This window comes from Miniopterus natalensis, chromosome 1, assembly GCF_054644295.1.
Source record: "Miniopterus natalensis isolate mMinNat1 chromosome 1, mMinNat1.hap1, whole genome shotgun sequence".
In the NCBI taxonomy this organism is placed as follows: Eukaryota; Metazoa; Chordata; class Mammalia; order Chiroptera; family Miniopteridae; genus Miniopterus; species Miniopterus natalensis.
In genome coordinates, this window is record NC_142081.1 from 24660974 (window position 1) to 24792210 (window position 131237).

The window sequence follows — 131237 nt, forward strand, 5'->3', positions numbered from 1 at the left end:
AGGGCCTCCCTCCTGTAGTGGGGAGGGGTGAGCACGAGGCTTAGCCTGGGTGACTTACTCCCTAATGACTCAGGGAATGTCGATGCTCTAGAAAGGAGGTCCTGTTCTTATGGACTGCCCCGATTGCATAATGCTGTAACAGAGGCAAAGGCTTCTGAGAAGGCAGGGGTCAAAAAATGCGAATGAGGATGGGGCAGCTCAGTGGTGGGTGGTGGCTGCCTGTCCTTATGGGGTCCTCACAGTGGGCCCAGGCAGGGGGCATAGGGCACCAGCAGGTCAGTAAGGCCTGAGGGACAGGTCTCATCCTGACACATGGCCAAACAGAAGTGGGGTCTGTTTAATAAACTGTGTTCCAAGGGTGCCCCTGAAGATGGCGCTGCAGCCTCTTGCTAAGAATGTGGGGACCAGAGCACAGGGCTGGAGGCACAGTGCCCTGGGCCTGGTGCAGCATGGAGGATGGGGTCCCTGGAAGAGACCCACTCTTTGGGTGCGGTGCTGCTTTTCCGTCCATATCCTTCTGCAGATTACGCATCCTTTGCCCCCAATCCCATCCCATCCCTCCCACACCCAACCCAGCACCTGCCTGGGACAGGCCACTGAGCTTCTAACCTCCTCCTGGTTCTCCACCCACCTCACAGGCTCCCCCCTCCTCCTGGCCTCAGTCTCCCCAACCACGCTGCCTACATTCTCTTCTCATGTTCAATCCCATAAGCAGGCCCTGTGACACAGTGGGGACCCTATGTGAGCTTCTGTCCTTGCTCACCCCAGACAACAAGGGGAGGGTACCCAAGCCACTGTCTGGGCTCCCAGGAACGAGAGGGGAGGGGACAAAGGGTGAGGGCACCTGCCCAGTCTCTGCCCAGCAGCGGTCCAGCATCCTGACTTTCTCTCCTGGGGCGAGGGCGGGGCGGGGCGGCAGCCTGGGCATCGGGCATGGCCCCCGCGCCCTCCCTGTGCAAGCTTTGGAGAATGGTCTCGTGGCAGGGGTGTTTGCTGACGGCTCCGGCAGAATGTGAGGGGATGGAAACGGCCCGCTTTACACTCCCCCACCCTAACCCCCTTCCAGTCCCAAAGTCTCATGCAAAAGGTACAGGAGGCCCGGGGCTGCCATCATGAGTGCGGCAACAGCTGCCACTGCTGGGCCGGGGCGTCAGCCTGGCACTTGCTGGTCACCAGCTGGGCGGGCTGGGCCTCCAGGCAGAGGCCGCTGACCGAATGCTGGATGAAAGAGGCTTTTCTCCTCCATCTCTGGGGGAGAAGCAGGGAAGGAGAGGAGGGAAAAAAACAGTGATTAAAAATAAGAATAATGCTCACACCACCTTCATTACACTTGTATATACATGGCCCTGCATATAGCTGGGACCCCCACCCCCATTTAAACTGTGTGTCCCCTACCCCCCTACATAGGGGCCCCCACCGCACACAAGCTTTAGCCCCTCCGGGTGCACGCCTGCTCTGTAGTTTGGCACGAAGTTACTGTGGAGATCAGAGGTGCACGGGCTGAATCTATCCCAGAAATGTGTTTTGTTTGGCCTGCTCAGTATTAATTTAAAATTTGGCTTAGTCGCCACATAAAATCTGCGTTTCCAGCTTCCCTTCAGACATGGTTCTGTTTCTCTTGTTGCATCAGCTGGTTGGGGCTGAGGAGCTGCTGTAAACGACCCGAGTCCGCCTGGGCTCCCCCACCCACTCCCCCTGGGCACTTGGGTTTGAGTTCCTGGACCAGGTGAGCCTCTGACTCCTTCAGACAAGATTTCTTCTTGCTTCTGCTCCATGCTCCCGCCCCGGCCTGTAACTGGCAGCTGGCACCTGCTCCCTTTAGTGGGAGCTGGCCGCCATCTCCGCAGAGAGAGAGGCCAGCAGGATGGTGGGGGCACTCGAGGCTCCCAGGTCAGTGCCTTCACCTCCTGGTGCCTCCCCTTGCCCAGGCTCGACAAGGGGAAGGAGAGTTGTTTCTGAGAACATTTTGGAGGTGCCCGGATGGAGGATGAGGTGTAGTTTGGACGCTCGGTTTCTTTCCTCTTTCCCTCCCATGCATTCCTCTCCCCTCTTCCTATATCCACCTTGTCCTAAGAAGTGGGGAGTGCTCGTGACCAGGTGGTGGGGCCCAGCAGGCTCTGAGGGGGAGGGGCCAGGTTCTTTCCAGAGCAGCTTGGAGAAGGCAAGTGAGCTGTACACAGCTTCGGGCCCAGGGCTGCAAGGGGGCACGGGGTGGGCAGAGAAGGGAACCAACTTGGGATGTGCACACGGGGTAGAAGGTGGGGGCTTCAGAGCCTGGATTCCCCTTAGGAATGCAGGACTATGAGGCTTAGGGCTGAGAACTAGCCTTTCTGGCCCATGTGGCCCCAGCAAAGAGGGGTCCCTGGCCTAAAGGTCAGGGGTAGTGGGTGGGACAGCATCCTGTTGCCTGGGTTCTTCTAGTGTTTAATCTCCTGGAAAGGGGTGGCCACACTCTCCCCAGCTGGGTGTTGCTGGACCATGTCCCTCTTTCATCTCTGCGGCCAATATGATCAGCACATTTCCTGGCACGAGCAGGCACCCAGTGCAGTTTTGTTTTATGAAGAAAGAATGCATGGATAAATGAACGAATGACCCAATCATTAGGAGGCGCTCCCCAAATCATAGGAGTCTCATTTCCTACCAGTGCCATGAGGCATAGTCTCGGGGCCTCCCTGACTCCCCTTGGCCACTTAGTTCTGGGCCTGACCAGAGAAACAGAGTCCCCTCACAGTACTCCCCCATCTCCACAGTGTCAGTTCTTGCAAGGCAGGCAGGGGAGGGAGCCCCTTATTTTATAGTGAGATACTGTGGCGGTTGTCAGAGGCTAGGGACAGTGTTGACAAGACAAGGAGTGCCTGCCCTCATTCAGCTCACTGGCTGGCAGGACATACATTTAACACATATTTACTCATGAAGAACTTCCTCATGAGTAAAATCATAGACTTGACCTAGATAATGCCTTAGGCCTGCACGGGTCCTCATTCTGGAGGGTTTATTTGAGTCTATATGTCTCAGCCTGGGGCTCTACTGCCACCCCCACGGTGTGTCCCTCTGGAGATGCTGGCCATCCTGAGCCCAGAGGCAAGGAGGCTTACCTGTCTGCCTTCTCTGGGGTTGCACGCCTGTAGTACGACCGGGGACCCAGGGGAGGTGGAGGTGGAGGTGGAGGTGGAGGTGGCGGTCAGGCACTTCCCCTGCTGCTGGATGAGATGGTCACTGAACAGCCACGCCTGCAAGACAGGGCCAGGAAGGCTGAGTCCGAAAGTACAGCGATGAATGGACAGATGGGAAGTGAGGTGATACAACAAATATACTGTTTTGGTAGAATTTTCTACTAATAGGGGTGAATATGCAGGTATTCACTGTAAAGTTCTTTCAACTTTTCTATATGTTTGAAATTTTTCATAATAAAATATTGGGGGAGCTTGGCTGGAGCAATGGAGAAAGCCAAGGGATGCTGGGGATGGGGGAGAAGGACAGGGCATGGGACCAGGGCAGCCAGGAAGCTTGTCCATGACAGGGGTTCCATGACCTGCTCTGATTTTGACGTGGGTGCACTGACACTCATATTTTGCACACATATATGGGACACACATAGAGGGATCCTAGATGCCCTGCTGCCCGTCATATAAGCTGACCACAGTTGCATCCCAGGAGGGAACTGGGCCCTGTTTGGGCAGCATTTCTCCTTCTGTAAGGGTAGAGTGGATGGTGCATAGAAGGCAATGGTGTCACAGGCTGGAAAGGAGATGGGAATGTGGCAGGAGCAGACCCAAGGAGCAGAGTGGGAGGGGACAGCTAGCAGGGTCCCTGGGAAAGTGGGTCTGTGGAGGGTGCAGACAGAGAGAGGGTGAGATTGAGCAGAGGAGCGCCCCTCACCCCACTTGGTCCTAAGCAGCTTACCTGTGGTGCTGGGGGGTTCTTGGCAGAGCCTCTGCAGATTCCCACTCCCAGCAGGAAGTTACCAGCAGTGTCCTGGCCCTGGGATTCTAAGCAGTTAACCCCCTGCTTAATGATGCCAGGGAGCGCTTCCTTCACTGGGACCCTGGGAGAAAAGGCAGGGGTCAGGCTTGTATTTTGCCCTCCTCCAGTTTACCCACGCTTACCCAGTGGGCAGCCCCAGTCAGCTCCTGGCGCACCACAGTCCCAGGGGGAAGGACACTAGGGGACAGACCTAACTAGCAAGGAGGGAAGAAGGCGGAAAAGGGAGCAGGGGTTCCTCGGGGAAGACAGGCCTGGGCCCCACTAGGTTCTGAGCAGCTAGGAGCCCCAGGGACTGCCCTGGAGGCTCGGTCTGAGAGGATCCTGGGGGCATCGAGCTGAGGCCAGAAACCTAGGATTTCCTAGTCCAGGAAGAGGAAAGCTTGGGGAAAGGCTGGGGCCTGAATATGGGCTCGATAAGCAACTTCAAAATGACAGGGAAGGGCTCACTTTAAAGAGGCAAATTTAAAATACACAAATATGAAAATGTGTTCAATCTCACTAACGATGAAAGAAATACATATTAGAGTTAGCGCAGTTTGTTTACCGTATACAGTATGTATATATTGTGTATATATTTATTTACATATAAAATATATTTTATATATAATAATATGTATTTACATGGATACATGTAAATATATATATTTAATATCAATACCCAGTGTTGACACTAGCTGTGGGATTGGATCTTCTCATACCCTACTGGAGAAAGCATAAATTAGCTTAACTTTTCTGGAAGGCAATGTGACACTATTATTATGTGTCAAAGGCCTTAAAAATGTGCAAACCTTTGACCTTACCATCCCACTTCAGGTAACTTAATATCCTACAGCAATAATCATAGATATGTGCAAAGATTTAGTTTAAAAGATATTCATCTAAGAGTGGTTGATTATACAAAAACATTGGAAACCCCTAGATATCCAACAATAAGGGTCAAAGTAAACTGTGAATCATCTGCAAGATGGAAAATCCTTTAGCCACTAAAAATGACTGTGAAAGAATATCTGGTAACGTGGGAAAGTGTTTAGAACATATTGCTAAGTAAAACTGGCATTTCAAAATACCACGTTATTAAAACATTTTATATGAACAGTAAAAAATATGAGTACACACACACACACACACACACACATACACACACACACGTACACACTGATATAAGACACAGTATCTTACCCTGTGGGCAATAAACCTAAGAAGGCTGCCAGCCCCAGGAGATGCAGGACTGTATACTTGGGCTTAGGAGGTTATACATGATCTCAGACTGTGGGCCCACTGGGGTGATGGGCAATCAGGAGGGCTGAGAGTCTGGCCATATGCTTAACCTTATCTGCCTCCTGTCACCTCTGTTAGGAAGAAAACTTGGGCGGGGGGGGCATCAGAACACATCTGGCATTCTTCAATGTAGGCATCCTATAGGATCTCGGCCAACCCAGGTCTTCCTTCCTCAGAGCTGGCTGGAAGCCCCGAGAACCCCAGGACCAACCTCGAGGTTCTTCAGAACCTCGGGGAGTTTCTCTCCCACACTGCTGGCAGTGGTGTGGGCCAACTATTAGGATCCCCTGCTTGGAATAAAGTTGGTGTCATTTGGGCCAACTGATCTCCTTTGTAAACCCCTGACCCGTCTCCCTGAGAACTGAGGCAGCTCATGAACAAGTGGACTGGGGAGGAGTAATCTGGGTGTGAATGAGGTGTGTGGTTTCTACCTTAACAGCAATAAATCAGTTTTTAACTTTCACACAGTGACAGAACAAACAGAAGTTGAGTTACGCTTCTCATTTAACATAGCTGGTTTCATCCACTGGCCTGCCTTGGGGTCGATCCAACCAGGTTTCTGACAGTTATAAACTACTTCTTCCTCTTGGTCCTTGGGGGATGACATGGGCACTCTGCATGGGGACTGGGGTGAGGAGTGGAAGAGCACATTCGGCCCCCCTCTCCCCACTTCCCCAGGCTCCCAAGCTCCCACCTGAGGCCTGGAGTCTATGGCTCCATCTGAATGTTTCTGACAGAATGCTAAGAAATGACTTTTCCCCTCAGAAACGACACATCTGAATGAAACCATCCCCTCAAAAGTGGTCACTTGAGGAAGTGGCTTATTATACTTTTACAAATGAATGTCCTTCCCTTCACAACTGTCATCCAGGGAGCGTGGCAGAATCCAGGCCGCCACCTTTCTTCTGAGGATGCTGCCGTAGCTCAAATGGTTCTGGAGTTCCTTGGAAATTGCTCCCAGTGTCAGTTTATTTTTGTGACTTGTTTCAGTCTTGTCACACTGTATTTGGGACCCAGGATTTATATTATCTAGGTTAATCTAGTTTATTCACTGATCTTGGCTATGATGTAACTATGGCTGTTTTCCAAAAATCAAATCTGCCCTTCAAAGATGTGCAAGCTTGGAGGGGTGGTGTTCTGGAAAGCCACCCAGCATCTTCGGGAGAAAGCTGGCACAGTGGGAGAAACTCTCTCCCCCAGGTGACAGCTATAGAAGGGAGAACACTAATTTCAAAGTTATAACTGAGGCTTATTGACTATGCAATTAACTCAATCAAAAGTATTTATCGGGAGCCTGTTTTGGGACAGACACACTTCTAGAGGCTGGGGATAAAGCAGTGAACAGAACAGATGAACACCTCTGCCCTTCTGGAGCTTACAGTCACTGTGGCAGGCGACCACAGAACTAGCTGGCCAGATGGATGTTAGATGATAAGGGTGGCAGAGGAAGACAAAGCCGGAATGCTGGGGGCAGGGTTGCAAATCCAGAGTGTTCAGGGAGGTCTACTGGCTAAGGGGACATTTGAGCAAGACCTGAAGAAGGTGAGGAAATGAGCCATGTGGATGTAGCCAAAACACTCAAAAGGATTTTGAAGTAAGAAAGAAAAAATCCTCTCTACCCACCCTGGCCATTAGGCTGGTCACCCACAGTGCTGTTTGGCGCTCACACACTCACTTGCACTGTGGCTCTAGTGCTCTCGCCATCTGCAGGTTGCTTCCACATTTGCTAGAGCAAACATTTCCCCTCGCTTTTCCAGTCTCTTTTTTTCTTCTTTTTCTTTCCCAGTCTTTACCATTATAATATTAATGGGCACATAACATTTGTTTAGATGGATGCATCATGATTCATGCAACTCAGCCCCCATTGTTGGTTGTTTCTCGATTTTCCCCCAGCAGCAGAGAAGCCTACAGTGAACGTCTACTTGTCAACAGCTGTTTGTTTCAGTTGCTTCATTTTCTTAGAATAAACTCCCAGAAGGGAGAGAACAGAGTCAAAGGGCATGATGATTTCTGTGGCCTTTGCTACATAACGCAGTGCTGTTTCCTAGAGACAATGTCCATTTCCAGCTCGCAGACCCAGTGTGCTAAAAATTTGGTTCTTACCACAGGTCATTTTTAACTCTTGGTAACGTCCTCCCAGTTTCCCCTGAGCCTTCACATGAAGATAAACACAGACAGCTAGAAAGACCCAGACAGTGGGGGGATGGGAAATCCTGGGGTAGAAGGGTCCCCCAAGCTGCTGGCCCCCACCTAGGCCAGATGCACAGGCTGAAAGCTGCACTCACGTGAGCTCTGGGTAGACGTTGTCCAAGTACCAGCGGAAGGACTTGCAGTTCATCTTCTTCCTCTGCTCGATCCTCGAGGCCACGCTAAAAGAGAAGGCCAGGTTCAGGCTTTGGCCAGTGGGCATGGGAGGAAGCCCCAGGGAGGTTGGGCAGGGGCCCCTCCCTAGCGGGCCAGGACCAGGAGTCTGGGTCCCAGCCTGCCCTCCAGCCTCAGCCACTTGCCTGAAGTCATCCTCTGACTCCTGACTTCACCCCAGGTCTCCTGGCCATTCCTCACTTCTCTCCTCAAATTCCTGCTCACTTTTCAAGATCAGCCTAGCCCGCAGGGGGCTACACTTGACTCTCCTCACTCCTGGAGCCCTCAGCTAGCATAACACACACTCTCAGTTAGCACAGGCCCCTATTTCCACAGAGAGCAGAGTCTTACTGAACTCCAGTTTTCCCTGTGTGCACTGCAGAAAGGGTCTAACAACAAGAGGAACAGGCTTTGAAGACTTTTCAGGAATTCTAGCCTATCAGACTGTCTGATGTGCTGGTGGGCACGCAGCTCGGCCTCCTCACCTTCCTGAGTTAAACAACCATAATAACCACTGACAGATGCCCCTCACCACCTCCCGGAGCTTCAGTTTCTTCTCCAGTAAACTAAAGACATAACCACTGACCTCAGGAGGTTTTGGTGAGATTCAAATAAATTAAGGGACATAAGTGCCTAGCACAGGGTATGTCCTCAGTAAATGTTAGCTCCCCACTAAAAGAAATAGTCAGTGACAAAACTCTATTTTTTTAAAGGGATAGATATAAGTAAATAAGGGAGGAAGATTCATTGATGATCACTAATAATGTTTTCAAACTTTTCTGACCATGACCTTAAATAAATAAGACATAAATACATCTTACATCGCGATCGAGTTTACCTGTGTACACATTTATGTAGACACACATAACTGAAATAAGTTTCACAAAACAGTGCTACCCTTCACTGCAACCGACTGTTATTTTTCTATTCTGTTCTGTACTAATCCATAGTGTTTAATCTATAGTGTACTAATCATTTTCTTAAAATGCTATTCGCAACCCACTAAATTGACTTCATAACCAATCTGCATGTTGAAAATGCCTAACTAGACTGTAGTCATAACAGTCAGAGACAGGAAAATAGGCTAACGGCTCCCAGTCAGATTTGGAACAACAGGGGGTGGACCCTAAGTGTTTTCTGCAGATGGTTCGTCCCTAAGTACTCCCACAGATGTCCCTTTTCCTGCAGGCAGCTTGTGGACAGAAACTCTTCAAACACAGCCCTCTCTGGTTATTTCCCCGCATGGGGTTGCATCCCCTTCAAGGACCAGTGTCTTGTCCCTGCGCTGCACACAGAGCAGGGGGCTCAGTGACTAAGGAGACCGTGGGGGCTCACAAGCTGTATTCGGGTTAAAGTTGTGCTACCAGGTGGAGGGAAGCGGGGCTGGGGGGCCCACCTGCCGAAGGCCTTCCCGATGGCCGAGGGCCGGGCCTCGTAGTAATACTGCTTGTACTCGTCCATCCAGACCTCCGCAGTGCGCTTGGTATTCCTAAAGGCATGGGGAGGAGCCAAAGAAGGCCACCGAGGCGGTGACAGAGGTAGGGTTAGGACCCAGAGCAGCTCTGGGCACGGATGAGAACACGGGGTGATGAAAATCTCAGAAGCGTATGCAAAACAGGACCGATTAGGGTGGTATAAATGAGCATAATCTCTTTGAGAACGATCTGTCACTATCCATCAATTTATGTATACTTGTTGACGCTCCACTTCCAGGAATCTATTCTACTGACAGATCTGTGTGTGGGCAGCGAGGACACGGACACGAATAGCTGTTTAATAAAACATTGGCAACCACCTAAAGGCCCACGGGTGGAGGATGGTGAACTACTTCCACGTGACGGAGCACTCGGCAGCCTCGGAAAGCAACGCCACGGTCAGCGTGCGCTCACAGAAGATGTCTGCAATTTAGTGCTGAGTGGCAGAAAAACAGGCTGCGGACGAAACATAGAGCAGGATCCCATTTATATAAAAACACAAACACAAACCCAAGCTGTATGTGTGTGTCTCTCTCTACATAAACCGTATATATGAAAATGTATTAAAAGGCCTGTGGCCGGGGACATGGATGGGCAGATGCTGGCCAAGTCAGAGTCAGGACATGGCATTCATGCCATGTGAGCGGAGGGCAGGCAGCTCCTAGCTGGTTACCCAAGACCCTCAAGGACAAAGATAGTCAAGGCAAGAGAGACCAGGTAGCAACACCCCCAACGTCATCCTTCCTCCTGGAAGTACCGGGAATCTAGAATGAAAGACCTGGGAGGGGGCAAATGGGAGAACAGAGGCCCAGAGAGGGGGCTGGCTGCCAAAGTCAGTTGACAGGACTGGGCCTAGAACCCTGGTGTCCTGGCTCTAAGCTCGGTGCTCTTGGTCCTGGGACCTACCTGATATAGGTGAGGGCATTGCCCTCGGGGAAGTTGTAGGGGTGGCGTTTCCGGAAGACGTGGCCCACCCGGCTGCAGGGCACGATCTCCAAGCTCCCTCCACACATCCACACCCTGAAGGAGAGCTCTGCAGGAGACGGCAGCCGTTAGGAGGGGAAAGAGCCCCTGGCAAGTCCCGCTGAGTGGAGCTGGGAAGGGGCTGGCTTCCCTTCCCTTTGGTGTCTCATCGGAGGCACATGCTGGGGTCAGAGCTCCTGGGCCTGTTTACATGGGTGCACACCCACTCTTGACACGTGTGCATGTGTTCCTGACTGCTCACCCTGTGCCTGTGCACACCCCCCCCACACCACACACACCCCCTCCATACACACCACACACACACACCACCAACACATATACACACATACACCGTCCACACGCACACACTCCACACACACACACACACACCCTCCACACATATCACACACACATAATCTCTACACACACACACCACACACACACACCCTCCACACACACCACACACACACACCACCAACACATATACACACATACACCGTCCACACACCCTCCACACGCACACACTCCACACACACCACACACACCCTCCACACATATCACACACAATCTCTACACACACACACACACACACACCACACACACACACCCTCCACACACACCACACACACACACCACCAACACATATACACACATACACCGTCCACACACCCTCCACACGCACACACTCCACACACACACACACACACACACACACACACACACACACACACACACTGAGCTCTGGGAGAGCGCTGGGAAAGCTTTGAAGGAACGCCAAGACCATGAGTAGAAGGAAAGCTGAATCAGATGGCAGCCTAATTTCCAGCCTCTGTCTAGAACGCCCCCTCCAGACATGAGCTAAGGAAGGACACATCTGCTCGACCTCCGCCTGTGCCGGGGTTTCCATTTACAGGCTGCCGCTGACCCTCTTCCTTCTGATGTGGTGGTGACGCTGAGCAAGCTTTGGCAGATGACTGTGGTTCTCAGTAGGTTGGGAGATGAAAGAAGTGGCCATTCCATTTCTCAGAAAGGGAGGGACGTCGCAAGTTACCCACTCTGTCCTCCACTCAGCAATGGTCGCTTCTGGCAAGACCTGTGTTGGCAACTGGCTGAAACTCACATAATCTCTTCTGGTTTCCCACTTTCCTTCATATTAGCTCCACAGTTGGACACCCTGTGATGTTAAAACACCTCCTTCCTGTCCCAGAAAATCCATAAGCCTTGTTTTTTGTTTTCTGCTTTAACTTTAAAAAGCAGGACCATTTTGTCATTTGTTCTCTCGGTCCCTTGGTCTCTTTTCTTACTCACACAGTGCAGTGGGTCAGGGTCTCCCAGTGACCAGCAAAGGGGGGAGTGAAGGCAGCAGGACTAGTGCCTACCTTCTGGCCAGCCTGTGTGCACTAGGAGACTTCCAGATATGGTTCAGGGGCCAGGACTGGACAGTTGGCATATCCGGACCCCTACACAGGGTTGGCTATGTTACTGGGCTTCCCTGGGTCTGACTGCAAACAGGCAGGCCTCTGTCCCTTCTTCCAGTCAGAGCTCTGCAGCAGGCTCAGAACGGAGATTTGAAACTAGGGACAAAAGATCTGCCTTCTGGTTCCATTTCTGCCAGACTAACTTTGTTATGCTAGTTGACATCTCATCCCACTCAGCCCATATTGCTCATGCTATTATTAATCATTGTCATTATTATCAACAATAGCAATAAGAATAGCAGTAATCACCATCCATTTATTGAGCACTTACTATGTGCCACCCTCTTTATATCTGATGTCTAATTCTCACGGTAACCATGTGAAGTCAGTATTATTATCCCCATATTTTTGAATAAGAACTGTAGAGATCAAAGATGTTAAAAAACCTCTCCAAGGTCACCCAAATGCTCAGTTGCAGAATCACAACATAAAGTTCACACTTGTCCAGCAAGCCGCATGCTTGAACAAGATTCTTTAGTTAATTCAGAAATTTTTTTACTGTATGTCACACACTGTTCTGGGATCCCTCACATGCTAGTGGGGTGAGGCAGGAACTCGGTAAAATAAGAAACAAAAATACAGGTAGACAAGAAAGTGAGTAGAATACATACCCTATCAGTACAATGGAGAAAAAGGAAGCCAGTAGGGGATGGAAGGGGGCGAGTGGAATCGGGGTGGAGGGCTACCATTTTTTTTTTTTTAAATATATCTTTATTGATTTCAGAGAGAGGAAAGGAGAGGGAGAGAGAGAGATAGAAACATCAATGATGAGAGAGTCATTGATCGGCTGCAGCCCACAACCCGGGCATGTGCCCTGACCGGGAATTGAACCCCAATCGCCTGGATCCTAGGTCCACGCTCAACCGCTGAGCCACGCCCGGCCGGGCGAGAGCTACCATTTTAATTAGGCTGAGTAGGAAAGCTGTCCCTAAAAGGGGACATTTGAGCTAAAGCTGGAAGGAGGTGAGGACCCGAGTCGGGTGGCTCTCAGGGGAAGAGCATTCCAGCAGAGGGATAAGCAAAGGCAAAGATCTAGGGGTAAGAGCTTGGCTGGCAAGATCGAGGCTCAGCAAGGAGGCCAGGCGGCCAGAGCAGAGTGAGGTCGGGCAGAGCCGATGTGTGTGCTTGCCGGGGACAGGCAAACGTCAGGACTTTGGGTTTTGCTCTGAGTGATGCAGGAGCCCTGCGGGGTCTTGAGCAGTTGAATGTCGTGATTTTGAAAGGATCCCAAATGTGACCTCCAAGGTGTTCACATGTGCCACCCCCACTCAAGGCAGCCTCTGGCTGCCGAGTTTGGTTCTCCCAAGGGACACAGGAACGAGTCTCTGTTCTCGTATCTCCCTTTCTTCAACAAAGAAACAAAATGAAAGGCCCAAACCTACCAGCGGCAGGAGTCTCCCAGCTCAAAACTATGACTAGCCTAGAAACTTCTTTGAATTTCTTCTAAGAAACAAAACAGTCTCCAGACCCACTCCAGGTTCACCTTTCAAGTTCCCCAACCACTGAGCCCTTGCCTCAGGCAGAGTTTGAAGTTAGCTATTTGATCATTCCCTCGTTTCCCTGTCAGTCCCCAGCGAAGAGATGAGATGAGATGAGATGAGATGAGATGAGATGAGAAGAGAAGAGAAGAGAAGAGAAGAGAAGAGAAGAGAAGAGAAGAGAAGAGAAGAGAAGAGAAGAGAAGAGAAGAGAAGAGAAGAGAAGAGAAGAGAAGAGAAGAGAAGAGAAAAAGAGCTTCTGGAGGCAGGAGCGACAGCTTGTTTCCAGTCCTCTAAATCTTTACAGAAAACTGGCTTTGCCGAAGCTCCCTCAGGCTGAGAGCAAGGACACAAAGGAAGTCGCTCAGGCTTAAACACATGAAAGGAGGTCAGAATGCAAGGGCCACCACATCTCAGTTCCCAAATTTACTCCTCCAGATGCCTGCCTAGAAACAGTTCCAGGAATAAGTTCCAAAGGGGAGCAAACCTCATGCCTGTTTCCACTCCACTGGTTTTGGGTTGGGATCAGGACTGTTTGTTTTTTTTAAAAAATATATTTTATTGATTTCAGAGGGAGGAAGGGAGAAGGGAGAGAGAGACAGAAACACCAATGATGAGAGAGTCATTGGTTGGCTGCCTCTTGCACGCTCCCCACTAGGGATGGAGCCCGCAACCCAGGGATGTGCCCTGACTGGGAATCGAACAGCGATCTTCTGGATCATAGGTTGATGCTCAACCACTGAGCCACACCAGCCAGGCAGGGATCAGGACTACTTTAAGCCCTGACTGTTCATCTGTGTCCTGATCAGAGAGAGAGAAGAAAGACCTGCCCCCCACGTCTCAGAAACACAGAATTTGACTTTGATCACACCTTCCAACACTTAATAGGCTCTGGTCGAGGGATGCCATACACCCATTAGACATGTAGTTTTCTGAATGAAATCTGGAAGGCAGGGCCCACCTCAGTTTTCCCATCTGTCAAACAGGTGACATACCACCAGCCCTATTTACTTCGAAAGAAACCTGGGTAGGATGAAAAAGGAAGCAGGGGGAAAGAGCTTGGCAAATGACCAGGTCCACTGCAAGAGCAAGGACAAACCTCTGTCTTCACAGGCCTCAAAGTACCTGCCCCGCTTCTGGATCCCTCAGCACCCTTCTCCACCAGCTCCGAGTCTGGGAGGCTACTTGTGTAAGGCTGTACCCCTGGGCTTCCTATCTGCAGGGGACAGGTTCAGCCAGCAGAGGCACTGGCAGATCAGGGGGGGAGATGAGGGTGGATGTTTTCCCCCTGACACCCTCCACCTGGGAGTTGTGGGCTGGCTGCAGGTGCCTCAAGACCACAGCTCCTGTCAGGTGGGCTTCCTCCCCATCTTTCAGACCTGGGGGTGGTGACATCTCCTAGCAGGCAAAAGCCTTGCCCAATACTAAGCTGATCCTGTGGTTCTCTCTATCTTGCCCACACTGTGTAAAAAGGCCCTTTAATAAACCCCCTTACATTACCCACATTGGGCCCAGCTGGTGTGGCTCAGCGGTTGAACATTGACCTATGATCCAGGAGATCTCGGTTCTATTCCCCAGTTAAAGCACATGTCCAGGTTGCGGGATCGATACCCAGTACGGGGCGAGCAGAAGGCAGCCAATCAATGACTCTCTAATCATTGATTTTCTTTCTCTCTCTCTCTCTCCCTCTCCCTTCCTCTCTCTGAAATCAATTAAAAAAAATTACCCACGTTGGGTATCCCACCTGTATCTGGCCTTTGTCTAACCTGAACCTCACCAGCAACCCTGGGAATTCACTGGCTCTTCCCTTTCCTTTTGGGGTTAAAGAGTTCCTATAGCCTCAGAAGTAATGATAATGACCACTAACACTGTGCCATGTGTTTTATTTATTTTAAATGTTTTTATTGATTTTAGAGATTGGAAATGGGGGCAGAGAGAGAGAGAGAGAGAGAGAGAGAGAGACATTGGTCAGCTGCCTCCTGCATGCCCCCTACTGGGGATCGAGCCTGCAACCCCAGCATGTGCCCTGACCAGGAATCGAACCAGTGACCTCTCCATGCATGGGAGAGAGCTCAACCAACGAGCCACACTGGCCAGGGTGCCATGATTTTAACCCATCGTCTCACTTAGTACTCATAACAGCTCCTTGAGGAAACTGAGGCTTAGGGAGGCTTTAACTTGCCCAGGGCTGAACAGCTTATAGGTGATAGGATTTTCACCCAGTAACCAGTAACCCAGGGTAGTACTGGTTAAATGTAAGCAGTGGGATCAGATGGCCAGGATCTGCTTCCAGGCTTACTTAACCAGTACCCTCTACTGAACACACTCCCAGACTTTCTGGTAGGGAAGTAACCAGGTATGTGAGCTGTGGTCCATGATACAGCCTGTATGTTCTTCCATATATTTGTCTAGTCATGTGGCCACAGGCTCCCCAACCACCTAATTCTTTTTGTTTACTAGCTGTGTGGCTCTGGACAAACTACTTAACCTCTCTGTGCCACAGTGTCTATCAGTAAAATGGAGATAACAGTACTTACCTCAGAGGGTCATCATGAGGATTAAGTCCTTAGAACAGGGCCTTACCCATAGAAAGTGCTCAATCATATTGACTCATTATTAATATTGTTGTTGTTGCTATTGTTATATTTCCCAACTTACCAAAATTCTCTCCCCCCCAGATGTCCATCTGGGCATCATACTTTCCCAAGTGGTTAAACCAGGACTTGTCAATCACAAAGATTCCTCCAGCTATGACAGGCGTCCTGGGAGCAAGGAGGGGAGAGAGGTAACATGTGAGCTTAAGAAGATGGAAGCCCCTCCACATGGCCCCAGGACCCCAGGCCATTTGCCCCAGAATCCCCTGCTTGCAGAGTCCCTGGGGCAGGATGTCTGGCCAGCTCCCTGTCCTATGTCCTCTGTCCCTGGGGCCCAGAACAGAGTTAGCACTTAGACTGTACATCGTCAGAAGCCCTGGTGACTGAAACAGCTCCCTAGAAGCCTCCCAGGCCCCTGACCCAGGGAAAGAAGAGGTCTCTCTGGAGATCACAGTAGCCCTGACCTTATAGGCTTGGTGGGGTCTGTCCGGGCAATCTTCTGCTCAAGAGGGATCTGCTCCCACTTGAAATGTAGGCTCCAGTCGAATCCTGAGGACAGAGTAGGGTGAGGACAGGGCTCAGGGCATAGCCCATTGGTGGCTGTTGCCCCCTCACTCTGCCACCCCTCAGAATCTCCCTTGATCCAAGCCCAGTTCACAGAGGGCCCTGGACAATTTGTGCAGTCATCCCTTCATTCAGAATGAGACAGGTCTCTGTCCCTGTAGAATTCCAATCTACTGGGTGAAATGGAGACTACAAGATAAATCAATGAATGGACAATATGTCAGTCAGGGGTGAAAAGTGCTAAAAAAATAAAATAAAGGGGAGGCACCCATGCTATTCTAGTAAGAGCAGTCAGAAATTGCTCTCTGATGAAGTGGTATTTGAATAGAGACCTGAATGAAGGACTGATCCATGGAGATATCTGGGGAAAGGGAATTTCAGGCAGTAAGTGCAAAGGCCCTGAGGTGACTTTCCAAAGGAGAAGTGCCTGGCTCCCTCAGAATCCCACTCAATCTGAAGATCTAATTAATGCTTTTATCCATTCATTGGAAGTCCAGACCCCAAATAAATCCATCTGCCCACTAGCTCCCAGCAATAAATTCTCTAGAGCAGCCTGTTGAATAGCACTTGCTGCAATGATGAACATGTTTTATACCTGCATTGTCCAATGTGGTAGGCACCAGCCATGTGTAGATAAGAAGCACTTAAAATGTGACATGGAACTAGAAAACTGAATTTTAAATTTTAATTAATTTAAATTTAAATAGCCAAATGTGGCTTTTGTCTACTGTATTGGACAGTACAGCTCTAAAGTCTAGACCAGAGCTGTCCAAAAGAAATACAGGGTGTCCCCCCAAAAATGTATACACATTTGTATACAAATGGGTACAATATATTGTATACAAATGTATATAATCCCTTTTCATTTTCTGGAAGTAAGGGTGTCATGACACCCTCTGGCACAGCTGGAAAGATAAGCACCAAACCGGGGCTGTGGCCTGCCCTCACCTGTCTCTTCTCTGGTCTAGAGCCCCTCCCTTGGCAGTAGGACCCACCTCCACGAAGGTCAGCAGATGCAGCAAGGTAAGCAAAATTATCCAGACTGATGACATCGATGATGGGGCTCACCACCCGAGTATGGTCCTAGGAGAGAAAATGTGGGATGGTGTGAAACCAGAGACTCTGTGAATAAAGGGCCACCTGTCTGCTCTAGGAGGAAGGTCTCTCCGAGGCATCAGACCATATACTCAGCGTTTCCTGCAGGACAGTTCAGGCTCCTGGGAACTGTCCTGTATCAGCACATCCAGGTTCCTGGAAGGTCCCACTGGGTCAGATGGGCACAGTCCTCTCCCAGGCTCTTCCTCTCACATCATGTTGAGCCCTGCTAGAATCCACCTTCTCAGTGAAGCTTTCCCTGATTGCTTCAGGCTGAGGGCTTCTTCCTCTTTTAAGTTGCTCTTGCAATTATAGTCTAGCCAATTCCTGGGACAGTGAATCACCTGCTGCCTGAGGTAGTTCTTCTGATGCTGGTCTGAACTGTTGTTTCATTCATTGTCTTCCACTTTTGTACATGTTTGGGTTGGGTCTTCCCAACTAGGCCACCGGCAGCTTAGGGGCAGAGACCCTGTGTTCCCTGTGTAACCTGGATGTCACTCCTTTCATGCCACATCCACTTCAAGTTCAGACTCACTACTCCCTTCATCACCTCCAGGCCACAAATCCACCTCCAAAACATTGGTGGGTAATGTCAGTTTTACTAAAGTTCTTTTTACTGGGGTGGGGGGTAGTGGTGGTAGTGGATTATTTCATATACCACTTGTGAAACTTAATTGTCTTCTATCAGCCCTCTATGGAGGCACATGGGACAGAGCCCCTTCCTTCTCTCCTTTCCCCACCCTCTGCACTGACTCTCAAAATCCTTTTGTCTGCAACATGAAACCTAGCTCTGCCCCTCAGTTCACAGCCCGTCTCAGGCCTGGGAGGTGGAGGATCTGGGGAGACCATCCATGGTTTCTCTGGCGGGGGGGCTCGCCTTATCCTTCTTTACAGACTTTTTTTTGTACTGAGATATAATTCATATTTTTATAGTAATTTTATTAGATATAACTGATGTACCATAAAATTCACCATCTTAAAGTGTGTAATTCAGTGTTTTTAAAAACATTTATTTATTGATTTTTAGAGAGAGAAGAAGGGAGGAAGTAAGAATGAGAGAGAGAGGAACATCGATTTGTTGTTCCACCTACTGACGCATTCATTGATTGACTCTCATATGTGCCCTGCCTGAGAATCAAACCACAACCTTGGTGTATCAGGACGGTGCTCTAACCACCTGAGCTACCCGGCCAGGACTCAGTGGTTTTTAGTATAGTCGCAAGGTTGTGCAACCACTATCCAGTTCCAGAACATTATCATCACCCCAACAAGAAACCCTGTACCCATTAGCAGTCATTCCCCATTTCCCGCTCCCTCCAGCCCCTGGCAACCACTAACCCACTATCTATTTCTATGAATTGGTTTATTCTGGACATTTCATATAAATGCAACCATATAATATGTGTTCTTTAGTGACTGGCTTCTTTTACTTCGAATCAGGTTTTCAAAGTTGATCCATGTTGCAATATAAATCAGTACTTCATTACTTTTTCATGGCTAAGTAACATTCCATTGTATGGACATACCACATGTTGCTTACCATTCAGTTGATGGACATATGGGTTGTTTCCATTTTTGACTTTTCTAAACAATACTGCTCTGAACACTTATGTACAAGGTTTTGTGTGGAATATGTTTTCATTTCTCTTGGGCTAAGTCCAGCAGTGGAATATGGTAACTCTGTGTTTAAACTTTTGAGGAACGACCAGGCTGGTTTCCCCAGGGCCGCACCGTTTGACATTCCCACCAGCCCTGCGTGAAGTCTCCTCTTTGTCCCCGCCCTCACCAGCGCTCGCTACTGTCCGTCTTTTAGATGATAGCCATTCTATCAAGTATCTCATTGTGGTTTGGACTTGCACTTCCCTAATGACTTGAGGATGTTGAGCATCTTTTCATGGGCTTGTTGGCCATTGTGTATGATCCTTGAGGAAATGTGCATTCAAATCCTGGGCTCATTTTCAAATCGGGATATTTGTCTTTTTACAGTTGAGTTGCAATCACCTCATCCTTTCCTCCATCCGTCCAAATCTTCCCCATCCTAGAGAACAGCGGGCACACGGTACGGGTCTCCCCGGCCTCCTCTCTCCTTGAGGACACTGTCCTCACCTCCCTCTCTTTCGGGCTTCCCAGCCTCACCCAAACCACCCCCACCCACCCCACCCCTCTAGAAGGAAAACACCCACACCCATTCACAGTAGTAGCTTTATAGCCCCCCCAGGCTGTCATCCAATTTAATTCTCCCAACAACCTGGTGGGACAAATATTATAATTATCCCCATTTTCAGATGAGAAGCTCAACGAGGTGAAGTCGCTCAGGAGGTAGCAGCCCATTTAGGCTTCTACTCTGCCTGCCCAGTGTCAAAGACGGTTCACATGCTCTCATGCCAAGAATCTGGCGGGCACGTCCTGAGAGACAGAGCTACCCAGGGACAGACAGACTCACCTCCTTCACCCGCTGCAGCATGGGCTGCAGCCACTCGGTGTTCACTTCACAGTGGCTGTCCAGAAAGGTGAGGACAGCTGCCGAGGCCACATCTGCCCCACGAACTCGGGACCGGATCAGCCCTGCAGTGGAGGCGGACAGTGGTGCTGAGTCCATTTGCTTCCCAACCATCCCCACAAGTCTCAGGGCACTGTTTCCTCTGAGTCACTGTGATTGAACTTTACTTTGTATTTGTTTATTTCCTTCCTCTCTCTTTCTCTCATCTATCCATCAACCATCATTGCTCCAAGGCCATTTTCAGAAAGCCCTCCGTGTGCCAGACACTGTTCTGGGCTCTGGGGACACACTGCTGAATAGTGAGAGTTCAGTGAATGGAAACTGGAGGAAAGTGTGGTTTGATACCAAAGGAGAACCAGAAACCAAAAGCCTTCCCCCAGCCTCTGGGAACCTGAGGGAGGTCCCCTCCAGCCATACCGTCATGTGTGATGTGGAGAAACTCTCTGGACTAGGACAGGCTGGAGTTAGTGTGCGCCCCTTCACTCACCTTAAGCATGTTGTTTAACTTCCCTGAGTCTCAGTTTTCTCACCTTGAGATTCAGAGAGAGCACGATCCCTGCCGGTCAGGGAGAGTGCCTGGTGCCCAGGAGGACTACATGTGTTCTGCTTCTACACATGCCCCACAGGCATAAATTCACATCTATGTTAGGCAAAACCTCAGGGAACAGCATATTCCCAGACCTAAAGGCACCTACGACCCTGGATAGCAAGTCCTCACTTAAGGTCTTACATAGGTTCTGTGACTTTAAGTGAAATGAAATATAACAAAGCCAGTTTTTACCATAGGCTAATGAATGTAAGCAAGAATTAAGTTCCTACAGCGTCTCATCAATGTGATAATGAAACCACATTATGTGAGGACCTGTTATACTTAGAGATTGCTCTCTGGCCTCTTCCATTCCAGTATGAAGGTCCCCACAGCCTGACTGGTCTTTCTTAAATACGCCCGTCACATCCATCCATCCATCCATCCATCCATCCATCCATCCATCCATCCATCCCTCTCTCTCTCTCTTTCTCTCTCTCTCTCTCTCGTACACACACACACACACACACACACACACACACACACCCCTTCGGTGGCTCCCTATTATCTGCCTTATCAAGTCTAAATGCCTTTCTCTGGCTTAAGGTCCTCTGTCATCTACCGTCACTCTGTCCATTCCCCCTGCTGACCAGGCCTTGCTTCTCCTGGGAAGGGCGAGTCAGTAGAAGGAGGTGAAGAGGCTGGGCTATGGGGTGAGCCCTCTCCCCGGGTTGGAATCCTGGCTCCTCTATTCACCCCCACCCTGGGGAAATGACTGAACCTCCTTAAACCCCAGTTTCCTTACCTACAAAATGGGGATGATGGGCTGCTATGAGGACTGACTGTGAAAAAGCAGAAAAAGTGATTGCCTGGGACAGGATGAGCACCTGGGAGGAGGGCTATTAGTATTCCCTGTGTACCACGCCTGACCACGTCTCTGCTTGCAGAGTCCCTGAGCCTGGAACGCCCTCCCTTGCTCTGCTGTCTAGCAGCCCCCCTCACCCAGTGAAGGCCCATTCCCTGATCACATCCCTCTCCTCCAGCACCCTCTCCTCCAAGCTCCATTCTCCCTCATAATTATAACCAGCTATGGTGGGTTCTCACCCCCTGGCTACATTAAAGCTCTCCGAGGGCAGGGACCATGTTTTGTACTTCTTCTGTGTCCCCTAAGGTGCCTAAAGAGCACAGTCCTATGCTGTTGTTGATGCCCCAAGCACCTCTTAGTTAGAAATGAGGTTACATCTGCTTTATATGCCCTTTGATTGTCCCAAAGCATTTCCATATAGCCCATGTCATTTAATCCTTACAACAACCATGGAAGGCAGTCAGGGAACTATTATTATCCCCATCTCTCAGTAGGGTAACTTGCTTACGGTCATGCTGGGATAGGGGCTGACCTGGAACAACAGGAGTGTCTTTCTACCAGACTTCGGTTCTTGCCACAGGAATGCAGCAGGACCATGTTGGTTTGTATGACATCACACCAAAAGGGAGTGGGGTGGTGCAGAGGTTTAGGCCAAAATGGGTGTGCGGTGGCACCCAGGGTCCAAGAACTTACCTTCCCGCCGGTCGTTGCGCAGGCACTTGACCTTGGGGATCCTGGTCAGGAGCAGACAGTCTTCAGCTGAGGGTGGAGAGAAGGAAGCTCTTTCAGATATGGGCATCAGATCACAAGTGGTTTGGCCACCACTGGAACTGCCCAGGAGCTGTCCCATACTAGGCCCAGGGAAAGGGCTGGGGATGGAGAGAAATGGGGGAGCATGGTCATCTCTAGTGGCCCTGTGTCCCCCGCACCCAGGCCCGACTAAGGACTGCCTGTACTTTTGGCATTACCCCCAGGGGCGCCAGAGAGCACCAGCACGATCGTTAGGCTAACACTCCTGGAGCCAGATTGAAGGGACGATTTTCTCCCCATGACAGTTGTAATAAGAAAGGACGCTGCTGATGTTGTTTCAAATTTTTAAAAATGTCATTTCATTGATGACCCATCAAAGCACCACTATTCTTTCTCTTCCTTTGGCAACAAAAAGCAGCACCAGTGAGGGCACCTAGAAAAGACTGAAGATTCTGGTGGGGCCAAAGTCCCGCCGGTGATGGCCAGGACAACCTCAAGAGGTCGCCTCAGCATTCTGGGGCAATGGGGCTTTGGAGGGTGCAAGGAAAGAAGGTGGATACTTACGATCTGAACTGAAGTCATCCACTAAAATGATCTCCTGGATCAGGTTGGCAGGAGTTCGGTTCAGGACACTGGAGCAGTGATGGGGACAGAGGAGCCCAGATTTAGGGGCCACTTTCCATTTACTTCTCCCTGCCATAGGGTTCCCTTCCATACCCAGCCTGGGGGCCAGCACACTGGCCATGGCAGCTGCTTGCTAACCTTTGAGCCCTGAGCAATGGCTGAGGAGCACAGTGTTCCTCAGGCTCTTCTAGGACTTGGCTGACCCTGCTGTCGGACCCTCAAGCACTTGGGACCCACCTCAGATGGGGGTGGGGTCTGCCCTAGTTTAGTTGTTGAGGCAGGACCCTCAGCTGCTCTGGGTACCTGCCAGGGGCCACCCCCAGCTAGATGGAGGAAGGCTAGTGAGGCTCGTTCGGGTTTCATGGGTCAGGAGGAGGGATCTCAGGAAGTCTCCTGACTCTTTGCCTTCCACCATCCCTCATCTTCCTCTACTCCCTGGGAAAGGAAACCCAAGCTTCTTTAATCCCTGGAATACAACTGGGCCCACGTTCCCGAATCCTATTATCTTCTAAGTTCATTAAAGACACAAGATGAGTAGGAGTTGAACTTGACCACAGGGCCGAGCTCAGGAGGGCAGAAGGGGCACCTCTCTCTGAATCACTGACAGGCGCCTACTGAGATGGCATCATCTGCCTGAGGCCTCGCGTCCATCCCTGCCTCTCTCGGTTGCTGACCCCTGCATTTCTCCCCTCCTAGGGACCTGACCTTGTGTTGCACTGTGCATTCGCTAACAATTGGACTTCTAGGGTCTCCCTGACTCTGATTCACCAGCCCCAGCTTCTCAGAAGGCAGGACTCCCCCTCCCAGTGCCCACTGGTCTTCACCCTGTCTGGCTACAGCACCTGATCTCAATGTCCTCCCCTGCCAAGGGCTTGGCAGATCACTCCGAGGCCTTGGGGAGCAGCACCACTGAGACAAGGGTCCCGAGACAGGGCTCACCTCTTCACGGTGCGCAGCAGGGTAGATCGGGCTTCATTGTGGAAGGTGATGATGACGCTGGTGGCCGGCAGGTCCGCGGAGTAGGACAGGGATGGACAACTGAGGAGGGAGCAGAGAGGTCAGAGGGCAGCTGTGGGAGTGTCCTCAGGGCAGGTTTTGAGGCTTCTCTTTGTCCAGCCTGCTGCCCCCCAGGAATACCTCTGTGGGACAGAGAAATAAAGCCTGAAGCCAGGATGTGGGCCTTGACCCTCCACACCCATGTTCCACCCACTGAGGCCACCCGGCCTGGAGTCCTCGGAAGAACACCACAGGTAGAGCACCTTCCCAGGGCAAGAAGCTCTTCACCGAGGACCTAGAGCACTGGGATCCCTACAGTCTCTGAAGTGTCTAGGAGGGCTCCGGCTATGTACAGGCACCATCCCCCCCAAGCCCCAGGCCCGGGCCCACAGACAGAACTGCCTGCGATGGAGCAGCCAAGAGACAAAACGGGCGGGGGAGCCTCTGTTTTGTTTCTGATACCCTGAAGCTTCTTCCTTCTTCCCCCTCCCCCCCACCATCCATGACATTTGGTAGAATCTGGAGGGGAATTACCCCCCTCCTGCTGTTCCATGAATTCCTCCCTCTCACTGCCCACCACAGCTGACACCAGGCGGGGAGCAGCCTCTCTGGGGCTTCTGGAGGAAACTAGCCTCTGAGAAGACACCAGAGGCAGTTCCCTCCAGCCCACTCCCTCCCCAGCTGCTCCGTGCTCGCCATCTCCAGACACCACATTTTTGGCCCATTGCCTGCCCACCCCCACCCCCCAAAGGGAATGAAAACACTCAAACACTCCACTCCTGCCAGCCTTCATCGTCTTTCTGCGAAGGCGTTATTCACACTCCTGGGGCCTGGGGAAGGCAGCCACCAAGCTGGTTTTCATGGCAATCTTCTTTATTACAATTGCTCTCTGACTATTCCAGCAGTGACTGTTTTTTTGATTACAGCATTCATTCCACTGACAGCAGCTTACAGCCGAATTCCCAGGCCCATGTCTTGCTCTGCAGAGCAGAATGGAGGCCCACCAGCCTGGGGCCCCCATGGGAGAAATCCTGAGAGGCTTCAGAATAATCCTCCTTGAGAGGGAATGTGGGGGGTAGGAGAGAAAGAGAAATTCACCTCGGCCCCCTGAGAAGCCAGACTTCCCAAGTGCCCATCCTCTCAGAGCCATGCTGATTGTGGAGGCTTGGCCTGATGAGATGGGGGTGCTGGGAGAAACAACCACCTCCTAGATACCCAGCCCCCCAGCATGGTCCTTTAGGGCCCCAGGTATGTCCCTGAACCCCAACCATCTGGTGCCCAAGGACGGAATCTGGATTACGATGCCCATTCTCCACCTGAGTTGGACAACCTACCCAGACCCCACCTGGAGGACAGACCTGACCTTCTCTTACCCACCCCCTCCAACCCTCTCCACTCTGCATTTCTCTGGGATTTATATCTGTGATGATGGGGATTTATCCAGAGGCTCCCAGGAGCCAAGAGCCTCTGAAGAGGTTTGCCCCTTGCCTGTGTTTTAAGTTTGGGCTATAGAGCTGGCAGGCCTGTTTTGCATGGTTTAGGTCTTTCTGCTCCCCGAGACAGAGCTCCCTAGTTGAAGGCTGAACCAGGAACTAGCCTAGAGTCTGGCAGAAGCAGCAGCCTGGAGGGCTAAAGGGGAGAGTGTGGCTCACCCCAGCACACCTGGCTCCACCATGGGAGGTCCTGTCACCAGAGCCAGCACCTCCTTTGCTCCCGCTACACACATGCATGCGCACGCACATACACAGACATACACACATGCATGCACACATGCTGGAGTCACCTCCAGCTCTGAGAGGGCCATGCAGCAGCTCTGGGGCAGGAGGAGGGGCCTAACTCACCAACCCACCACTGCCTTGGATTTGAAGAATCTCATTTTAAAATGTGTGTATCCCCAAGTTCCTCAGTGAACGCCTGAGAAGGTTTAGAGTGGGAGTGGGTGGGAGGGAGGGCAGAGGTGATCCAGGCCAGCCTCTCAATTCACAGATTTTGGTCAGGAAAACCTCCAGGGTCTGGGGTCTAGGTTGGCCAAGGTCATAAAAGGCCTCCAAGTGGAGCTGCATGGACATAACCTTGTAGGCCCCGCAGCGCAGGCAGACATAAGGGAGACTGCCCCAGGACTGGCTGAGAAAGAATTCCCAGGGACTGTACTAGCCTTTAGACCTGAGCGGGAGCCTTCCTGAGGAGCAGGATTACTGCCCTATTTGGTAACATGAACTGTTTCTGGAGGCAGACAATGCTGGGGTTAAGTACATGGAGAACTGTCTGGGCACCCCCAGCTCCACGTCCATCTCACCTTGCACAGGCCACCAAGCTCACTGGATTTCAGGCACACCTCCAGGAGTGACAAGGAAGGTGCTAGAAGCAGGTCCCCTTCTGTACCCTTATCTCACGTATGTGTTTTTTCTGTTGAGTAGCTGCTTCAACAGGAGAACCAATTGACCTGAGTCATTCTAGCCTATCCTCAAACCAGGACCAGCTGGCGCTAGCTGGGTCCAACACAGCCCTATTAGCCACTGAAAGCTGCAAGCACATGGGTGGCTCAGCTACAGCATCCCCTTGCTGTTCTGCTAGGTTTGTGCATGGAGAGCAGAGAAGTCCCCCTAAGCAGCCTGGGTTGGGAAAGGAACCCTACCCGAAGGAAAGGACACAGAGGAGTCGTGAGGTGTATGTGCGTGGGGGTAGGGTTTCAGGAGAGGAAACAGAGTGGGTAGAGTTGGGGAAGGAGGCGGGAAAGGTATAGGATGGGGGAGCATTAAGTGGAGGTGAAAAGGAGCAGAGGCTCCGAGGGGAGAGGGGGCAGCTCCCACTTCAGGTAAAGGAGCTCAGACTGTTTCCGTAGGTGAGGGCAGGGAGAGGAAAGACTGGAGGTGGCGACTTGTGTAACCCAGAAGGGCCTGATGACTTGCCCAAGGTCTGTGGCTCACACTGGGCAGAGTTGGAACTGGGATAAGCATGGAAGGTGCCCTTGGTCCTGGTCTACAGCCTCTCCCAGCTACCACCCTGGGAGAAAAAGAACAAGACTGGGAAGCATTTCTGGGAGTTTCAAGGAAGGGAGGGCAGCGGAGAGGGAGGAAAGGGATGCCAGTGGGCCGTGCACAGCACTCCACTGTTTGCACAGTGTGGGCAGGGCTGTGGCCCCTCTTCACCTCAGGCACCACCTGCAGGGCATGAAGAACTGGCTCGCATAGCCCCTCTGACCTCCCTGTGGTCCCCCGGCAGGTCACTCTCTCTGGGACTTCAGACTGAGGTGCTGAGGGGCCTCCCTGGTCCCAGCTGGGAAGGTCTCCTTGGCCTTCTCAGGGCCTCAGGAGGTCAACTGAAATAAATAGGAGTCAGGTAGCTACTGAGGATGAGGGTGTGAATGTCTCAATAAGTAGATTGAGTCTGGGAAAATCTTCCTCATTTCTTAAATCCATGCAATGGAAAAAAGCAAACAAGCTAACTGGGGTTGGCCCTTCCCTCCACCTTTCTTTCCCCATTGGCACAATGGAGGCCACACCTGTAGTGGCGGGTGTCCCGGATGGGTCGGTCTGAGGTCAGCTTGTCGCTCTCCAGCTGGTTGAAGGCATGCTGCCTGTAGGGGTCCTCTCCGGGCTTCAGCTGCTTGGCCACCAGGTACGCCTTCTCATCAAAGCCTCTTGAGGGTGTTCCTGTCACCTGAGACAAAGGTCAGCATCAGAGGGGCCCCAGGAGAAAGTAGCCACTGTTGTGTGGTAGGAACTTACTACCAGGCAGGAACTAACCACAAGACCCCATTTGGACTTGACCTCAACTCTGTGAGCAGGAGATCATTATTCCCCCCACTGTACAGATGAGGAAACTGAGGCTCAAGAATCAGCCCAGCTGGGCATGGCTCAGCGGTTGAGCATTGACCTAGGATCCAGTAGATCATGGTTTGATTCTCGGTAAAGGCACATGCCCAGGTTGCGGGCTCGGGCCCCAGTCGGGGGCGTGCAGGAGGCAGCTGATCAATGACTCTCTCATCATTGATGTTTCTCTCTCTCTCCCTCTCCCTTCCTCTCTGAAATCAATAAAGATGTATATTTTAAAAATAACAAAAATAAGTCAAAAACAGTATTTGCATGTGTGGGGCAGGGGATATATGGGAACTCTTTGCACTTTCTGCTCAATTTTGTAAATCTAAAACTGCTCTAAAAAAAAAGTAAAGTCCACTTTTTAAAAAGACCATCCTGGCCAGTGTGGCTTAATTATGGGTTCAATTCCCAGTCAGGGCACATACCCAGGTTTCAGGTTCAATTCCCAGTCGGGGTGCATGTGGGAGGCAACCTATCGATGTTTCTCTCTCACATCAATGTTTCTCTCTCTTTCCCTCTCCTTCCTTCTCTCTCTCTCTCTCGTCAGTGAAAACATATACTCAGGTGAGGATTAAAAAAAAAAAAGACCAGGTCAGACCTAGTAAGTCATAGGTTTTGGATTCAAACTGGTCATTTTAACTCTGAAACCCACACTCTTTTTTAAAATTTTAATTTATTGATTTGAGAAAGAGAGAGAGACAAACATGAATTTGTTGTTCCACTTCTTTATGCATTCACTGGTTGATTCTTCCATGTCCAGAGTGAGGACCGAACCTGTAAGCTTGGCATATTGGGAGGATGCTCTAACCAACTGAGCTACCCAGCCAGGGCTGAAACACATACTCGTGACCACTTCTGTGTGCAGAATGTGGAGAGGGTGACTCTGGAGCGCACGAGATCCCCAAGATTCGGTGTCCTGAGGAAATCGCCAAGGAGGTTGGAGGTTGCCAAGCTACCAGTAGATTGACAGTCTCTTAGGGGTGAACTTGGGCATGACACTGCGCTAGGTATGATCAGTAAAACACTCAGGGTTTAGACAGCTACTACACAGAGAACAACCTGTGAGGACAAGCAAGCTTTCACAGGCTTATGCCAGAACTGCTGCAAGTCATGTGCACAGACAATGATGCATCTACTCAGGGACTTGTACTTGCTGCTAAAACAGCCTCATGTCAGACCTACTGGGTCCACCAGTGCTAAGTGCTGGGAATGATGGACGACAGATGTCATGGCCCAGACTCCTTCCTCTTAGCCACCCCCTACTTTGAGCTCCCAAAGTCCAGCCATGAAAGACACTGGGGAAGAACACATCTGAGATGAATGGATGAATCCTGACATCTCATTATTTGAACCAAAATGCTGATCGGGCATTCCCCAGAATGCCTTGAAATATCATTGGCTGTGAGTGTCTGCCAACTCCAACCCTTTCACCTGCCCAGCAGCTTGGGCTGGAGCTATGGGCACACAGGGGCAGCAAGAAGACAGATGAGAACTGTCCATGCATAGAACCCCAGCAGGAAGACTCTGTCACAGGCCTGGTTCCTAGAGAGATGGTCCCAGGAAGGCAGGTGGGCCTGTGGGACAGGAAACCAATATATTGGGTGAGGCTGTGGAACATCCACCAGCAGTCCAGGGCCTCCATGCTCCCCTGAGAGCCCAGCTTCTAACCTCACCAGACAGGAACGCGGAAGGCTCCAGGGAGCCCTGATCTCTTTAAAGAGTGCCACTCTGTAGGGTTCCCGCCTCCAGTTGCATCCTGCCCTAGGAGCCAGTCCCTGAGCTCCATGAGGCCAGAGTCGATGAAGATTTCCTTGTGTGGCCACTGGGCCCAGCCAGCCCCATGCTACACACAGATGCTCAGAATAGTGACAACGGCTACAGCTGTCGCACTGTGATATTCTGAGTTGTTGTGATGCCAAGGGCTGGATAGATGTAGCAGAGCCCCTGTGGTCTCACAATCCATTTCAGGAAAGACTAAAGGGGGGAAGGAAGGAGGAAGAGAGAATGTTCTGACATGAACCCTGGATCGCTGCAAGGACCTGAGACATCCAACTTTGAGAATGAGAATGAGAGAGATACTTTGTGCCCTTCCCACCCAGGAAAAGAACGGGTGCTACCTCCACCCCTCTTCCTTCCAGCCCAGGGTCAGAGAGGTGGCAAGCAGTCTCCAGTTGATGGTTTAGGAGTTAAAATAAAAGGAAAACTACAGAAGCTCCAAAGGGAGAGTATGCTACTTAATTATCCTTCAAGTTGACTGTGGGAAATAACATTTATTCATTTAGGACTTAGGGTCACTCTGTGGGCTCAGAAAACCTCTAAGCCCTCATTTGACACTCACCCATTGCCTAGTAAACACTGTCAGAGAGCCACCCATGTCCCATGCCCTGGGGCACGCTTCTGGGAGTTCCAAGGCACTGGAGCATTCATTTATTTGCTTATAAATGCTTGAATTCACTCACTCATTCGCTCACCCGCCCATTCATTCTCAGAGCCCCGCGGACACCATCCACGTGTCAGGAAGTGGAAGGAATGCTTCCGAGACGGTTCCCCGACGCCCAGCCTGCTGCCTTCCTGCGCCTCCTCGGGGCCACAGGGAATGTTATGAAAGAGCATCTGCTCAGGCCAAGGCTCGAGAGAGAAGTCCCTTGCAGGGCCTCGAAACTGAGCGAGACAACCTCAAAGATGCCGTCAGGAAACACCTGCTGCCCCCGCCCACAAACCGAGAGCCCCCGTGGGTCCAACCCTCCTCCAAGGTTAGACGCCCCCCCTGTGAGACGGCTGGTGAAGGAGGGTGCCATGGAAACCAGGCCCACCCTCCCAGAGGCCTTAGCTCTGCTTTCACGCTCACCCAGCAGGCCCCGGGGTTTGGAGCTGGAACCTTGCTTGGCCCTGCATCAGCCAAGTAGAGGGAAAGCTGAGGAAGGGAGGGATGCGACCTCAGCAGGGCTCTCACTTCCCCTCCATCCAGCGCCTTCCTGGCCTCCCGCCAGTCACCGCCCAGGGCTCTTCCTCCTCAGATATTTAGCCCCAGTTCACACACCCACACCACAGTGCATTTCCTTCCAGCTCTCCAACTCTCCTTTCCCTTTGGCCCTGTTCTTTGATCTGGAGAGATCCAGGCCTCTGAATGTCCCAAGGGTACCTCTAACTCAACACCTCAAAATAAATTCTTATTGATCTCCAAGCCAGCTGCTTCTCCTGCACTGCCTATTGCTGAGATGGGCAGTCGATCCTCTGGGTGCTCCAAGCCACAAATCCAGGGGTCCCTGACGCCCTCCCCATGCTCCACAGCCTGATTTAGACCCCTGCTCTAGGAATCCATAGGCGGTGTCCTATGGGTATCCCACTAGTATTAACAAAAAGTTACTGAAAGTCTAGTATGTGCAGACACTGTGTAAGAGGCTATGAAGACAGAAAGAAACACACAGCAGTATGGCTCCCAGAAGAGGAATCTAGGAAATCAGCCCCTCTTCCTCCCCTATCCCACGCAAGGCAGGCCATGGAGGACCATGAAGAAACCCCCATGTCCAACCTTATTATTATTTTAAAAATATGTTTTTGATTTTTTTTTTTTTTTTTTTTTTTTAGAGAGAGAGGAAAAGAGCAGAGAGAAACACCAATCATCTGCCTCCTGCATGCCCCCTACTGAGGACCAAGACAAGGCAGGGAGTCGAACGGGCAACCTCTCAGTGCGTGGGCCGATGCTCAGCCAACTGACGCTCCAACCTTAGAGCACAGGTAGCTGGGGAGCTGGTCGTGGAAGCTCACCCCCCCCCCAACCCCAGCTGGGGCAGGAGTCTGGAAACGGTGCTGACCCATGGGCTGCATACCAGTAAATGCTCTTCCCCTTGTCCCCTGTCCTAAAAGGGAAGTGTGCTGCTACTATCCACTTTTCCCATCCAGGGGGCTTACTTAGCACATCGGCATGCGAGGGGTAAATGCACCCTTTGGCTCTAGGCTGTGGGACCATGAGAACCTATATCTGGATCCTCCTGAGAGGTCTGAGATCCTGGGCTTGGAGCGACTTGGAACCACTGATGGACTCGGACTGCTGCTCTTTCTGGAGGAGGTGAGGGCACTTGAGGCTGTTTGTGGAGTTTTTATATCACTTGGCTCTGACATCTGTATTTACATCGCTTTCTTTTCCACTAGATGGTGGGCTCCTCATTTTTGAGCTCCCAGTACCTGGCATACAGTAAGTATTGAGTAGGCACTTGCTGAATAAAGGAATGAATGAATGAGTGAATACCTAAATATTGTCTCTGTTCTCAGCTTACTGATAATCAACTGAGGAGAAAACAGCAAACAAATGGGATCCTCTGCCACATCATGTGACTTTTGGTGGCTTTCACTGTCCCTGGAGCTTACAGTGGCCCAAGAGATTCTATGAGTACCCTATCACCTGACTGGTCTCAGCTTGTACCGTTGACCCCTCCCCAGCCACACTCGCCTCCTTGTGTTCCTTGAGCTGGCTGGCACCCTTCCCCTTAGCCTTTTTGTTCCTTCTGCCTTCTTTCTGGAAGGCTCTTCTCCCAGATGTCTGCATGGCTCCCTCCTTCACTCCCTGCAGGGCTCTGCTCAAATATGGCCTCTGCTCAAATATGGCTCAAATATGGAGCATTCCCCACCACCACCTGTAAAATTGTTACCCTGACCCCACCCTCTAATTCCCTATCCTCCTGCCCGCCTTTATTTTTGTGCCATTCTATGTTTATTTTGCTTATTTATTTTATCTTTTTGACTGTTCCTTCCCACAAAAGGATAAGCTTCACTGGGACATGGACTGTCCCTTTTGTTTAATGCTGGATTCCAAAGGCCAGAACGGTGACTGAGTGATCATAGGACTCAAAAACAAAGGCTAATGAATACACGAATGACGAGCCACCATGACCTCAAGCATCTCCCCTCGCCTGCTCCTCACACACATTCTTGACTAACACAACACTGGGAACTGAGATGGCAAGGTGGTTTTTGCCTGCCTTAGGGATCTTCTTGCCTACTTACATGCTCCTGGCAAGGCTGTCAGTCACTGCCCCTGTCCCACCAATACCTCAATCACTTCCATAAGGTGGGCACAAGACCCAGGTTAGGCTGATCTTATTACTGCACCCCCAGACACAGGGATTGGTTCAGGAAAGGTCATTTGACTCTCTCTGAGCCAATCAGAATCTTCCCTGAGACTTTCTATAAAGTGACTTTTTTTTTTTTTTTAAATATGTCTTCATTGATTTCAGAGAGAGGAAAGGAGAGGAGAGAGAGAGATAAAAACATCAATGAGAGAGTCACTGGTTGGCTGCCTCATGCATGCGCCACACTGGGGATTGAGCCCACAACCTGGGCATGTGCCCTGGCCAGGAATCAAACCGAGACCTCCTGGATCAGAGGTCAATGCACGACCACTGAACCATGCTGGACGGGCAAGGTGAGCTCTTTTTATCAGCACTGCTGAGTTTGACAGAGGAGGGTCTTCTTCCAATCACATGGAGAAAGCTTGTCTGTGTAATGTACAGCATGGTGACTATAGTCAACAATACTGTATTGTATATGTGAAAGTTGTTAAGAGAGTAGATCTTAAAAGTTCCCGTCACAAGAAAAAAATATGTAACTATGTGTGGCAATGGATGTTAATTAGACTTGTGGTGATCATTATGCAATATACATAAATATCAAATTGTTATGTTGCACACTTGAAACTATGACATTGTTAGATGTCAATTATATCTCAGTTAGTTAAAAAAAGAAAAATATCGTCTGGAGAATGAAACCAAGAAGAAACAATCAGAGCCAACAGATGGAAAGAAAGAGCTCTAATGATTTTGTTTGAGGTTCCTGAAGTCAGTCATACCTGTTCCAAATTTACTTTGTGTTGTTTTTTAAATCTATCTGTCTGTTTACCTATCATCTATCTTTTTTCTTAAACTAGTTTGAGTTGAGTATTCTTCTCTAATGACCAAAACTTCAGAGATGTCAGTCCTCAGTCCTTTCAATGAATAGAAAACCACTCTCGAAAAATAAGAAACAAAATGAGCCACCAATCACAATGACATGGTGTAGGTGGCAGCCAGTCATTCCAAGACAACAGGCTGGTCTCTGGCATCTGGCCCAGTGACTTGAGCCAAGCCTGGAGAAGTGTGGGGCAGCCCCCAGCCAGCAGGTCTGTGGTCAGTCTTTGGGGTTTCCATCTGGACCATAGCTTCAGAGGCCCTTGACTTGCCATGTCCAGGAACAAGGCTGGGGAGACGATCAGTGACAGCCTGATGAACCTCTCTCTGCTCTCCAGCCTCTTGCTGAGCATTCTTGGCTGACATTTAGGCAGCTGCCTCCTCTCCAGTCTTTGTTCTTTTGGGAAGTGCCAAATCCAGCACTTCCATGTCCAATAAGGTCAAACACATCTGAAGCTGTTTAAGCTGAAATAATGACTCTGCTCTATAAAATGGGAAGAATCATTTCTCATCTTGGAGAAGTTTTTTTTAGTCCATCACTTCAATTAAACTTTGAAACTTGCCTGACTTGCTCCACTTTTTTTCTAGCTAGATTTGCATATTTCTTCCTGACTTCTAAATTTAGAAAACAAACAGCAAAGGGGAAAGTTTAAAATAAGAAAAGAAAATATTTTCCATGTCATGTTCATAAAAAACCATTCAACCCAAATCCCCAAACCTTGTAAACTTTCTTTGAAAAGTACATGTACCCCTAAATTTGAGATTTAAGCAACTCAGGCTCCTTTTAAATAACTGCCGTCCAATTTCCTTTTACTGCCAGTAAAACAGGTACCTGCTGGGTTTGCCTTTCACTAAGTTTCAATGGAACTGTAAATAAAAAGGCTCTGGTCCTGTTTTATGGATGCCTCCTGATTTTTTTTCTGAGTCTGGTTTAAACCCAAAACACCTGGCGAACAAAATGTGATTCCCTACCACTCCCCTGGGAACAAAATCTCATCTGATGCTATGTCCCAAGTTGAAAGAGTGCCATTCATTGCGAGAGCTGGGAAACTTAAGCACATGATTTACCACCTCTCTGAGCACAAAGTCTCAGGTTCCACCTCTCCCAAGTAAAAAGGCAGGTCCCCCAGAGCCTCCTCATGAGTCACTGGGTTCTGGGGAAGTAGCCAACCCCACTGGGCCTGCCAGTGTTCCTCCTATCCATCCACATGCTGGGGTGGCACAGGGCCGGGAGCCTCAGTTTGGGCCTAAGTGGAAACTCACTTAGGGCCTGCCCCAGACATGTCCCGATTTCCTCTTCACATTGCCTCCAAGGTAGTTATTAGAGGGATTACCAGTCTGGGCTTTGAAATCCGACAGCCCAGGGAGAGAATGCCAGTGCTTACTGCTCTCTTACCCTTTCTGAGCATGTTTCTTCATCTGAAAAAATGGGGATTCTTAGGAGGATTAAAGGAGATATTGTAGATAATGTGCTTGGCACAGTATCTGGCACGTAAATTGTAATTATTAATTACTCTTAGCTCGTCTGTCTTTTACCAGTGGTTCTCAATCTTGGCTGCACATTAGAATCATCTGGGAAAATTGTTAAAATCCTGATGTCCAGGTCTTTCCCAAGACCGGTTAAATCAGAATCTCTGGAGATGGGAACATGTACCAGGAGTTCTTACAGCTCTCCAGGAGATTCCAGTGTGTTACCAAGGCTGAGCTGCTGCTAGTCATGGGCTGCTAAAATCACAGGACCAAGAACTAGGAAGGTCCTTAGAGGCCATCTCCCCTGATCCCTTCTCAAGGACCCTCACCATGAGTCTGGTGTTTGGCCTCTATTTGTACTGACCTGGAGCTACACCATTAGCAGAGCTGACTGCAACTCAGCTAGAGTTTCCATGGCTGCTATGGAAACCACCTTGCACCTATGCCCACGGGCCCAGGGAGGCTCTAGTTTAATTATATACTCCGGACACAGGATAGGGGCTGCCTGAGAAGCTCGCCTTGGGCTCGCAGTTACATTTCCCACAATGACCTGACTTTTCCAGGAGCTCTGATGACTGCACGGTTTTATGACACAAGTGATCTCACCAGGAAAGAGGGCGTACATTGCCCATTCCCTTAGGGATCTGAGCCAAATAGGATCCTCTACTCAAGGCTGGGACAAGGCATCAGGCCCACCATTCCAGATCGTCTCTGCTCAGAACCAGGGGTTGAATCAAGGTCCCCACGTCTCCCTTCCTACGCTCTGTCCAGCCCAGAGGCCACCTAGGAACAGAGGGACTCTAAGGGTGGTCCACACTATGGATATGTGGTATGGTAGCTCAGTTTCTACCTGCTTATCAGTTTACCCAGCTGGAGTAGATCATTCCTTGGCCTGTGAAGGGTGCCAGAACCTTTGCCTTACCCTCCCAACCACACCTCTGCAGAGCATGAGGAAAGATAAGGCCTTTTCTACAGAAATGAGCCGATGCTGACCGCTTGTGAGGATCTACTATGCGCTGGGTGCTTTGCTAGGTGCTTATTTCTAACTCGAAGCAGCCCTTTCAAATAGATGCTCTTATTCTCATTTTACAGCGGTGAAAACTGAGGCCCGGAGAGGTAAAACAACATGCTTAAGTCACACAGCTGCTGAGTGGCTGGGCTGGGATTAGAACTGAGGCTGTCTGGCTGCAGAGCCTGAGCACAAAGCTTCCTCTATGTGCCTTCAGATGACTCTTGGGCCCAGGTGTGCCTGGCACCCCCCTTCCAATTCTGAGTCCCTTGGCTCCAAAGTAGGCTGGACTCTGGTGCCCAGAACACACCGGTCCTAACAAGTGGAGGCTGCCTCCCTCCTGGGCTCAGGGTCAGAGCATCAGTTCATGGCTCAGATGGGGACTTGCCCAGTGCTGTCATCTCTTGGCCTGACATGGGCATGGAAACTCTTCTCTACTTATGGCTGGGAGAATATGGAAAAAATGAAAAGTACAAGAGTTTGTATTACTCAGACCTAAAAGCAAACAAGCAAATTTCCTTGGGTCAGCCCGGGCCCTCCTCAGTCATCCCAGCCAGGGACACCCTCAGGGTCCTGATGACCTTTGCCGCAATCGCAGCAAAGGGGGAGACAAAGTCTATTCCTGTTCAGGTTCTTGTCTGTTTGATGGTACCAACCCCTGCAAACAACACTGCCATGTTCTGCAGCTGCAAGGAAGGAAGCCAGAGGAATAAACTGCCCAGGGCTCCCCAGGCCCCAGCAACACCCCTGTGGCCAACATATGGTGCAGGTCACCACCAGCTCTGCTCTAGTCACACAAGTGTAATATGTCAATGTTTGTATGTTAGCATTGCACTTCAGGTGTTTCATTTCAGAATCTATTGAACTTGAACCTGTCAGATATTAACTGGAAAAATAAAAAGAATAATGGGCCATGTAACACATAGAACACATACAATATGATTATTTCAAGGGTGGTGACAACCTCCTGCCTCACCCACTGAGGTCAGGACCAGCTGGTCCAGGATCAAATTCAATCCATTAGAACTCAGCAAGACCCCGATCATGGGCTGGGCACTTCAGTTTATAACACTTTTCAGAACAAAGAGCCAATTTAAAGTAGTAGCTGGTGCAGTACATTATTGGCATTGTGGGTCAAGTGTAAAAGTACATTACCTATGGTTCATGACTAATAATTAAACAGGTTCTAGCCACACTAGGAGAGAGCATAACAGAGGCAGACTTTAAAAATCAAATTAAGCAAAACAGAAAAAGGAGGAGGGGTAGGGGAATTGGAAAAAAGTAGCTGCCTTATGTGTGACTTTCTTTGAGGGCCACCTCTGAGGCAGGTACAACTTGTCCCCTCAAGAGGGACCATACCCCAGGACTGGCACCTCTGCCTGCAGTCCAGCATTTTATCTAGGTACAATAAAAAACTGCCATAAAATCTGGAGGCAGGAATAATACTAATCTTTTTAATGGATAGAACTTCTGATTACTTCTGGGATATGCCAAAGATGCAGTTCTACTCAATGAGAAGTCAGAGACACAAATCGCCTAATCATAGCGTATCGCAGGTGCACGTGCTGGGGCCAATGGAAATGCGTCGATATGCACCACACTCACTGCAGTTTTTGCACAGTGAGCTGAACCATAATTGTTAATAAGCAACAACATAATTACTATGTCATGCTTGTAGTATAATCTAAATAAACTGCTTATTATATGTTTTTTATATATAAAGGATATTATATATGTTCATATATTCTTAGTGATGTAAAGCTATAAGTCCTCCCTGACTTAATCTACAAACTCAATGCAATCCTGATCAAGTAACAATTGTGTTGGGGGTGGGGGAAGGTTCCACTGAAAGAATTTGAACACAAGGGAACAATCAGAAAAAAATCTGAAGAAAAAAAAAAAATTAAAAATAGGGAACTAAATTTACCAGATAGTAAGACATACTAAAGACTTCAGACTTTATATAGCAAGATACTATTAGTATATGGCAAATAGAGCAATAAAAGAAAATAGAAAAGTCAGAAATAGACCCAAGTACAAATGGAGGGTTGACATAGATATAGTTGCACTTCAAATGGCAGGGGAATGGGAGAGATGTGAACAATGGTCAGTGAATAAAGTTAAGAAAAGTGACTAGACATGTGGAACTAATAAAGCTGAATTCATTTTTTAAACCAAAATAAATTTTAGGTGGCTCAAAATTTTAAATTAAAAAAACTAAAAAGTATTTAAAAATTGGTTAGTTTTGTTGTTTTTGTTTTTTACGATCTTGGACATAAAATCCAAATGTCATGTAAAAAACCTACATATAAAGACTTAAAAAAAACTTAAGGCTAAAAACACCCAAAGTCAAAATAAAAAGATCACACTGGGAAAAATATATTAGCCAAATATATGCCAACAAAGGACAAATTTCTTTAATATAAAAAGAGCTCTTACAAATCAATAGGAAAAGTACCAATAATTTTTTAAAATGTAGACATAAAGGATATAAAAATATGAAATACAAAAGACCAACAGTAAATGAAAAAATGTTCAACCTTGTTGTTATTAAATAAATACAAATTTAAACAAGATATAATTTCTTGCTAATTTACCTGGTAAATTCAAGAATAATTATTAGTATAATGCTCAGAAGACATACTTAGAGAGAGGAAAGGAGAGAGAGAGCGAAGCATCAATATGAGAAAGAAACATCGACTGGTTGCCTTTCCTATGCTCCCAACTAGGGATCAAACCCACAACCCAAGTATGTGACTAGGCCAGGAATTGAACCAGCAACCTTTTGGTGCACGGGATGACACTCAACCAACTGAGTATTTTTAAAGTATTTTTAAAGTTTGAAGTATATTTTTAAAGTTTGAAGTATATTTTTATTTATTTTTAAAATATATCTTAATTGATTTCAGAGAGAGGAATGGAGAGGGATAGAGAGATAGAAACATCAATGATGAGAGAGTCATTGATTGGCTGCCTCCTGCATGCCCTCAACTGGAGATCAAGCCCACTATTCGGGCATGTGCCCTGACTGGGAATCGAACCATGATCTCCTGGATCCCAGGCTGACGCTCAACTGCTGAGCCACACCCAGCTGGGCTGAAGTATATTTTAAAGTTGGATTATAAATTGGTATGACCAAGGCTGTCTGACAACATTAGCATTTTAAATACTACTTTTTGACTCAGTAAAAGTTCCATTTTTAAGTAAACATATACCTGATTTTTCTGAGACAGCCCCAATATACAACTTATATAATCACCTTACATTTCTAGGCATTAACTGTATAATTAAGCTCACATGAGTACATAAAATGTACAAGTATATTAATTATAGTATTTATTTTAAAATGCTGGAAATAACTTAAAGACCTATCATTAGGGGTCTAATTCAATAAATTATAGCCCAGCTGGTGTGGCTCAGCAGCTGAGCATCGACCTATGATTCAGGAGATCACAGTTCAATTCCCAGTCAGGGCACATGCCTGGGTTGCGGGCTGGATCCCCATAAGGGAAGTGCAGGAGGCAGCCAATCAATGACTCTCGTCATTGATGTTTCTATCTCCTTCTCTTCCTCTCCTTTCCTCTCTCTGAAATCAATAAAGATCTATTTATAAATAAATAAATAAATAAATAAATAAATAAATAAATAAATAAATGTTTATCTTTACAGTAGAATTCTAAACAGAGGTTAGAAGGAATGTTATGTGTGCACAGTATTATTCATTTTGTATAAACAGTTCATAAATATGATATATACATGCATAGATATATCTGGGCAATACATGGCAAACTGCTAAACAGTGGTCACCTCCAGAAAGTGGCAAGGGAGTGAGCAGGAAGACTGGAGAATTTGACCTTTTATCTTGTACAAGTCTAATTTTTTATAAGTAAGCATTAATCTTTTATAATAAAATTATTTTTAAAGAACAGATGAACCTCAATCCTTTATTTAAGATAAAAAGTTAAGCTATTTCTTGTCATCATCAATATCATCATCTTCAGAGTGAATCTCAGGAATAAATACTGTAAACTGATGAAAAGTAAGCCCTTCCTCAGCTGTGACATTTGGGGGCAGAAGTACCAGGGAGGAGCAGGTTACTCCTGATGGAGAGGAAAGGAAGTTGTGGGGGAGGTAAATAATTGTACCTCTACCCTTCTAAGTTCTTGGCTAAGACCTCTGTAATAAGAGACAGATTAACAAGAGAAAAACAAAAGTGTATTAACTTGTATACATGAGAGAAACTGGAGTAAAATGAGTAGCTCCCCAAGGTGGCTTAGAATTAAGGATTAAATAGCATCTTAATAGGGAAAGGGGAGAAAAATGCAGGTCTTTTAGGGCGAGTAAAATGATTTTTAGGAAAGATGAAGAATAGATGGGAGGTATGATAGTCTATGACAAGGTGTCTAGGTGTGATGCCAACTCTTAGTCTCCTCTCCTAAAAGTCAACCTTCCCTGGTTGATGAAACTCTGGGGAGGGACTTATGACAAGTGAGTTCCTTTAGGGGGATCCATCTTTAGGCAGATGAGGGGAGTTCAGAGAAAGACTCTCCCAACATTTGCTGTTTTTCAAGTATCTACAGCTCAAAATAATCAATATACCAAAGTGGCATATTTGGGAGTGGCATGTTCTGCTCCCCTTCAAAGTGTGGGATGGAGGGGAGCAGTGTACGGGGGCTGAGCCCTAGGGTACAGGTGGGGAGTGTTGCTGCAAGTGAATTCCTGTTCAGGCGATGGTTGGGGGCCCAACTTGATTTCTCCCCAAAGCACAGGCCTAACAATTAAAAACAGGGTGGGGGGTTGGGACTAAGAAGCAAACCCTGGGCAAGAGCCATTAACCTCGCCTGTACTGGAGGTGCCAACCACACAACACTGAAGAGGTTGGCACTCAGGCAAATGGGCGATTGGTGCCATTTCCCTTTCCATTTTGATCATTTTAAACCTTTTTTTTTTTTTTTTTTTTTACCTTTTCTACAGTGCCTGGTGTCAAGTGCTTAACCTAATAACTTTGTTGACAGGGGCGGGCAGGCCAAGGAATGTTGCAAAGGACTGTCGGGTTAGCCCACAGACCATTCTGCAGCACCTGAGTTAACCTCAGCGCAGCAGTTTCCACAGCTGCAAAAGGAGGTAATGATACTTACCGCCCAGGAGTGTCCAAAGTTATTAAATGAAGTCATTGCATCTGGCCCACGGGAGCCCTCACTAAATGACTGTATAAAAGGAGGGGGTTGAGCAAGATGATCTCTGAGGCCTCTCCCACCTTGAGCATTAAGTGATCTGTAACAACATCCATTCACTCCATCAGTCTGCAGTGTGCATTTACTGCAAATCGTGGAGGACCTCTGAGAGCTTCTTCCTTTGTGAACTACCACTGTGCTTGACACACAGTAGGTGCTCAGGGTTGTTTGTCACATCAAAAAGGTTTGTACATTGTGCCCCAGAGACCCCGGTTCCACAGGAACTGAAGGAGTGGTCAGCAGCTCTGATTGCCACCAAAATGGTACCTCCTCCCTCTGGGTCTTGAGGTTTGGACAGGAGATAAGAATAAAAAGGACCTCTAGAATGGGGGAGCTGCAGGAAGCTGGGTAACCTGAGAGCCTCATTGGTGGGTCCTGCCAAGTACATGAGCCAGGCAGATGGGCATGCCAGCTTTGGGCCGGGAGGGACAGAAATGGATGTTTCATTGTGATTGAAGAGTCCTTTGTGGGGAATGACATTATTGTGGGTTAACCGTGGATAGTGCTTTTCTCCCTTGACTAATATCTTTGAATATTACATTAAATTGTTTTTAAGCCACTAGAATGGTTATTAAATTAGTACCTTTTTGGAAAACAGCCTGGCAGTACATTTCTAGTGCTAAATCTTTTGGCCCATGGCCTTTTCTGTTTCATTCTGTCCATTACCTTCCCGTAACCACTGTAGGCTGCCAATTGGGCCCCAAATCTCCCATATACCCAGACGAGTTAAATTTAACCTTTGGAAGGAGGGAGTGACATGTGTAAATACGCCTTCTCATTTAGGATTCCTATTTTGACCGTATAACTAATTATAGACAATTATTAGACACAAAGATGTTCGTGACAGTCTTATTTATAAGACTAGAAATTTGAAAACAGTCCAAATGTCAACAGTAGGGAAATAAATAAGTAAATTATGTTCTATGAACTGAAAAGAATATTTGGCAACAATTTACGATAATTGATTTAGGCTGTGGGGAAATAAGTACACTCTTATGTGTTATTAGAGGGAGTATAACCTGGTATAAATCTTCTAGAGGTAAATTTACCAGTATGTATCAAGAGTCTGAAAAGAATGTGTACCTATAATTCAATTTTAGAAATCTGTCCTAAGGAAATTATTAAAAATGGGTTCCACTTATAATAGCAAGAGATTGTGGAGGAAAAAAACCCTAGATTTCCAGTAATAGGGAATCAGGTCACTGAATTATGGTACACCCCTTCAACAGAATACATCGCAACTATTTAAAAAGACGTAGAAATGTATTCTGTTAAACAAAGAAAGATGTTCACCATCCACTATTCAGTGAAAAAAGGCAGGCTACAAATTAATATGTGCATTGTGATTCCATTTTTGTTTATCTGGATGTTCAAATTTGTCTTAATGAATAATTATTACCTGTGAAATCAAGAAAAAAATAACATTAACAACAGTAGCTATGAAAGTTCTGTAGCAGCACAGAAAAATGCTTGCTCAATAATGGGAGGAAAGAGCAGGATAAAAATTGCATATGCTCTGTGATTGCAGATATGTAAAAATTATGGACTGTGACAAGAAAGGCATACTGAAAAATAAAAACAGCGATTTGTTAGGATGGAGAGATTACGGGTGATTTTCCATCCTTTCGGTTATTACTATGTTTATGTCATTTTTATTTTTTTAAATGGAAAAAAGAAATCCTTTGAGACTTTTCCTCGCTAGCCTCTCCCCTCCTTGGAATGGTCGTCTTTATGGAACACAGGCTGCTTACTAAAAAGAATGCCTGACAGTGAGCCTGGCTCTTTACAGCTTATTTCTACTTCTCCTGGGTGAGATGTCACTGTGACTTCTTCTCCTTTGACCTCCCACACATTTCTACCCTGTCTTATCAGCCCTGACCCCAAGCACCCCGATGCTGTTAGGCTAACCAGCCCCTTCTGGCCACCCTGAACCCCACAGATCAAACTTGCCAGCCTTGAAGCTTAATATCTCCAGGTCTCACCAGGGCAGCAAGCCAAGCCAACATAAACCCCTAATAATGGATTGACACCTATTTAACCTCTCCCGAAACAGGTGCTCACATACACAGTTCTTGGGAGAATGTTCCTTTGTGGAAAACAAATTGGCAAATAAATCAAAGGTCTTTAAAATGTTTACAACCATTGGTCTAGCAATGATAATTCTAGGGTGTTATAAAATAATAAGTTTATGAAGGTGTCGGTACAAAGATATACCATCCCATATTTTTTATGCCAGTAAAACATCAGAAACAATCTAAATGTCCAACAAGGGAAGCTTGGTTAGATAAACTGTGGCACATCATAAGGGGGCCATGTAAAATAGAGGATGCCCAGTTAAATTAGAATTTCAGATAAACAACGAATAATTTTTTTAGGATAAATATGTTCTAAATATTGCATGCGATATACTTATTTTAAAAAATCTGTTCATTGCTTACCTAAAATTCAAATTGGAATATAATTAACTAAAAAATTATTCATTGTTTACCTAAAATTCTAATTTACCTGGCTCTTATATTTTTATTTGGTAAACCTGATCACCCTAAACATCCAATGAGAGAATATGGCCATTAAAAGCCATGTTTTCAGAGCAGTGGCTGTCAAATTGTGTTTCTTCCCTCCCTGTGCTTAGCTAGAACTTCTCATCTTTCACCTATTTTATACTTTAGACTTCTGTGTAAGATTTGTTTGAAATCACATGAAACAGTAAAAAACAGTTTTAGAAAATGACAGCTGACAGTGCTCATAAAATAATAAGTAGAAAAATCATGTTAAAAATCAGTATGATTCTACATTTGCACACACATGCACGTATATGGAGAAAGAATGAGAGAGACAGATACCCGACACTCTGAAAAAAACTTAAAAAAAAACAGTTATTATCTATGGGTGTTGGGATTATAGGAACTTTTAGAAGATTTCCAGATTTTTTCAGATTTTCTACCATGAACTAAATGCATTTACATTTAAAAAAATTACTATTAGAAATATCTTTCCTCTCAGATGTCATTAATAACAACATCATTAAGCCTCTGTATCTGTGATTCTTACATTTGGGAGCTATGAGCTCTTTGGAGACCTAATGCAATCTCTGTGTCCTAGTCTCAGGTGTATTCACACAAAATTTTGCATAGTTTCCCCTCTCATCCCTCCTGGTTAAGAACTCCTACCTAGATTCTAGAATGCCATTCCTGTACTCTGCCTGCTTTTAAAGTAGCTACTCTGTCCCTGGGGCAGTGGTTCGTAACCATCTGCGGGGGTGGGGGAGCAGTGGTCACACACCTGCTCTGAGGCCCAGTTAAAAGCAGCTCCCTAAACCCACAGGCTGCTGCAGGCAGTTTAGGAGATTCACACACGCCCTGAGGTCCATTCTTGGGCTCCAGGTTCAGAGCCCCTGGTGCAATCCCAAGCCTTTGGCACTCACTGGAGCCCTGACTTGGCTAATTCCCTTTAGGGCCAAACTGGTTAAATATAGATTTTAAAAAAGGAGCAAAGCCAGGGATAGAATCTAGCTCAGCACTCCCAAGGCAGCACTTCTAAATCTGTGTGTGTGTGTGTGTGTGTGTGTGTGTGTGTGTGTGTGTGTGTAAGAGACTATGATGCCAAGGGAAAATTTCTTGCACACTGATGCTGCTGAAGAGCATTTGAGTTGGGAAGTTTCCACAAATAGGAAAAAGAACCAGAGAGCCAAAGTTGGTACCTCTTATTTTGTATGATGTGTGCCTTAGGATGGCTGAATGGGGCAGGGAGGGGAGGTCGGGGTGGGATAGAGTCTTGTGTCCACTCCCTTTAATAGCTCTCTCCAACAGCTGCACCATGAACCAACCTCATTTATGCCACCTGAGAACCATGCAGGGGCCTGGGAGGCTGCGCAATTTGGCAGTAGCTAGTAGAAAGTTAAACGTGCAATGCCCTCCTATCCAGCAACTTTACCTCTTGGTACCTCTTAAAAACAAACAAACAAACAAACAAACAAAGCTTACCTACATACCCAAAGAGGCATGTACAGGGCATTTTTTGCAGCATGTCACCCAACACAAACTTATCTCTGATCTATTTTACATTTTAAACCAAAACAATCACCAAACCCTATGAACATAATATGATTTAGACTTTGCTTGGGGCGCTGGGCTCATGATGCAGGGTGCAGACGATGTTTTATTGAGTTGTACACTTGAAAACTGTATGGTTTGGCAAACCAATGTCACCCCAATAAAATCAATTTAAAAATATTAATTTGCGTCTCTTTTCCAAGAGAAAACCATGACAATATTCTGCATCAGGAAAGTTCTAAGCTCGGGCTAAAGCTGCCTTTGTCTTTTTCACCTCACTGCTATGTACACACAGGATCACAAGGCCAGTAAGTGCCTAAAAGAGCCCTGAGTAGTGGCAGGAGCGGGGCTTCCAAACTCCTGGAAGACGAACACGGATGCCCTTCCGCTGGGAACAGCCCTCGTTTTCTCTCTCCTTGCTTTCATCTTAACAAAAAATATTTTAAACGTTCATTTGAAAGAACAAACATCTGAAAAAAGAGCTCTGCTTCTCTTTAGTCCCTCTGTCCCTCAACCCCCAAAAGAAAGCAAAAAACAATGGAATAGACTTGTCTTGCCAATTATTAAAACTAACTCTAAAGCCACTATACTCAAAAAACCACATGGTATTGGAAGGGGATAACACAAATGGTTCAGTGGGACAGGATATAATCTAGAAACAGTACATACAAGAACTCAGTAAAGCCCGGCCGGCGTGGCTCAGCGGTTGAGTGTCGACCTAGGATCCAGGAGATTGAGGTTTGATTCCCAGTCAGGGCACATGCCCGGGTTGTGGGCTTGATCCCCAGCAGGGGGCGTGCAGGAGGCAGCCAATCAATGACTCTCATCATTGATGTTTCTAGCTCTTTCTCTCCCTCTCCTTTCCTCTCTCTGAAATCAATAAAAACATTAAAAAAAAAACAACCCTCAATATATGACAAATTGGCATTCTAATTCAGTAAAGAAAAGATAGTTTGGTGTAAATAGTTTTGGCATAACTGGCTATTTATATGGAATAAAATGGAATCAGGCTCTCACTTCACAACAGATACTAAAGTAAAACCCAGATGAATTTAAAATATAAATATAAAAAATCAATAAAAATAAAGTAGATCAACAGGATTATCCAAAAATTAAGAATTTTCCTATGGAAGAAATACTATTAACAAATTCAAAAGACAAATAATATCCTATTATTTAATAACTCAATATTTATACCATAGATATTGGTATAAATATCTTTTATCTTTTGATAGATAAAAGATTAACCCCCCAAATATGCTAAGAATCTCTCAAATTGATATGAAAAAGACAAACAATCCAAATAATAAACGGTCAAAGGTTGTGGACAGTTCATTAAAGAGGAGATGCAAGTTGCCAATAAACATACCAAAGAACTGATAAGTAGAAAACCAAAATAAAGTAAGATGCTGTTTTCACCTAGCAGATGGGCAAAATGAAAAAATAACATCCACTACTGGTGAGGATGCAGGAAACACAGCTAGCAGAGGCATTCATGTCCACCACCTTGGGGAAAATAATTTGGCAGGTATGTTTAAATTTAAGATACACAGAATTTTATCCAAAATCTGTTTGGAAGCTTTAAGCAACAGAACTAATAGCATGAGTATGTAAAGTCCTACATGTAAGAGTGTTATAACATTGTGTAAGTTGAAGGCAGAGAGGTTTACCCCAAAGGCTGGAGACTTGCTTAGTTTGGCACTAACTTTTTTTTGGTAAATTTCTAAGCCATTTGTGGCAAGTGGCAGCAAACTATGAAATGTCCCTCCCTGAAAGTAGCCATTAGGACACAGAAAAGAGAGGTCCGGCTCTCTGAGTGTTCATCCCTTCATCTTGCTTCTGGGACTGTTTTGAATTCTTTCATCACCTGAGAATATAGCTCCATCAGACTCTGAACCACAGCCACCTTGTGTCTTAAGAGGAGCAGAGAAAGAATCCAGAGAAGGCCCCTCTGGCACCACCTTCCACCACCCCAACCCCTGCCTGGCGGGGGCACACTGAAGCTGCAGGTCCCCAGCAGGCAGCCTGGGGCGCCTGGAGATGAGGGAGGAAAGGAAGGAAAGATGAGGGTAGGGACAGTTGCTCCAGGCCTAGGTGGAGGGAAGGGACAATCTGCTCACCTGCCCTCATTCTCAGTCCCCAAGTCTATTGGATAAAGGGGTAGGTCTGTGCTTCTCAAAGTCAAGCCGTGAACCTCAAGGATATGAGCTAATCCATCGAGGGTTACGGACAGACATGAGATAATCACTGTGCATCTTGCTTTGGTTCAAAGACTGGGGACATAGGACATTATTTTTCCATTAAACAAAAGTCAGGTCAAACTTCTTATCTTTTTTTTTTAATATATCTTTTTTTAAAACATATCTTTATTGATTTCAGAGACAGGAAAGGAAGGGGAGAGAGAGAGAGATAGAAGCATCAATGATGAGAGAGTCATTGATGAGCTGCCTAGCCCACAACCCGGGCATGTGCCCTGACCGGGAATCAAACCTCGATCTCCTGGATCCTAGGTCGATGCTCAACCACTGAGCCATGCCAGGCCGGGCTTAATATATCTTTATTGATTTCAGAGAGAGGAAGGGAGAGGGTGAGAGAGACAGAAACATCAATGATGAGAGAATCACTGATTGGCTGCCACCTGCACGCCCCCGACTGGGGATGGAGCCCGCCACCACCAGAAATCGAACAGGGATCTCCTGGATCCTAGGTCGACGCTCAGCCGCTGAGCCACACCCAGCCGGGCGACTTAATGAGAATTTGAGGAGCTAATTCCTGCAAAGCACAGTGCTGGCCCCATTGGTTGAAGCCTTTGCTGCAAGAGCCTCACAGATCCGTTTCTCCCTCTGCACCCCTCAGCCCCTTAACAGGTGTTCACCCCAGGCGCGCCCACTGCGTGCAAGCCTCTGGCTCAGAGCCTGCTCCCAGGGCCCTCAGAGCCTAGGGGGGCTCCCTCAGGGAGCGAGCGAAGGGCAAACAAACCAGGCCAAGCCCTGAGCCCTGGGCTCTCCAAAGTGTCAGTGTCAGGGAGGAGGGAGCCCCAGTACAGTGAAGGCGCGGGCACGGGTGGCCACATGTGGTCTCTCAGAAACCAAGAATGACAAGAGATAGAGAGAGTGACTAACAGCGTCAAAAGCAGCTCATAGAGCCCTGGCCGGTGTGGCCCAGTTGGTAGGAGTGTCGTCCATACACCAAAAAGGTCGTGGGTTTGATTCCTGGTCAGGCACATACCTAGGCTGCAGGTTCGATCCCCGGCCCCGGTCAGGGGCATGCAGGAGGCAACAGATCGATGTTTCTCCCTCCATTCCCCTCTCCAAAAATCAATGAAAATGTCCTTGGGTGAGGGTAAGAAAAAAAGTAGCTCAAAGAAAAGAAAGTTGGGGACCAGGAGCTAACAAGGGGATCTAGTCCCATGGGGTCATCGGTGACCTTGACAAGAGCATTTAAGAGAAACGGTGGGGACAAAAGCCTGCCTGGAGTGCATCAAGAAAGAATGCATGGAGGAGAGAGGCAGTGCAGCGAGCACAAACAACTCTCCCCGGGACTTGCGATCTTAACTGCAGCGGAGAGACACGGAAACAGCACGCCGCTCCCCCAGGGCCACCGTGCTCACCATAATGGGTCCCTGGGGTGGACACCTGCCCTGCCCACCTCAGTCTCGACCTCACACAGACTTTTTAATGCTTTGTCCAGATTTTCCAGTTATTTTCAGAGGGACGGCTGCTCTGACACATCAAAGCTGGAAGGAGAAGTGCAAGGCCCTGGCCTTGGGTGATGTCTAGAGCTGAGCCTCAGCATCTCTGAGGCCTCAGGATGCAGCTCTCTCATCCCGCAGGCAAATCTCGGCAGGACAGAAGCCTCAGCCCTCGTCAGTCACACCCCTGTCTGTACCACAGCGCCACAGAACATACCCAATAAAGCCTCTACCACATCTTCCCACTGGGCCCAGAAATTTGGCTTATTAATTTGTCTTCTGCCACAAGGACCGCTTACTCACAACAGCTGTTGCCACGGCAACCAAGCAGCCAACCTGCCGTTCTAGCTAACAGCCATGAGCCTCCTGCTGGCTAGTTGGCTTGGCCAAACCGGGGGAGGTACCCCCAAAGTATCTGAGAGGCTGGAACATGGTGGGGAGATGTGGGAAGTGAGAGAGGGGAACAGGAGGGCATTCGAGAAGTGCGGAGCTCAGTGTTTTTGCAATTGTTTCATAATTCCACAACAGGTTGGAGCTGGGAGAGCTGCAAAATGAATTGTGCTACAGGGGTCCCCACATCCTCTTGTAATGTTAGCCACTTCTCCGCAAACTCATCCCTCACTCCCTCCAGTCCCTTCCTGAAAGTGGAAGGAGGGAGGGGCCTTCCAGGCCCAAGAGGGGGCCACACAAGTCAGAAAATCCTGCAAATGCAGGTTAAGGGCCTGAGACAGCCCCCCTAGCACAGAGTGGGCCATCTGGAGCTGGCATTAGTGGGTCCCAAGGTTGCTCTTGAGGGGTATAACCCCTGTGTCCTCCTGACTCTTCCTCAGAAAAGGGCTATTTCTTTGAACCAGTCCTGAATGTCTTTAATCTGAATTGTATTTTGAAGTCACACAGATAAGAGTTCAAGACTTGACTCATCCACTTGCTACCTGTTTAACATTAGGCAAACTACTTAATCTCTCTAAGCCTCAGTTTCTTTAGCTATAAAATGGGGTGAGCATAGTACCAATAACTGAGATTGAGTCAATTATGCAACATGCAATGCCTGGCACACAAGAAGCTCACAGTAAGTGAGGAGTATTATCATTATTATTGCTATTATTATCACATCAATGATGATTATGTTCATTAACAGATCTAGAGGTCGAAGACATAAGTGAGATTAAAAGAACTGAGAATGATGAAAAACCACAGCATAGTATATAAATTTAGTATCATTTTTGTTTAAAAAAATGTTAACGGTGGATATCTTTAGATGATGGCGTTACGGTTATTTTTCTTGGTGTTTTTTGTTTTTCCAAGCTGTTTGGACTGAATAGGTCTTACTTCAGTAATAAGAAAAAAAATTTTTCTAAGAGCATTTAACCAAAAAATATTTTTCATGGTTAGAAATGAGCATTAAAAATGAGCTACAGCCTAGCCAGCATGGCTCAGTGGTTGAGCAGTGACCTATGATCCAGGAGATCATGGTTCAATTCCCGGTTCAGGCACATACCAGGGTTGCAGGCTCGATCCCCAGTAGGGGTGTGAGGAGGCAGCAGATCATGGATTCGCTCATCATTGATGTTTCTACCTCTCTTTCTCCCTCTCCCTTCCTCTCTCTGAAATCAATAAAGATATATTTAAAAAAACAAAAGAAGAATATCGACAGCTCTGGCCAGTTTGGCTCAGTGGTTAGAGTGTTGGCCACAGACTGAAGGGTTCTGGGTTCAATTCTGACCAAGGGCACATACCTCAGTTGCAGGCTCAATCCCCGGTCGCAGTACACATGGGAGGCAACCAATCGATGTGTCTGTCTCTCTTACATGAATGTGTTTTTTTTTTCTCTCTCTCCCTTCTACTCTTGCTGAAAAGCAATGGGAAAAGACATCCTTGGGTGAAGATTAAAAAAAAAAAGCTACTGACTAAAAACCATTGAAGGGTATATTTTAAGCAGGTAAATTGTATGGTATACGAATTATATCTCAAAAAGGCTATTAACAAAAGAGCCTTAAAAATGACTCAAGATGTGCAGGGAATAACCCATTCAAAAATTCATTACATAAAAATGTATAAACTAAAGCAAAATAAGAAGAGAAAGAAAGAAAAGGAGGCAAGAACTGAAAAACAGAACTACGATGTAAAAGTTAAAAAGTTGAATGACTTGCTCTACTGGCGAGGCGATAGAAACCAAATACTTGCATAGACTGCTGGCGGAGTGTATATTGGTACGACTGTCAAAAAGGGAAAATCAATGAAAATTACAAATGCTACCAATGCATATACTCTCTGAACCAGCAAATCCTTTTTAGGAAATTTATCCTGTAGATATTCTGTTGTGAGAAATGATGTAGGTACAAGTTTATGGACCACAGTGCTGCCTATAATAGTAAAAAAACCCCCAAAAAACAAAAAACAAAAACACCAACTGGGAACAGCCCAAAAGTTCACCAGTAGGTGGCTGGTTGAATAGGTTATGGTACATCCATACAATGGAACAACATGAAGCTGTAAAAATAAAAATAAGAGAATAAGGAACCTATTGATCTTCTGATATGGAAAGGTTTCCAAGCTAGATGATTAAAAAATGAAGAAACAAAACAGTATATAAAATAGATATGCTTACCCTTTAAGTAAAAAGTGGGCAAAGGGCTAGATTCATATTTTCTTACATATGCATTCTGAAAGAATACATAAAAATAAGATTAGCTGAACGGCACTGAGTGAAAACTGAGCAGACGGGGGATAGAAGTTTCCAGAGTGAAACTTTTCACTGTATATCTTTTTAAGCATTTGGTCTTAAAATCTTATGAATATGCCACCTATTAAAAATTAAATAAAAATTCATATGCTTAAAAGAAGAAGTTAAAGAGTGAAATGACCTGATGTGTGAGAGGGGTCTAGATGAAACAAAAGGATGGATGTTAATGCTAAATGTTGAAACTGGTTGATCGGTCTGTTGGGTTCACTGTATGTTTGAAATTTTTCATGGCAAGTTATTAAATATTTAAAAGGTCTTTATAACAGTCTAAAGATGGAAATAATCTAAATGTCTACCAACTGGTAAATGAATAAACAAAATGAGGTCTCTCCATACAATTATTTACCAATAAACAGGAACAAACTACTGATACAAACTACAACATGGATGAGCCCCAGAAACATCATGTGAAGTGAAAGAAGGGAGACACATGACCATGCACTATATGATTCTCCTTCTAGAAATGTCCAAAAAAGGCAGACCCATAGAAACAGAAAGTAGATTAGTGGTTGCCTAGGGCTGGGGGTAGAAAGGGAAGTGGCTACATGGGCAGGGGTGGGGGTGGGGTCTTTGGGGGATAATAAAAATGTTCTAAACTTGATTTATGGTGATGGCTCCACAACTATAAATTTAGTAAAAGTCATTGAATTGTACAATTGAAATGAGTAAATTTTATGGCATGTAAATTATACTCAAGTGGTTTATTTTAAAAGTAAGGGAATTAGGGCTACTAAGAAGTGGTTGTGGTTAATTGCATGGGTCCTAGCATTAGACTCATTGGCTTAAAATGTCAGCTCTCCCAGTCTATCTAGGCAAGCTATGTTACCTGCCAATGTCCTTATCTGTAAAGCAGGTCTGTAATAACTAATGCTTCGTATATTGCCAGGCATTGTTCCAAGTACTTTATATATATTAACCCTCACAACTCTTCTATGGTGATCACTTTACATCATTTCACAAATGAGTAAACCAGGCACAGAGAAGTTAAGTGACTTGCCCATGGTCACACAGCTAGCATGCAGCAGAGCAGGCAGTCTGAGTTTAAGGGCCAAGTGCTTAACCACCGCACGGCACTGCCTCACAATGACACTGCCTAACTCAGGTTATTATGAGAATTAAATAAAAACAATTAAAACAAAGCGCCTGGCATACATTAAGTACTCAGTAAATGCCAGCCAGGGAAGAAACCACTGTCTAATTGACTCAAATGGCTTGGGCTTGTCCAATTGCATTTTGAAACGTTCAGAGAGTATAAAAAGCCAAGCCTGTTTAAGGAACAGTCTGTCTGAAAGGAAAGTGCCAAACCTGTGAAGCAGCCATAACAAAATCCCTTTATGGTTCAGACATTAAGAGATGGAAAGCCCAGCAGGGCGTGGCTCAGCGGTTGAACATTGACCTAGGATCCAGGCAATCGGGGTTCGATTCCCGGTCAGGGCACAAGCCCAGGTTGTGGGCTCAATCCCCAGTCCGGGGCCTGCAGGAGGCAGCTGATTGATGACGACCCTCTCATCATTGATGTTTCTCTCTCTCTCCCTCTCCCTTCCTCTCTCTGAAATCAATAAAAATATATTAAAAAAAAAAAAAAGAGAGGTGGAGAGAGGAGAGAGAAGCCAAAGCAATTCCTAATGTGTACTTAAGTGCCTGGGTTTCTTTGCAAGACAGTGGGACAGTAGCTGAGGAGGTTAGAGCCCAGGCTTTGAGGCAGGACAGAATGGGGTTTCATTGGGCTCCTCTATCTGAGCAGTGACAAGATACTTAACTTCTGTTGAGTCTCAGCTTCCTCACCTGTAAAATGGGTTGCAAAAAAAAGTACCAGCTTGAGGGGTGTAAGGATTACATACTGTAATATGTGTAGAGTGATCAGCGCAGGTTCACAGCATGTACTTAGGGCTTAATAAACGGATGTGATTGTCTCTATCTAATTTCTCGTCGCCGACAGATACATTTCTCATTGCAGACCATTAAGGGGGCACTGTACTTTGTTGAGGATGATTAACCAAACACCTTGTGCTCCCAGCACTATGATCCAACTCTCTACATTGGGACAAAGCTGCCTAGTGGACTGATCCTGTCCTTACCCTGGAGAACTGCAGCCACTGTCTCCAGGAGGCATCTGCCAGCCTCTCTACCGGGCACCGGCAAACCAAGTGGGCGAGGGGAAGCCAGCCTCACTAGACCAAAGAGCAAAGGCTGAGGGGCTTTAGGTAGATCTGTGAGTTTGGAAGAGGAAATGTGATTGTGGGGAGGGTGGAGTAATTCCCCACCTCCCCAGAGGGCGGAGAAAGAACAGCTGGGTCTAGGTGGCAGCGGGAGGCAGGCCAGGTTAGGCCCCAAGGACTTCCTGCGGGCCACGAGGCCAGTGAAGGGAGAGGTGAGGGTGTGGTGAAGGCTGGGGGGGGAGTTCCCACCTCCTTTGAGAGCCACAGGTGTCCAGGGAGCTCCACTCATTCTGAGAGCAGCGGGGAACCTCCCCAGGGCCATTTGCTTCCTCTGATGAGGCCTAACTGTCGTCAATAATGGAACTGGGATGGAGGGTTGGGCATTTAATTCTTCCCAGATAGGGCTGAATTAGCATTTTCATTCTCCGCCCTCACTCTCAAGGGCTGGTAATTTTCTGAGACCGGTACCATTTGGACTGAGATTTTGTTCCCAGCCCTGAGGTGAGGTGTACGGGGGAGTTTTTAAGTTTCTGATGCTACAGCATCTTGGGGTCAATGAGAGCCTTGCTGTTTTTATAACCTTTTCGTTTGCTTCTGTGAGTTTAAAATCATCAACAGTGAAACCAAAGGGCAAAGCCCACACCCAAGTCTTGTTGTTTTAGCTCCTCTGGGGAGGCACCAAAGACGGATGATGGTGGAGTCCGCCCCTGCGGAGCTGTTCCCAGGGCAGGCGGCCTGGGTTCAGCTCTGATGTCTTGGGACAGTTTTCTGTTCCCCCGCCTTCCTGTTTGCCTGCAAGGCAATCCAAGATGTTGGTTTCCCGAGGCAAAGGGTGCTTCTCCTGGGAGCACCTCATTCGGTAGGACGACTGCCTCCCAGGAACCTTGCAAAGATCAGCAAGATGGTGGGGGACAGAGTGCAAACTTGAGAGCAGCTACAAATGTGAGTTCTGATGACAAATACGCACGCCTGGGTACGCAACGGTACCTAGCACTGTGGCACTTTCGCTTTTAAGAATCTTATACATTAGATCATTGACATTGACCAGCAAAGCACATTTGTTAAATTAATAAAAATGGCCCAGAACAATTTCTACATGGGGCATCAACAATAGCATTCATTTTGGGAAGCCTAGCATCCATTTCCCCTTCCAAAGAGTACCCTGGTTTTCTTTTAGGGAATTATCTTATATCTGAGGGCAACCTCACGGCGGGGGGGAGAAGGGAGATTCAAGGGACTCCCCCCTCCCACTACCACCACCACCACCACCACCATGGAAGCCAGAGAGGTCCTTGCAGGCCCCTTCGAAGACATCCCACTTCTTCCACCAAAGGGTAACCACAGGACTTAAGCTAGGCCAACAAGGCCCTCCCAGGCCTTAGGCTTGAGACCAGCAACAGAGAAGCATAGAGTCTAAGCCTTCTAGCAAGTGAAGCTTTCAGAGGTTTTGACCACCTGAAGCAGCTGGTTTTCAGCCTCCCAGGTATCCTAGCAAACAGTCCCCTAAGACTTAAATTTGTCCTGCTAACTTACAACCAGACTCCAAAATGCAATCCCATCAAAGCAATGACTTCCACACAGGCTCAGCCATTCATACAAAGCTTCTACCACCTCAGCATCTAGCACTGGCTCCAAAGGAAAAACAGTTAAAGACCTCTATCCACTGCTGACCTGGGCTTTTCATCCAGGGAGAAGCCCATGTCAACATCAGACCCAAACCTGAGCATGGAACACACTTTCATTCTCTTGGTGTTGACTTTCCCAGACCCTGGGGTGAGTTTTTAAGTTTTTGATGCTACAGACACTGACTAATTTCCAATCCACAAACTTCTGGGTTGATGGAAACCAATTAAAACCTAGAGGATGCACTTGTGAAGGTCCCTGAATCTTGTTACCTCCTAGTGATTTCAGGTGGTAAACTAGTGAGGTCTGGGGCCACAACTCACCGACCAGGCTAGGTGCTCACTTAGTGCAGGAGGAATGAAGGCAGTGCTGGCCCCGCTGGGCCTTAGCGGCACAGAGAAGCTGGAGTTACTGGCAGGAGTGTTGTGGTCTCCTGGGATTAACATGGTGTGGGTTGGGCTTGGTAGCTTCACTTAATTCATTCACCACCGATTGCATCAGAGGCTTCTTCACAGCTGGCTGGCTGCTCCTTCTGGTTGCATAATGGTTTCCCCTAATGCAGAACAAATGTCCTGTGGCTTTCTAAAGAGGCAGCAGGGCATATTGGGAAGAGTTGTGGCTGTGAGACCTGGATCCCAGCCCTCATCTGCCCAAACAAGAAATAAGCTAAGTGACCCTCTCTCTGTCATCTCCTCCCCTGTAAATCAGGCTACTGGGTGGCCTTCTGGGTCATTCCTACCTAGTCCCTGCTGGGAAGCAGTGTGTGGGGACTTGAGAGAGGCAGTGGCAGATACCTTTGCTAGTTTGCTTTGGACTTGCAGGATCACTAATTCAGAGAAACATTTTGGTCTCTCAGCACCACAGTCTTTCAGGACTCGGGAGACTTCAGGGATAATTCATAGTTCCTGGTCCTATGGAGGGCTTTCTCTTGAGTCCTCAGAATTAAGTCACTCAATATCCAGATGAGGATCAAGGGGAGAATTTTCTAGTGGATTTGGGCCCTGCAGTTAGGATTTTTGGTTAGTGTTTCTTCAAGGCAGTTGCATCACCTCAGATCTGAACACAAGAGGCAGCGTGGCCCAGGAGGGAGAACTGTGGAGGTAGGAAAGGCAGGATCTGCGTGCGTTGTCTCTGTTGCTGACCAGATTGCCGTTCACCTTCAGGCAAGTCACTTAACCTCTCTGAGTCATTTTCCTCAACAGCAAAATGAAAGAATTGGACTTGACTTCTATTCATTTATTTATTATATATTCCCTATATCATTAAACACAAGAAGACAAGAAATTCAGAGTTTTGGAAGGGGGGGACTGGATACCTGCCTACTGCCAGTGAGGGACCCCAGGGTACCAGAACACTTGTAATTGCTCTGTTGAATTTCTAGCTGCACCAAAAAAGAACAGTTCTTACTGTTCGATAAAAGAAAGCTTACCCATCAGTCAGGAAAAAGATGCTTCTTTTCTGCACTGAATTCTACAATCCACTCAAACTTGCATTTAGACAGTGAACATTTACTGAGCATCTGGGAGAGGCCCCTGTGCCGGGCCTGCAACAGCAACCAGCCCAGAGGCCTTGGCAGGGGCTGTGATTTTATCTTGGGGACTCTCACACGATGGAAATATGACAATGATGCCAATGGCGACCATACAAAGACGCTGAAAGGGCTCTATAAAAGTGAGAGTGTGGCAGCCGAACTGTGATTCTACAAAGACTTTCCAACAGTGAGCAAAGTCACAAATCACTGCCAGGTGTGCCACTTTCTGGTGACCTGGCTTGATGTGGGGACTTGATCTGGAAAATCAGGAGTGGTGAGTGACTCAGATCCTAGAGACTCTCTCAGCTATTAACCAACTCATCTCAGCTTTTGACGGGAGTCAGATAGTGGTGAAGAGACACTGAGCATCCTGTAGCAGGCCTGGGCACTAGTGTCCTGTGTTTTGACTAGAGAAAGAGCAAATCATGTTGAGATGGCAGGCAGTGCCTACCTTTCTTGTTAAAACTTTCACATTTTATTATAAACATTTTCAAATGCGCCGAAACGTTTAAATAATTATATAGTAACCACCATGTAGCCACCATCTAGATTCTACCATTAGCGTTTTGCTATATTTGCTTTATCATATATCTATCCTTCTATCCACTGTTTTATCCATCAATCAATCAGTCCATCTCAATACTTTCTTTCTCTCTTTCTTTCTTTCTTTCTTTCTTTCTTTCTTTCTTTCTTTCTTTCTTTCTTTCTTTCTTTCTTCTCTCTTCTCTCTCTCTCTCTCTCTCTCTCTCTCTCTCTCTTTCTTTCTTTCTTTCTTTCTTTCTTTCTTTTCTTTCTCTCTTTCTCTCTTTCTCTCTTTCTCTCTCTCTCTCTCTCTCTTTCTTCATCTGAGGCTATTTTTTCCATTGCTTTTCAGAGAGTAGAAGGGAGGGAGAGAGAGAGAAACATCGATGTGAGAGACACATCAACTGGTTGCCTCCCACAACCCAGGTATGTGCCCTTGACTGGGAACCAAACCCATGACCCTTCGGTGAGAGGGCTAATGCTCTAACCACTGAGCACATTGTCCAGGGCAAAATTTTTTGGTGTATTTCAAAGGAAGCTGTAAACCTCAGTATACTTTACCCCTAAACACTTCCACATGCATATCATTAACTAGAGTTCAAAATTTGTTTAAGGGTTTTTGGGGGGAATGCAAAATGTACAAATCTTAAGAGTGCCTTTAGATGAATTTTGATAATTGCATACATCTGTGTAATGTAAATCCCTACCAAGAAACAAAACATTAATATCACTCCAGAGGGTTCCCTTGTCCACCCCTTTTTAAGGCACTCTGCCCATGCCCCCTGCCCCATCCACAAATCCCCTGCTGTCCTAATTTGGGTGTTCTGTGTCCCGTGATTCTGATCACTTTACTGCAGCTGTTTGACCAGGGGAGACACCTAATCCAAAAGCGGCCATCCAGGTGTTGGCTAGTGACTTTTAACCTCTGTGGTTCAGTAGGATCAGCTGGGCCAGCCAGAGGCTCTCTCGGGGGGTGGGAAACAGAGACTACACTAGCTGGGCAAGGACCCTGAGCTGAAGGCCACGAGGCAGATCTGAGGCTGGCTTGCCACAACCAAATGAGCCACCCAGCCAGGGCTGTACTCCCTGGTATGAATCCATGCCTCCGTCACCATCTATTCCCCCACCTGACTGTAAGCACCTTGAGGACAGGGGCCGGGATGTCTTGTTACATTTGATTCCCTGGCACCCTGCAGGGTTCTTGATGCATAGCAGGTGCTTAATGAATATATCTTAAATGAATGAGGTCACAACACAGGGAAGCTGAAAAATCAGAGATAATAATAATACAATTAAGGTAGCACTTACTAAGTGCCAGGCACCATTCTAAGAGCACCACTTTTAGTAAATAGTCAAACCCTAATAAGTACCCTGTGAGATAGGTACTGAGACACAGAAAGGTTAAGTAATTTGCCGTAATGACCACCATCCTATCTTTCCTACCCTGGAAAAGCCTCCTGGTATATTATACCAAGCTCCTCACCCACCTGAGCCCAGAAATCAGGACCTGCAGGAGGTCACGTGTGAAACTGGCAAATACATCGACATCCTGGCAACCAAGACACGGGTAATACAATGGCCATACCAGTAATGGTCAGCCTTCCTCCCATTCGGTCAACATTTATTGCTTGCCTATTAGGTGCCAGGCACTGTCTGGCACAACAAGACAGAAATGTTCTTTACCCTCCAGAAACCGAGTAAATGACATTAGCCACCCATCGTTTGTGGTGTGCCTGCTCTGTGCCACACCCATGTGTGTAGTATATCCTTTTAATATGACCCTCATGACTAGTTATGCCCATTGTACAGAAGAAGAAACAGAGGCCCAGAGAGCTTAGAGAGGTCAGGTCACTGGCCCGTGGTAACTACACATGGGTATCTATGGGGCAGCCCCTGCTCTGTGGCACAGGAGCAGCTCACACAGCCCTTCCTCACATGGCCGTGCTTCCCAGTGGAGGGTGAGCTGGAGAGCAGGAAGGGCACATACACAAGGCTGTTTCCAGGAATGCTAAGTGTGGAAGGCTGGAGAGGGGGATGGCGAGAGAAGCCAGCCACGGTCAGCTCCGAGGTGGGAGTAAGGGGTTCTAGGGAGAAGGGACAACCTGTACAAAGGGTCCGAGGCAGGACAACCTGATGTGCTGATGGAAAGACAGGAGGGCAGCGAACAGAGGGAACAATATGAGATCAGCAAAGTGGGGGATTCAAACCCAGGTCTGGCTGACTCCAGGCCTATGTGTTCCAACACACAATACTGTGTCCAAGCAGCAGTGTGCAAGGGAACTACACAAAGATTGCCTTTAGAAGACCAGGGTGGCCCCAGGTTCCAAGCCCCTCTGAAGGGTATGGAACCTCACCATGCAGCTTGAGCTGTCTGCATGTAAAGAAAAAAAATCAGCTAGTGCAGACATAATCTTTGTCAATTCTGATGTCTCTCAGAGGTCCTTTGGGGCAAACCCCATCAGGTAACTTCTGAAAATTAATAGTCCTGACACTTGGTCTTTGAAGTGCTGTGGGATGCAAGTACTCACCAGCAGGAAGTAATTTCAGAATGAATATCATTTCTCTAATAAGCATCATGATGTCTTGGGGCACAGACAGGCCCTGAGGACAGGCTCAGCTCCTCTCCAGCACCCCCGTGCTCAGGTAGAGGACTATGTCTGCAGTGACAGGGACTGTGAAATATCACGACTCAGAAATGCCAGAGGCCTGTGTCCTGGGAGAAGAGAGAGATGTTAATGTGTCTGAGCAAGCCAGGACTCCCCGGGTCACTCGAGCAGGTGGAGCGCAGAAGGATGGAGGGCTGGGCTGGTGCCATGACCACACAGCCCCCTGGAAACAAAGAAGGGGGGCTCCCACCGCTGAGATCACGGAGCATTGGGAAGCGGGAGGGTAGCCGCGCAGGGCACTGGGGTCTGCGGGCTTTGGAGCTGCCCCACTTTTCCTCTTGTCCTTTCCCTCCCTCCTGCTCCAGGGATTCAACTGGGGGCTCTGAGTCAAACCTCACAAACTTCACAAACCTCACAAGGTACGGTGCTGAAATGGATTTCCTCTCTCCATATATGAGCACCGAAAATTGCTTTACTATCCTCCAGGGAAATGAAAACGGTACCACGGCGGGGGACAGGCTCGGTGGGAGGCTGGGGGAGCAGGAATCTCGCCTTCAGTCCTCCACTCCCCTCACACTCCATCTTCATGCAACCGAGACCCAGCAATGTTGAGGTACCAGCTCTTTCTTTCCTTTTAAAATGGTCTTAGATTTAAGATTTTTTTTTTTAAATTCCCAAAAGTATAAAGACTAAGAATCACCTGCACTGCCACCAGAATTCAGTTTGTTAGCATTTCGTAATACTGGCTTCAAGCCTCTCTCCTTTAAGAAAACAACTGAAATAAAATAGATGTTACAAATAAAGTCAAACTCCCGGGTTTAGTCCCCTCCCCGATTTCTCTCCAGCAACACTCACTGTCCTAGGTGTGCTATGCATCCTCTTTGGTCCATTGTTACACTTTGAGATATGTGTGTGTGTGTATAATATATATACACATATACATATACACATACATGTCTCCAGGAGCAAGAGGCAGAATTGTTTTGTATTATTCTAATTTGCATAAATTTATTATACTAACTTGTCTGCAATCTGGTTTTTCCCCCTTCTAACATCATGTTTTTAAGCTCCATTCATGCTGATATATATTGACTCAGTTCATTTATTTTACAACTGCAAGGTATTCCAGCCCAGGTGGGTGGCCTGAATCCTTTGCATGAAACTCCTTGGAGCTCAGCTAACACCAAGGTTTCCCCTGACCTCAGAGGTTCTGCTAATTTGGAGATCCTAAACCAACTCTGTCCAGACCACATCCTACTAATCCATAAACCCTCCAAATCCCACTCCAGCCCCTGGCTCTTCCCCCCAGCTCTGGTCCCCATTCCACTGCCTTGTCTAACTTATGAATACTTCTTGGCCTTTTAAGGTTTTCCATCCTGAATTCAGAAAATAAGGAAATTAAGATCCTTCACAGAGTCTGTTTTTCCCTCGAAAGCCATGCCATCAGGTGGTGGGCATCCTGAGAAGTTGGCATCTCTGCAAACTTTGATGCCAGGCAATCCTTGTTGAACCCCTGGCTCTGTTGGCAGGTAACCTGCCCTCCCTCGGTCAGGTCCCTTATCTGTAAAGTGGGGGTAGTAATACTCAGGTCACAAGCCAGCTGTGATAGTTTTAAGGAAAAGTAGATGAAACAGAAGTGGCAGGCTCCTGGGACACACCAGGCAATCAAAAAGGGCTCTGCCTGTGCTCTTCTTCTGTCTCTTCTCAAACCTGCAGTCCTTCAACGGCCACCTTCAACCCTTTCCATGACTATAGCCTGACATCTGGCTGCAGCCTCACTGAGAAACCCTGAGCCAGGACCACCCAGCCAAGCCACTCCCAAATACCTGACCCACAGACACAATGAGAGAGAATAAATGATTATTGTTGTTTTAATCCATTAAATTTTAGGGTGATCTGTTATGCAGCATTAAATAAATAATATATATTAACAAATGATGACAAGTTGTATTGTTATCACTAACTTGTATACTAACGCTAGTATAGCACTTACTAGGTGCTAGGCACTATTCTAAATACTTTATGTAAATTGATTCATTTAAGCTTCATAGCAACCATCTGAAATGTGAACTACTAGTATCCCCATTTCACAGGTAAGAAAACTGAGGTACGGAATGCATAAATAACTTGCTAGGAAGTAGCAGAGCTGGAGCAGGAACCCTGACACTCTGACTCCAGCCTCTGTGCCCATAACCACTATCTCATGCTGCATCCTTGAACAAAGCCATAACCAGAAATGTAGCACCAAGATGCAGGAAATGTTCTCGAATTCACAGAGACTGATTTTAAGGGAGGAAGAAGAAGGAAAGACAGGAAAATAGCCAACCCTCTTCTCTTCCCCCAGATCCTCCAGGTTCCCAACCTTCTTGGGTTTCAGCTCTAACCACCTCCTCTGCTGGTCCCAGACCAGAGCCAACTCATCTCCACCAAGTAAGTAAAATATGTTACAAAAAGTTTACACGATATTTTAAAGCTCTTGTCACATCTTGTTAGTTAGGGTTCCAACCCATGGAGATGACCAATTTCCCCTCTGCTCATCTGCTGATTCAATGCAAGCCTCATTCCTGCTTCTTCAACTTGGCCAACGTCTTAAAACATATCAGGTGGGGCAAAATCACTCAAAGAAGACGACTTTATCAATGCAGGATCCGCTAATACAAAGCACGTGTTCTACAGTCCCCTTCCATGCCCTTTACAGACATGGCTAATCAATCGCCTCTTTCCCACTCCACCTGGATGCAGCTTCAGAAGCCTTCTGACCACTGTGCTCCTGACTGCCCCTCCCACAGGTTCTGAGTTGGCAGTAGAGCTGAGGCCTATTTGTCATTCTGGCTCTAACCGGACAAAGATGAAAACCAAAAGCAATAAACTGGAACTAATCTCTTTCCTTTCCAAGGGAGTGAAAAGCTCCCTGCCTCTACTGCTCTTACCCCTCCTCCAAAACCCACTGTCATCACAGCCAGGGCTTAGAAGGGATTTTAAAAATATATATATATATATATCTTTATTGATTTCAGAGAGAGGAAGGGAGGGGGAGAGAGAGAGAAACATCGATGATGAGAGAGTCATTGATCTGCTGCCTCCTGCACGCCCCCTACTGGGGATCGAGCCCACAACACCAGGCATGTGCCCTGACTGGGAATCGAACCGAGATCTCCTGGATCGTAGGTTCATGTTCAACTGCTGAGCACACCGGCCAGGCGAGCTTAGAAGGGATTTTAAAAAGAGAAGACACTATGGAAAATATTGGCCTGGGTTGTAATGATGGGAGGACAAGGGCCCATGCTGAGAGGTGTCCCATGTCCATAGATGATGGTGAACTGGGAACTCAGCAGCAGGTGGACCAGGAAGAGCTACGCTAAAGTCAAGGTAAGCCAGGAACACAGCCACATTCTCTGTATATAACCTTCCACTGACAACCTCTGAGCACTTGAGAGGGGGTTCATGAACACATGCAAGGACTAGGGCCATCCAATGGGAATACAATGCAAGCCACATATATACTTAAAATTTTCCTACTAGCCATATTAAAAAAGTAAAAAGGAACAAGTAATGTTAATTTTAATAAGACATTTTATTTAGCCCAATATGTTTAAATATTATCATTTCAACACAAATCAATATTATTTTAAAAATCAGAGATATTTTCATTCTTTTTTTTTGTACTAAGTCTTTGAAATCCAGTGTGTATTTTATACTTATAGGTAATTTCAATTTAGATACTAAATCTTCACCAAAAATATTTAATCTGTTTTGAGAGGTCATAAAACTTACAGTTGAAAACATAGATTTCACATATGGAAGTTCTTCTAAACACTCCTAAAAGTTTTCCAATAACTGAAATGAGTGCCTGCATTTAAATTAAAACAATTAAAATTAAGTAAAATTAAAAATTCAGTTTGCATCAGCCACAGTTCAAGAGCTCAATAGGCACATGTGGATGGTGGCTAATGTATGGGCCACCGCAGGTCTGGACCACACAGGGCTCTCCCTACCCATGGCCAGACACTAGCCTCCCATCAGAGTCCCTGGGAAACAATGGCCTGGCTCCTCTGAACACTCCTGTCAGGCCTGTCGCCTCACAATCAGTTTGACTCTCTGACCAGGCCCTTTGTTGCCATCTCTGCTTGGCTTACCCACAGCTTTGCACCAACACTGGCTTTCAGATCTCTCAGGCTCCAAGCTCTGCAGTTCTCAGGCTAGTCCACCCCCACCTGGCTCCAAGGCCCAGCTCCAAGGCCCTGCTTGACTTGAAGAGCTGTCTAGGTGATTCTACCTTCTCTGCTATGCAAAACAAAAACAAAAAACAGGGTTGGCAACCTTGGGGTGCATCCAAGAGGAGCCATTTCCTTTTGGTGTTTGGGAAGGAAGCCTTTGCCATTTCATGCCCCCAAGATGGCACCAAGACTACTAAAACATCAGCCTGGGCAGCCTCTGCTCTCTACCTGGCAAATCCCTTTTGGCTTTCGGCTCCAAAAGGTCCTCTATCACCGTCCCTGGTCCCTGCAGTATGTATGCTCTGTCCCTTTGTTCCCTATCTTCCTCTGGTCTCTTGGGTTGGTGAACTATGTCAGGGCTGTGGCTGTCCTGACACCTTCCTGACCACAGCAGACATCATGCATCGCTCACATGTTCTTTCTCCCTGAGCCTCTGGCTGGGCTCTACCTCAAACTCTGAGGTAATGTTCCAGCCTCCCACACTCCTGCCAAACCCAGTGAGGGATTTCACGGGGGGGGAAAGACGGCTTCCAAGCAAAGAATCTGGTCACAGACATGTAAGACACCAGAAGCTAACCTTCCTGGAACTGACCAGGCAACTTTGGAAGGCAACATGGGTCTCCTCTGGCTGTGGCACCCCAAGGCCAGATTCTCTGGAAATCAAAGACCTTGAAATGTCCCCAACAGTTCATTTAAAGAAGCTAAAAACCAGAGCTGCTGTGAGAAGATTAAGGGATGAAAATCTGAACTCTGAGAAGCACATCTAAAAGGGCATGACTGACAGAAGTCTGGAATTGAGTGTGTGTGACCTGAACCACTAAAACAGTGTCCACAGCTTGCCGGGACGCATGAAGCCATATCATACCAGTGACCAGGGGTACTGGGGAAGCCACTAGAACGTCCATGGGCACGGCTTCAGACAGACCCGGGCAGAGCCATCATCTGAAAGCAGCCCCTTCATCCACCATCTGCCTGAAAAAAGCTGTGTAGGGTCCTTGATCCTGCCAGGCCTGGGTGCCCACCCAGGTACAGGTGCCCACCTCAATGTCTGAGGGGAGGCGTGGACACTTCAGCCTTCAAGGGTCTGCTTGTGCAAAAGGGGAGCCTGAGGCAGGAAAGGGAAAGGTCCAAGTTACCGCACTGCCAGAAAGCATCCTTTCCAGAGTCCCAAATGCACCTGAAGAGGACGTGACGAAGCAGACGAGAAAGAGGGTGGCTTGATCAGGTGCCACCGTACAGAGGACTTCTCCATCCCACACGACACTCACCCTGTGGGGACAGAGCCCTCTCCATCCGTGCCGACTCCAATATCTCAACAAGAGTGCCATTAACTTTTGTCTTTTAAATCTCTTCAGGCACCAGCACCCTCCATGCCCCCTCACCAGCTTCACACACACACACACACACGCACACACACACACACACACACACACACACACACGTACCTCATTGATCTCACATTATAAAGAAATGAAGTTGTTCCAGCCATAGATCATTTTTCAAAGAACTTAGGTTTACCTGTGTAAGAACCAACACTTTTGACCACACTGCCATAAAATGTTCTGAACTGAGTGACATAGTTCCCTGATGTCCAAGCCCGAACACTGAAAGTGATTTATCACTTCCTATGACTCAGAGGCATGTTTCTGAGTCCATCTTTACCGCAGCCGGTGAGGCCTTCCATCGGGGCCCCTTGTACCCTTGCTTACGCTGTCCCAGACAAGCACACCGAGCAAACACCCCGCAGAGATGGTGCCCTGGGCTTTGGCTACCCGGGACGCGCTCTCCTTACATGCCTGTTTGGCTCGCTCTTCCCATGAAGCCACAGCTCAAACACTATCTTATCAGAGAGCCCTTTCTCGGCCATCTTTCTCCCATCTTCCCATCCCCTTTGGCTACTTCATTTTATTTTCCTCCATAAACACACAGCTCAGGTACGGGCAGGGCCCTGGAAGGTGGGACAGGCTACTTGTAAACTCCCCCAGGTTAGACGAGAGAAATAAAAGAAGTGGAATATGGGAATGTGGGACTCAAGGGACCTCGGTGGGGCAGGAAAACCTTTGTGGGCCTCTGTGCCCAGGAGCAGGAAAGATGCTCGAGACCAGTGCTTCCTTTCCTGCTTGGCAGCTCCAAAGAAACAGGGAGGGGACAGCCCAGCGGCAGCTACTGGTTTCTTTCAGTCACCCTCCTCCCCCAGCCAGCCCTGCACCCCAGGGTGCCAGGTCTCTTGTGGTGTAGTAATTGGACCCTATTTCAAACTCTGTTACAGAGCCGCTTGACATCTCAGGAGACAGGACAAGGAGCCTTTTTTCTCGAACTCCCACCGCTGTTGGAAAGGAAGCACTGACCCATGACAGGGAGTGTGAAGAGAAACCTGGTTGACCTCTGGACCGCTCAAGGATGGACGGTTCAGTGAGGAAGTTTTCCTTCTGGTGGAAAGAAATCTTTTGCCCTGCAACTTTTACCCGCTGGCCTCAGTTCTGCTCCTTGGAACCCTACAGGATAATTCAAGTAAGTCTCCTGCTTTTCTGTTGGCTAAATGCTGAGCACTGATGGGGGACTCAGAAATGTGAGGATATGTTTAAGACGTGTACACTTTAACTGAGGAATCAAGAATGATTTTATACAGTCTTCAAATCGTTTTTTTAAAATATGCTTTTATTGATTTTTAGAGAGAGAGAAAGGGAGACGGAGAGATAGAAACATCAATGGGTGAAAGAGAAACATTAACTATGATTGGCTGCCTCTTACATGCCCCCTAGCAACCTGGGCATGTGCCCTGGCCTGGAATCAAACCAGCGACCTCTTGGTGCATGGGTCGACGCTCAATCACTGAGCCACACCAGCCAGCTGGTCTTCAAATAGTTTTTAAAATAATTATCTTCATTGGCTTCATCATTATAATATTAATAGGTGCTTACAGAGAATGTTGGGAAAAGCCAAAAGATGGAAGGGGAATTACCCATAATCCTACTTTACCACTGCTAACATTTTGTTCTATATGGTTTTGCATTTTTTTCCCCTAACAAAAGTTTATGGAGTGAATACAAAGCAGGGGCTGCTCTAGGTGCTCCAGGAAAGACGTGCTGATGCATCAGACTTGGATCTTGCCCTGAAGATGTCTCAGGGGAAACAAGACGCACGCACAGCCTTCAGAGGCAGAAATGCTGGGTTTCAGAGGCACCCACTAGTTGCCAGGTCACGGCTGAGTCACTGAATCTCTCTAAGCCTCACTTTACGCATATGTTAACTGGAACGGATAAACGGCACCTTCCCTGTAAGTTGTTGAAGGGATTCAACGCTTGTAAAAGACCTAACACAGCATCTAATCAATCAGCCACCATGAATCTAATACGGAGGTAACAGCGGTTACCGAGGCTGGGTGCGTGCAGAGCAAAGACCACAAGTGCTCAGAGAGAGATTAAGCCACTTGAAACTATTTCCAGCCCGGCCGGCGTGGTTCAATGGTTTGAGGATGGACCCATGAACCAAGAGGTCACCAAGAGTCCCCATCAGTGCACATGCCCAGGTTGTGGGCTTGATCCCCAGTAGGGGGCGTGCAGGAGGCAGCCGATCAATGACTCTCATCCTTGATGTTTCTCTCTCTCTCTCCCTTTTTCTCTCTGAAATCAATAAAAAACATTTTTTTTTAAAAAAGAGAAAAACTGTTTCCAGAGCAGGCTGTACACCATGTATAACCTAACCAAGCACGGCATCCGATTTGGTGAACTGAATTACTGCCCAAGCGTAACTATCATTGACTCAAGTTTGAAAGCTCTGCCCCCTGCTCTTTTCCAGAAGTCTTGGGTCACCTGTCTGTTTAGCTTCCCTGTGTCTTTGCCCTGCTGTTCACCAGGAAGGTGTTTTGGGTCTCAGGAAGCAGATGGGGATAAATCTTCAATCTTCTCACTGTAATGAATTGCTCCGCTCCAGGCTCACCTCTAACCCCAGGGCGCTTTCCTCCATTAAGGCAAGACAGTCCCCCAGAGAATTCGGCCCAGCCTTACCTATCAGTGCCCCTCCACGTGGACTTAAATGGCACTTCCAGAGCTCGGCTCACAGAGCCAACAACAACCATCAGAAAAGAAAGCCAGGCCCCAAGCCCTGGGAACAGCCAAGGGTAACGGCTCTTAAGGCACAGAAATAAGGGACCAGAATGAGCAGCACCCTACAACTAATCCCGTGCCCTTGGGCTTCAGGCCTCTCAGCGAGGTGACACTCAGGCTGTCAGGGCCCTTACCAGTCTTGGTGCCTCTGTGGTGTCCCTAAGGCCCCTGAGTAGGTCTCAACATGACCCAGGATGGGACCCCAATGACAAGAAATTAGGCTCTTTCTATCTGAACATGTGGCAAAAAGAATTGTGGGTGTTTGTGCTTCTCCCTCCCCACTCTTTCCTGTTTGCAGCACCTAGATAAATTAAATATAAAATCATTTTCTGTCATTTAAGCAAATCATATTCCCACAGTTCCGAAATGCACACATTATAAATAAAATATAAACCCAGACAGATCTCACTGAAGTCTCTACTCTCAGAGAACAGCGCCGGAAAGCCATCACCTGTGTTCTTTTCCACTACGTAAGGGGGGGGATACCTGCGAGGCCTTCTCCCGACAGGGGCGTGTCTCTTCACCAGCCGTGAACCTCACAGTACCCTTCGGGAGAACTCCTGTAAGGCTATTTAGTCACTTCTAGAACTGAATAAGCTTATTTAAAGATCAACAAATCTCAGAAGTCATATAACCAAAATTTATTTATTTATTTAAAAGATTTTAAAATTGATTTTTAGAGAAAGAGGAAGGGAGAGGGAGAGAGAAACATTGATGTGAAAGGGAAACATCAATCCGCTGCCTCCTGCATGCACCCCCCCCCCCCGACCAGGGATCAAACCTGCAAGTTGGGAATTGAACCCGAGACCTTTCAGTGCACGGGACCAACTGAGCCACACCGGCCAGGGCTTAACCCAAATTTAACACATAAAATAACCAAGGTCCAGAGGTGTTAAGTATTTTGTCCACATTCACTCAGCAGTATCCCAATTGTAGGATAAGAACTCCAGTTTAGAAAAACTCTTGCCCAAAACTTCCCTGGTTCCAAATAGGAGATGTTGCAAATGAGTACACCTATCCTGAAAATACTCACAATAGACAGTCTTTTAAAAATATGTCTGTAAAGTGAAATTCCGTGTGACACCTGGAAAACCTGGGTCCCAAACCCATCACAAGTGCTCTTCCTGACTGTGAGACCTGAAGACTGAAGGCCAGCCGTGCCTACTTCACCTCCTGCTTTCGCTGCCGTCCGGTGCCAGTGGGCATCAATGTGGATTCAAGTGGATGTCCCCAAGCCCACTGCCTTGCCCACAAAGAACTGCATGAAAAAAATCACAAACCCTGCCACAGCTTAAGAAGCCACTGAGGGATGCAGTCAGAATCTCCCTTTAGTTTTACAGAGTCCGTGACCAATTTTTCACACCAAAATTTGTGACACATGGGCTGACAGCAGGACAGAATATTAAAAATCAGGACCTCCGTGAGAGATCTGGGCCTTATGGTTGCCATATTGACACCCCACAATGCCAAACAAGGGCCTCTGAGATCCAGAAGGAACTTGGCTGGTTTCGAGTAGGCCAGACATTGTGAAGGCAGAGCTGCCTCCTGGCCTGCGCTGCTCTGCAGACCCTCCCTTTCCCAGCTCAGCTCTCTGATTCCCCAGGGGCGTGATGATGCCGGCTGTCTGAATTCTCTCATTCTCTGTCCGCAGGGATGGCCACGTCATTCTCTAAGAATCTAAAGATCCCCGGGCAGCATCCTGGCCCAACTAAAGAGAGCCGTGTTTGGGAATGGCAAGACCAGTGAGAGGTTAACCACAATTGCAGAGAGAAAGCCAATCCTCAGCTGCACCTGCCCCTTTTAAGTTGAACAAAGGGTTCAAGTCCTAGAAAGGCTGAATATGCATTCCCCTCCCTCCCTAATTTGACAAGTAAGGTTGGAGCTGGGAATGAATGAAATATGAGAGGGGTATGAAGCTAGGAGCACTGACTGCTCCGGAGGTGGGCGGAAATCTTACTTCAATCATCTAACCAGTACTTAAGTCTTGCTGTGTGCATCACTGTGGGGATGCAAGAAGCTTCCTGCACAGTCCCTGCGTGATAGCTTGCATTCAATGAGGAGACAGAGCAGATGACTGAGAATGCCACTGAAGTGAAATACTTCAGAAGACAGAGATATGAGACAAAGGCAGTGTGTGCCTGGGGACCAAAGACTATGGAACAGACACACGGGCTAAGGGCTTAAGAACAGGCAGGGAGCTGGCTATGCCCCTACATGGCCAAAGAAGGCTCTGCCACTCACTCCCCAGGAACTTCCTCTCTCCCTCTCTTCCTGCACCTCCACTACCTGGCTCCTTCACACTTTAAACTTGGCTTCCAGTTCACAGCCCTTTTCTAATCTGCAGCAAGTAAAACACCATGGGATCCAGGACAGGGCAAGAGAGAGTTCACTGAACTCCCCCGCCCCATGACCTCCAATTCCACCCCTTGACATGAGTGCTGCATGCCTCAAGCGGTGTCCCCCACACCATCCTGGGGCTCTCCGGCTGAGCAGCCTTCTGGGCTGATCTCCAAGGGCCCCGGGAGAAGCCCAGGAGAAGTCCAAGAGCAAGGTCAGGATTCTGAGGCAGAGGCAAATGTGATGAGGCCCAGCCTGGGGTTCTCAGCAGCGGTTTCCCTGGGCTTTCTTCCCTTCCATTTTCCCTCCTCTCTCCCCTCCTCCTCCTCTTCAGCTCAGACCCCCCTCCTATCACCTCACACAGAGGACAGAACATCTGGCCAGCCTGCCCTACCCCTGCAGCTCTGAGCCCACCTACCCTGAGACCCGGGCTGGCCCTCTCAGGATGTAAGAAGGGGCAGCTTGGATGGCCTAAAGGTGTGGAAGCTCCCCGAGGACCTGGGGCCACTACTTGTTTGGCTACTTCCACTCCATTCTGTCAGGCCACCCAGATCCCAGCACTCTGGGTCTTTACACAGGAGGCTTTTCCTATCAGCCTTTCTGTCCAAACATCCACAAGTGCTCTGGAACCAGTGTCCTAGTGACAGGGACCCTCAGCCGGGAAAGGGGCATTCCACTAACCAGGCTCACCCCCAGAGAGTTCAGCCAGACAGGGGGTTTGGGAATTGGGGGAGAGGGGCTGGGGAAAACCAGCAAACCCCAAGGGCTCCTCAGGCAAAGCCAGGAAATGCGGTTCCTTCACAGGGGATTTTTACTTCTCGGGTGGGTAACAAGACAGAGCCTGGAGCCGGATGGGAACGTGAGAGCTATTCCACACCGACATCCCCCCCACGACCATATTCTGGGAGCTCAGCTGCCTCTGCACAGACACCTCGAATTCTCCACAGGAGCCTCGGCCCTCCGACCCCGCACCTCCCCAGGAGCGCCTCGCCCGTCCCTCCCAGGTCCGCAGCTCTTCAAGTCAGATGGCCGCCCTGCTGCACTCCCCACCCTCGGCCCCACACTTTGCTCTTCCTCCTGCCGGTCCCCGTCGGGCCAGGCTGCATCTGCTCAGCAGCTGGTCCCGAGGGTGGCCCCAGGCTCTCGCCCACCACCCGCCCCCTCGGAAGAACGAAGCCCGCCGTCGCGCTCCTCCGGGTCTCCGCGGCTCCCAGCGCCTCCGGCCTCAACAGGTGCCCCAGCCACGGAGCCGCCACCCCGCGCCCCGGCGGCGGCAGGCACGCCCCCTGCAGGGCGGCGGGGACTCCGCACGCCACAGCTCAGGTCCCCGGAGCGCCCAGGGCCCTCGCAGCTCCGCCGAGGCCCCAGCCGTGCTCGGCCGCCTTTGTTTCCCCGCTCGCCTTGACCTCTCGAGGCTGATCTCGTGCAAGGGAACCTCCGAGCCCGGGCGCAGACACTGCCCGCTCACCTGCCGTGATGGGGTGAGGGGAGCGTACCGGACGAGACCTTTCCCCGACCCAGGGAACCTGGGGGTGTTAGTGGAGAGTACTCCCTGCCAAAGAAGCAGGTTCAAGTTGACCCGGGCTAAGAGGGGGACGCAAAGCCCGGAGCAGCCCGTAACCACCGTGCCTCTCCCAACGCCCACACCCCCACGTCCTTGGCCCCCAGGAGGTTGGAAAGGGGGTGCGGTGCTCACCGCCTACGCGCTCAGCAGCGAGCGGTTCCCACCGCCCGCTCGCCGTGCGCGAGGTCCAGCTGCCTCCCCGGCGGGCGCGGCGCCCGCAGCCCTCGGGCCCGGCCTCGCAGCGCAGTGCCGGGGGAGCCGCCACGTTCCCAGTCGTGCGCGCACGCCGGGCCCACCAAACTTGCAGCACTTTCTCCCAACCCCCACCCGCTGTCACTCTCCCTCCATCCTCGCGCCCCGGCTTCGCCGGCCCAACGGAGGTTGCCATAACAACGTGCAGGAATGCTCCAACATATACAAAGCCGGCAGGGCGCGGCGGGCACGCAGCCCCCGGCCCGGCCCCTCGCCCTCCGCAGCCGCGCTGGGCTAGGACGCGCGCCGCGGCTCCCCGGCCGGCTCCCTGGGCGCACAGGGAGGACTCACAATGAGCGGGATGGTGCGGTCTTCACGGAGCTGCTCCGGCCTCCCGCCGGCCCTCTGCGCGCCCCGGCCGCCCGAGGATGCTGCGTGGGCTCGGTTGTCCTGCCATAAGTAGTAGAAAGTGCCCAGGATCCATGCTACAGTCAGGATGGCGATGGCATTGGCGCGGATCTTCCTCATGGTGGGCGGGAGGGCGCCCGGAGTAAGGGCCCGGGCCGGCGAGCTCTAGGGGCCGGGGCGGGGGCGCTCGCAGCCCCAGCTGTTTGTTTTCGCTCGCACCCTGCTGCTCAGTCCTGCAGAGCAGAAAAAGGAGAGAGGTGGGGGTTGGGGGGGTGATAGGGAGAGACAGGCGCGCGGAGCGATCCTCACGGTCCTAATGCCCTTCAGCCCCGCGCGCGCGCGCGTTCCCCCGGCGCCCATTCATTCGCGCGCAGAGCCGCTCGGCGCTCAGCCCCCGCCGGCTGTCGGGGCAGCTGCGCTCGGCTGGAGATGCGCGACCGGCGCGAAGCGGAGCGAAAGGAAGGCCGGGCGAGGCAAACGCCCGCGGCGGAACGGCGACAGGCCAGAGCCGGTCTCGGCTGCCCACACTCGGGGACGGAGCGCCCGGCGGCTGCCCCCGCGCGGCCTCGGTCGGTCCCGCCTACCTCCACCCACCCCCGGGCCGAGCGGCCCTGAGTCACCGGCTGGAGATGCGCGACCCCGGCCCGGGCCCGCGCCGCGGACCTGCGGATACGGGCTGCGCTCGAACTGCGCCCTGGCGCGGGGATTAAGGTGTGCTGGCGAGTCCTTGGGAACCGGCGGTAGGGCGGGGAAAGTCTCAAAGTTTGCACAGGAATACTCCTGGGCCTAGATTCCCAGCCGCCCGAGGGCCCGCCCCGGGGAGGGATTGGAAGCCGGTGCACTTGACATTCGAAGAGAGCAAAGGGGACGCGACGCTGCTTCACGGCCAGTGAAAGGAGAATAGGGGTCCAGCCACCCCACATCTGCCATTGGCCTGGGGCTCCCAGCTTTCACGATGCTTCTCTCCAGCCTGCCTCACTGTCCCCTGGACAGCCCTGAGGTATTATCATCATTGCACCAGGAAGAAGGGAGGCCAGAGAGACTGGAAGATTCGTCCAGGGCCAGGCGACTCATTCATTAGTGGTCAGAGCCCAGTCTAGAAGCCATCTCTCCATTTGACACTTTAGACAAAGTACAGAACAGTGGTGAGAGACACAGACGCGGAAATCATTGGGATTCTGCCCCAGCCCTGGCAGCACTGAGAATCCCGTGTGAACTGTTTTCACTCTGGCTGAAGACAAGGTGGGCTAAGTTGCTTCTAGAAGGCCAGCCCAGGCTGGAGGGCACACAGGCAGACAGTAAATGAATAGATGTTAAATAAACAAACCAAGTGGGGATCGCAGAGGAAGATGTATTGCAAGTTTAAGGAAGGCTTCTCACAGAAGGCGGATAAATCTTTGAATAAATTCTTAAGAGGCAGGGAAGGAGGAGGGCAGGGCAGGGTACTGGCTGCCTGAGTAGCCGGAGGAAAGGTTCTGAGGAGGGAAGTACTTGATGTGTTCAAGGCAAAAAGCTGCCTGGCGCTGCTGGGGTCCAGGATGCAGGGAAGGTCTTGGTGGAAGTAGAGGTTGGCAAGGTTGGGTGAGTCTGGACTCAGGAGGCCCTTGAATGCCAGGGAGTTTGCTTCCTGCTGGTGCAGCTGGACAGTGGCTGATCTGAAGGCCCACAAAGGGTCCTTCCAAATGAAGCAGCCTTGGGAATCAGGCAAATGGCAGGGGCACAGCTCATGCCTTACTCCAGCCACTTCCATCATCACCGCTCATTTCCCCACTTCTCCAGCATCAGGACTGAACTACACAAGTAACAGATGGAAGAATCATGGGGCAGACCCAGTGGTCATGTCCTCTGTAGGAGGCCAGGAAGACCTTGCTTCTTAGGAATCAGGCCCCACAGGCATCTCCAAACAAGAAAGTATACGGGAGCTGCCCTCCTGGTGTCCCTACTTCCACACAGGCTTTCAGGGCAGCCAGGTTGCCATAGGGTGCTCCCCTCATCTCAGCCTGGTCTACACACGTCTCGTCACCTTTTGGTCTTGAGACAACCAGGTGAGATGTGGGATCCAAACTCATCACATTAACCCCTAATGAAAGGCTCCAAACTCAGCCCTAGGCATGGGGGATAAAGCTGGACTGTGCCAAACTGAAATCAGGCTGGTTGGGTTTCTGATGGCACCGGAAGGAGGGCTCTATGGGGATAGGGAGGGAAGGAGGAGCTGGAATTTGGGAGAATTTGGAATTTCTCCAAGTCTCACCCCTTATTCTCCAGGGCTCAGTGGTGAGGATGGTACACATCTGTACCAAATTGTCACTCCTTGGTAGTTCCTTTCCAAAGCGAAGACTTCCCCATTCTCCCCCCAACCCCCACCAGAAAACCTCACAGGAGCAGTGGCCTCTCTGGATGGTGTTAGACTTCACAGCCAACCCTTCCTTAGATGGACACAATAAGCTTCCCTGGGGGTAATGGGGACAGGTAATTACCATGCTCATTTGACCACAGAAATTTGACATAGAGGTTGAGTGACGGGCCGCAAGCCACAGGCACACTGGAAGAGATGGGAACTAACAGCTGCTACCTCGGCTGCAGCCCATGGCCTTCCTTCCAGAGTCTAATCCCAAACAGGCGCAGAGCTGAGCCTCAGCATCCCTGAGGTGGATTTCCATGTTCAGAGATGATGGTGAATGTTGTTTCCTCTCTGGTCCTAGGAATGGATTCCAGCAGAACCATAGAATCAAAGTGACACCTAAGAGACAGTAATGCCTAACATTCGTTGAACTTCGAAAACAACAAGCTTGATAATAATAGCTACATTTCACTGAGTATATAGCAGGTGCCAGCTGCTGTGCTGGCATCTCACACACTATCTCTCACACCCACAACCCGCAGGCGGACTTGGAGGCTCAGTGCAGCTCTCAGTTGCCGAGAGTCCCACAGCAGGTAAGACTGGTGGGGCTGGGCTTCAGTCCATTTCCATGCCAGTGTCTGAGCATTAGTGCAGGGCTTCTGAGGCCACTGGGAAGTCCGCATGGTGGTCAGAAGTTCTATATGCGGGGACCTGGACCTCATTTTCCCTTCTAGGCCTCTATTTTCTCTTCTGTAAAAGGAGGGATGCGGAGAGATGACCTCTAAGTTCCTCCAACCGTGCTGTTTTGGACTTCAGTTTCTTGGGCATGTTCTCCCTTGAGGCATTGCTCTTGGGCATGGTCTCCTTCTCTTTTAACACTGCTTAAGCCAGCACTCGGGTAAGCTGGGCAAAGTGCCATGTGCCCCTCGTGCTCCCCGAGGCCCCAGGGAACTCTCTGCCCCTGCATTTGATGTGGAATTTGGGAGACAGGTGGCTAATAGAGAGGAGAGACGGGATACCACAATGTAAGACCCTAGCTCTGGAGTTTGACACCTAATTCAAATGCTGGTTCTGTCACATATTAAGAGAGTGACTTGGGCAAATTCTTAACCTCTCTTAGCCTCAGTTTCCTCAACTGTGAAATGGGACGCGACAGCCCTTAACTTGCAGCATTGCTGGGAAAGGGAGGATGATAAAGCATGCAAACCCCAGTGTCTGGTAACCAGCCCAGTCCCCTGGAGGGGGGCCCGTTGTCGCAGGCGCTGCTGCTGGCTGCTGGGTGAGGCCTGCCCAGAGCACACACGGATTGCTGACCGGTGCTGAGCAAGAAGAGTACAGGTCCCCGGCAGGCCTGGTCAGCCACATCCAAGGACAATTGCCTCCCTGCAGATGGGTGGCTGCCTCTTCCAGAGTTCTGCTGAGTAGACCAGAGGCAGGGCTGGAGGGCTGGGGGATCCGTGTGCAGGGCCCCAGCCTCTGCTGGTGTCTATTCCTGACGGCACACCCATTGCCCTGGAGACACTGGGCCAGCTCAGAAGCCTCATCCTGTCTGCAGCTGCAGTAGGGGCCCAGGAGGTGGGGGAAGAGAACAACTTAGCCCCCACGTCCTGCTCTAAGCAGGAAAGGAGGCAGGAATGGTCAACAGAATGTATGTCGCCATGCAGCAGGCACTGTGCCCATACACGATCTCAGAATACTCCCCACGACCCTGTGAGGAACGTGTGACCATCTCCACTCCACAGATGAGAGACTGGTGCCTGCAGAGACAGGCAGCCACCAAGGGGCGCATCTGCTACTCACCGACAGGTGACTGCATTTAGTGCACCAGTGTAGCTAAGGAGAAGTTATTTATAAGCTAAGTTTACATAAACTGTAATAGATTGAGAAGACCTGGCTCTTTGAAAGGAACCTGAAGAGTCTTCTTCTTAGTGATCGTTCCATTTGTCTGATAGCCGTGGCTTTTCATGTCCGTTTCTGCTGCTGGAATGTCAGCTCCATGAGAGCAGGGGTTGTGATATGTTTTGGTCACTGCAGTCTCCCCTGTGCTTAGAATAGTGCTTGGCATATGGTGGCACATAGTACATGCTCATTAAGTATTTGTTGATGGAAGGAAGGGAAGGAAAGAGGAAGACAGAGGTAAGGAAAGGGTAGGGTAGCTCTGTGAAACATGAGCTTCTCAAGTCAAATACTTGAGAGTTGGGAGCAGGAATAGAGCCTAAAGAAAAGGAGGGATGCATCTAGGGTCAGCGTGGGCCCATGCAGTGAGTACCCCAGGTCCCCTCACAGTGCTTCCTCAGAAGCAGCTGGCTCCCTCCCCCAACCATGGGGCAGAGGCCAAAAGCTGCTGCCCCAGGATGAGGGGGTGAGAAAGTACTCTATAGTCCCATCAAAAGCCAGGGAAGGGATGACCCTGATTTGGTGGATAACTGCAGAAACTATGAATGTTTTTACTGATCATGAAATAACCCAGCTGTTGCATTTGGGAATAATAGGATTGTAGAGTCTGAGAGCTAATTAGAAATGTGTCAAATGCTTTTTTCTTAACAGCAAGGAATTCCTACAAAGGAGAATGCATAAATAAAGCCAGCTGGTCAGCAGAATTGGTCCAGAGGCAGAGCACTGCCCGAGTCCTTCCTGACCTCCCCATCTAACGGCCTGCTTCTTGGTCCCTTCCCTTCCTCCACAACCTCTGTGGAGCTGAGTGGCAAAGGTCCTCAGAGCAGACCCGATGGCCCCAAGTGCTAGGCCAGGGCCTGTCATGTGCCTGAACTCCCTTGAGTGGGAGTTCCTCTGAGCAGGGCTTGGCAGCCTTCTTTTGTCTACCACCAGTTCGTAGCACTCCTTAGGCATCACTCACTAAATATTTGTGCAACAAGCAAGTGAATGAATAAATACCTAAGGCGGTAAGCTGCTGTTTCTCTCCATTCTGTCCCATGAAAATGCGACAGAGCCCACTCAGACTGTAAAGCCAATGCCTGTTTTTGCCCATTGGAGTGGTATTTCCAAGTCCCTTTCTTTCCTTTCCTTCTTTTTTTTAAAAAAAATATATCTTTATTGGTTTCAGAGAGAGGAAAGGAGAGGGAGAGAGAGAGATAGAAACATCAATGATGAGAGAGTCATTGATCGGCTGCAGCCCGCAACCCGGGCATGTGCCCTGACCAGGAATCGAACCCTGACCGCCTGGATCCTAGGTCGACGCTTAACCGCTGAGCCACGCCTGGCCGGGCTTTCCTTTCCTTCTTGAACACCTACCATGCCAGGCACTTCTAGGTTCCAGGGATATAAAAATGAACAAAACCTCACCCCAACTTCTGAGGAGCCCAGTAACTGATAATGGAAAATACACACAAATGGTCAAGATCATTTAGTAAGAGTTCCAATAGGAGCCAAGTGGGGGCTTTTTCACAAGGAAGAAGTCATCTGAGGGCTGAATCTTAAAGGGTAAACGGTGGGCAAGATGTGGAAGTTAGTTCTGGAAAGAGGGAGAGGCAAACACAGGAACTAAGACGTGGAAGTGTACGGGAGGCCAAAAATGGTGAGTGGTTTGCTGGGCATGGTGTAGGGGGTGGTGATGATAATGGACTTAGAGAGGCTGGTGTGGACCAGTTAACTGATGTCTGCTATGTCTTTGTAAGAAGTTTGGACTTATTCTGGTAAGCCATGGAGAACCATCCAAGATTTAGAAACAGGAAATGACATAACCAGTTATAAATGTTCGTGAGGAGGCTGGAGACTAAGTGGCAGGGGATCATGATGATATTGCAATAGTCCAAGCAAGCAATTCTGTGGGCCTGGATTAGTGCAAAAACACTGGAGCAGAAAAGAAAGAAGGTAGACTCAAAGGGTTTGGTAATCAGTTGGAGGTAGAGGTGAGAAAAAGGATTTGAGAATAACATGGAAATTTCCTGTGAAGGAGACAAGTGCTTTGGTGTAAGGTAATCATTAACTGAGATGGGGAATACAGGAGGAGGTGCAGATTTGGGAGGCATGTTCAACTGAACTTAGGTTCTCTGTGGTCCATTCAGGAAGGCAGCTGTAAACCCAGGTCTGGTGCTTGGAAAGAGGCTAGTCAGGTAGAGATAAGAAAACCAGAATACAACTGGGGCAAAGATGTTGCTGGGTGGCTGCCCATATAGGTATGGGGAAGAGGCCGTGTGCATCAGAGATTAGGACTTCTGGATCCCTCATGAGATGAAGAGGCAGAAAACTGGGATTTTTTAAATTTTTTTTTTTGTCCTGCCTCCATAAGATGCCCTGATTCAATGCTCTGAACCCAGGTTCTTAAAAATACTCATTTCTTTATCCAGGGCCTCATTATCTGGCACATAATTAGGATGAACCCCACACCTAGGGCTGGAACAAAATTTGTCTCAAAAAGAGGTCAGACAATAAGGCCAGAGAGAACTTGAATCGCCCCTTGGTCTTGGTCCTGAATTTCCTTATACTTCCATTTTTCTTGAGAAACTGAGAAGCAGAAATGAAGAGAATGTTCCCAGAATTGGTGTATATTTTGAAGCACTCAGCAAGGCTGAACATATCCATCGATATATTTTGAAGTGTAATTTCTACTCCTTACCAGCCAAAATAATTGAACAGGAAGAAAAAGCTGTTAATGCAGGAGGAGTGTAACATTAGATCCACACTGCCTGGAAACTTACCATTGCAAAGCAATTGAGGGTTTTTGCAGCCAATGTTTCCAGTCATACATGTCCCCTCTCACGGAGCCACCCTCTGAAGCCATCAAAAGGCCCATCAATCTGGCTTGGACACTGAAACTGTTCGCAGTGTCTGGAGCTGATGTCAAAGCAGAGAGATTTCTTTTTAAAACCATCCTGCTGTTTTGTCAGCATATAAATCTTGGGGTACTTCCTCCTGGTAGGTGGTATAAACAGTTGAGGCTGTCACTGCTCACAGAGCCAGTGATGGCCACACACATCCTCCCCTCTCCCCTGGCATCCCGGCCCTGTGTCCGTGCACAGGCTGTCCTCTTATTCTAGTCTAGGTTGGCATTTCTCCCTCCCGCCCAACAAAAACATGGAGTGCAAGTTCTTCAGCAGAGGAGGGGTGGTGGGCAGTCTCTAGACAGGCAATAGACTTTACTGACTTTCATCTTGTCTTTGGTCAATGCGTGCATGCGTGCATGCGCGTGTGTGTGCTGTGTGCACATGTGCTATATTCCAATTGGAATTTGACTTCAGATTTTTCCTGGAGTTACTGAATTCTTTCCCTGTATTTGTGTCCAATGATAAAAATTTCTAAATCCATGTCCAATCATTTGTCTTTCCTTCCATTTCTGAATCACATATTTTTATAAAGGCCAGTACCAAAAGATGGAGCATTCAGGAGGTGGGAAACCTGGGTGAGTCCCAGGTGTGCCATTAGCTAGCTTGGTGACACTAGAAAGTCACCTGGACCTCTTTCTTATGTTTAAAATGAAATCTTCAGTATAAAAGGACTTGGAAAGTCCTTCCTAGTGCTAGCATTTTAGGATTCTATTACTTCTTTTAATATTTTAAACCATTCCTTGCCCCAGCAAGAATTATTGGCAATAAACTGAGATGCAATTTTCTTTATTATCATTTGGTCCCCCTGCATATATTACATACATACATATGCATCCAAAAAATTTAAAATATTCCATTGGATCAGTCTGAAAACTTCTGGATGACAGCATACCTAAAACGGAGAAATTAGAGCAGTGTGCAAGAAATTGGCACGTCCAGGATGCCTCCAAGGAGGAAACTTGAGAACAGGAGTGGGAGACTTTTCACTGTATATTTTGTACCTTTGAATTTTTTGCCACATGCATTTATTACTTCTTCCATTAATTTATTTTAAGCAAGAGAATGGCTTTCCTTTTTCTTTCTTCTACCACAGGCCTGTCTGCAGCTCAGTTCCTGGGGGCAAGGAGCCCATGATGGGGCTGGCATCACAAACTCGAAGCCACCCTCATCCTGGGCCCTGCCTATGACCAACTCCAGCTGGGGTGCCCAGCAGCCCTGCTCCCCTGCTGCCCCACGCGCCAGAGGGGTTCTGTGGGCGCATCCCACTGCTGGCTGCCCTTGCCGCTGACACTCCCGCTGGGCTGTCAAGCTGGTATAGGGACCCCATTCAAGGTGTTGCAGTAAGGGGCTGGCTCTCCTGGCTCCAGCAGCCAGATGGACAAAGGAGCCTAAGGGTTCAGCAAACGGAGGGGTATATCCAGCCTTAGATTCTCCAGATGCCGTCATTCCCTTTCAGAGATGGACTGCCTTTTGTTTTGTTTTCCGCTAATATAACATGAGGACAGGAACGTGAAAGAAAGACAAGCAAAAGGGCCAGCGGTGAGTGGGGAGAAAGGGTCGTGAAGGCTCCCTTTCCTCCTGGCCCCACCCCCACACCACTTGCCTCCACTTGGCAGAGCTGGGCTGTGGCGCCTGCAGGGCCCCACTCCCCTGGTTGTCACCCCCAGTGCCGGCTCCTCCAGTTTTCCCCCAGGACATCTAGCTTCCACCTGGCCTCCCTCTTCTGGGCCCTTTTCTGATTATCACCTTGGATGGGTGCAGGCCCATCACACCTGAGTACCCTACTTCCCTCCACCCCTCCTGGGGTTCCTCCTCCTCTGGCTCACCTATTGCGCTGCATTGCGCTGCTACTCTGCCCCCAGACAGCTGCCACCTTGAAGGTCCATCTCCCAGACAGGAGCTGTCACCTGCCCCACCACTGGCGTTGGTCAGGGTAGGTTCCTCCTACCTTCTACTCCCATTCCTTGCACCCAATTTCTTTTCAGGTGGGGGCGGCTTGTCCTTCAACAGGCCATGGGAGGGTGGGGGCAAGAGGACAAGTGAGAAGCCATGACAGAGTCAGACGAGGAGCAGCAGATGGACATGTGCACGTGGTAGAGTGAACACAAACAGATGCCAAGAGATGCAAAGATCCAGCACCCGAGGAAAACAGCTGCAAGGAAAGATCAAGCAGGGAGTGAAAACCAAAAAAGTGCAGTGAGTACTAAGACCAGAAAGCCGAGGAGAAACCAGCCAGAGGGCGGTGAAGTAAGGTCAGAGGAGAGAAGCAGGAGGGCGGGGGCGGCCTGTGGTCGAGGGGCTGGAAGCGGGAGGAATGGCGTAACAGTAATCTCTCAGGAAGGGTCACTCACCTCGCAAGCTGTTGGGCTTACTGGCTACAGCAAGCAGAATCTATTTAAAACGCACCAGGCATTTTGCCTCGTTCTGTTTCCCTGCCCAGAAAGGGCTGGAGCCAAAGGTTTTGGGAACCATTCCAGCATTAGGACCCTGCACGAACCACAGGGCTGAGACCGTGGGGATCCCTGCCCCATCTGGGAATCACCTGCCTCTCCACCCCCCACGCAAGCTGCCAGGCCACTAAACTCACAGCATATTGATCACAGTCCCAAAGGTTGCCTGTGTTATCTACTTCCACTGGGAAAGCCTCAATGAGTTCCTTCATTCCGTCTTCCAGCTTGTCAGAAAGCAGATGCTGCTCAAGTGTGACATCTGCTCTAACAGGATGCTGAAAGGGAGCTCTCCGACCAGTGGGAATATTCTTAATGACGACTGGAGAGGCCTGGGCGATTAGATTCCAGCAAGACAAAGAGGAGAGCATGAAAGGACATCAAGGATAAAATGGCCCTAGGGAAACCACATGGAACTTGCATTGGAAAATACCACACACGAGCCCCACTCCTTTCCCTGGACCGTGTACCTTTGGGAAACTCTACTCTGGAGAAGGCCTGACTTCGCATCCACCTGCCATAGGAGAGTTCAAAATAAGGCTGCGAGCTGGGAGCAGTGGCCAAGAAAGCTATCCATGCAAGCTTCGTTTTCCTCTCCGACTGCGAGGGTTGGAAAGAGAGGTTCTTCCTTTCCTGGCTGTTGAATCCATAAGTTGTGTAAAAAACTGCTCTGCGTGAAATTTATGCCTGATTTATTGGTTTACGGTCAGATCACATTTTGTCTGCCAGAGAAGGTGGCTTTTCAAAATAAATTTGAGTTCAACCCAATCCTATGTTTAAAGAAAAGATGGCTGGTGGAGGTGAATAATCATCCCAGCTCATGTCGTAACTTTGGAATTTTGATTGTCTGATCTGGGTCGACGTGGGGGTGAGGGTGGGACTGTTTATAGATCCACCTATAATTTGCTTTTAGGCTGCAATCAAGCAACCTAAAACAGACAAAAACCATAACAGAGACGTGTGTGCAGGAGTTATGCTAAAGAAACAGGAATTTAAAAAACATGTCATTGTGGAAAATTTCAAATATATATTTAAAAAGTAGTAAACCTAAAAGTAAAGACCCAATTTCAACAATTATCAAATTGTGGCCAATTCTGTGAGAAACAAGGACTCTGAGCCAGATGACAGAGAGAATGAGCTTTTCAGTGCAGGAAAATAGGAGTGGTCTTACTGAGGCTGCAGGATCCTAGTTTCTATAAATGCCCAGACTAGAGCCTAGAGTATGAAGAGAAGGGCAGAGAAACATATTCCTGGTTAACAACCAAAGAAGAAACCTGTGACTTAATAAACAAAACAATCTCAATTTCTCTCTCTCTCTCTCAAGGCGATACCATGCATGAGTAATAGTAATGGTGGTTACCGTCTAGGAGGGCAAGGACTAGCAGGGAGATTCCCTTTTCATGATACATGTCTTAAACAGTTTTGTACTGGGTGCACATATTACCTATTTTTAAAAGTAACTTGTTAAAAACAAACATCATGAAGCTTTGCAGTAACCAAATCCACTAGGAGTGACACAAGGGCAAGCTGCTTGGATTCGAGCAACCAAATTTTCATAACATTTTGCCCCGGATGTGCTGTCTTACAGTAATTTGTTCAGCTAGATGAATGTGCAACCTTCTAATTCCAAGCTGTACATCATCAGGAAAGATATTTCACGTAAAACAAACAAAAAACCCCCCAAACCAGTCCTTAATGGGTTACATCGGTGTATACCCACTGTCAAAATTTCACCGAGCTGTCCTCTTAGGATTTGTACACCTTACTGTATGCTCGTTACACGACAATTCAATAAAGTATTATTAACAGCAACAAAAATCTCAGCTCCTGTGTACAAACCGGGCAGAGAATTGGGGGGGTTATTGGGTTGGTGGTTCACAGAAAGCTGTTGTTTTGAGGAAACAACACGATGAGGACTTTTTGCCAGAACTTGCTCTTTAGAAAGCGCCGCCCCAGCATGTGCTTTTGGTTAAGCATTCCAGGGCCGAGACGCAGCGCCGCGCTGACATGCCGAGGGGATGAGGCAAAAGCTTGGCCAAGGTCAAGCTCCGCTGAAGGTTTGAGGGGATGGCAGCCAACTGCTCTGCACTTGTATAACATTTAAAAAAGAAAAACTAACCCCGAGTCGTCTTCTCTTCCTTTTCTGAGCCAACTTTAGTCCTGCTCAGTGCATCCAAGAACTCAGAGGAAGCCATATGCGCCACAGCTCAGGCCTGCCCGTCCTCCAGGCCACACGCACGTATCCTGATGAAAAAGAAACTAAGCTAACTGACGGGGGCTCCGGTTGGCCTTATGGGATATAACAAAAGATGTCCCAATTTTAGGTAAAGTTAGTGTCCATTTAGGAGAGGGCAGAGAAAAACACTTCAGCTTTCCTTTTAGCTCTCTGGTCACTTTTTCTGGAATAACAACCAATTTGGTAGAAAACGGGGGAATCACGTCAATTGTAGGTGATTATCGTAACAAGAGCTTCAAGTTTAGCATCCTTATTATAAATCTATGCCACACAAAGAAAGCCAGTATACCACACCATCTCTGGGACTGAACATAAACACAAGGATGGACTGGAAATGTATTTTCTGCCAGGTCATAGGGAAAGGATGCATAGAGAAATGTCTTTCAGCAGCTTATAAAATGGAAACTTTACAATTTGCACATGACTGTCTAGCCTGGCAAAGATGAGCAGGACAAAGTCCAAGGCAAGGCAGGGTTATACAAAATGCAGGCCCCAGAGACTTCCCAGTCTCCCCGTGAGCTGGCGTCTTAGAATTCACGATGGATGACAAGGTGTTAAAGCGTGGACCCCTCGAATTTTCTTAGGCAGTCAGTCAAACAACATGAAAAAAGAGAGAATATTTTTGACGGATTGGTTTAATGTTTTACTTTTAAAGTGCCCAGTTCTACTCAATTCTCTCTATACAGCACAGCTTTAATTTTTTCTGTCCTTAAAATGAGAAGCAGTCATTCATTTTTTCTCTATATCCTTCTATCTACAATACTTGGCAAACTCGCCTCATTTCCATTCTACGCTTATCTCTTACTAAGCCTTGCAGCACTAGCAATGTGGCTGAAGATAAAGATTTCTCTTTTTTCTTTGCTGTTAAACAGTGAGCTGAGTAGAAATGTGAGTTCCCTAAGGCCACACACACAGCACATCAGTGGTGGGAAGAGTAGTTGGACCCCAGGTGGAGCACCAGATGGAGGCAGCAGGCTTCTCCCCGTCAGTGAGGCCAGGAGGACCTGGTGGGGAGCCCTGTTTCCCTCACTCCCCTCCTTTCCATGCGCAGTCTCCACTCCCAGGGCTGGGGGCGGGATGAGAGTGTGCAACGAGGCAGAAGGCACGCGGCACCCAAGGGAAAGTGCCACATAAAGAAACAGTGGGATGTACTGCAGAGTGCTACAGCTAAGAAGGTCCTAATTCCAACTCCTAATTTTACTGGTAAATAAAGGAGCCCAGAAAAGTTAAGTGATTGCCCCAAAGATACACAGTGGTTGGCCAGACCCAGAACCCAGAAGCCCACTCTTTTGATTGTCCCACTTGCGACAGAACCGAGTATAAGAAAAAGCAAAATATAAAGTCCACGGATTACACCCCCATCACTCCCACCAAACAAACGCACCTCTTTTAAAACCACCCAAGTCTCAAGCTCCCATTTCCTTTCAGCGCCATTAGCTTACTGAGCTCAGATTTCCGATTCTTATCCAGGACCTACTAGAGGCCCTGGTGGCCTGAGTAGTCAGAAGCCCAACTGTGCGCCAGCCAGTGTGCCGCAGCCTGGGAAGGGAGGTCTCTGAGAAGCGGGGGAATATAAGTAGCCTCTGCAACTCGGGAAGTTTCAGGACCATACGTCATGCTTATAATAAAGCCGACTCTAAGCTCAGCGGCTTTTGAAGTTTATGCTGGCGGGAAGGCAACGGGCTACCCATTTAGCAAGAGAGGAAAATTTAAGAATCAATAACAAATAAGGAAGGAGGGAAATGCTTTGAGTTCAGTCTGGAGGGTGTGAGATTAACTACCTCCATTCAGTCCGGGCAGAGAATGACCTTTAAGGCAGTGTTCACTGCATGAGAAGAGGGTTCGAGCCAGGCTGCATGAACTAGGTCCTTGACATTCCCTAATCCTGTGCAAATGAAGTCAGTTCTTGGTTTTCCCCAAGTATACCCATTTGGTCCCACCACCCAGTGTCCAGGGATCTCCAATGGGTTGTCCCTAGACGACTCCATTGAATTGTTTAGAAGGAAACAATGGTCTCACGTACTTCCCACCTTCCCAAATAACATGTTGGCATTTAAGCAAGGGCCTTGGTGCCCCAAGCACAGGGAGTGACTAACACATGTCCTAGTAGGCTGGTGGGACAGGTGCTTCTGAACAAGTGGGCTGCTGGCAGGCCAGCCCTGCTCCACCGCCTGATGCCAAACTGCTCCAGGACTGGGAACGGGCGGAAGGTGTTAGGCCACAGCATGAGGAGGCAACCTGTGAACACCTGAAAACTACAGCTGAATTCTAAAATAAAAATATTCAGGGGATTATGGATTATTTATATGTTATTCAGATCAAGAGTTAATCATAACAAAAATCATCCTTATACCTTTTTTGTTTGTTTTGTGAATCTTCACTGGATGATATTTTTCCACTGATTTTTTAAAGAGAGTGGAAAGGAAGGAGGGAGTAAGGGGGGGAGAGAAACATCGATGTGAGAGAGACACATCCATTGGTTGCCTCCTGCAAGCACCCCATGGGGCTTGGATCGAACCTGCGACCCAGGTACATGCCCTTGACCAGGAATAGAACCTGAGACCCTTCAGTGCGAGGGGCCAACGTCCTACTCACTGAGCCACACGGGCCAGGGCTCTTATACCTTCTTTTAGCTTATCTCACCCAAGAAGAACGGATTGTCGCTGCTTTCCTAAGGGATTCGGTACTCTAAAAATGACCACCTACCTGTACAAGACAAAAGACGAAGGATCAGGAAGAGGAATCCTTTAGACATATATAATAATTAGTAAGCTAGCAAACTGAGAAACTATCTCCTTTAAAAATAAAAAGTGATACCTCTCATGAGGATGAGACAGAACGAAGGGGAAAAAATGAAGGATAAATGAATGAATAAAAAACCCAGAGAGGCCAGATAAACTAAGAATTTAAATTATAGTCAAACGTGAGGGCCTGAACTAACAAGCAGAACAAGAAGCTGAACAAAAGCTCTTTCTGCCTGCTGGGTTCCTAAGCATCTACAGCGAGGGATTAAGATGGCTTTATTTCAACAGAGCACATTTTGTCACCTGATCTCTATCCGTGACCCGGGTGAGGATAAGTAACTTATGGCTGTGCTCTTACGAGGCAACAAATCCCTGAGTACTGTGCTTTGTTCACTTTAGGAGAACACTTATGTAGCAGGAAAAAAAAAAATCTGTCTATAACTTATTTTAAAATAAAAACTTTTATTTTTAATTATTTTTACATTTTTATTTTAAAACAAGTAGTTTTTCCAAAAAACACTGACTGCAAGGGGGGAAACAAGGCAATAGAGGGTGGGACATAGGAGGGAAGCAGAGAAAAGACTGAGATGACAGACTAACAATCAGGCACATTCAGAAAGGCCCTCGCTAGGACACTGTCCTCTCCCCGCTTCCCACGTGGAAGCGTAGCAAATGCACTGGAACGCGAGCTACAGGATCAAAGAGAAGCATTCCCTGGAATATATTCCTAGAGGTGATATCAACTTGTACTCATACCCCTCCTCACAATCCAGTTTCTAGGTTCTGTTCTAATGAAACTATTAAAGATACAGTCAGAGATTTATACACAAGAAAGTTTGCTACAGCGTTGCTGATATTAACAAAGGACCCGAAGAAACCAAAATTGCCAAGTGTGGGAATGGACAACTAAAGTAAGGCAGAACCACTAGAAGTCCACTTTCAAATATTTAAAGACACAGGAAATTCATTACTTGTGATACCATGTTAAGTGAGGCGGAAAAACAGGAGACCAAGCTGTATATATGTCTGACTCAACTTCATTTAAATACATGTATTACATGCATTTTTATATACGGAAAGGAAATTCATAAACATGCCAGCAGAGGTTAGCTATGCTCTATGTGGAGTCAAGTGCGTGATGCTTATTGTTTTTTCAGACTCGTCTATAATAAGCATACATTACTTCTGTATCAGGAAAAAACCAATAAATATTTATTTTATAGTATGCCTACTCTGAAATATCTCATCTGAAACAGCAATTGTCAGTTTTAGAGAAAGGCGGCTAACGTCCAAGGCTGGCTCAGAGAACAAAAGAGTCAAATCTACACCAGAACTCTTCTGAAAAGGGTGAGAAAGCTTGTGTGCCACAGTCCCGCTTCCTCCTGTGTTGTGGCGTGTGGCTCCATTGCTGGGCTTTGCAGGGAGCTCTACTGGAGACCCCATTCCTTCTCACAGCAACCGCTGCTCCTTACATGACCTTGTACGTGGTCCTTACCGCTCGGCATGAGGACCGCAGGAAAGAGAGCGAAAGAGGCCTACTCCCTGTGTCAGAGGAGGAAGTGTTTCTTATAGAGCCATCAAAATGACCCCAAACAGCTACACAAATTTTGAAACATAAGTCATGAGTTGTGTTCGAGAGCCCTATTATGTCTCTCTCATGTCTCAAGAATGAATATAAAACAAAATGTGTGAGTGCCACCTTGTGGCAAGTCTGACTACTACATGACCACCTGTCTGTCTCCGTGCTTCACCACTGGGCTCTATGCAGTGTGGCCGCGGAGATTCAGGCCATGATAACCTACGGCACGGAACATGATGTGGTCCTCACAGTGCCTGGTACTATTCATTTCCAAGGACTTCTCATTGAGACCCCAGAAATGCCTTTCCGAGGACAAGTGGGAATGAAGAGGCAGTGGAATGATGCGCAGGGTGTGCACGTGCGTTTGTGGGCTGCTGTTGACCGGGCTGAAGCTGCACCATACATATGTATATCCATCTGTGCACACACACTAGATGCCACGTGGCAGAAACCTATGGGACGACTATCTCCTCCTCCAAGAATATTTACCAACTTTATAAAGTTAGGAAGAAAAAAGTTTTACAGTTACAGTCAGTAAGTTTTGTGCTTAGAAGTTTTATTTATCAATGTTACAGCAACCATCGCCAACTTGGGCACAATTCCAAAACAGGGTTCTTGTTGGATTCTGGCCATAAAATTCTTTTTTAAGCTTATTAAGATCTTATAACGTAAGAAAGTTTTCCTAATACTTTAGAAAAATACTAATCACTAATAAGTTACTTTCATGCTTAAAGTGGCAACTTCACATTTTGAAAGATAAAAACACCACTTTGAACATCTAAACACATGAATTAATCTCGGTGTTCCAGGCATGGGAGGAGATGGAGAAATCCTCACACTGCACCCTGACCAAATGACTCGAGAGAGAATCAAGCGCTCAAAAGAGTATTGAGAATCTGATGGGGCACAGAACTTGGAAGGGGCTTGATACTGAGTCTGAGAAAAGATAATCGTCCTCTCAGAAAGGGATTAAGCTAAAAACCTTGCAGTTATGGGCAGGAGGATGGCAACACGCAGACAGTGAACAGCACAAAAGGAAAAGCTAAGCAAATCATCGAAGTTCTCTTGGGAGATGGTGCTTGGGCTTCTCTCTGCCCCACCCAGGTTGAAGGCCTGTTTCTACAGAAGGGTTTCCTCCAGTGTAAGGGTGGGCACATGGGGCAAGAAGTTGCTGCTTTGGTCCTGGGCATGTCAAGGGCAGCATTCTGTGAAATAAACTGAAGTGATTCAGATGGGATGGATCCCAAACAGGTGCATTGTGGGAGGGCACTAAGCTGAAGAATTTATAATTAGGAGGCTGAACTGGGAAAATGAATCTGAACCCTTGTTTGCCTCCCCAACCCCTTGGAAGCACCTTTTCTCTGCTCCTAACCTGATGGGACTGAAATACGTGACAGCCCATTTGAGATAAATCAACGTACTGAAAAGGGAAGAAATGTATTAAAAACCTGAGAGTCCTGACAAGTCACTTCAGGGAGAATCCTTCATTTGCCATCAGCACAGGGAAAGCAGAAGAGAAAGAGTAAAATAAACTCAAGGGCCTCCTTGTCCATAAAAATAAAGTAAAAGGGAGAAAAAAAGAATTTTCATTCTGCCCAACTAGAATTCAAAACCATAAGCTCCCCTTCAAACAACAGCCATGCTCCACCAGAAGCATCCTGGGGTCAGTATGGGTTAGTATTCTGGGTTGTGTCACCAGGCTTTGACAATTAACAACGTATTAAAATGGGAAGAGGTGAGTTTTCCACCTTGGCTCCAGCTTCCCAGCTGTCCTAACCTGGGAGGAGAGCAGCTATCACGACAGCTTGATGGCAAGGTCCTCCCCGTATTTCCGGAGCAGCTTCTGATGGTTGTGGTCCACTGACCACTGCTGGGGCAGGTGCTGGGGCTGCATGGAGTCCAGGAAGTGCTGACGCCAGCGGCTCTCCAGCTGCATGAGGGAGCGCAGCCCACCCTGGCTATGGCACCGCACCACCTTCAGCCCGTGAGGAATGTAGTTTTCATTGGAAATCCTGCCAAGACACAAAGTACAAAGGGTCAGAGAGAAACAAGTACAGGACGGTCTCCCTGATGGCTCCAAATGCTGCAGGCCAAGGGGCTTTCACCAGGGTATGAAGGAGGTTGCTGGACTCCTAACCCGTTGGCTACTTTAATGGTTCTGAAACATCCTCTTTCCCATATATGCTTTTTAAAAAAAACTTGGGCATGTTGCACACAATCCAACAGAAGGCATTTGGGGATTCTGAGCTATACCTGCGGGAAAACCACTGCATGATGCTCAGCCCCGTTAGAGGGGCCTCCTGGCTGACTAAGGAGGGTGAAGAATGCTGGTCCTGTATTGACTCCAGGGTGCTCAGTTACCAGCTCACGCTTCCTTCAAGTTATTCATCCTGAACCATACTCAGTATTTATATGAGGCTGTTAAACCAGGCCATGTGTTCCAGTTTCTCATAACAGTGTAACGCCTGAATGTAAAATGCCAGGTGGGCCATTTCTTTAGTGCATTCCTTCTCACAAAAGGAATGCCAAACGGCATCCATGAGAAGCGCTTCAGTGACAATGAAATGCTACCGTGGTGGCTTGCTGGGCACCTGGTGCTCCCTTCCCAACTAAGCTGAGGGGCCTTAAAAACTGCTCTGATACCAGGAAAACATGCTTTCACCTCCTCTGAATAAAGATTACCTTTCTCAAGGGCTCCCTACCCCACAGACGCAGCTCCTCTCCCTGCATCCGCGCCCTCCTCTCATCCTCCCTCCCAAGACTCCTCCAGTCTAGCAGTGTCAGAAATTCCTCTGAGAATTTCCATACATTTTATTATTTAGCTCCAGAGCACCCCACTAACTTGTGTATCTTTTCCCAAAGAACTGTTCTTGGTCCTAGACATCCAAGTCCAGCATCCTTCTATCCAAGCCAGCAAATTATTAGAAAGGCCTGTGGCTGAAAGGGGAAGTGTGGCTATTTTAGGAAATACATTTGGGAATTGGTTCAAGGAGCCAGTGTCATTAATTTCTAATATGACCTTGGCAAGTTACTTAATCTTAACCTCAGGGTATCTAGTGTGAAACTTGGGAAACAACATGTATTCTATAACCTCAACAAGGATAAAATTCAATAATCAATTATTTTAAACTCTGAAAGGTATTTTAAAATGTAAGATATAATGTTAGTTACCAGTAAGAAACCTAAATCTTACCTCATAGGGTTTGTTAGGTGAAATAACCAAGGCAAGTTACGTAAAGTTTATTAGCTTGCTTAGGTAGATTAATATATCTGTATTTGTTCCATCAATATTTGCTGCTATAGTTAAGGTATTTTGGGTTTTTGATAACAAAAATACTATAGGCAACCAGCATCACTATTAGAGTTTTGTGAACTTATCAGTTCAATTATTTCTACCCCTAGAACTTCTGAAAAAAGTGAGAGTTGGGGAGCAGAACTACAGCAGGCGGCCCAGAGTTTTTATCATCTGAGCCACGGACCCATTCATTTCTCAGGATCACGACCTTCTCATTCAGGGACACTGAGTTAAGTCATATGAATTCAACTGCGTACTAATGGAGAAGGAGGCCTGAGAAAGGAAGGAAAAAGGAGAAACATAATTTAAATAGTAACAGAATCCTGGCCAGCATTCCACCAGTGGGCCAGTGCCCTGGAGTGCAGGTGAGACAGGAAACGAGCCCCCTGTCATAGTTCCCGCAGACCTGGATGCGGTGAGACACAAAAGCACACACACCGTATTTCACTGGCAACTTCAGCGATTTGAGGGAGTTTTTTTGACTATTATTTGCATATTATGTGCTGACTTGAGGATTTATTTCTGCACTAAACATATAAAGCACAACCCTACTGCACTTGAACTCTCCTACTAATCATGAAAATGGACATAGTATATGACCTTAAAGGGTCAAGGATAGAAGGGAAGCCTCCTATAGAAAGGAAATTCTCAAACAGATTGTTCTATCCCACCCCCGTGATATTTTAAGCATTAGATATTTCCTGGGATAATCATGAGGTTATGCACTGCACCTAAATGACTAATGCCCCTCCCTGGGAAGTGTTCCCACTAAGTAGTCAGGGTTAATGTCACTGATTAGTTCTCACTCCCTTCTCTGATCAGAACTGTCAATTATACCTGGTCTCCAGGCTGGCAGCCTCCTGAAGCATCTCATCCGTGACCGTGTCCGTGTTATAAAACTCTCTGAGAGCTTGCAGCAGCTCCTCCTTCCGATGAGCGGGCAGGCTCTCGGCGTTGAGCAGGGCCCTGGCCCCAGAACGCATCTGCCGGCGCTCGGGATCCTCCAGCAGGCGCAAGCCCTCCTCAGAGCCAATGGGCGCCTGGAACTCCTTGGCCAGCTGCTGCTTCAAATGGTTGTCATAGTAGTTGGAGATGGCATGGCAAGAGGTGCAGAGCAGCAGCACGTCGTGGGAGTTGTGGTCCTTCATCTCAATGGGGAAGTGCTTCCGGTACTCGTGTGGAACCACGTTCTTCCTGAACAAGCCCACAAGGCGGTGCTCGTGAGCATATGACACAGAACCCACCTGCAGCTAGCACGGGCTCCTGGGATTCTGACCTGGGCCTGAACCTAACTGCGAAGCCTTGGGCACCACAATCCAACAGAGATGACATAAAAACAACACTACCACCCAGCTGGTGTGGCTCAGCGATTGAGCATCGACCTAGGATCCAGGAGATCGGGGTCTGATTCCCAGTCAGAGCATATGCTCGGGTTTTAGGCTCAATTTGCAGCAGGGGGCGTGCAGGAGGCAGCCGATCAATGACTCTCTCATCATTGATGTTTCTCTCTCTCCCTCTCCCTTCCTCTCTCTGAAATCAATAAAAATATATTTTTAAAAAACCCAATACTACCTATTCCACTCTTGGCCCACCTAACTACCGGTGCCTTAGGTTCCTCTAGTTAGCACACACTACCTGCTGTCAGGCTTCAGTGGAGGGCCAGGGGTAGTGAGTGGCTAACAACAACCTTTGAGAAGGTTGTGTTCCCAGAAGGAAAAGTATCAGGGAAATGAAAAGAAATTCTAATGGCCTTTGATATCTAGACAACAAACTCTCTCAAAGCATGTAGCAGGTAACCTCTACTCCTGAAATTCTGGGACCCTGGTGACCTGAAAAGGTCAATTTCCTTCACTTGAAGAATCCCTTACTCTAAGATTATTTCCCTGGTTCATCAAAGTCCATCATTATTTTCTAAGAACAAATCTCTCAAGAAAAACTCTTGGCAGCAACAACTACCTGTCTCACTTTGCAAGGGAGAAAGGAAGAAAGCACGAGCACGTTACTCCACAGAAGCCAAGGAGAAGGCCTAAGTGTCTGGGCGCCCAGGCTCACAGGCAGCCTCACCTTCATTGCATGGGGACCCTGACACAGAGTAGTCTTCCCAGACTATTCCAGAGTGTGCCTTCAGGTCATCTGGATATTTCATGAACAGTACCAAAGATCAGAAAGCGTGTGAGCCCCTCAGGGGAGGATTATAATGACACAGAGAGATAGGCAGCTTCTGAAGGAACTGGTCCCCATTCCCTTGTGAGCAAAAGAGAACCACTCTCTATGGCAAACTGTTACTGAGAAGAGTATTGCATTCTAGAAACTAAGAACCGGGCTCAGGAGGGCTAGGGGAAAGGCCAGGCCGAGTGGCAGGGCTCTCAGGGATACTGGGATGCGTCCTAGGGACAAGTCTCTCAGCCAAAGTGGGCAGACTCCAGCAGGGCCCCTGTGGAGTCATGAGAGGATACAGCCCAATTCCCCCTCCCAGTCAGTGGAACGGTGTCCACCTGGCCAGCGGCCACAAGGAGCAGTGCAGCACAGACCTGGGCGTTTCCCATGTTCCTGACAGCTAATAAGCCTCTCCAGATTCTTTGTCCTTGGCCTGCACAAAGGCTGTTCCCAGCTTCACTCCCTCCCCCTCCCTGCTGCTAGTTAAGCCCCTAGCTGACCCTGGCTGAGGAGCCATGGGGGGGTGGGGTTCCTGACTAGCAAAGAACAGCATGCCCATCCCCAGATTGGAGCTTGTTTGTTAAGGCCCCTGAGAACTCTGCATGTGGCTACAAAGGCATTTCCATCAGAGGCAGACAACCCCACACTCACCGAATGTAGGAGTCTTTTTTGCCACACACTACACACAGGTTCTCTTTAACCATCAAGTAGTAGTCTCCTGGGGATTCAGGTCTTCCAGCAGGTTCAAACTGTAGCTTGACCACAAAAGGCTCTTCACTCACCAGCTCTTAAGAGAAAAGAAGTTTTAGTTAGTGTCTGCCCCAGAGGAGAAAAACAACCTTAGTTGTTCTCGGCTGTATCCTGGCAGTCATCACTATTTCTGGGTTTTGAATAGCTCCGTCCCATGTGACTCAAGGTCTCTCTACCTCCTTCTATCCATCTGTCTCCCTTATCTCACTCCCTACTCCTGCCAGTGCCCACAGGAACCTAATTTATAGATAAAATGTGACAGCTGAATCTCAAACCTCCAATGCCTTTGTCCAGGTACCACTGAGCTTTTCTTCGATCACAAGTGCACAGGGGCTGTCCATCAGGAGCATGGAGAAAGCAGTTATCATAGAGCGGTGATTTTCTGCAGAGAAGGGAGAGAGAAAGCTAAATCTGAAAGCTAACTATCGGCCAAGGTATCAGTCACCTTCCCACGTTCTCTTCTGAGTGACCCAAGCTATTCTCAACACTAGGGACAACCACAAAACCAAACAGGGAAAGAAACCATGTTAATTCCTCTATCTGCATTGGGCTAGGAAACAGAAATAAAACTGAATAGTTTATACTTCTAGTTTTTATATGTATGGGTTGGGACATTAAGAAGTAAGTTCTATTGTGAAAATAATCAGGAACAAAGCACTAAGAAAGCTGCCCTATAATCACTGGATTAAACAAAGTAAATTAAAATGAAATCACTTCAGGCCAAAGTAATGAGGGCCACGTGGGTTTATTTCTGGCTCAGACACAATCGTTGCTTCAATTTAATCATCCACTTTGCCACAGGGACGACACTTCCACTCCAAAGTACTTATTCGTCATCTTTCTGCAACAGAGGCTCAAGTGGTATAGGAAATTCTCGTTGGCTAGAGAGTAACACCAGCTTAGAGCTGGATGCCATTTAAATAGTCAAATAGCAAATGAACAAGAAGTCGAATGACGCATTTCTCCTGAAAAGCACGAGGCACTTCGTGCTGTTCATTTTCACAGCTACTCTGAAGCCAGCAGGAATAATTATACTTTCTTTTATAATTGGAGAAAGTACAGATCTACGCCTAAATCAGGGTCAGCAACAAAGCTAAGTTAAGCGCTTTTATTTCCATTCCAACTGCCCAACAATGAAAAAGTAAAAAGGGAAAAGGAGAAAAATACACCAATAAATCAAAGGAGAGCTCCAAATGCCCCTGAGGAAAGGACAAATAAGAACCCTTGAAGGGCCTTTGCTTCCTTACCACACACGCCTTCTCCCGGACCAAGGAGAGACACCACGTGTGCCTCTGGCTGGAGGCTGGGCCTCTGACTCTTTCCTAGACAGGGAACAAGTCAATTACCTGGCAGAATAGCCCACCCCCAGGGGCTTTCTTTTCTGTTTTCTGGGGTCTCTCCCTTGGTGGTTGCCTGGCACTGTTACATCGGTCTTAGACTTCTTATTTCTTGGCTTCTGCTGAGATTCTGTTGCTTCCCCATTAACCTCTTCTCCCAATCTGCTAATTCCTTTGCTTCGGAATGGAATGTCTACCACATCCTGGCACTTCTCCAAAACCTTTCTCCAGCCAATGAGGTCATCATTTTCTTCTAAAGTTGAATTCCTAGAGAAAGCGTATCCAAGAAGATGGAGAAAGAGAGCCACTGAAATCTGGGCATCCCTGGCAGCATAAATTACCTGAAGAGAAAAGTCAGAGATCAGTGGAATCTGGAAGGCAAACCAGAGAGAGCAACTTCAAAGTCATCAGAAAGATACAAACAAGTTTTAGGTCTAATTCAAGTTGTACGATAACCTAGGCACCATGTACTTCTTAAAAACTTTTACTATGAAAAATTTCAAACTATACATAAGCAAATCAAATAGTGTAATGAATCTTCATGTTCCCTATGTTTTAACTAAAATTGTTAAAACAATAACTTACTTTAAATACTCAAAAATCCTAATCTATATAATCAGTGGAGTTTCTATCTGCTACCAAACCTGCTGGACAGATTTCTTTCAAGTCTGGGGTAGGACAGTTACCACAGGTATGACAACCAGTACATGAACTTCACTTTGGGGACGGTCATCATCTGGAACAGCTGAGACCAACATTCATTAAGAGGCCTGTGTGACTACAGTGAGGTTCACCACCATATTAATAAAATATTGGGGGGGGGGGAAGGTTCAAACATGGGCCTCAAATCAAAAGTCACAAGGTCCATTTCTGGAATTTATTTATTTAATAATGATAAATCATTCTCCAAGCAACTGGTCCAGGCAAGCTGGTCATAAATAAAAGTAGGCAAAGCTATAATTAATAGCTTTTCTCAACAAAGACTATAGAGACTTCAGATTTCTTTAATTCGCCTTAATAACCAAGCCTGTCATGGACACAGACAACAGTGTGTTGACTGCAGGGGGCAGGGAGTGGGGGGTGGGAGGGGGTGCAGGGGGGATAAATGGTGATGGGGGGGAAAAATAGCCAAGCCTGGTGAATGGAACTATTAAGTAAGAATTTTTTTTAACGCTTTTAGAATAAAACAAGTTTGGATATAATTTTCCACCTAGACCTAAACAATCTACATATCTACCAGCAAGTTGTCTCCCATAAGAAAAGAGTGTGCTTGGATGTGAAAAGTTCAGAGTGCTTTTTAACAAATTATTTTCCAATGATAAAAAAAAGCAAGGCACTTGCAACAAATGGTGCCACAACTGGACGTCCACATGCAAAAGAATGAAGTTGGACCTCCCTACCTCACATCACATACAAAAATTAACTCAAAATGGATCATAAACCTAAGTGTAAGAGCTAAAGCATAAGACTCTTAGAAGGAAACAGAGGAGTAAATGTCCATGACCTTGGGTTAGGCAATGATTTCTTAGATATAATACCAAAAGCATGAACAAATAAAAAAAAAATAGATAACTGGACCCCATAAATAATAAAACCTTTTGTGCTTCAAACAACCCCGACCAAACCTAGATGTTGGGTGAGGGATGGGAAGGGACTGCCAATGGGTATGGAAAAGGTTTCTTTTTGGGGTGATGAAAATGTTCTAAATCTAGACTTTGATGATGGTTGAATAACTTTGTTAATATATGAAAATCCATTGACTTGTACACTTTAAGTGGGTGAATTTTATTGTATGTGAATTATATTTCAGTAAAACTATTAACATTTGATCTTAGCCAAAAGGCCGAGAAGTGATTCAGTAAAACTATTAAGAGGAAGGAAGTAAAGAAGGAACGAATGAACAAACCGAGGCACAAAGTAGTAACTTTCTCAGGGTCACAGCAAATCAAAAATGGCTGTAGGAAACAAATTCACATAATTTGATTCCCAGAATGAACCTGAAGATACTAACTATTGCTAACTCTTTCCAATAACAACGTTTTGGAAAGATCAACAAGTGGTAACTGACTCGGCCACCAAGAGAAGGCTGAGACGTAGGCCTATAGAGGGTAGTAAGCCAAAAATTAAAAATCAAATTAATCTGAGCCACAAAGAATGGCAAAATCTAAGGAATGGGAGGCAGGAGGTATCTGTGAAAGCAAGTATACAAGTGGGGTGAAAACAGGAGGATATGTGAAAGCCTCCATAAAGCACACTTAAACCCCGGACCTCTTTACACCACAGGGCCTTCTCGAATCCAGACGAGTAAAAGTTTGTAGAACCCAAACTAAAATGGAGTTACTTATGTCAGGAACAAAATGGAGCTGGCGAAAACAGGCACAGTAAAGAAAACAAAACTTCACCTAACATAAATTGCAGGAATTTATAGCTCTCCTCAGAAATCAGCAGAGGATGCCCACCAATCCCCAAACACCAGGTCTGTTCACACCATCTTTGGGCTACCTTGCTCCTGTCTCAGCTACCCAGATCCAAATAAGGAAGGAGACAACCAATCAGCTGAAAAGGCCAAATAACTTTCACATTTACCCTACTAAAACCCTTTAGTATATACACAACTCAGAACTCATTGCTCCCGTGGCCTTGAATTTCCCAGCCTGCAAAAAAATTCATCTTTCTGCTTTGTTTTATTCAATGTGTAGAATTTGGTTTTTGACAAATTTGACAAGTTTAAGTCATATGAAGGCTAAATCACAGAGGATCTGGGCATAGTAATACCAGGTATGGCAGAGGCTAGAGGCAAAGTGTCACCTGGAAAAGAGGGGATTATGGGAAAGTCTACATCCTAAATGGTGAGACTAGCAGCACCTTCCCCCATTCAGCTATCAGAATACAGGCTGTGAACCTTATCCCTCTTGGGCAGAAATCTAGAAGATTCTCTCTGAAGAAACTGAGTAGCCTGAGAGAAAAGACTTATAGTACTGACATTTGACTGTAATCTATAATTATTGATAATAAAACCCACTAGTCCAAAAACCCTGGCCATATGTGCTATGCTTTCAATCCATTTTTTTTTAAATGTCAAATTTAAATATTATTTTCTGCATTTCCTAAAATTTCATTAAGCATTATTATAGACAAGTTATCTTGGTCAAAGGCATCTATTTTAAGGTATTCCTGCCTAATACTTATATCATATTTGAGGATTAGGATTTTCAAAACAATTATACTTCACAAGCAATGACTCTTCCATTCTTCAAGCACTCTGATAAGAAGTACCTGGTCCTCTGTAAGATCCTCAGCATCCCAGTTGCTGCAACGAAGTACAAGGGACTTGTCAAGAGGAAAGTTCAAAACAGTCTCGGCGAGTGATTTCAGGCTAAGCCCATTACAGAGCAAATTGTTTCTACAAAAAGTAAACAAAACCATGTATCAAAAATGGGCAAAGGACAAGAACAGGCAAATCAAAAATCAAAAATAAATAAATGGCCAATAAACAGAGGGGTCCCAGGTTCGATTCCGATCAAGGATACGTACCTCAATTGCAGGTTCAGTACTGGGCACTGGGTTGGGACACATGCGGGAGGCAACCAATTGATGTGTCTCTCACACCGATGTTTCTTCTCTCTCTCTCTCTCTCTCTCTCTCTCTCTCTCTCTCTCTCTCTGTCTCTCTGAAAAGCAACGGAAAAAATATCCTCTGGTGAGGATTTTTTAAAAAATCATTAAATGCAAGGTCTATAAGTGCTTCATTTTTATTTCTAGAAAAGTTCATGGTAACATTCAGCTGTAACCAAATTCTTATTCTGACACTTGGCCACTCTGCATTTAGCCAAAAAGAATTTAGAGCACCACTAACTTCCAGATATTCATAGGGAGAAACTGTAATTGCATAGAAAGAGACCTGGAAAAACAAACCAATCAGATGATGATCGTATGGAAACTGGTGCTAATGGTGACAGTAATAGTTAAAATTTACACAGCACTCTCTATATTTCAAACACTATTTCTAAGTTCTTTATATAGTTTAACTCATTTAATCTTCACATCAGTCCCCTGAGGTGGGAGCATTATTACCTCTACTTCACAGATGAGAGAATAGAGGAATGGTGAGGTTCAGTAACTTGCCAAAGGTGACACAGCTGGTAAGTGGCAGCACTGGGACTCCCAGCCACACGCTTGGCTCCCAAATCAACTCCTAGCCACTGTACACACCGCCGCCTCTAGTAACAGAGCAACTGTGGGCACCTCCAGGGAGGCGGTGCCAAAGGGAGGAGGGCCCGAGGAAAGGCGGCTTCTGCTGCTATACTCCAAATACATTTACAGAGTTCAACATTTTTACAGTAAATATTTTAATGTACTACTTGAAAAAAACTGATACTTATTTATAAGTTTTATTTACATAAGCCAAACTGCAAAGCTAAAATAAAATTTCACTTTATACTAAAAAATTATGATCAGCATAGATTTTTTTTTCTTCTTTTTAATCCTCACCTGAGGATATTTTTTCCATTGTTTTTCAGAGAGAGTGGAAAGGAGGAGAGGAGAGAAACATCGATGTGAGAGAGACATATCAATTGATCTCCTCCGGCTCACACACTGACCAAGGCCAGGGATCGAGCCTGCAACAGAGATACGTGCCCTTGGCTGGAATCGAACCAGGGACCCTTCAGTCCTTAGGCAGATACTCAGACCACTGAGCCAAACTGGCTAGAGCGATCAGCAAAGATTTTAATTGGGCCTTCTCTTAGTTTATCAAATCCTCCGAACTTTCATTTTTTTAATGTTTGTGGGGTTTTTTTAATATATCTTTATTGATTTCAGAGAGAGGAAAAGAGAGGGGGAGAGAGAGAAAAACATTGATCGCTGCCTCCTGCATACCCACTAATGGGGATCGAGCCCACAACCCAAGCATGTGCCCTGACCAGGAATTGAGCCAGCAACCTTTTGGTGCACAGGACAATGCCCAACCACCTGAACCACAAGGGCTGGGCAAATCCTCCAAACTTTGAATGTCAGTGTCATCTGAGGCAGAGAGAGAGGCTGTTTTAGTCCACATTATTAAAATGAGGACCTGTATATATACATGAAAAGGTAATTGCAACTCCCTAAATTTAGAATAGAATTTCCATAGAAATAGAATTCCAAGAGAAAGGGAAATCTCTCTTCCTCCCAGTAAAAGATTACAGCTACAATCATTTTGGCCTAAAGCAGGGTGAATGCTTCAGCATGAGTCCCGGTTACAATGGGAGAGGTGGCGAGTTGGGCAAATTCAATAGAGCTTGCTGCCTAAAGAAGACAGGGCTACCCAGGCAATTGCTGTCATCTAGCACTACTGACCTAATATAGTTGAATCATCTAAGTTTTCAAGAGAAACCAGAAATACAGATCTTCTGCATTTAAACTAAAATTTCCTAAAAATACCATATGGGGAAAAACAAAAACAAAAACCATCTGCGGCCCTCATTTAGCCAGTGGGGCCATCAGTTTACAATCTGTAGCTTACAGACACACCTTATTAATGTTTCACTTAAAAAGACGCATAGAGGTAACTAAAGTTTTCTCAGAAATTGGAATATTTCTTCACAAATTCAATAGGCATCTCAGAAGCCTCTAGGCTTGTAATGAATTTTAGAGGCTTCATTATTGATTCTTATTAGTCTATAAATCTTGCTAAAATGTTTCCCCCAAGCTACAGGAATCCCAGCAACATTCACACAAACCATACCTCTGCCTCATGGCTAGGTATCGGAGGTCCAGGCACCCCTTAACAACGAGGCCATAATCCTGCAGAAGCTTGCTGGCATCTTCTGAACATCCTACTCCAACCTTCAAAATAGAGCCATCTGCCAAAATGTTCAATAATGTTTTTGGTAGTGTTTTTCCTCCACAGATCAGCTTGGGCAAGCGAACCAAGACACAGAAGCCACTTGGGGAGGCCATCTGAAGGAGTGACAGAGGACTGGCTTTCCCTTCCAAGTTCACCTGCAACAGAGGAAAAAACGGGGCCACAGTTCACACCCTAGTGCAGCACCAAGTACAATATGAAACTGTGGCAAAAAAAAAAAGTCTAAGTGATATATCCTTAACTTTCCCAAGGGAGAAGCTGACTGGATTTTGGTTCAAATCTAAGGATCAGCCTATGGTAATAAATGCGATGGACTCTGTGAAGCAGCAACTTAAACAAAGGTTACTGAAGGCCCCAACTCCAGAGCCTGTAATGTGAGCAGTCCATAAATAGTGACCAGCTGACACACAGGGGGCACTGGGACACACACAGCAGAGCCATGTGAAACATGCTCGTTTTAAAAGGCTCACAACAACAACAACAAAGGCTAAGGAGCAGAGTGCCAGATGATAAATATACTCTTCATGACCCAAACTCTCTAAGGTACGTGCTACTGACTTGACTCATTTACCTTATCACTGCCTCAAGAGCTGATTGTTCAAAAGAGGCAGGAAATACAATACCAGTATAAGTAAGTGGTATCTGTCATTATAATAAACCCTGGTAGCACAAAATGCTTTCTCGATATTTTATGGTTACAAATGTTGGTCATAAAAGAAAAAAAATGTATACTGAGCATAAGCTAGGATCCTTATATCTTAAGAGATGAAAATAACTTTATATATTAACTGATCTAGTTTTAATCTTTTTGTTCTGCTTTGTTTTTTAATTTTATTTTTCAATTACAGTTTACATTCAATATTATTCTGTATTAGTTTCAGGTGTGTAGGTTGTTGTTTTTTAAGATTTTTTAAATTGATTTTTAGAGAGGAAGGGAGAGGGAGAGAGAGAAAAACATCAGTATGAGAGCGTAACATCAATTGGGCTGCCTCCTGCACACCCCTACTGGGGACAGAGCATGCAACCAGGGCACGTGCCCTGACCAGGAATTGAATCAGCAACTTTCAGTGCACGGGACGACGCCCAACCCACTGAGAAGCACCAGCCAGGACTCAGGTGTATAGTTTCAATCTTTTTGAGGTAATAGATAAGTTGGAGAAATGCTAAAAGCTAAGAAAGTTATTCCCAGAAATACATACAAAATTCACATTACTTAAAGGTTCCCTATAAAGTACCCAATAAATTCCAATCCTCATTTTCCAAGAGAGGAAATTTGAGAGGAAATTTAAGGCCTACAGGTGAAGGAGTTTGCTTAAACATGGAAAGCGAATGGCAAAGTCAGGACTAGAACCTAAACTTCCCTATCTCTAGAGCAGTAATTCTCAACCAAGATTGATTTTGAACACATACATCCCACCCAGGACCTTTGGAAATATCTGGAGAAATTGTTGGTTGTCCTACCTGAGGGACAGTGCACTAACACCCACCAGTTAGAGGCCAGAACACGGCTAAACACCCTACAATGTACAGGATAGCCCCTCACAACAAAGAATGATCTGCCCAAATGAAGCCATTGGAGAACCCTGCTCTAGGCAATGTGGTTCTCTCGCTACCACAGTATCAGCATGCAAGGCTTTACACCAGGCACCACTGTGGATATCAAGTTATATAAGAGATGGAACCTGCCTTAAGGACTACAGCCTTTAAGGTAGAGTACATGCACACAAGCGCACACCTTAGAAACTGCATGGTAAATACCAAAGGAGGGAATCAAAGTGTTACAAATAATCAAGGAGGGATACTTCATTGTTGAGGTTCCCAATATCACAGAGAAGAAACAATCAGGATCACAAAGAATTATTGTTAAAAACAAAATCCAGGACGGCCTTTGCCCTCAACTTCAACGCTAAGTAAAACCATGGTTTAACTCATTAAAGTCTTAGGATGTCTCTTCTCAGGCACTGCTTTATCGATGAGGGCTACTTCCATATCCTCAAAGGAAAGCATGCCAGTTTGATCTTTAACGTATCTATTTCTTGGGGCTCATCCAAGGTCCAAAAGACCTACAAGAAACTGACTACTAGGTGCTGTTCTATAATAAGTCAGCTGGATGTGGCGAAATTGCCCTTTTTATTCAGTAACTCCCTCCCTCTGTAATACCAGCTCTCTCCAAGAAAAAGCTATAAATCTCTACTTCTAATATTTAGCCTGCTAATTTGACATAATACTGCAAATTCCTAACGCTGAATCTCTGAACATCTTTTCAGTCAGGTTTCCTTGTCTAAAATACATTAAGTAAATAACTAGATAGATGGATAAATTGTCCTTTTAATATTGTTTCTGGGTTGTGCTTAAGATCCAATGTACTACAATTAAGGTTTTCCCACTAGAAATCCAAATGTCAATGATTGCAATAGGTTCCCAATATATACTAAATGTATAATTGGAAGAATAATGCCTCTAGCAGTCAATTTGACTTAATTAATAAGATATCTAGTCTATATTTCTCATAGATTTACCCCTTTTGCTTTCTAACATCTTTTCGTCTTGATATCACTTACTACTCGTGGAAAACAATGGAACTCTTAATGGGAAAAGACATGACATATTTTAATTTCATTAGCATTTCATTCGATGGTCTCTGATTTTTATTTTTTTTGGATTGGTCAACTCATAAAAAATGTTTGGGACACACACAACATATATGCATATATATTTATAAATTATATACACGTAGTACTATACTAATGTGTTACAGACATTACATTATTATATATACACAGAAGTAAAAATTTTAAATGAATGATGCCATCAATCATTATAGACAAAGTTTCTAACACTTTTTTCATATTTCAGTGATTCACTTAGAGAGCATTGGTTTAGAATCCTCTTTCCTGAGGAACAGTGGATAATCCATTAGCTTCAGGATTCCTTTTTTTTTATAAAGTACTGGCCCTGGCCAGTGTGACTCAGTTGGCTGGGCACTGCCATATGCACCAAGGGGTTGCCGGTTTGATTCCAGGTCAGGGCACATCCCTAGGTTGTGAGTTTGATCCCTGATTGGGGCAACTGATCAATGTTTCTTTCTCGCCTCTCTCTCTCTGTCTCTCTGTCTCTCTCTTCCTCTCTCTCTGAGAATCAGTGGAAACATAACTTTGGGTGAGGATTAAAAAATAAATAAATAAAAATGTGATATGTGTGTATGCACGTGTGTGTGATACACACACAGACACACATATATACACACACAATGGAATACACTCAGCAATAAAAAAGAATGAAATCTTGCCATTTGTGACAACATTGGATGGACCTAGACAGTATTATGCCAAGTGAAATAAAGTCAGGCAGAGAAAGACAAATACTGTATGATTTCACTTCATGTGGAATTTAAACAAAAAACAAACAAAACAAAAACAGACTCACAGATTCAGCGAGTAAACTAATGGTTGCCAGAGGCAAGACGGGTGGGAGGATGAATGAAAAAGGTAAAGGGGAATAAGAGGTACAAAATTCCAGTTATAAAATAAATAAGCCACAGAGATATAGTGTACAGTACAAAGAATATAGTCAGCAACATCATAATAACTTTGCGTGGTGACACTGTAAGGTATATAAGTACTGGAGCACTATGTTGTACACATGAAACTAATATTGTATGCCAACTATTCTTTAATTTTTATTTTTAAATTTTTTTTTATTGGTTTCAGAAAGAGGAAGGGAGGGGGAGAGGGAGATAAAAAGATCAATGATGAGAGAGTCATTGATCAGCTGCCTCCTGCACACCCCCTACTGGGGATCGAGCCAGAAACTCGGGCATGTGCCCTGACCGGGAATCAAACCATGACCTCCTGGTTCAGAGGTCGATGTTCAACTGCTGAGCCACACTGGCGGGGCCATACTTTAATTTCAAAAATTAAAGAATTAATTAGTTCTCCAAAAAAAAAAATTTTTGATGAGATCACTTAGAAAAATAATGTAGATTAGAGGACATAAATTAGTGGCTCATTGACCCACCTACTGATACAGACATTTTTAATTTTTTGTGTGTCCATATATTTAAAAACTTGTGCCAGAATTTAAAATTAGTAGAGTTCACATTTTTAAAAAATCTATATTACAAATTTCTCTTTAAAGAACTGAACAATCTTACAACTCTTGGCTTGAATTGTATAGCGGCTTCACCATAATGTCTTCTCAACACTGAAGCCAACTGTCAATTTCCATTTATCATTATATTTATATACCATTATTTTTCTAACACAAAGAAGTATTTCTCACGATCCATGTCTCTCTAAAACTAGGAAAATGAAAGACAGACTATAGAGGCCTTGTTTTTAAAGGAAAATAGAGAGAAAGCATATTTCTTTGAAATTTAAAAATATTCCTATGCATTCAAAATACAAACACCTACATCATTCATTTGCATGTCCTGTATGGAGCTTGTAGGCATCTGAGTTTGCAATCCCTGACGTGGACAGAGAAGAGACCAAGTCTGAGCTATGTCAACATTTAGATGTCAGGTAGAAGGGGGATCAGAAAAGAAAAAAGAAGAAAGGAGAGTAAGATAGGAAAGAGGAGTGTGTGAAGGCATGAAAGCTAAGAAGAAAATGTCTTGTGTAAGAACTGTGCAGATGTTTTTGAAAACTAGAATAATATGAGTCCAAATAAGTGTCCACTAGATCAGAAAACAAGAAAGCCACCAACTTTCTCAGTTTCAGTGTAGTAGTATGGTAGGATGTCATTAAAGTGGGCTGAAGAATAAATTAGCTAACAGCAACTTAAGCCCAAGAGATTAGAAGAAAAGAAATAACAGAGAAAGAGCAGAAATCAATGAAACAGAACATACACAACAAAGAAGATCAACAAAGCCAGAGGCTGTTTCTTTGAAAAAACTAATAAAATGTGTAAACCCATGGAAAGAGTAATTAGGAAAAAAGAGAGAAGTACAAATAAGCAAGAATGTCAAGAATGAAAACAAAGCCAGCTCTACATATCCATCAGACAGGGAAAACTGTCGGGGGACATTATAAATAAGTTAATGCCCGTAATTAAATATTTTGATAAGATAGATTTAGATGAAAAATATAATTTATCATAAGAGATATGAAGAAATTAAAAATATGAATAGCCTGAAAATATTTAAAAAATTGTATCCATAATCCAAAAACTTCCCTTAAAATTCCAGATGGCTTCACTAGTAGATTCTAATCAAATGTTTAAGGAAAAGAAAATAATAATCTTACATAAACTCTTCCAGAGAACATAAAAATAAGGAACATCCCTAACTCATATGAGGCCAGTATAACTTTTTTTTTAACCCTCACCTGAGGATGTTTTTATTGATTTTAGAAAGAGAGGAAGGCGGAGAGAGAGGGAGAAATATCTATTGGTTGCCTTCAATATGTGCCCCAACCAAGTCCTGGCCAGGAAGCTCAGTTGGTCAGAGCATCGTCCAGATATGCCAAGGTTGCAGGTTTGATCCCCAGTTAGGGCACATGCAAGAATCAACCAATGAATGCATAAATAAGTGGAACAACAAATTGATGCTTCTCTCTTTCCAAACAACAACAACAACTAATCCTTTTTATGTCTCAATTTCCTAACTGTAAAAGTGAGGATAGTAATAGTATCTCCCTACATAGAATTATTAGGAGAATCTAATTAAACTAAATGAGATGATCAAACAAAGCAGCATAATACCTGGCTTAGGGTAAACAATGTTTCAAAGTTTACTGTTATCTTTTTAAATCCTGACTTGTATAATAATTCCCATTTAATAGACTTCCTTAATGAACTTCACCATGGAATCCATATGAAAATACTATTAAAAATATTAATAGGAGCTAGTATTTAATGATCATTTGCTATATGTTAAAACCATGCTAAAGCCTTTATAGAGACTATCTGAATCCTTAGAAAAGCCCTGGAAGGTACATACCTTTGCATCCCTATTATAGACAAGTACACTGGGACTCAAACTTCCTCCAGTTCACAGAATGATGTGTGGTTTATTCTGGAACTCACATGGATCTGCCTGACTGCAGAGTCCATGATTATGAGCACTCCCCTATCCTGAGAAGAGAAGTAGCTTCTCCTGCTAAAATCTACTTACTAGCAAGTTGAGAACAAGCTAATTCTCCTTTAAGCTCATCCTTTACCTGACTATTCAAGGTCCCCAGTTGGAAAAGCAGAAAAGATTTGTTTTATTTTTGCTTTCTAACTTACCCACTCACAGTCGATTCCAAGTACTGGAGTATCTTCTAACCCACTCCTAAGCAAGGGTTCGACTTGGTCCCACTCGGCCTCCTGGGACACAGTCACAACCTTTGCTTCAAGGATCCTCTCCTCCCAGGAGGCCCTGGGGGCACTGGAGGGCCGCTGGTCCTTTTCTGGAGGGGCCGGCTCTCTGCCGCCTGGAGCTTGCTGCTGCTGCTGCTGCTGCTGGGTCCCACGGCTTGTTCTGCTCCTACGGTGCCAGATGCCTTTCCACAGGACAAACGCCCCCACCGCCACACCAAGAAGTGTGGTCACTGTCAAAGCCACCAAGTGTCTAGACATCTTCAGCTTTGCTGCTGTTTAGGAAAGCATATCACTAATCCTGCAATCTGCAAACCAAAGGGTAACACACAGAATTTAAACCTATGTGGAAACAAGTTTCTCCTTAGAAGTGTCCCATTTACAGTCTATGTGCCACAAAACTAAAAAACTGTTACAAATTTTGACATAAAACAGTGATATTTTAATTTTTTCATTTTTGTACATTCTCTACTCCATCTCTATCTCCACTCACACCCAAGAAAACCCTCCTGCCCTTTACCAGTTGCCTGGGGTTCTGAGTCATACAAAATCATATTAATTAAAACAGGAAAAGCTGCCCAGTCAGGCGTGGCTCAGCGGTTGAGCATTGACCTAGGATCCAGGAGATTGTGGTTCAATTCCCGGTCAGGGCACATGCCCAGGTTGCAGGCTCGATCCCCAGTGGAGGGCGTGTAGGAGGCAGCCGATCAATGACTCTCTCATCATTGATGTTTCTCTCTCTCTCCTTCTCCCTTCCTCTCTCTGAAATCAATATATATTTTTTAAAAATAAAATAAATAAAACAGAATAAGCTAGCCCTGCACAGTGTGCTCAGTGGTTAGAGTGCTGGCCTCAAGCCAAAGAGTCTCGGGTTCGATTCCCACTCAAGGGCATGTACCTGGGTTGCGGGTTCCTTCCCAAAGCATGACTCTCGCGTTTGTGGTGCTGCTGGTGTAAGGAAACCTACTGCGCTGCCAGTCGTAAAGTACAGCACATACAATCATGTACGGTGCATAATACTTAATGATAAAGAGCAACTGTTACTGGTTTATGTATTTACTACACAATACGTTATTATTTTAGACCGTATTCTACTTATTAAAAAATAAGTCTGCTATAAAACAGTGTGCCATGTTATGCCAGCAGCAGCTTCATACATCTTGTTGTGTTTACTGTGCCTCCAGATTGCCATCATTTGGTCTTGTGCTTGATTTAATCTCCTGTTGTTTTGTACAGTAACATGCTGTACAGGTCTGTAATCTAGGAGTAATAGGCTTTACCATATAGCCTAGGTGTGTAATAGGCTAATACCACTTAGTTTGTGAAAGTGCACTCTATGACGTTCACACGTGACAACATCGCTTAGCCACATATTTCTCAGAACATACCCCCATTAAATGGTGCATAACTGTATGTAGGAACAGTGGTTACCTAAGGGTAGTAGGATTATTAATAATTAGTATTAATAATAATTATTAATAATAATAATTAATAATTTTTTAATTCTATGCAAGTATGTATATATTCATAATTAGAAAAATATAAGTTTTTTTAAATGGTGCTTTTTAGAGACAGGCAATGTTTGGCTAGTGTGGTTCAGCGGTTGAGTGTTGACCCAGGAGCCAAGAGGTCACTGATTTAATTCCCAGTCAGGCACATGCCTGGGTTGCAAGCACAATCCCCAGTAGGGGACATGCAGGAGGCAGCTGATCAATGACTCTTTCTCATCACTGATATTTCTGTCTCTCTCTCCCTCTCCCTTCCTCTCTCTGAAATCAATAAAATTAAAAAATAACAACAACAACAAAAACAATAACCTCCCACCCCACCCGGGAACCTCTGGTAACCTCTATTATACTTTCCAAGTCTATGAATTCCATATTGACATTTTATATCTATGTTGAAGTAATATTTTGGACATACAGGTTAAATAAAACGTTATTAAAATTAAGTTCACCTTGTTTCTTTTTATATTTTTAATGTGGCTATAGAAATGTTAAATTATTTATGGGGTTCACATTATGTTTCTACTTGACAGTGCTACGCTAGCATAAGTGCAAGTGAGGAAATAGAGGTGATGCTGGAATGAGCAGATACAGATCAAGTCATGAGGGAGCTTACAGTACCCCATAAGACAAAACTTTACGGGTAACAGAGCCAACAACACACTAATAAGGGGAGTGACAGGATCAGACTCATGTTTCAGAGAATACCACGATGGCAGTGTGGTGCTAGACTGGAGGAGGGCAAGGCTAGAGGCAGGGACAACCGTTAGAAGACTCACAATAGTAGAGCCAAGAATAGAAGAATATCCAAATCTGGGCAAAGGCAGGCAGAACAAAAAAGAACCAGGGCTCCTAACAGAATGGATATTCACTATTTTACTTTATTTTTATTTTTTACTTTATTTTTATTGTTGACACTATTACAGATGTGCGCATTCCCCCCTCCTTTGCCCACCTCCACCCAGCCCCCGCCCACCTGCCCTCTGGTCACCATACTGTTCTCTGTGTCTATGGGCTATGCATATATGCTCTTTGGCTAATCCCTTCACCTTCTTTCATCCCATCCCCCCCCCAAGAGCTTTCAGTCTGTTCCATGTATTCATGCCTCTGTTTCTATTTCGTTTATCAGTTTATTCTGTTCATTAGAGTCCATATATAAGTGAGATCAATGGTATTTGTCTTTCTCTGACTGGCTCATTTCACTTAGCATAATAATCTCCAGGTCCATCTACGCTGCCGCAAAGGGAAGATTTCCTTCTTTTTTACAGCTGCATAGTGTTCCATTGTGTGAACGTCCCACGGCTGTTTATCCACTCCTCTACTGATGGGCACTTGGGCTGTTTCCAGATCTTGGCTACTGTAAATAACGTTGCTATGAACATAGGGGGGCATATATTCTTTCTGATTGGTGTTTCAGGATTCTTAGGATATAGTCCCAGAAATGGGGTCGCTGGGTCAGAAGGCAATTCCATTTTTAATTTTTTAAAAAAGAATAGTTTATTGATAGAGAGAGAGGAAGGGACAGGGAAAGAAACACTGATGTGATGGTACATCAATCGCCTGCCTCCTGCACAGCCCCCTACCAGGGATCCAGCCCACAACCCAGGCTTGTGCCCTGACTGGGAATCGAACCAGCAACCTTTCGGTGCATGGGACAATGCCCAACCAATTGAGACATACCAGCCAGGGCTCCATTTTTAATTTTTTGAGGAAGCTCCATACTGTTTTCCACAGTGGGGTTCCCTTTTCTCCACATCCTCACCAGCACTTGTTTATTGATGGCAGCCATTCTGGCCGGTGTGAGGTGATACCTCATTGTGGATTTAATTTGCATTGCTCTGATGATTAGTGACATTGAGCATTTTTCCATATGTCTGCTGGCCACCTGTATGTTCTCTTTGGAGAAGTGTCTATTCAGGTCTTTTGCCCATTTTTTTAATTGGGTTGTTTGTCTTCTTGGTGTTGAGTTGTGTAAGTTCTTTATATATTTTGGAGATTAACCCCTTATCCAATGTATCATTGGCAAATATATTCTCTTATACAGTGGGTTTCCTTTTCATTCTGTTGATAGTTTCTTTTGCTGTGCAGAAGCTTTTCAGTTTGATGTAGTCCCATGTGTTTAATTTTTCCTTTATTTCCCTTGTCCTAAGGAGACATATCGACAAAAATATAACTACGAGAGATGTCTGAGATTTTACTGCCTATGTTTTCTTCTAGGATTTTTATGGTTTTGTGACACAGTTATCTTTTATCCATTTTGAGTTTGTTCTTGTGTATGGTGTAAGTTGGTGGTCTAGATTCATTTTCTTGCATGTACCTGTCCAATTTTCCTGACATCATTTATTAGAAACTGTCTTTACCCCATTGCATGTTCTTGCCTCCTTTACCAAATATTAATTGACCATATAGGTGTGGGTTGATTTCTGGGCTCTCTGTTCTGTTCCACTGATCTATATGCCTGTTCTTATGCCAGTATCAGGCTATTTTTATTACAATGGCCTGTAATATAGTTTAATACCAGGTATTGTGATATCTCCAACGTTGTTCTTCTTTCTCAAGATTACTGAGAATATGCAGGGTCTTTTTTTGTTCCATATACATTTTTGGAATATTTGTTCTAGATCTGTGAAATCTGCCATTGGTATTTTAAAAGGGAATGTGTTGAATCTATAGATTGCTTCGGGTAGTACGGACATTTTAATATTAATTCTTCCAATCCATGAACATGATATATGCTTCCATTTATTTGTATTTTCCTCAGTTTCTTTCCTCAATGTCTTATAGGTTCCCAAGTATAGGTCTTTTACCTCCTCGGTTAAATTTATTCCTAGGTATCTTATTTTTGTTATTGTTACAATAGTAAATGGGATTGTTTTCTTAGTTTCTCTTTCTGATAGTTCATTATTGGTGTATAAAAATGCCACTGATTTCTGGATGTTAATTTTGTATTCTGCTACTTAGTCAAATTCATTTATTAGATCTAGTAGCTTTTTGGTGGAGTCTATCATGTCATCTCTGAATAATATTTTTACTTCCTCCTTCCCAATTTGGCTGCCTTTTATTTCTTCTTCTTGTCTGTTTGCTGTGGCTAGGACTTCCAGTACTATATTGATTAAGAGTGGTGAAAGCGGACATCCTGTCTTGTTCCTGATCTTAAGGGAAATGCTTTTAGTTTTTGCACATTAAGTATGATATTGGCTGTGGGTTTGTCATATATGGCCTTTATAACATTGAGGTATGTTCCCTGCATTCCCACATTGCTGAGAGTTTATCACAAATGGGTGTCGGATTTTATCAAATGCTTTTTCTGCATCTGTTGATATGATCATGTGGTTTTTATCCTTCGTTTTGTTTATGCGATGTGTCACGTTTATTGATTTGTTGATATTGTACCAACCTTGCATCCCTGGAATAAATCCCCCTTGATCATGGTGTATAATCTTTTTAATGTATTGCTGGATCCTATTTGCTGAGGATTTTAGCATCTATGTTCATCAGGGATATTGGCCTATAATTTTCTCTCTGTGTTGTGTCTTTATCTAGTTTGGAATTAAGATAATGCTGGCCTCGTAAAATTAGCTTGAGAGTTTTCCTTCCTCTTGAATTTTCTGGAATAGTTTGAGAAGGACAGGTGTTAGTTCTTTGAATGTTTGGTAAAATTCACTGGTAAAGCCAGCCAGTCCAGGACGTTTATTTGTTGGGAGTTTTTTATTACTACTTCAATTTCACCAGTTGTAATCTGTCTATTCAGATTCTCTGATTCTTCCTGATTCAGTTTCAGAAGATTGTATGTTTCCAGGAATTTATCCATTTCATCCAGATTGTCCAATTTGTTGGCATATACTTACCTGTTCATAATATTTTCTTACAATCCTTTCCATTTCATTGGTGTGAGTTGTTTCTTCTCTTTCATTTCTAATTTTATTTATTTGGGTCCTCTCTCTTTTGTTCTTGATGAGTCTGGTTAAAGGTTTGTCAATTTTTTTTTTTTTTTATATGTTTTTATTGATTTTGAGAGAGAGAGGAAGAGAAAGGGAGAGAGATAGAAACACTGATGGACTGCCTCCTGTGTGCCCCCAACCAGAGATCGAGCTTGCAACCCAGGCATGTGCCCTGACCTGGCATCAAACGGCCCAACAGACTGAGCCACACTGACCAGGGCTCACTCGTTCTTTCTCTTTCTTTCTTTACTTTTCTCTCTCTCTCTCTCCCTCTCTCCCTCTCTCTCTCTTTCCTCCTCACCTGAGGACATTTTTTCCATTGCTTTTCAGAGAGTGGAAGGGAGAGATCGAGAGAGAGAAACACAGATGTGAGAGAGACACATGGATTGGTTGCCTCCCTCGCTTGCCTGACCAGGGCCAGGGATCAAACCTGCAACCAAGGTATGTGCCCTTGGTCGGAATCAAACCAGGGACCCATTAGTCCACAGGATGATGCTCTAGCCACTGAGCCAAACCGTCTAGGGCAGGACTCTTTTTTGAGTAATTTTTACTCCTAGGTCAACAGCTGACCTAAGAGCATTAATTAGGATTTCTTAAACCCAGGGAGGCCTCTCAAAAGTTTTTCTAAATGGATAACATCCTGAGGCTAATTAGCGAGGGAAATAAAGTTTCAGTCTCATCCTCTCCAACTCCAGACCTATGGCTTTTGGCTATCTTTGGGAGTGACTCTGGGACTTGGGAAGTAGTAACCTCTGCACCCTCTCTTGGGGTTGTTTAATACCACTAGGAACATTTGCTGTTTGTCCCAGCTGAAACCTGACAAAATATTTGAAAGGATTTCATAAATTTAATCAGAAATTTGGCCACGCCCAGCTGGGCGTGGCTCAGCGTTTGAGTGTCGGCCTGGGATCCAGGCAATCAGGGTTCGATTCCCAGTCAGGGCACATGCCCGGGTTGCAGGCTTAAGCCCCAATGACTCTCTCATCATTGATGTTTCTGTCTGTTTCTCTCTCTCTTTTTTCCTTTCTCTGAAATCAATAAAGATATATTAAAAAAAAAAAAAAGAAATGTGGCCACATTGAAAGCTAATGCCAGAGCCTGATAAGAAATGTACCCAGAGAGAAAGAAACATTCTAACAATGGTGGATGGAGTCATCACTCCTTTGCCACCATTTAGGTGACAACCTAATTCTTTCTTTTTTAATTTAAATTTTTTTTTAATTTATCTTTATTGTTGATATTAAAGGTGTCCCATTTTTTCCCCTCATTGACCCCCCTCCACCTTGCTCCCACCTTGCCTTCACCCCATTATTGTCTGTGTCCATGGGTTATGCATATAAGCATATAACTTCTTTACAACCCAATTCTTGAGGTATTAAAAACAGCTGTCCTTATTTTAAAATATATCTTTATTAATTTCAGAGAGAGGGAGAGAGCTAGAAACATTAATGATGAGAGAGTCATCATTGATCAGCTGCCTCCTGCAGGCCCCCAGCTGGGGATCAAGCCCAAAACCCGGGCATGTGCCCTGACCGGGAATCACACCACGACCTCTCCTGGATCCTTGGTCGAAGCTCAACCACTGAGCCATGCCCAGCCGGGCCTAAATGAAATCTTTACAGGACCAGAGGTGTGGCTCCAGAAACAATTCGAAGCCTATCAATTCATCTTATGGTCCCAAAATCTCTCCTTTTAATCTCAAAAGGCTTATAAATATTGGCTTTATGAAACCAAAGTCCTTCTAGGAAGAGCTTTCTTTCCCTATACCTGTGAGATGTAAACAGAAAACTTCTTTACTAAAAGGCTTATCTTTGCCTTAAGTAAGCCCTGTCCATTGTTTCTGTGCATCTAGGTTAACACACCTTTGAAATGCCCCCTTTCAGACCCTTCCTTCAAATACCTAACCACCCTTTCAGACCCCTCCTTCAAAAGTTTGCACAAGGTAATCTAATCTCTGCCTTGCTTTCTCCTACCTTCATGTAATCTTCCTTACATCCCTCCTTAATCTCAAATGCATAAAAGAAACTGCCAAACTGTCCTCCGAAGCATTTGAGATCTCGCTCCCTGGCATATGGCATCAGTTTTATTTGTGGTAGGGTTTTTTCCCCCATCAGTTTTGGCTCAAATAAAGTCTTATAAAAATTGTCTGAGAAAGAGAAAGACAGAGAGAGAGAGGGAGAGAGAGAGAAAGAAAGAGAGAAAGGGAGGTAGGTGGGGAGGAAGGAAATTGGGCCATAGAACAGGAGAGAGTCCAGAAACAGACTGTGTGTATATGGTAAATGTGACATTTGAGATTAATGGGTCAAGAATGGACTGAAGCCCTGGCTGGGTAGATTAGTTTGTTAAAGCATTGTCCCGATATGCCAAGGTCGTGGGGTTTGATCCTCAGTCAGGGAACATATAAGAATCAACCAATGAGTGCATAAATAAATGGCACAACAAATCAATGTTTCTCTCTCTCAAATCAATAAACAAAAATTTAAAAGAAAGAATGGGTGGACTATTTGGAGAGACACTGTTCAGAAAAAAATAATTGCGCGCACACCATAAATACACACACACACACACACACACACACACACACAGACTGAAGAAAAGCATAACCATGTAAGAACTTACAGGAAGAAATATAAGAGAAACCCCTGCTCTGTCTCAGGGTAAAGCAGGGTTTTTCAACTTCAACTGCCCTATTGACATTTTAGGGCAGAAAAATTCTTTGTTGTAGAGGGATTTCCTGTGCATTGTAGTATGTTTAGCACCATCTCTGGACTCTACTCACTGGATGAACAGATGTTTAGCACCACTGGATGTTTAGCACTACCACACCAAAGGAGAACCAAAAAATGTCTCCTGACATTGCCAAATGGCCCCTAAAAGGCAAAATATCTTCCATTTGAGAACCATTAGGATAGGGAATGATAGGCAGAAAATACAAAATACACACATAAAAAATTGATATATTTAAACATAAAATTTTAAACTTTGGTTCAACAAAAATGCCACATGGCTAAAGACAAGCAACAACTTTAAAAAGCACTAAGTTGGGAATGAATATTTAAAACATATATAAATGACAAAAGATTATTATCCAGAATAGAAAAAACACTACTATATACATATAAAAAGACAACCCAATATAAATGAGACATTTCTCAAAAGAGGAAATACAACTAGTCAACACTCGTGAAAACATCATCTCACACCCTGGCTGGTGTGGCCCAGTTGGTCGGGCGTTGTCCTGTGCACCCAAAGGTTGCCGGTTCAATTCCGGGTCAGGCCACGTGCCCAGATTTCAGGACCCATCCCTGGTAGGGGGTGTGCAGGAAGCAGCCGATCGATGCTTCCCTCTCACATCAATTGTTCTCTCTCCCTTCCTCCCTCTCTAAAAATCAGTAAAATATCTTTAAAAAACACACAACATAATCTCACTAGTAACTACCTGAGACACGCTCACATGCATACACAGACACGTGGAGGATTTTCTATGCCGCACTGTGTCTAACAGTGAAAAACTGTAAGCAATCTACGGAATCGCACATACTAGGGGATCTTGACATACTATGGAATTTACAGAGCAAGCAGAAAGAACAAAGTAGATCTCCACAGACCTCTACATGTTGGCAAAGCTCTAAGACCCATTTTTAAGCACAAAAAGTCAAGCTGAGTAGGTACGATACATGAATATATCTCATATGTATAAACACCTGTCAATAAATATAAAGAAAAATAGAAAAACACACCCCAAACGGATAACAGTTCTTACTTTGGGGCAAGAGATTAAAGAAGGAAAAATGGAAATGGAAAGACACAGGTCAAAGGGGATCTAGTCTGTGTAAAAATTTTCATCAATGTTTTACAAGATCATACGCATGGACTACAACTAAAATAAATATAGGAAACAAGCTCAATGTGGCCAAATTAATCGTTCCACCCCCATATTAAACCTTTCTCCCCCACTTCCTAATTCTGATAATTAACAAAACCTTCCAGTAGTTCCTTCCATCCTTGTAATACAACTAAAACATATGACATCATTAATTCGGTGTTTAAGGAAAGCGTGGGTATCTAAGAGAGTTCGTTTGCGTCCCGCAGAAGTTTGTTTATAAAGGTTTGCGCTTGTTTATACTGTAATGAGCAGGTATCAGTTTTGTACTAAAGAATCATTGACGTTCTAGCTTTGATCTATCCCAGGGATGCGAAAAAAGAAAGAGGTGACTGGCCAGCCAGGCCAGAAGCAGCGGGTGTGGCCGCGAGGAAAGGGGTGGTGACAAAGGGGGGCGGGGGTGAGCCCCGCGAATCGCGGCGAGGGAACCGGCACTGGACGCGCAGAGCACGCGGCGCCCAGGGAGTCGCTGGGGCTGCGGCTGGGGCTTCCTTTTTACCGGGTCAGGAAGCCATGAAGGTTTGGTAGGTGCTGCTAAAGAGAGAAAGGGGTGCGAGGGCGCCGCCCTGGGAGGCGTGGGGGGCCGCGCACTCGGGGCGAGGAAGCCGCGCGGGGGCGGAGAGAGGGGCAGGGCCACGTTGCTCTGGGACCGCAGGGTCCCCGCAATTAGTCGCCCCCGCACACGGTGACATCACCAGCTCCACGACCCCTCTCCTCCATCCGCAGTGGATACCCCGTGCGCCCCTCGCAAGAGCGGGGTGAAAGGCCTCGCCGGCCTCTGATCCTCACTTACCTGTGGCCCGGATCCCACCCGAACACCTGCGGCGCCCCACGCTGAAGCACTGGAACCTCCGCCGCCACCTGCGCGCACCCACCCGGATCCACTAGGGCTGCAACCACTTCCGGTCCTGCGAAGGGCTAGGAGGACGTAATCCCAGCTGCGGTGCACAAGTGGGCGGCGCCATCTTGTACGGAAGCTGCGGGGGGCAGCTGTTGCCTCCCCAGTTTCTCTGCTGCTGAACAAAGGTTTCAGTTAAAATTTGAGAGGCTTCATGTCTTCATGAGAAAAGTGGTGTTTTTCGTTTTGTTTCTGGGGTGAAATTTTTGTTGGTTTTGGTTTTAAAGGGAGACGCCCCTGGAACCTTCACAAATGCAGCGTCGGACATCTAATTGTCATTACTAATCAGCTCCAGGAGTGTTTCTCTACTGCAGTAATTAACTGTTAAATAATGAAGGTAAATAGGAGAGACACTTGTTTAAATAATGTATTGCTCATTAGCAGTGCATTTTGTACTATAGCCATTATAATAATTTATGCCATCATTTATAACCACCACAATACCTTCCGTTTGTATTTAAAATCGTTCATTCAACCAGTCTTTATCAGCAACTGATATATGCGAGGCCGCTAATGTGCGCTGTGCGCTTTTGCTTTGTCGTAGGATGTGTAAGTCCGGAGACATGAGATGTGCACGAACAATGCGAGGTATGGTCATAGCTGCCGTCAGTTGCGTATGCGATCACAGTGTGCCAGGAACTTTGCAAAGCACTTTACATATTTTATTTCATATAATCTTCATAATAACCTGGTAAGGCAGTACTATTTTTCGTGCCATTTTGCTTACAATTGGGAAGGTTACATAAATTTCTCAAGGAAACAAAGGAAGTAAGCATTGGAGCTGGGAACCACACCTCAGAGTGTCTGCTCCGCGGCTCAGCGTCGACCTGGGATCCAGGCCATCGGGGTTCGATTCCTGGTCAGGGCACATGGGGGGGGGGGGGCTCGATCCCCAGCAGGGGGCGTGCAGGAGACAGCCGACCAATGACTCTCATCATTGCTGTTTCTCTCTCTTTCCCTTTCCTTTCCTCTCTTTAAAATCAATTAAAAAAAAAACCAAAAAAAACCCTCAGTATGTCTGACTGCAAAGCGTGTTGCTCTCACCCTCTATAGTATATTCCCTCCAGTATAGGAAGGAGGTTCTAAGTTCCATTAGACAAGTACCCATAAAGGGGAAATTTCTGGCAGATGTAGGGGGTTAATCCCCTTCATTTTCATCTGCTTGGCCCCAAAACACATTAAAAAAACAACAAAAAAGTAAAGAGTAAATGCAAATAATTAAAACCACAATGAGGTACCATTACCAGAAAGCCTAAAATGAAAAGAAAAAAAAAACTCACAGAAAAGACCAAGTATTGGAAGATTTTGGGGCAGCTGGAACTCTAAGATGCTGCTGAAGGGAACATAAAGTGGTACAATCACGTTGCTGAACTGTTTGGCAGTATCCGCTAAAGCTGAATATATGCAAAGCCTCTGTCCCATCAGTTTCACTCCTAGGCGTGTATACCCAACAGAAATGTGTCCCTATGTTCACTAAAAGGACCTGTATAAAAAAGTTCATACCCATACTTTGTACTAGCCCTAAACTGGAAGCCACCCAAATATCCATGCTGTTAGAAGTCGATGTAGTCATTACTCTTGGAGTAATGACTGGAGAACAGAGAGAGGCTCACCAAGTGCTGATAATGTTCTATTTCTTAATGTGAGTGCTGATCTACATGTGTGTTTAGGTTGCACGTTTGTGGTCACTTTTCTGAATGCACATATACGTCACTAAAAAAAATGTTAATGCCCTGGCCTGGTGGCTCAATTGGTTGGGGCATCGTCCGATACACCAAAAGGTTGTGGGTTCGATTCCTGGTTAGGGCACATACTAGGTGGCATGCCTGATCCCTGGTTGGAGCACATATGGCAGGCAGCCAATAGACGTTTCTCTCTCTCATCAATGTTTCTCTCTCTCCCTTCCTCTCTCTCTAAATCGATAAAAAACATATTCTTGGGTAAGGATTAAAAAATACACTAAAAAAATTTTTAATGAATGTAAATGTGTAAAAATTTTATAAACCCAATGGAAAAAAAAAGACCAGGAGAGAAGCTAATAGCAGACAACAAATGTCAATAGAATTTTAGAAGATAGATTAGAATGGCAAAATATTGACATTTGAGGGATCCCATAAAGAACTGTCTGAGTCCATAAGCAATCATCCTACATTGAAAGCCCAGTCAACAAGGCCCGCCTGTGTATAAAAAATTTCCAATCAGCTTTTTAGTACTTCACTCTTTGTCTTAGTCCATTCGGACTTTTATAACAAAATACCATTGACTAAGTGGCTTATAAACAACAGAAGTTGGCTTATAAACAACAGAAGTTTATTTCTTACAGTTTTGGAGGCTAGGAAGTCCATGATCAAGGTGCCAATAGATTTATTGTCTGGTAAGTGGCTGCCTCCTGGTTTATAGACATCTGTCTTTTCACTGCGTCCCCACTTGGCCAAACGGGTAGGGAGCTCTCTTGGGCCTCTTTTATGAGGCGCTAATCCCATTCATGAGGGCTTCACCCTCATGACCTAATCACTTCCCAAAGCCCCCATCTCCTGACACCATTTTATTGGAGTTAGTTTACAACATATGAATTTTGAAAAGACATAGAACATTCAGTGTATAGCACTCAAATATGAAAAGACACTAAGAATCACCAGTCATTGCAGGAATATCTTCAATACTATTAAGATTTTCTAAGGAACACGTGCTCTAGCTGGTTTTGCTCAATGGTTAGAGCATCGGCTCATGGACAGAAGGGTCCCAGGTTCGATTCTGGCCAAGGGCATATACCTCGGTTGCAGGCTCCATGCCCACCCTGGTCAGGGAGCATGCAGGAGGTAACCAGTCCTTGTGTGTCTCTTACATCTCTCTCTCTCTCCTTCCCTCCCTCCCTCCTCCACTCTCTCTAAAAAGCAATGGAAAAAAATACCCTCAGGTGAGGATTAAAAATAAATAAATAAATAAGGAACACTTATAGAACTCCACCCATTTTGATAACACATATTTTTCAAACATACAAGGAAGATTTAAGAAAATTAATTTTGATTTAGACCATTGTGCAACTTACTAAAAATTGGAAGAAAAAAAAATACTGCTATCATACAGATCTCATTCTCTGACCATATTACAATTAAGTTAGAAATCAATAATAAAATGATTATTTTAAAACTCTGTATATTTGGAGATTTAAAAAATAACTGAAAGATCAAAGAAGAAATCCCAATGGAAATTTATAATATAGATTTGAGACGTACTGCCCTGGCTGGTGTGGCTCAGTGGTTATAGTGTCAGCCTGCACACTGAAGGGTCTTGGGTTTGATTCCCAGTCAAGGGCATATACCTTGGCTGTAGGTTCCCTACCTGCCCCTGGTCAGGGGCACACAGGGGGCAACCAGTCAATGTGTCCCTCTCATATCGATGTTTCTCTCTCTCTCTCACCCCCTTTCCCTCAATTCTACTTTCTCTGAAAAGCAATGGGAAAAAAATATCCTCAGGTGAGGATTAACAGAACAAAAACACTATATAAGAGAATTTATAGGATATAGGTAAGTTAATAAACTTATATGCTTTTACACTAGAAAATAAGACTAAAAATTAAATATGTAAGTGATTGGCTTAATATATTAGAAAAAAAAGAATAAATCCAAAATAGTAGAAGAAGGAATATAAAGGTCGGAGAATAAATTAAAATAGAAATAGATAAAATACAGATGGCCAATGAAACTAAGGTTAGATTCTTGAAAAGACTAATAAAACAAATTTCCTGTGAGAATGATCCAGATAAAAGAAAAATGGGAGCAAATAAATAATATTAGGACTAAATCATGTCCTGGCCAGTGTGACTCAGTTGGTGGGGAGTCCTCACATGCACCAAGAGGTCACTGGTTCGTTTCCCAGTCAGGGCACATGCCCGGGTTTCGGGTTCAGTCTCCAGTAGAGGGTGTGCAGGAGGCAGCTGATCTCTCTCATTAAGGTTTCTTTCTCTCTCTCCCTCTCCCTTCCTCTCTGTTTCTCTAAGATCATATTTTTAAAAATAATAACAATAAGGGGAGACATCACAAAATACAGCAGAGATTTAAGAAACAAGAAAATATGAACAACTTTATGCCAAAAAAATTGATTAGGCAAAAGAATGGAAAGACAAGTCACAATTTTGGAGGAAATATCTAAAAAACACATTTAATAAAGATTTGTTATCCAGAATATACAAAGGAATTTTGAAACTCAACAACCCAATTAAAATTGAACAAGATATCTAAATAGACACCTCACCAAAAAGGATATGTGATATCCAAATAAGCATATGAAAAGATGTTCAACATTATATGTTATTAGGGAATTGCAAATTAAAACAATGAGATACCAGTATTTTATGGAATAACTAAATTCTATTAGAATGGGGAAAATTCAAACACTGACAACACCAAATGCTAAGGCTATGGAGCAACAGGAACTCTCATTCATTGCTGGTGGGAATGCAAAATGGTAGTCACTTCTGAAGGTATTTTGTTCGTTTCATACAAAGCTAAACATAGTTTTACCATACAACCCAGCAATCATGCTCTTAGATATTTATCCAAATGAGTCAAAAACTTAAGTCCACACAAAAACCTGCAAACAAATTTTAAAACAGGTTTAGTCATAAATTGAAAGCAACCAAGATGGCCTTCAATAGGTGAACGGATAACCAAACTCTGGTACATCCATACAATGGAATATTATTCAGTGATAAAAAGATAATGAGCCCAGCTAGCGTGGCTTAGCTGTTGAGCATCGACCTATGATCCAGGAGATCGAGGTTTGATCAGGCACATGCCCGGGTTATGGGCTCTATCCCCAGTAGGGGGCTTGCAGGAGGCAGCCAATCAATGGCTCTCATCATTGATGTTTCTTTCTCTCTCTCTCCCTCTCCCTTCCTCTCTCTGAAATCAATAAAGACATATTTAAAAATAAAAAGATAATGGAGGAAGCATAAAGCCACAAAAAGACATGGAGGAACCTTAAATGCATATTGCTAAGTGAAAGAAACCAGTCTGAGAAGGGTATATATTGTATGATTCCAACTATGTGACATTCTGGAAAAGGCATTCTGGTAACAGTAAAAAGATCATTGGGCCCTGGTCAGTGTGGCTCAGTTGGTTGGGGATCATCCCATGCACTAAAAGGTTGCTGGTTTGATTTCCAGTCAGGGTACATGTGCAGGTTTCAAGTTCAATCCCCTCTAGGGGGTGTGCAGGAAGTAGCCACTCTCACATCAATGTTTCTCTCTCTCTCTCTCCCTCTCTCTCAAATAAAAATAATAATAAAAAATATTTTTAAAAATTTGTCTTGCTTTAAAAAAAAAAAAGATCAGCAGTCACCAAGGCTTCCTGGGGAGGAAGGAAGATGTGCATAGGTGGGCCATAGGATTTTTAGGGCAGTGAAACTATTCTGTATGATACTGTAGTAATGGATACATGATACATGTGTCAGAACCCATAGAACTGTGCAAGGTAAGAAAACCCTAAAATAAACTGTGGACTTCAGTTGGTAATGTATCAATATTGATTCATCAAATGTAACAAAGACCACACTAGTACAAGATGTTAATAATAAGGGAAACTGTATGAGGGAGGTATATGGGAACTCTCTGTACTTTCTGTTAAAATTTTCTGTAAACCTGAAACTGCTCTAGGAACAAATTCTATTTTTTTTTAAAAAAATCATACTGTGAACCACTTGTTTTATCTTTAACTGCTTTATGCATTTATTCATTGATTCCAAGGACAACTTAATGCCAAGCACTGGGACGTTATGTACAGAAAATTCAAGAGGAACTGTGGCAAGAAGTGCTAGTGGCCTGCCTCATATCCATTCTCCCCTTATGCTTAGTAACAGAAGTCAGGGAGCATTTTAAAATTGCACTTAAAAAATACATTTTGTCTCCATTGGCAATGGGTATGGCCATGTGACTTAAGTTCTGGCCAATGAGGTGTAAATAAAACTTTTTGCATTGGACTTTTGGTAAAGTTGCAAAAAAGGGTGCAGACAACTGCCACAGGCCCTTTTTGCCTTTTCTCATTGGCCTTCCATTTATTTCTTGCTAAGACTAGGGCCTGATGGCTGAGCTCAAACAGCTCTCTGACAATGCAGTGTCACCTTGAAGATGGAAGCCAGGTGCTTAGAAAGATAGAATGGAGAGGTAGAAAAGCCTGGATCCTTTACGCCCTCTATAGTTCCCATACTAACCTTGAACTACCTACCTCTGGACTTCTTTTATATGAGAAAACTAGTTTTTTTAAGCCACTGCAGCCAAATCTTTGTTACCAGGAATGAAATCCCTAACTGACACAGGAAATGAAAGCTATTAATAATGCATGCATGCCACACAGGTGAACTAAACCTGTTGCACAGAGTGACAGCACTGAAGATACTCAATAAAGGCTTTCAATATGGTACCCTTTATTGGATTTGCTTAGTGTGTTGAAGATAAAGGTCAAAACTTAGAAGAACCACTAAATAGGCTCTTTCTGAAAACCTATTTCCTTCCATTGAAAGTCTATCCGTCCTTTCTACCTACCGATCTCTTCTATAAACTTTTGTAATATTAGGTACTCTACAGATTATAAAAATATGTAGCTAGGCACTCAAGAAGCTTGCAAGCTAGTTGGAAACACAAAAAGACTGTTAGCAAGTGAGAAAAGGTATTCTTTTGGGGTGGTTTAGAAATATAGAAAACTTTTTTTTTAATGTTTTTGTTGATTTCAGAGCGAGGAAGGGAGAGGGAGAGATGGAAACATCAATGATGAGTCATTGATCAGTTGCCTCCTGCATGCCCCCCCCACCCACCCACCCGGGATCAATGTCTGTGTTCATTTAGAAAAAATTCATGAAGTCCCCTTAGAATAAGGGTGAAACACAAGTCCCCAATGGGACAAGTTCACCTAATAATAGGGGTTTAAAGAGTGGAGAATCAGCATTCCTTTTGTTCTGCAGTGAGTGGTGTGATTTGGGGCTGAGCTGAATTTCTTTGTAGGGTAAATGGGGTGATGATTTAGAAGATTTAGGGGAATCAATCAGAGATAGAGAAGTCAGCAAGGCTCCAAACTTCCTGGGAGAAAGAGAAAGTCACCTCAGAGGAGAGACTATGGGGGAGAAAGAAATGTTTCAAGTGTTTGGGGAGTTGAGTTTAAGGTCTTTACTGTGAGGAATGTGCGTGTTATGTAACCAAATCTATCCCTCATAGGTAAGGTTCAACAAAGTCCATATCATTCTCTATTGCTTTTGTTACAATAGGTTCTCTGGAGGAATATGAATAGGTGTTAAATTTGGCATCCAGTCCTGGTCTGTGTGGCTCAGTAGGCTGGGCATCATCTTGTGCACTGAAAGGTTGCTTGTTTGATTCCCGGTCAGGGCACATGCCTGGGCTGTGGGCTTGATCCCTGGTAGGGGGTGTGCAGGAGGCAGCCGATCCATGTTTTGCTCTCACATCGATGTTTCTCTCTCCCTCTTCCTCTTCCTTCCTTTCTCTCTAGAAATCAATACAAACATGTTTTTTTAAAATCTTTTTAAAAGGGCTATCTGGAGGCCAAAGAGTGGACTGGTCACAGAGAAAAGAGCACAGTTAAAGAGACCTCCAGTTAAAGATGATGGATTGAGTCATATAATTCCACTTTCTCCTGAAATCCCTCTAAAAATGGGAAAAACATAAAACTTCAATGTAAAAATAGATACAGAAAAAGATGAAAACCACCCAAATGAAAACAAACAAGCTATTTGTTCAGAGCTTTCTATAGCTAGGAGTCAGCCACCTTCACTCGTGTTTGGCAAAGACTCAGAGGACTCAGGCAGAGGAGTGGGAAAGCTTTATAGTGGGGGAAAAAGGTGTGTGTGGGGGGCTTCAGATATGCTCTGATTGGAGGTCATTGTCATGGGGCAACCAGAGATGGGCTAACTAGAAGCCAGACTTCTTATGTGATTAGATTGGCTTTCTCTGTTTGGTCCTGTGTTGGAAGTGGGGCAAAACATAAGGAAGTTGACTCATTGATAAGTTCAGACGGTTCTGGGCTGATTGTCTCAGAGGTTGCAGTTTGGCTTCCCAGGCTGGTTGTTGCAAAGGTTATGGGTCAGGGTTCTATTGCCATATATGTTCTGTCCATTTGTCTACTGGTCTGTCTCTCCGAGAACAGAAGAGGAGATAAACTCACTAACATCTTGAGAGCTGGAAAGCAGAAGGACAGTGGGAACTGACTTAATAAACTCATCATCTGCCAAAGGACAGGCCAAGAACAAGCCTGATTGTCCCAGAGGACTCCCAAAAGGCTCAATGACGCGCAGCACCAGGTACCTCAAGAAGCAGGGGTAAAGTTGGGACTAAAAGCAGAAAAATAGATTAGAAGTCTATTTCACAAGTAGTTAAACCACCAGATTTCCCCTCTAGCTCCCAAGTAACTGTCCCTCCAGGGCTCCTGCAGAAGCCCTTGGATTGATTCCCCGGAGAGGGTTAAGTAGGGGGTACCTTGTCTGGTTAAGGATGGGGGTGCCATACTAAAAACATGAGGGTTCCGTGAGAAGTATTTACTTTCAAGACTCCTGCCTTACTCTCTCACATCAACAACCAATGTTAAAGAAAAAGTTTCAGCCCGGCAGGTGTGGCTCAGTGGTTGAGCACTGACCTAGGATCCAGGAGGTTACCGGTTCGATTTGATTCCCAGTCAGGGCACATGCCCAGGTTGCAGACTCGATCCCCAGTCGAGGGCGTGCAGGAGGCAGCCAATCAGTGACTCTCATCATTGATGTTTCTATCTCTCCCTCTCCCTTCCTCTCTCTGAAATCAATAAAGACATATTTTAACTTTTTTAAAAAAAAGGAAAATAAAATTCAGATAATTTTGTTATGAGCATATGCCAAACTTTTGTTGATCTCTTGAGACAAGGGAGAAGGCCTATTGTGGGATATAGGAGAAAGTGTGAGATACTTCTAAATGGGCCAAAAGATTATTGGGAAATGGAAAGCTATGCATTGTTTTAAACATACCCTTCCCTCGTTTCAGATTTAATGAGGTTTATGCCTTTTGTTGTCTTTGAACTCAATTTATCAACCTCAACAGATTCTTTCACACCCTACACTCTAGCTCCTCTCTACTCCCCTCCACATATACTCTAATTCCTTTCTCCATTAATCATTCAGTTACCGACGCTAGAAACCTGTAAAATGCCCCAGACTCCTGCCTCTCCCTTGTCCCTTTGGACGTACTCTGAACAATGATCGTCTGACTCTGCTGGTCATAAAAAAATTGCTCCTCAGCTTCCAAACTACCCACCTGCACTGTTTTGTGGTGCTGAGGCTGGGTCTCTGAAATTCCCACGTTTCCTTTGCCAGGCTGATGTCTGTTAGGTTCTGCAAATAGCGGGAGATCAGAGGCAGGAAGAAGGGAGAAGGGACTTGTTCCTTCCTGTTTCCTTCCTGTTTCTATCAGTGTCACCCAGGCAACAGTTCTTCCTGCCAGCAGCAGCAGTTGGTTCTAGCTTTGGATTTCTTTACCTCTTCCCAGAAGGAGCCTCATCACATTTCTGAGATACCAGCACCAGTTAGTCAGCAAACCCTCCTTAGAGGCCAGAGGCCCCGCACTGCAGGCCCTCCTCTGAGCTGCTGAGGTGTCCATGGAAAGTCAGCAGCATGCTCTCCTCGAGGTCTAGGTTGTGGCTCTCTAGGGCGCCTCCAAGTGTTTGGTCCCAATAATCCCAACCTTGACCCTTCACTATCCCATCTACTTCTTGCAGTTTCCACTTCTTTGTTCCACTTTTCCTTTTCGATTCTCCAATACCTGTGATGTCTCCAATAACTCTTTATGTTAATTTTCTCAGTTAAGGTAACTGCTATAGTTTCTGTTTCCTTATTGAATCCTGTTACAGAAAATGGTCCCAAGAGTGGTTCTAGGAAACAGACTTTCAGATATAGGATTTTGGGTTGATTTGGTCATATCTTTAAAACTCAAATTCAATGTTGAGCAACTTGTCAATGGGAAATGGGATGGAGTGGCAGTGTAAGCAATCAACTTCACGCCTTTAGCAAGTGCTTTGGAGCCGTATTTGACAATTCGATGGCAATGCTGACTATGGTAGCTGCAGGTTGGGAGTGGCAGCATTGGATTGCACCGAAGAACTTACATAAAGAAATGGAATGTTCAGGTCATTAAACATTCAGTTCAAGTCACAGAGAACGAAAGCTTCGATGGCAGTCTTAAAGGAAACCCTTATTTTTCGTACCTGCAGACTAATCTTTCCGAAAGGCAAACATAAAATTTAATTGTGCAGGTTTCAGGATTACAACATAGGTTGATTTCATAGCCTTGCCACAACTCTTTAGTAATTACAGGGCACTGATTGGGAAGGGTGTGACACTGAAACTTGGAATGGGGACATTTTAGTTCACGCAAAGTTAAGATTCTAGAATGCCCAAATCTCTAAACCTCCAGTGTCAGTGGAAGGTATCACTATCAGTATCAGCCTTCCATCCCTTGCTTAAAATCCCTGTAATAACACCATCTGAAAGAATGTCTATTTTCCTCAAGTTTCACTTCAACCACTCATTGTTACCTATAGATCAGGATTTCTCACCATGTTGGGCTGTGATTCTTTATTGTGAGATGTCCAGTGCATTGTAAGATCTTTAGCAGCATTTACTCCCTATAAAATACACACTTTAAATAAATAAAATATAAAGACACAGTTTTAAAGTAAATAGGGAAAGACATGCAAAGAATAAAGCATAAGAAAGTGGAGTAGCTATATTAGTATCAGATAAAACAGATTTCAAGATACAGGTACTACAGGAGATAAAAAGGGGTCTTTTATAATAATAATAATAAAAGGATCAGTATATCAGAAGACATAACAATCATAAATGTGTACATACCTCATAACAGAGCTTCCAAATATGTGAAGCAAAAATTACAGAATTAGCCCTGGCTGGGTAGCTCAGTTGGTTAGAGCATAGTCCCGCTACGCCAAGGTTTCAATCCCCAGTCAGGACACATGCAAGAATCAACCAGTGAATGCATAAATAAGTGGAACAACAGATCCACGTCTCTCTCTCTCTCTCTCTCTCAAATCTATACATTAAATTTAAAATATATATTTAAAATAATTAGGTAAGTTTATAAATACCAAACAAATTGTTATTTCCTCTCAGAAATGGGGGGAGAGTGTAAGTACGAATTTTAACTTACCTAAGTTAAAAATTTTTTTTTTAGTGTTGGAGATACCTGAACATACTTGCCAACTAAGGGGAAAAGCCGGTAGCATTGGAGTGGGTTAATATGTAGGAGGAGGGGGAAAATGATGGAACAGGGCTAAAAGGAGAGAACATGAGATGGTTCCAGAACACAGTGAAAGCACTGTGCCTAGATAAGAGGAGTTTTGCCATGGGGAGGCCTGAGACTCAGGGCGTTCTCAACTAATGGCCTCCATGATCCTTGTGAAGTAGACGAGCTCAAGGCTAAGGGCAAAGGTTTGGGGAGTGTGCTCAATTTATGAGGGTTTAGGAAAGGTATTATGGTGACATTAACAAAATTATTTTATTTAATCCTCACATCAGTCCCATAAGGTGTTATTATCTCTACTGTACAATATTATTCCATTTATAAAAGTAGAAACAGAAGCACAGAGATTAGATAATTTTGTGCAAGACCACACAGGCTGATGAATGATGGAGCCACTTTAGGAAGCTCTGTCTAACCCAGGCCTCTCCCACTCCAATTTACTGCACCCGTCTGGGCCTCACGTTCCTCGGCCATGACGCGGAGATGGTCTCAGGCCGCCCCATTCTCTAATGTAATGGCCCCCGCAGTGGAACAGGATGGGCACATCCAGGGTGTGCATGATGGATGGTCCATTGGGATGTTAAAAGAAAATATTAGATTTCTATTTATATTTTTTAATCTAAAAAAAATTTACAGAAATTGAGCTTTGCCACTACTTAATATACAGATGGACACTGGAGTCCTTATTTAGTCTGGATGCCAGCTGGTTATGAGTCATTTTGGTATCTTGAGGGAGACAGGAGTCCCACAGTGCAGATGGATTGATGGTGGTGCTTGCCCATATTATTTTTGTGTGGTTAAGGAATGATGTCAATGTGTTCATTTCTGTAGAGAAAAAGACTTTTATGTAGCAGAATCTTTATACAACAGTGGTCTATGATGAAACAGGGATTGACGGAAAAGATATTTGGCTTCACTCAGAGACGTGCTGGTGTTTCTTGTCTGAGTATTAAAATAATTGTCAGAACCTATAAATAACTTGCACTTTTCTTTTATAAGAAGACAAGTACATTCAAATTTTGCTGACTTTTTCAATGATGGTAAGGTGGCTGTCAGTAGTATGCTACTTTATAGATACTAAAAAACAATGTTTTAAAGCTATTCCTTTTGGGTAAAGTCAATAGTGTAACAAGTGAGAAAACTGCTTTTTGAAAGCA

At 46.0% G+C, this 131237-nt stretch overlaps 2 protein-coding genes across 2 annotated transcripts; both read right to left on the reverse strand.

Annotated features, from left to right (window-relative positions):
• Positions 1-585: 585 nt before the first annotated feature.
• On the reverse strand, positions 586-72875 carry GALNT16 (polypeptide N-acetylgalactosaminyltransferase 16). The gene is made up of 15 exons (XM_087828848.1): positions 72699-72875; positions 27034-27191; positions 23475-23573; positions 22476-22543; positions 21855-21920; positions 19714-19835; positions 17171-17258; positions 16076-16160; positions 15676-15779; positions 10005-10131; positions 9020-9112; positions 7548-7631; positions 3904-4045; positions 3096-3230; positions 586-1248 (listed from the first exon to the last, which is right to left on the reverse strand). The coding sequence occupies exons 1-15, from the start codon at positions 72873-72875 to the stop codon at positions 1111-1113; spliced, it is 1686 nt and encodes a 561-aa protein (XP_087684974.1). The 3' UTR covers positions 586-1110.
• Positions 72876-89425: 16550 nt separating this feature from the next.
• On the reverse strand, positions 89426-108874 carry EXD2 (exonuclease 3'-5' domain containing 2). The gene is made up of 8 exons (XM_016223885.2): positions 108498-108874; positions 102150-102406; positions 99702-99828; positions 96435-96766; positions 95364-95470; positions 94990-95125; positions 93019-93375; positions 89426-90898 (listed from the first exon to the last, which is right to left on the reverse strand). The coding sequence occupies exons 1-8, from the start codon at positions 108828-108830 to the stop codon at positions 90682-90684; spliced, it is 1866 nt and encodes a 621-aa protein (XP_016079371.2). The 5' UTR covers positions 108831-108874; the 3' UTR covers positions 89426-90681.
• Between the last annotated feature and the right edge of the window lie 22363 nt (positions 108875-131237).

Coding starts and splice junctions, on each gene's coding strand:
- GALNT16 (XM_087828848.1), bottom strand. CDS start 72,875: ATGAGGAAGATCCGCGCCAATGCCATCGCCATCCTGACTGTAGCATGG. Junction 10,132..15,675: donor CTGGGGGGGAGAGAATTTTG/GTAAGTTGGGAA, acceptor CGTCTCCTGCAG/AGCTCTCCTTCAGGGTGTGG. Junction 7,632..9,019: donor ATCGGGAAGGCCTTCGGCAG/GTGGGCCCCCCA, acceptor CTTCTCTTTTAG/CGTGGCCTCGAGGATCGAGC.
- EXD2 (XM_016223885.2), bottom strand. CDS start 108,830: ATGTCTAGACACTTGGTGGCTTTGACAGTGACCACACTTCTTGGTGTG. Junction 102,407..108,497: donor TTGGAATCGACTGTGAGTGG/GTAAGTTAGAAA, acceptor CCTCTGTTGCAG/GTGAACTTGGAAGGGAAAGC. Junction 96,767..99,701: donor AGGATCTTACAGAGGACCAG/GTACTTCTTATC, acceptor TTTTCTCTTCAG/GTAATTTATGCTGCCAGGGA.